A 144,179-nucleotide genomic window follows, 5' to 3' on the forward strand; every position below is an offset into this window, starting at 1 on the left:
CTTCAGATTCAAACTGAAAACTAAAGACAAAAAATTCCTGAAAGAAACAAGAGAAACAATTCATTATTTATAGGGGAGCACCAATTCAAATGGCAGCAGGTCTGGAAATGAGATCAGAAGGAAGTGGCACAACATTTTTCAAGTGTTGGAAGAAAAGAACTGTCAACCCAGTGCATATTCTGTATTTAGAAAAGTATGAAGGGAAAAGTAAGAAATGAAGGGAAAATTAAGATATTCTCAGATGAAGAAAACTGAGAATTTGTTGCCAGCAAACCTACCCTAAAAGAATATCTGAAGGAATTTCTCTAACAAGGAAGGAAGTGATAAAAGGAGTAGTCTTGGAAGAATAGGAAGGAAGGAGAACAACATACAGAGCAAAAATATGGGTAAACGTGATCGAATTTCCTTTTCTACTTTTCTAAATTATGTTTGTCGAATGTAGTTCTCAGTGCATGTAGAGGAAATATTTAAGAATTATTAATAAAGGAGGGTAGAGAGACGTAAAGGGAGGTAAGGTCTCTGCACTTCACTTGAACTGGTAAAATGTAGGCTGTGATAACTTATGAACATACAATGAAACACCTAGAGCAACCACTAAAAATCTGTAAAAAGAGTTATACTCAGAATTGCTATGGATACCTCAAACTGGAATTCTAAAAAATGTTCAAGTAACCCAGAGGAAAGTGGGTAAAACAACACAGAAAGAAAAATTAAAAAAAAAACAAAACAGAGAAAACAACAGAAAAGTCACACTTGAATCTTAACATAAAAGTAAGTACATTAAATATATGTAATATAAATACACCAATTAGAAGCTAGAAATTGGCAGAGTGGATTAAAAAACCATGACCTAGCATTATGCTGTCTATAAGAAATTCACTTCAAATATAATGATATAGCTAGGTTAAAAGGCATTCAGACCCAAATGAAGAAATAAAACTATCCCTGTTTATAGATGACATGATCTTCTTCCTGGAAAATCTCATAACGTCTATAGTGTAAAAACTCAAACTAATAAGTGAGTTCAAAAGGTCACAATACAACACAAACATACTGTATTTTTTTAAAAATGTATTTATTTTTTGGCTGCGTTGGGTCTTTGTTGCTGTGTGCAGGCTTTCTCTAGTTGCGGTGAGCGGGGGCTATTCTTCATTGCAGTGCACGGGCTTCTCATTGCAGTGGATTCTCTTGTTGCAGAGCACGGACTCTAGGTGCCTGGGCTTCAGGAGTTGTGGCTCACGGGCTCTGGAGCGCAGGCTCAGTAGTTGTGGCGCACGGGCTTAGTTGCTCCGCGGCATGTGGGATCTTCCCGGATCAGGGCTCAAACCCGTGTCCCCTGCACTGGCAGGCAGATTCTTAACCACTGCACCACCAGGGAAGCCCTGTATTTTTGTATATTATCAATTAACCTGTGGAAATCTAAATTAAAAATTACATACCATTTACAATCACTCAAATAGAAAATGGAATCCTTAGATGTAAATCTAACAAAATAAGTATGTACTCGCATTCTGAAAACTACAAAATGCTAATAAGAGAAATCTAAGAAGATCTAAACAAATATTCAGGGATTGGTAGCCTCAACATAGTAAGATATCAATTCTCTCCAAATCTATATCCAAGTTTAATACAATTCCCATCAAAATCCCAGCAAAGAACACTTTTGAAAAAGACCAAAGTGGAAAGAGTCATTCTCTTTGATTTAAAAACTTAATATATAGCTACAGTAATCATGACTGTATGGTATTGCTAGAGGGACAGACATAGATCAGTGATACAGAATAGAGAATCCAGAAATAGCCTTACACGAATACAGCCAAATGATTTTTGACAGAGGTGCAAATGCAATCTGATGAAGAAAGGTAGTCTTTTCAACAAAATGTGCTGGAGCAATTTGATATCTTTTAGGAACAAAAATGAGCCTAGACCTAAACCTCACACCTTATACAAAAATTAACTCAGAATAGATCATAGATTTAAATGTAAAACATAAAACTATGAAAGTCTGAAAAGGTAACATAGGAACAAATCTTCAGGACCTTGGGCTTGCTGAAGAGTTCTTAGACATGACAGCAAAAGTGTGATTCATAAAAGAAAAAATTGATAATTTGAATTTCATCAAGATTTAAGTCTTTTGCTTTGTGAAAGACCCTGTTAATAGGATGAAAAGATAAGCTACAACCCCTGTTTCTGTCAAAGGAATCGTATCTAGAACATGTGGAGAACTCTCACAACTCAACAGTAAAAAGCAAACAATCCAGTTAGAAAATGAAGAAAGGATATAAAGACGTATTTCACGGGAGGATGTATTGTTGACAAATAAAAAGATGTTCATTTTTTCTAAACATCAGGGAAATACAAATTAAGACCATGATGAGATAACAATGCGCACTGTTAAGAACAGTTAAAATAAAAAATAGTCATGATACCAAATGCTGGCAAGGATGAGGAGAAACTGGATCACTGATACATTCCTGGTGGGAATGGGGAATGGTACAGCTACTCTGGAAAATAGTTTAGTTCTTAAAAAACTAAACATACATTTACCATACAGCCCAGCAATTGCACTCTTGGGAATTTATTCCAGAGAAATGAAAACTATGTCCACTCAAAAACCTGTATACAGTTATACAGTTGTTCATAGCAACTTTATTTGTTATAGTCCCAGACTGGAAGCATCTAAAACTTCCCTTAATTGGTGAATTATTAAACAAACCGTGGTAATCCATACCATGAAATATTATTCAGCAATAAGAAGGAATGAACTGTTGATCCACATAACAACTTAGATGTCAGGGGCACTGTGCTGAGTGAAAAAGCCACCGTCAACAGATAGCATACTGTGATCTCTATCACATGATTCTATTTATGTAACATTCTCAAAATGGCAAAATTATTATAGAGATCAGTGGTTGCTAAGAGTTAAGGATGGGGAGGGAAGGCTGTGACTATACAGGAGTAACGGGAGGGTGATCTTTGTGGTGATGGAGTAGTTCTGTGTCTTATTGAGGTGGTAGTTGCAGCAATTTACACGTGATAAAATGGTATAGAACAATAGGCACACGTTGTACCAATGTCAAATCTCTGGGTTTGATATTTTACTGTAATTATTTAAGATGTAACTGTTTGGGGAAACCAGGTTAAAGGCACATGAACCTCTGGACTACGTTTTCAACTTCCTGTGAACCTTTAGTTATTTCAAAATAAAAAGTTTGTGGGGTTTTTTTGCAAAAGATTTTTTTTAATAAAAGCTACTTTTTGAGTACCTATTATCTGCCAAAAATTTTACTTGAACTTTTATATCTCTCTAACTACACCCTGAAAATTGTAGGTATTCTCTCCATTTAACAGATGAAACTCAAGAAGCTTCCATTTATTTTTTTCTGAAGTCAGATGCATCTCTTAGGATCAAGAAAATATGGTAAATTGTCCGAGGTTAAGTGACTGGTGAGGAACTGCAGCAGGATTTAAACCTGTCTGCCTCAGTCCAAAGCCCACATCCTTTGTAACCTCCTCTTCTAAAGTACTTGTGTCTTGGAATTAAGTAAAAGTGGGGCTTGATGTCAAGGTGAGGGAAGTGTTCATTTATTTATTTATAATGTATTTGTTTTATTCATTTAATAATTGAGCATCATGTGCTAGATATATAATAAATGATACAGAAATGAGAGGTATGTTGATTCAGAAATTAGAGACATGATCCCTTTAAAGTCGCTTAGAACTTAGTGGAAGGGACAGGGAAACAAATGATTATAACACATCTTATAAAATACTAAGATAAAAATATATAAGAAGCTGTATGGGAGCCCAGAGAGGAAAAGCATGTAACCTTTCCTGGTGGGAGGTCAGGAAACATTTTTAGCATGTTCTTGTTGCTCAGAGACGTGGCACTGTTGAAGCCATGAACAAAGACAAAAAGATAGATAAATTGAAGTTTGTTTATCCCTATAGTTAAAAAAAATGCTAGTAATGAAAAGAGGTAATAAGAGTGCGGGGAAGTAAAGAAACAGTGAAAGCATGGATAAGAAGAGCAAACAGGAAATCATTGCATGGTTTCTGTACTAGTTGCTAGAGGTGAGCTGCAGATTTCTTTAAAATTACTAGAGGCAAAACAACAAGGAAATTGTAAAGTAATTCATGGTCCAAAGAATAAAAACAAACCAGGTATACAAAAGAAGCACATGTTTTCCTGAAATTGAGACCTGAGCGAAGTTTTCCTGAGGATTCTTTTTTTTTTTTTTTGCGGTACGCGGACCTCTCACTGTTGTGGCCTCTCCTGCTGCGGAGCACAGGCTCCGGGCGCGCAGGCTCAGTGACCATGGCTCACGGGCCTAGCCGCTCCGTGGCATGTGGGATCCTCCCGGACCGGGGCACGAACCCGTGCCCCCTGCGTCGGCAGGCGGATTCTCAACCACTGCGCCGCCAGGGAAGCCCCTGAGGATTCTTATAGAGAGGGTTCTGTGATATAGTATATAACATTTTCAATAAATTCCCTAACAGAGGTTTTAAAATGAGTTTAGCAAGTTTCTTACAGCATGTCTAGAGCTTAGGTGTATATTGGAGATGGTGGAGAGGGCTTGGACGGGGCAGTAGGCCTGGGACCACAAATGGTATTTGTTCATCTTATTCTCAGTGTAATGAAGCACCATAAGGCTACAGGAATTACTTCAAATTTGCATTTTCAAAGAATTTTTAGCTGTAGTTGGGAGAATGCCAAAAAAGAGAGTAAGAGGTATTGCTGAAATTCAGCCTGGTTGTGATAAAAGGCTCAACTACAGAAATAAGTGCATTTACGGTTTGCCTTTTTGCTTTTTTAATTCTTCAAGTTTTTTTTGTCTCCTGGTTTTGACAATTTAAACTCTTTTCCTGTAAATCTCACAAGTTAGTGTGCCTTACAAAATACCAAAGTGAGAATTGGATTAAAATAATGGCCTTTATTGTGCTTCTTGAGTATAATAAATGTCATTGTGGTATAGTTATATATAATTCATGACCTTTAGGATATTTCCTTATATAGTGACAAATAATAAAGTTTATATTTTTAAAGAAAACTTTGTTGATTTTGATGGTTTGGAAAGAGCTCTCTCTAGTTATTTGAAAAGGGCAAGGTTACAGCAAAAATAACGTTAGAACTAAGAATAATGTTACATAAGAGACTTAGCAATTTTAGATGCTCTTTAAAGACCAAGACTGTTTTTTTCTTCTGTCTTTTCACATCTTGCACACACAGTGCCTTGAATATAGTAGGTGCTCAATAAATATTTGTTAAATATACAGTGAGAGACAAATCCTGTGGAAAAGGACTTTGTGCCACCCCTTTATCTCAGATATTTCTCTTACGGCACTTAACATGCTGTATATGTATTTCCACAAGTAAACAATACATTCTCTGAGGCAGATAGCTAACCTATCTTTGTATCCGTTGAATTTAACATAGTTCTTGACATATTATCATTATTCAATGGGTGTAACATATCTTTTTTCCTTTAAAGGCATTTGGATACCTTTGTGATAGAAAAGGCCCTTTTCTTCATCCATTGATGGTTTGATAGTGGGCTGGGAAAGAAAGCTGTGGTCCTCCACATAAGTCAGCAAATACTTGATTGATTTGGTATTTAGCTTAGTCAAGTAAGCTACTGATATGTTCAAAAGGACTTTTCTAAAGAGTTAACATATTTTGATGACAGTAGTTAGAAACTTAATTCTAAAGAATGCCTAATTGATGATATTAATTATTAAAATTAAATAATTTCAAGACTAGTTTCTTTTCTGCAGATATAAATATTTGGCAATTTTTCTAATAGTTTTGTTAAATATCAACACTAAGTGGTTTTTTTTGTTATTAAGCTGTAAATTGTTTTGAGAATTATAGCTGTAAACCTTTAAATTTTCACTTAGTATATTTTTTTCAGATAGGTAATACAGTCACATGGTACAAAATTCAGAAAGTAAAAAAAGATATATAGTTAAGTCTCCTTGCCAGGGAAGCAAACCTCCCTTCCTGAATCCAGTCACCTAGTTGTTCTCCTCAGAGGGAAGCTAAGGAAATAGTTTAATTTGATTATTTTCTTTCTACTTATAACAGATTGAAGATCTCAAACAGACAAATCATGGCTTGGAAGAATGTGTTAGGAAACTCTTGGATGGTAAGGAGGTGGTAAGCAGTCAAGTAGAGGATTTAACCAGCCACAATGAGCATCTTTGTCAAGAATTGATTAAAATTGACCAACTAGCAGAGCAACTAGAAAAAGAGAAAAAGTTTGTGGTGGATACTGCCAACAAGGAACTTGAAGAAGCAAAGGTATTAGATTGATCACTGATCAGGTTTTTTTTTTAACTGAGGTATAATTGACATATAACATTATATTAGTTTCAGGTATACAACATAATGATTCAATATTTGTATGTATTGTGAAATGATCACCACAAGTCTAGGTAACATCCAACTACTGATCAGGATTTTAATTCTACTTTAAACATCATATAGTTATTAATGCAGTGGAAAAAGTGGCATTCTCAATTACATCATTTGAAAGTTTTTTAGATTTGACATTGTAATTAAATGTCTATTCTAAGGATTAAATTGTTTTGTGTCTCACATTTTATTTCTTTTAAAAATTTTTACTCAAAAATTTTCCTAAGTAATATGTAGTCATAGTAAAAACTCAAAGCAATGGGAATGTTCTGTATATAGAACATTTCTCTTTCTCCCTAATCCTTTTTTCCTCTGCAGAGGTATCTACCAACAAGTATATATATATATTTCCATTCTTCTTTTCTGTTTTCACACATACACAATTTATTTCACACTTTAAAAAAAGGTGAGTTTTTTTTAACCAAAGCTTTTAAATTTCTATGTAGTCAAATTTGTCAATCTTTACTGAATTCTGAGTTTTGATCTTTTATTTTTCTGAGGTCCCACCCCCTTTTAAAACATTTGAATGAGACTTCCCTGGTGGCGCAGTGGTTAAAAATCCACCTGCCAATGCAGGGGACACAGGTTTGATCCCTGGTCCGGGAAGATCCCATTTGCTGCAGAGCAACTAAGCCTGTGTGCCACAACTACTGAGCCTGCGCTCTAGAGCCCAGGAGCCACACTACTGAGCCCGTGTGCCACAACTACTGAAGCCCTCGGGCCTAGAGCCCATGCTCCGCAACAAGAGAAGCCACTGCACTGAGAAACCTGCACACCGCAATGAAGAATAGCCCCTGCTCACCGCAACTAGAGGAAGCCCACACGCGTAACAACAAAGACCCAATGCAGCAAAAATAAAAAAAATAAATAAAAATTTAAAAATATATATTTGAATAGACTTTATTATTTTAGAGCAGTTTTAGGTTCATAACAACGTGAAGCAGAAGGTAACAGAGATTTCCCATATACTCCCTGCCCCCACACATGCCTAGTCTCCCCCATTATCTGCAATCCCCCACCAAAGTGGCACATTTGTTACATTTTATGATAAAGAATTGACATATTGGGACTTCCCTGGTGGCACAGTGGTTAAGAATCTGCCTGCCAATGCAGGGGACATGGGTTCGAGCCCTGGTCTGGGAAGATCCCACATGCTGTGGAGCAACTAAGCCCATGCATCACAACTACTGAGCCTCCACTCTAGAGCCTGCAAGCCACAACTACTGAGCCCATGTGCCACAACTACTGAAGCCTGTGTGCCTAGAGCCCATGCTCCACAACAAGAGAAGCCACTGCAATGAGAAGCCCGCTCACCACAACGAGTAGCCCCCACTCGCCACAACTAGAGAAAGCCTGCACACAGCAATGAAGACCCAACGCAGCCAAAAATAAATAAAAAAATAGATAAATAAATTTATTAAAAAAAAGAATTGACATATCGTGATCACCCAGAGTCCATAGTTTACATTAGGGTTCACTCTTGGTGTTGTACATGCTATGGATTTGAACAAATGTAAAATGGCATGTATCTACCATTATAGTATCAAACAGAGTAATTTCACTGCCCTAAAAACCCTCTATCTCCACCTAAGGTTTTTTTTTTTTGGGGGGGGGCGGGGTACGCGGGCCTCTCACTGTTGTGGCCTCTCCCATTGCGGAACACAGGCTCCGGATGTGCAGGCTCAGCGGCCGTGGCTCACAGGCCCAGCCGCTCCGCAGCATGTGGGATCTTCCTGGACCGGGGCACGAACCTGTGTCCCCTGCATCGGCAGGCGGACTCTCAACCACTGCGCCACCAGGGAAGCCCTCTCCACCTAGTTTTGAACCTTGTTTAGGAAGGCCTTCTCACCTCAAGAGCTACAAGAATATTTTCTACAGTTTTCTTTAAAGAATTCTTAATATGTATATTTAAAGTTTTAATCCTTCTGGAATTTCTTTTTGTTCTAGTGTGAGGTATGGTTAAATAGTCCTTTCTTCAGTCACTGATTTAAAGCACCATTTTAACAGGTACTGAATTCTTATATGTGCATGGATATGTTTCTGGACGATTTGGTTTCATTGATTCATTTGCCATCTTCTATGCCACTACCATATTATTTTAATAACTATAGCTTTATGATATTTTGATAAACATTTTATTTCTTGATTAAGTTTTAGTACCCTACCATGACCTTTAGAAACTAGGAATTTAGACACTACTATAAAATGAAGACAGTTTGATTTCTCATTGTTGTCTAATGGCTTACAGGCAAGACACATGGTATATCTGAAAGCCAGAAAACAACCTGTTGAATTTTTAAGTGATAACGTGCTTATTCATCTTGATTTTATTAATCACCAAATTAGTAAATTGTGTCTGTAAGATGGTAGTTTCCCAAAGCTAATTGTTATTACATGTTATTTCATACACATCCTTTTAATATACTCTTGGTAGCATATATAATAAAACATATATTATTATATAATATAATAAATAATTATATTATTATTTATTATAATAATATAATAAAGCATATGGTACTCTTGGTAGCATATGATAAAGCACTTAAATAAATGATCAGGCTATAAACATAAGTGTTATTGAAGACATTATTTGTTACAGTAATTTGAAATCTAAGAGCCTAGTTAATGAACACTAGGATGGTATTTGTTTACATACAGTAGCCTCACTTATTTAGAGTGTGTAAAGGATAAGTCTGTATTAGTGAAAAGTCTGAATAATGGAATATTTAAATACATGAAGTTTATTACTTTAATATAAGGACACAATCTTCTTGAACAATGTTGCCGGGAGGAGGTCCTTAGGAGAACTATTTGAGAGAGTAGATAAGAATGATTTGTTTTTAACTTGCAAATTATTTATCTTGTAATAGTTGCTGCCAAAGTATTTGAAGGATATTTAAAAGTAATGTAACTATTTTAAACATTCTCAACAAACTTTTTTGTTTGTATTGTTTCTTTTTTAATAATAGTTATCATTCATTCACAATTTAATGGTAAATTGAGTTCAGTCTTAATTATAAAAATTGTCAAAAAACACTGGGTTGATGTTTTATTATGTCTTTCTTGTTTTCTTCTTCAAATTTAAAATTAACAGCACTCCTTCCCAGACTGTGGGAAGCCTAGTTGGCCAAATTCTCATAAAGAGAATGCCTGGTTTAGAAGTCATCAATTTTAAAGGGTTGTTAGGGTCTGTGTTCTAGAGAAAGAGTGAGTACTCTTTGAGGGTGAATCCTCTGCTATCAAAAGGAAGAATTTCAGGAATGCAGAACATCTAAAATAAAAGAGTTAGGATTTACCTAAAACTGAAAATATTAAATTCATAGACGGAAATTCTGCCTAGCTCAGAAAAGAGTGTTTCTAGGAAATAGATATCCATATATATATGATGTGGAATGTTTGGTGTATTCGAGAATTGGAAAGCTATTTGTAGAAGAGGTAGACTGTAGTCTTAGGGTAGAGATAACATTGCTGATGCAGGGAAAACATTGGAAAGTTAATAAAGAGAGGACAAAATGGAAATAGGTCCTTTGTGTTGGTAAAATGCCCTGAAATGAAAACACCAACCTCAGTAAGGGGATGTTCCAGGTAGAATGGGGATTAGAAAGATGCATGAAAGGTGCTGGGAATGTGAATACCAGTGCGTGTTATCATCATGAAGTCATTGGGTGTACAGTTTAGGCATCCAGTCACTGGGGAGAGATTCCTTGTCTGATTTGTGAGATGAGACTTGAAACAAGAGAATTTCTAATTTGAGAGCTGAGAATGTTTGGGTCCCTGTACTATTTGAGATTATTCTTTAGATATGTGGAGGTAGAGTCTGAGGCTAAAACTGCTGTTTGTCTAGAATTGAGATAGTATTAAATTTATTTACTCAGAAGAGTTTACTTTTAGTCATATTTTTAAAGTTCACTGAGTAACTTCTTCCATCATTCATTCCATGAAAATGTTTTGAGGATTTGCTATTGTATTATCTATCACTATGTAACAAGTTACCCCTAAATCTTAATGACTTCAAACAACAAACATTTATATCTCACAGTTTTAAGTGCACCTTAACTAAGTAGTTCTAGTTCATGGTTTCTCAGGAAATTGTAATCGAGGTGATGGCCAGGCTGCAGTCATGGCTTGATTGGTACTGGAGGATTTGCTGTTAAGATGACTTATTCAGATGGCTCTTGGCTTTTGACAGGAAGCTTAGTTCCTTGACATGTGAACCTCTCCCTAGGTTGTTTGATATACTCTTTTTTTAAAAATATAAGTTTATTTATTTATTTATTTACTTTTGTTTGCATTGGGTCTTTGTTGCTGCGCGTGGGCTTTCTCTAGTTGCGGTGAGCGGGGGCTACTCTTCATTGCGGTGCGTGGGCTTCTCATTGAGGTGGTTTCTCTTGTGGAGCACGGGCTCTAGGCACGCGGGCTTCAGTAGTTGTGGCACGCGGGCTTCAGTAGTTGTGGCACGCTGGCTCAGTAGTTGTGGTTCTCAGGCTCTAGAGTGCAGGCTCAGTAGTTGTAGTGCACAGGCTTCAGTAGTTGTGGCACATGGGCTCAGTAGTTGTGGCTTGCAGGCTGTAGAACGCAGGCTCAGTAGTTGTGGTGCATGGGCTTAGTTGCTCTGCGGCATGTGGGATCTTCCCAGACCAGGGCTCAAACCTGTGTCCCCTGCATTGGCAGGCGGATTCTTAACCACTGCGCCACCAGGGAAGTCTCTTGATATATTCTTTATGGCATCTGGCTTCCCATTGGAGCCTGTGATCCAAAAGAGACAACAAGGAAGAATTTACAGTGCCTGTTATGATCCAGTCTCAAGAGTTACATACCGTCACTTCCACCATATCCTGTTCTTTAGAAGTGAGTCACTAAGTATAGACCACACTTAAGGGGCAGAGAAATTAAGCTCCATCTTTTGAAGGAAAGAGTATCAGAATTTTGGGACATATTTTAAAGCTCCCACAACCGTAAGCCTTCTTTGATCTTTTCTTCTTGAGTTGTTATCATTCATGACTTAATGCAGTGTTTCCCAGATTACTGAACACAAGTTTGTGAAATATGAAGAAACAGAGTTGCAATTTTACCATTACTATTTCTTCATACAGTTTATATTTTTAATTAACATGGTGCCATTATTGGACTGGATCTCTGGTAGCTCTTGTCATTACTACTACTTTGTATGTGATTCGGTCAAAAATGCTTCAGAACCTGCTATGAGGAAGACAAGGCGTAAAGCCTGTATCAGTTTCTGACCTACACCCCCAACCACACATGCTTATTCCCTCTCTCTCTCCCTGATTCATTTTTCTCTAGCACTTTCCTACTACTTTCCTCCTCCTTCCCTCTGCTGCAGCCCCACTGACCTCCTTACTATTCCTTGGAATTTAGCAGACAATCTTTTGCCTTTTGCTATAGCTGAATGTTCTGCCTGGAATATTCTCCCGAATTTTTACATGGTTGACTCCCGCAGTGAGGACTTCCCTGATCACCCCCTTTAAAATTCCAGCCTATTCCTTCATAAACACTCCCAATATTCTTAAGGATATTGCTCTTTTTTTCTAATATAGTATGTAATTTATTCGTTGGGTTTATTTTTTGTTGTCTATCCAGCTGGAATGTAAGCTGTCCAAAGGCAAGGATCTTTGTCTATTTTATTCCCTTTTTAAAAATCTTAAGTATAGAACAGATGTGAGTACTCATTATATATTTTTGAATGACACAATGACTATCTGATATATACTTTACCTATTATCTTTTATTTTTCTCTTTTCAACAAGAATGTAAGCTCCATGAGGGTAGAGGTTTCTGTCTGTTTTATTCACTGCTATAGCCAGCAAATAACACAATGTCAGACACATAGTAGACCCTCATTAAACAGTTGTCAAATAAATGAAAGCACTGGGCTGGCATCTTTTCATTTGAGCCAGTTATAAGTTTGTTTTTCAAAGTGGAATAAGCATTAATGTTTTTATATTTATAAAAGTAATACATATTTTTTTAATAGAAGAGTATAATGAAGAAAATAATATGTACTGTTAATCACGCCTTGCTATACCTAGACATAATCTATCTTGTGCAATTTACTTATTGGTTGTGTTCCATCTGTATCTAGGATATGTGTGTATAAATTTATTTTTTACAAGAATGTGTCATACTAGATAAAATTTTTGGCAGTGTGAGTTTTTATACTTAATATATATGGACATCTTTGCACATAATTCAGTATAGATCCATTTTTTTTACTGTCTACATAGTAGTACACATTAAAGCATTGAAAAATTATCAAAATTACCCAAAACTATATATAACCTTATCCAAACTGTATGTAAGTTATATTCTATACCATAACACCCCTTAGTATATCATAAACTAAAATATAACTGCCAGAGAAATCTTAGAACTTTGGTCTAAAGAACAAATGAGAAGGAATAATTGCAGAAAATTCAAATTTAAAATATAACAGGAGACATTTGTGATTAGAATAACAAGGGGGAGGTTTACAGATTGAGAAATCCATTAAACTAATATGCCAACTTTTAACAAAGAGATTTACAGCTTTACATAAAAACATAGTCACTATCCTCCAGGAACGTACAATCTAGTCATAGACTAGATATATGATTGCAGGTGGCTATACTGTAAGACGTTTAAGACAATGTTATAAAACTGGTACAATAAGTATTTTGTGGGTTGGATTGAACTAAACTATTAAAAGAATTCAGAGGAAAGAGCAATCACTTCTGACTATGGTGACTTGGGAAAACTTACTCTAGTCATTCTTTTGACTCTTCCACATTATCATCTTCAAAATTATAATTAGTATTAACAGTTTGTTCCAGTTTATGAGGAGCAATTTGACAAAATAAAATCAATTAATATTGTATACAACACATTAGACAATTTAAAGGAACTGCTTCATTTCATTCTAGGTTCTTTTACCATCAAAAGTAGGTAAACATAAGAGTGGATTATCTTTTCTTTCATAAAGTATTCACTGTCTGCATGTTTTTATTTTTAAGCAGCTCCTGTTTTTGATGCTCTCTTTCCAATGAAATCAGTTTAAACATTTTACACCTAAATAACAATTTTTTCCGGCTTGTTTTTCAGATTGAACTCATTTGCCAGCAAAATAATATAATAGTATTGGAAGATACAATAAAAAGACTCAGATCTGTAAGTACATTTTTCATAAATATATATTAAGGAATCATTTTTGTTCTGTTAGTAGGACAGCAAAAATTGTACATATGTTTTGGCTCTCATGCATTTTGTGAACAGTAAAAAATGTTTGTTTTCTAAAATCAGCACTCTCTGGTTGATGCCCAGGGGTACTCCCATCCGTAAGAGCGATGCTATCCTTGCTCTATTTCATCATTACTCCTTTCTTTCCTAGAGCTGGAGAGAACTTTTGGTTGGTTTTATTAATGCTCTTAGCTGTTACTTGATTAAAATGATGGCTGTGAGTAATTTAATTCTCAAAATGTAAGATGTATTTGTGTACACATTTATTCCTCTTAATAATAAATATTTTAAAGTCAAATGTTGTTACTTAGTTCTGAGTAATATGTTCTCTTTAACAATGTGAAATGAAAATTGCTCTGATTAGACATTTTAGTGTTATCATTTAAAATATTTGAAACATCCTCTCTAAAATATCTGTACTTTTTTCCCAATAAAGTATTGGTAAAATAAATGTTGTAAAACAAATGTTTCTAAATATATTAAAGTGAATGGAAATGCGCTTGAAAGTATATACAAGTATAGAATATCCAGCATTCATTTAATTTATTCATTCATTGAACGATTATTGAACAAAACTTGAACGCTATGAACAGGTGCTTTAATAGTAGCATACAAGTTTCTCTAAGCAAATTAATTCCATTTTTAGGATTTGTTACTAGATCTGATACAAGAAACAATTCTGGCCTCTTTGAAATTTCTTTACTATTTTTTCTTCAAAGTTACTGAGTAAATGTAGGGACATTTTCAGTGAAATAGAAATACACTACATTCAGAAATGCTGGAAAAGAAAGGTATCTAACTGCTTTTTAAAAAGTATTGATGAATTATTATTTCTTGAATTATTTTCAAAATACCAAATTTATTATTTTTAAGGATCCTGTTTGCTTTCAACTTTCATTTAGAAAATGATGCTATAGTTTAGCTTGAAATAATGGCCTAATTTTTTCCTCCTTGGCAAGATAATTTTAGAGACTGAAAAAGCACAAAATAAATCTCCTTCCAGACTTGATTCCTTTGTCAAAACTTTAGAAGCAGACAGAGAATACTACAAGAGAGAAGCTCAAAATTTGAGAAAGATGATCAGAAGTAGATCTAAAAGCCCAAGACGCCCATCTCCATCTTCCCGGGTAGGTTTTGGAAACTTATAAATACTTTAGAGTTTGTTGCTCAATGACTTTTATTCTTTGATTTATCTAATCTGGAAATAATTCCTTTTAATTTGGCATGAATTGGTATACCAACGAGGATGGGAGACAGAGCTCTCTTTGATAGCACAGTGGACCATTGAAATTGGCCTTTATCCCCAGCATTAGTAGTGGTTGGGGGTAATCATACAAGTGTGGAGCAATTTGGGATGAAGTTGTTTAAAAGAGAGGCGATTTTTAAACTTTTTTCATCATTCCATTATATCGTCACGTTTGCTTAACTAGAGATCGTGTGCTGCCATCAGTAGCACCTTTCTATCAGTAACACATGTCAAAGAATAATTTCAGATTTCTTTTTAAAAAAATTTTATTGAAGTATAGTTGATTTACAATGTTCTGTTTAATTTCTGCTGTATAGCAAAGTGACTCAGTTATACGTATGTATTCTTTTTCATATTCTTTTCCATTTTGGTTTATCACAGGATATTGAATATAGTTCCCTGTGCTCTACAGAAGGACCTTGTTGTTTATTCAGATTTCTTATGTAATAATTGTAGGGTACAAAGTGTGATGTAGAGCTTTTGAAGACAACAAGAGACCGTGAAGAGCTCAAATGCATGCTGGAAAAATATGAGCGTCATTTGGCAGAAATTCAGGGTAATGTCAAGGTTCTCACATCTGAGAGAGACAAGACCTTTTTTCTGTATGAGCAGGTAAACTTATTTATAGGTAAACAAAATTCATAAATACTAACAATTCTACAGATAGGTAATTCTTTAAGTTCTATGAGAATGCTTAAATCTGTCAATCAAATTAATCTAACATTTGGGAATTGCCTTTGTTCTTATGATATTCTTAATGAAATGTAATGTATTTGTGTATGTGTACACACACACACACACACACACACACACACATGTTATCCCCGTATCCGAAAAAGCTCATATGCATGCATCGGAATAGTCTGATTTTTGGAATAAGAAATGGGGAAAGTGTTAAATGATAGGGTGTGGTGAGTTCAAGGTAAAAAATTTGGACTTGGGGGTTAAAAGATACAAACACATCACTTTGATGTACTGTCAATCACTTTAGGAATTGCCATATAATTTAATATAGAGAGTAAAATCAGTTTGTAGTTTTTCTCTGTTTTTAGCTTAAGATTATATAACCCTTATTAATCAAATGGCTTCTTGACTCAACAAATAAACCCCATACATCACCAATATAATTTATTTTTAAAATGTCAAATTTTATTAAGAATTACAGCTACTAAGCGCAGGATTCTGGACTTGCTACTCTAAAAGATAGAAAAAATAAACCAGGCACTGTTTTATATGTTTGCAATCTAGTTGGGGAGATAAAATATATTATCTTGTATTTACTTTTTGTTACTTTAGCATAAGTAGTCTAGAAGATACTGTAAGAAATAAAAGAGGTGAGTACTTTTAGTTATGGTTATCAAGATCTTTGCTAGACAATGTAGAGTTTGAGTCCTTAAGGATGAATGGGGTTTCTTTTATCTTGAAAGGGGTAAGAAAGAACATTCCAGACTAAAGGAATGGTATGAAACAAAGGATAAAGGTGGGAAAGTCAGTACATAAATGGATCAGTTTATGACTAGAATAAAAGTATATGTCAGTGGAGTAAGGGCTTGAGAGGTAGACTAGACTAGAGCAGGAGTCTGAAAACATTTTCTGTAAAGGCCCAGATAAGAAATAGCTTGGGCTTTGCAGGCCATGTGACTTCTGACACAGCTATTCAACTCTATTGTTGTAGTGTGAAAGCAGCTATAGATAATATACAAATGAATGAGTTTGGCTGTATTCCAGTATAATTTATTTATGAACACTGAAATTTGAGTTTCATATTCTTTTTACCTGTTGTGAAATATTCATCTTGTTTTGATTTTTTTTTAACCATTTAAAAATATAAAAAACATTTTCAGCTTACAGAGTTACAAAAATAGGCAGGCTGGATTTGGCCTGTGAACTATATATAGTTTGCCAATTTCTAGACTACATGGTAGGAGCTGTTCAGAGGGCCCTATAGGAGGTTTATACTTTGCTTTCTTATAAGCAATGGACAGTCTGTTTTTTTTTTTAAAGTGGAAGAAATATGATGAAATCTACATTTTTACAATTTTAATCTGGTAACAGTTCTTTATTATCTCTTATGTAATCTTTCTATGTTATCATCTTATATAACAATTTCTCCTTCAGGAGATTTGGAGGAGGGGGAAACCATGGACTCTTTTTTTTTTTAAGTAATTAATTTATTTGTTTATAGTTTTGGCTGCATTGGGTCTTTGTTGCTGAGCGCGGGCTTTCTCTAGTTGCGGTGAGCGGGAGCTACTCTTCCTTGCAGTGTGTGGGCTTCTCATTGCTGTGGCTTCTCTTGTTGCTGAGCACGGGCTCTAGGCACGTGGGCTTCAGTACGTGTGGCATGCAGGCTCAGTAGTTGTGGTCCACGGGCTTAGTTGCTCTGTGGCATGTGGGATCTTCCCAGACCAGGGCTCAAACCCGTGTCGCCTGCATTGGCAGGTGGATTCTTAACCACTGCACCACCAGGGAAGTCCCCATGGACTCTTTTTTTTTTTTTTTAAACATCTTTATTGGGGTATAATTGCTTTACAATGGTGTGTTAGTTTCTGCTTTATAACAAAGTGAATCAGTTATACATATACATATGTTCCCATATGTCTTCCCTCTTGTGTCTTCCTCCCTATCCCACCCCTCCAGGCTGTCACAAAGCACCGAGCCAATATCCCTGTGCCATGCGGCTGCTTCCCACTAGCTATCTACCTTACGTTTGTTAGTGTATATATGTCCATGACTCTCTCTCGCCCTGTCACAGCTCACCCTTCCCCCTCCCCACATCCTCAAGTCCGTTCTCCAGTAGGTCTGCGTCTTTATTCCTGTCTTACCCCTAAGTTCTTCATGACATGTTTTTTTCTTAAATTCCATATATATGTGTTAGCATACGGTATTTGTCTTTTTCTTTCTGACTTACTTCACTCTGTATGACAGACTCTAGGATAAAGAAGATGTGGCACATATATACAATGGAATATTACTCAGCCATAAAAAAAGAAACGAAATTGAGCTATTTGTAATGAGGTGGATAGACCTAGAGTCTGTCATGGACTCTTTAGAAGGCTGTTAATAGTAGTCCATGCATGAAGCATTATGGGACTAATCTAGGGTGCGATCAGTGGAAATAAAGATAGGGACAGATGCAAAAGACACTGAAAAGGAAGACTTAAGATTTGATTTTAGCACAAAGGAGGGACAAATGGAGATCACTGAAGTTCTGTTTTGAATGACTGAAGAATTGTGGTAATAGAAAAAGAAACAGGAAAGTCATCAATGGTTTGAGAGAAAAGATGTGTTTGGTTTCAGAGAGATAGAGTAAGATGATGGTGGTACATCAGGTAGTAACTGCCATCAGGCAGTAAGAAATGTGGGACTGGAGTGGGGAGGGAGGCAAGAGCTGAGTATGTAGATTGAGAAGTCGTCTGTTTTGAGCCTTCAGAATGGATGAAGTTTCTGAATGAGAAAGCTATAAATAGAGTAACAGAGAAGTCAAGATGGAATCATGGGAAGTTTTATTCAATTGGTAGAGGAACCTTTGAAAGAGATAAAGAAGACAGGAAACTAAGGCAGAACAGTGTTATACGCCCAAGGAAGGAAGGAAGGAATCTCAAGGAGAGTGCTGAAGGCAATGGCAAGTGTTGCCGAAATATCAAGAACAGGAACTGAGAAGAGGCCATTAGATTTGGTGAGGTCATTACGTGAAATTCTGCAGAGTGGTGGGTGTGGGAGCCAGGTTAGACTGGGGAGAGAGAGTGGGAGGTAAGGAACAGGCAAGATGTACAATCCATGGCACTAAAAAAAAAAAAAAGCGTGTCAAAGGAAAAAGAGACATTTGATGGTAAATGGGGCAGCAGGATTTAGTGACAGTTTTTCAAGATATGGGAGTTGTGTGCATGGTTGAAGAAGTAGAGAAAGAGCCAGTGGAGAGGATGATATTCAAAAAAAAGTAGGATGTGAAACAAAAGTAGGATTCAAAAAGTAGGATATGAAATCATCTGTAGATATAGAATAGATTTGGAACCTGAGGATGGTTGTTGAACACGTGTGTAAAGAGTTTGTTGGGTTGTCAGTAAGGATTGATGGGCCCTTCTGTCAGGGTAAAAGTACCCAGGACATGGAAATGGCATATACATTTTGGAGAGAAAGACTGGAATGCTATGATATTTTTTAAACCAGTATTCTACCTGAGTTGTGCTGAATTCAAATTTATCACAAAATGGATGGAGTAAACCCACAGCCAACATCATTCTCAATGGTGAAAAACTGAAAGCATTTCCTCTAAGATCAGGAACGAGACAAGGTTGCCCACCCTCGCCACTGTCTTTCAACATAGTTTTGGAAGTTTCAGCCTCGGCAATCAGAGAAGAAAAAGAAATAAAAGGAATCCAAATCAGAAAAGAAGAGATAAAACTGTCACTGTTTGCAGATGACATGATACTATACGTAGAGAATCCTAAAGATGCTACCAGAAAACTACTAGAGCTAATCAATGAATTTGGTAAAGTAGCACGATACAAAATTAATGCACAGAAATCTCTTGCATTCCTATACACTAATGATGAAAAATCTGAAAGAGAAGTTAAGGAAACACTCCCATTTACCATTGCAACAAAAAGATAAAACACCTAGGAATAAACCTACCTATGGAGACAAAAGACCTGTATGCAGAAAACTATAAGACACTGATGAAAGAAATTAAAGATGATACAAATAGATGGAGAGATATACTATGTTCTTGGATTGGAAGAATCAGCATTGTGGAAATGACTATACTACCCAAAGCAATCTACAGATTCAATGCAATCCCTATTAAACTACCAGTGGCATTTTTCACAGAACTAGAACAAAAAATTTCACAATTTGTATGGAAACACAAAAGACAACAGCTAAAGCAATCTTGAGAAAGAAAAACGGAGCTGGAGGAATCAGGCTTCTGGACTTCAGACTATACTACAAAGCTAAAGTAATCAAGACAGTATGGTACTGGCACAAAAACAGAAATATAGATCAATGGAACAGGATAGAAAGTCCAGAGATAAACCCATGCACATATGGTCACCTTATCTTTGATAAAGGAGACAAGACTATACAGCAGAGAAAAGACAGCCTCTTCAATAAGTGGTGCTGGGAAAACTGGACAGCTACGTGTACAAGAATGATATTAGAACAGTTCCTAAAACCATGCACAAAAATAAACTCAAAATGGATTAAAGGCCTAAATGTAAGGCCAGACATTATAAAACTCTTAGAGGAAAACATAAGCAGAACACTCTATGACATAAATCACAGCAAGATCCTTTTTGACCCACATCCTAGAGAAATGGAAATAACATAAAAGTAAACAAATGGCACCTAATGAAGGTTTTGCACAGCAAAGGAAACCATAAGCAAGACAAAAAGACAACTCTCAGAATGGGAGAGAATATTTGCCAATGAAGCGACTGACAGAGGATTAATCTCCAAAATATACAAGCAGCTCATGCAGATCAATATCAAAAAAAAAAACAAAACAACCCAATCCAAAAATTGGCAAAAGACCTAAGTAGACATTTCTCCAAAGAAGATATACAGATGGCCAACAAACACATGAAAGGATGCTCAACATCACTAATCATTAGAGAAATGCAAATCAAAACTACAATGAGGTATCACCTCACACCAGTCAGAATGGCCATCATCAAAAAATCTACAAACAATAAATGCTGGAGAGGGTGTGGAGGAAAGGGAACCCTCTTGCACTGTTGGTGGGAATGTAAATTGATACAGCCACTATGGAGAACAGTATGGAGGTTCCTTAAAAATCTAAAAGTAGAACTGCCATATGACCCAGCAATCCCACTACTGAGAAAACCATAATTCAAGAGACATGGTTCATTGCAACACTATTTATGATAGCCAGGACATGGAAGCAACCTAAGTGTCCACTGACAGGTGAATGGATAAAGAAGATGTGGCACATATATACAATGGAATGTTACTCAGCCATAGAAAGAAATGAAATTGAGTTATTTGTAGTGAGGTGGATGGACCTAGAGTCTGTCATACAGAGTGAAGTAAGTCAGAAAGAGAAAAAGAAATACCGTATGCTAACACATATATATGGAATCTAAAAAAAAAAATTGTTCTGAAGAACCTTGGGACAGGACAGGAATAAAGATGCAGATGTAGAAAATGGACTTGAGGACATGGGGAGGCAGAAGGGTAAGCTGGGACAAAGTGAGAGTGGCATGGACATATATACACTAAAATATAAAATAGATAGCTAGTGGGAAGCAGCTGCATAGCACAGGGAGATCAGTTCAGTGCTTTGTGACCACCTAGAAGGGTGGGATAGGGAGGGTGGGAGGGAGACGCAAGAGGGAGGGGATATGGGGATATATGTATACATATAGCTGTTTCACTTTGTTATACAGCAGAAACTGACACAACATTGTAAAGCAATTATCCTCCAAATAAAGATGTTAAAAAAAAAGTCTAAAAAAAAAAATAGATGTAGTACCATATATATTTCTTAGTAAAACACTGTCTCTTTCATTGACTGCTTCCAAATTAATTTGTTTTTTAATTTTTGGCAAAGACATTGTAAACCAAGCTTCTATTTGTAGACATTCATTTACATATGGGGGAATCATTTTCATTTATATGTGTAAATTCATTAAAGAATTATACCATTATCCTGCCGCATGCATATTAATATAGGTTTGCATTTTAACTGGCTGGATATAAGATAGCTGTATTTATTTCTGTTCTAAAGCTCGTTAAATAAAAGTCTATCTGTGTATTTAAATAATAGGCACAGGAAGAAATTGCCCGACTTCGACGAGAAATGTTGAAAAGCTGTAAATCTCCTAAATCAACAACAGCACATGCCATCCTCCGGCGGGTGGAGACTGAGAGAGATGTGGCCTTCACTGATTTACGAAGAATGACCACAGAACGAGATAGTCTAAGGGAAAGGCTGAAGGTTTGAAAGAATTTTATCTATACGAGCATTTGTGAGACACCATGCAGTGACATTGAAAGCGCTCTGTTTTGTTTTTTAAACAGATTGCCCAAGAGACAGCATTTAATGAGAAGGCTCACTTGGAACAAAGGATAGAGGAGCTGGAGTGTACAGTTCATAATGTAAAGAAAAATCACTTTTGCACTTTCGGCTATAAACTCTCAGCGGTTCCCCCCTTTCCCCCTTTTCTGTGTTCAGAGAAGTTGGTTTTTTGTTTTTTGTTTTTGTTTTTGTTTTTTTGTGGTACACGGGCCTCTCACTGTTGTGGCCTTTTCCGTTGCGGAGCAAGGCTCCGGACACACAGGCTCAGTGGCCATGGCTCACAGGCCCAGCTGCTCCGTGGCATGTGGGATCTTCCCAGACTGGGGCACGAACCCATGTCCCCTGCATCGGCAGGCGGACTCTCAACCACTGCGCCACCAGGGAAGCCCCGAGAAGTTGGTTTTTTATGATAGTGTTTGTAATCCTAATATATTTATGGTAGTATGTATGGTATAAATAGTCACTTTTTCATTATTTATTTCCTTCTAAAAAATGTGAGTGAAGTCTTTTTTTGTGTTAGGTTGCAAAGTGTGTTCTTTTAAATAAACCATTAGGGATGCATTCTAAGGGATTTTAGCAACTTTTTCATCTCCCTATTTCATTAACGATAACATTGCCAGGGATAGAAAAACTGGCTTATTCTACCTAAAGAGTAGCTAGGGTAGAGAAAATTATAATGAAATGGCAATTAATGAAATGTATTTAAACTGAATTTAATTGTGAAGCATCACCTTTTTACTAATCAAGGATTTGAGATGCTATGAATATATATTTGAAATGTTTTTACTATATAAACAGAATTAAGGGAATTCAACTTTCTGTTAACCAAATTTAATTGATTATATTTCTGAATTCATCTGTTTTATGTTGTTATAATGAGTTTTAGAAAAAGCAGTAGACAGGAGAAAAACATTATTTTTCATAATCCCACTTTATATATGTAATTTGTTAATGCTGAGCAACAAATAAGAAATCCTTTTGCAAATAAGCTGTGTGTGCTATAGTCCAGCTGAACCAGACTGAAAATATACATGCGTATACTGTGATAGGCTTTATGGAAAAGCTGTGCAGTGGCTTGTCTGAGTTCCTGCTCCACGGTCGCCTTGTCCGTACAGCCTCCTGCAACGTTTAAGTCTAATCTGATCATCTCATTGTGTGAATCTTATATATCGGTTTGTACAAAGAGAGGATGTCTCTTTAGGAAGATTACTGAAACGTTTTTAGTGATGGCAGTAACTTTGTCATTCTGCTTGTATAGCTTGATGATGAACGTATGGAACAGATGTCAAATATGACTTTGATGAAGGAAACCATAACCACTGTGGAAAAAGAAATGAAATCACTAGCAAGAAAGGCAATGGATACCGAAAGTGAACTTGGCAGACAAAAAGTAGAGAATAATTCTTTGAGGTAAAGTCAATTACCATTAAACAACTAATAGTTTAACTATAAATAATAGCTCTGCTTTTTGTAGTGTATTTTATAGTGATAATTAAGTTATTTGTTGACTTTATTTTCTGAGAGGATTATTATGAAGCAGTCATAGACACCTTAGCAGACATTAAATGATTTCCTGAAGGTCAGTCACAGACTGGGAATGCCACACTTAACTAGTAATCTTAATCTTATATTTGCAGAAAGCCTCAATGTTTAACTGAAATAGCTTTTACACAGCCCTTCTGTGTAAAGAGCATATTTGACTTTGGTATTTCACTGCTTAATTTATTTTTTATTTTATTTATTTATTTTTGGCTGCATTGGGTCTTTGTTGCTGAACGCAGGCTTTCTCTAGTTGCAGCGAGCGGTAGCTACTCTTCGTTGCGGTGCGTGGGCTTCTCATTGTGGTGGCTTCTCTTGTTGTGGAGCACGGGCTCTAGGGCATGCAGGCTTCAGTAGTGGCGCGCGGACTCAGTAGTTGTGGGGCACAGGCTTAGTTGCTCTGCGGCATGTGGGATCTTCCCAGACCAGGGCTCGAACCCATGTTCCCTGTATTGGCAGGTGGATTCCTAACCACTGCACCACAAGGGAAGCCCTCACTGTTTAATTTACCTTGTAACTTTAGTTATGTTCTGGGGTCTGAACGATATAAGAAAGCACAAAGCACCGGTTTGATAGTAGCTTAGGAAAGGGGTAGTTTAGCATGTAATAAAAGCCATAGCAGAGAAATAGGAATATGTAATAGAACTTCTATTAATTGAATGCCACGTACTGTGCTTAGCACTTCTACATATTGCAGAAAGGTAGCAGAAGATATTCCAATTGAAGCAACCTACGGGTAATGATGTAGGGGAATAAGTGTTTGAAGACCTCCATGTTAGTGCTTTACTTGTAGTATCTATTGATGTGAGAAATAGACATTCTACAGATTCAGTAAGGTTGAATTTCAGTGCATCTATGAACATATGAAATATAATAGTTCATATGAGTATGAAGTATATTATTAAACCTACAGATAATATTTGGTTCATATGTGAATTCCCAGGATCCCCTCTTTGGTCTTTCACGGGTCTGTGGTGCATATATTGGAATCACTTGTCAGGACAGAGAGTCACTTAAATTTTTTGCCTTCATTTATTTTTTACTTTCCTGCTTAAAAGGATATTGCAAGCTCAGGTAAAATAAAAATAGTAGTAAAATAAGAAGGACAACAAAGAAAACTTTGGAAAATAGAGAAAAGCATACAGGAAATTTAAATCACCCATGATTCCATAACCCAGGGAAAACTATTATTAATATAAATCATTTTTCTAACCAGAAATAGATCTACCTGTGTATATAAAAGCTTTCTATGTAATTGATATCATCCTATATTAAGTTATATATTTGGCCAATTTCACTTAATTGTATACCATAAACATTTACACATGTCATTAGAAATTCTTTGAAAGCATTATCGTGGTTTATTAAAATATTCTAACAGATAAATGTACAATAAGTTAGAGGTTTTTTTGTATACAGTTATTTTAACAGTATTATTCAAGTTTAATTGATATATGTACAGTAAACTACACATATTTGAAGTATTCAGTGTGGTAAGTTTTGACATGTGTGTGTACCTGTAAAACCATCACCACCCTCAAGATAGTGGCCCTATCTATCACTCCACAAAGTCTTCTCATACTCCTCTAACCTCTCCCCTACCCTGCCCTCCCCAGGCAACCACTGATTTGGCTTCTGTCATAGAGATTTGTTTGGATTTTCTAAAATGTTATATAAGTGAAATCATACAGTATATATTCTTTTGTTGGGCTACTTTCACTCAGCATCATTATTCTGAGATTTATCCATGTTGTCACGTATAATCAATAGTTTATTCCTTTTTATTACTGAGTAGTATTCCATTGTATGAATATACCACATAAATATTTCAGTTGCTTCCAGTTTAGGGCTATAACAAATAAAACTGTTATGAGTATTCTTATATGGGTCTTTGTATGGACATATGCTTTTATTTCTCTTGGATAAATACCTAAGACTGAGTCATATGATGGATATATGTTTAACTTTTGAAGAAACCATTAAACTGTTTTCCAGAGTGGTTGTATTATTTTATTTTACATTTGCAGCAGCAGTGTGTGAGTGCTAGTTGTTACATATCCTCACCAGCACTTGGTATGCAGTATCTTTATAGTTTTAGCCATCCTAATAGGTACGTATTATGGTTTTGATTTGCCTTCTCTAATAACTAGTAATTTTGAGCATCCGTTCATGTCCTTATGTGCCATACATATATCTTCTTCAGTGTCTGTTCAGAACTTTTGCACACTTCTATTGAGTTTTTTATAGTATTAAGTCATAAACATCCTCTCTATATTCTAGATAAAAGTCCTTTGTTAGGTACATATATGTTTGGCAAATATTTTTTTTCCCAGTCTATGGCCTGCCTTTTTATTTTCTTAAGTGTCTTTTAAAGAGGAAATGTTTTTGATTTTTGATTAAGCAAAACTTATTGATTTTTAAAAATTTATATCCAGCTTTTGTGTTCTTTTAAAGAAATGGTTGTCAAGCCTAAGATGAGATTTTTCTCCTGTGTTTTCTTCTAGCAGTTTTATAGTTTCAGTTCTTAATTTTAAATCTATGCAAGTTAATTTTTGTATATAGTACAAGGTGTAGCTCAAAGTTCAGTTTTTTTGCATATGGATATCCAATTGTTCCAGCACCATTTGTTGAAAAACTTTCCTTACTTGTCTACACTGAATTGTTTTGTACCTTTGTAGTAAGTCAATTGTCCATATGTGTTTAGGTCTGTTTCTTGATTATCTATTTTGTTTGGTGGATCTATATATATCTTGATGCCAATACAACATTCCTGATTCCTTTTTTTTTTTTTAATCTTCAAATTAGGTAATGTTAGTCCTCCAACTTTGTTCTTTCTCAAAGTTGTTTTGGCTATTCTGGTTCCTTTGCATTTTATTTTAATTTTAGAATTAGCTTCATAGTGTAAACACAAAAGCCTGCTTGGGGATTTGATTGGAATTTGGGAAAAACTCCCACTCATGAACACTTTCCATTTCTTTATTTAGGTCTTTAATTTCCCTCTGCAATGTTTTATACATATAGATCTCTCATTTCTTTTGTAAGATTTATCCCTAAGTATTTTCCATTTTTTGATGCTGTTGTAAGTGGAATTTTAGAATTTCACTGTCTGATTGTTTATTGCTTGTATATGAAAATATCAATACGATTGTTTTTTAAAAATAAACTTTGTATCATATCACAGTTTTAGATTTACAGAAAAATTGTGAAGATAGTGAAAAGTTCCTATGTACCTCACACCCAATTTCCTCTCTTAATAACATCTTGCATTAGTATGGTACATTTGTTAAAATTAATGACTCAACATTGATACACTATAATTAACTAAAGTCTGTAATTTATTCAGATTTCCTTAGTTTTTCCCTAATGTCCTTTTTCTGTTCCAGGATCCCATCCAGGATACCACATTATATTTAGTTGTCATGTCTCCTTAGGCTTCTCTTGGCAGTCTCAGACTTTCCTTGTTTTTGATGACCTTGACAGTTTTGAGGAGTACTGATCAGGTATTTTGTAGAATATCTCTCAGTTGGGGTTTGTCTGATGGTTTTCTCATGATTAGGTTGGGTAATGTTTTTGAGAGAAAGATCACAGAATTAAAGTGCCATTTTAGTATACACAGATACCCAGGGTGTCATGAGTACATCTTATTGATACGATTCATTACTGTTGATTTTGACTTTGGTCGCCTGGCTGAGGTAATGTTTGCCTTATCCAGAATGTCATATAATTGAAATCATACAGCACATAGCCTTTTCAGACTGGCTTCTTTCACTTAGTAATGTGCATTTAAGGTTCATCCATGTCTTTTCATACCTTGATACCTCATTTCTTCCCATTGAATAATATTCAATCATATGTATGTACCACATTGTGTTTATCCATGCGCCTATTGAAGGTCGTCTTGGTTGCTTCCAGTTTTTGGCAGTTGTGAATAAAGCTGCTATAAACTTTCATGTGCAGGTTTTTGTGTGGACAGAAGTTTTCAGATCAGTTCAGGAAATACCTAGGAACACAATTGCTGAATCATATATAGAAAAACTTATTTAGCTTTGTAAGAAACTGCCAAATTCTCTTCCAAAGTGACTGTAAAATTTTGCATTCCCATCAGCAGTGAAGGAGACTTTCTGTTGTTCCACATCCTTGTCAGCATTTGGTATTGTCAGACTTTTGTATTTTAGCCATTATAAGTGTGTAATGATATCTCATTGTTTTAATTTGCAATTCTCTAATGACAAGTAATGTAGAACATCTTTTCATATTGCTATTTGCCATCTGTATATCTTTGATGAAGTGTTTATTGTTTAAATGTTCTTAACCAATTATAATTCTAGTGACTTCTGCTTTAGATAAGCAGATCTCAGTTGTAAGTCTCCTAATTTGCCATACTTTTCAGTTTTTGGGCTGGCGATTTGTCTTGCAACTCACTACTCTGATATGTCCATGAAAAGTCTTTGATTCTCAGCTTTTTCATCTTTATTTCCCCCATAACAATGGGAATGATGGCTCCTAAGCTCTTTACATGTCAGGGCTAAAACCAAAAGTCCTACAATTTATTTTTATTTATCCAGTATTCTACAACCGTGCTAAATATACCTTTTAGTTCTAGTAGCCTTTTTATAGATTCCATTCAATTTTCTACATAGATAATTAGATCATCTGCAAATAAAGACCTTTTTACTTGTTCAAGCTGCATGCTTTTTTTCCCTTTATTTTTCTTGCCTTATTGCACTGGCTAGAACATCCAGTGATTTGTTGAATGGAATCAGTGGAGTGGACATCCTTGTCTTGTTCCACATCTTAGGGGAAGCATTCAGACTCTCAATAGTTGGTATGATGTTAGCTTCATGTTTTTCCCAGATGTTTTCTATCATAATGAAGAGGTTTCCTTCTATTTGTGGATTACTGAGAGTGTTTTTTCAGGAATGGATGTGCTTTGTCAAATTGGTCAGGGTATATTATACTTTTTATAAATTTCTGGTCTCAGTTAACTAATGCTTTGTTTAAAATATTTTTCAACTCTATTTTTATAAATGAGATTGGCTAATAATTTGCCAGTCTTGGGGGTTTTTTAAATCAGATTTTGGTATCAAGGTAATATAAACTTTATAATAATCTTTCCAATTCATTTTGTCTTCTTTCATTATCTGGAATAATTTATTACTTCCCAGTGAAGCCAATTAGGTCTCAATTTTTCTTTGAGGGAAGCTTTTATTTTATTTGTTTAATGGAAAAAGGGACAATCAGAAATTTCTTCATATGCCTTTCAAAATATATATTTTTGTGCCATTTGTCCATTTTCCCTAAATTTTAAAACATTTTTAGAATAATGTTGTATACAATATTCTATCAACATTTTACTGTCCACAGAATCAGTAGTGATTTGCTCTTTTTCTAGTCTGTTATTAGTCTTTTCAAAGGACCAATTTCCCTATTGTTTGTCTCATTAGTTCATTAACTTCTGTTCTTTATTATTTCCTTTCTTCTTTTTTCTTTAAATTTATTTTCTATTTTTTAATTTCTTAAGGTGGATGCTTACATTTATTACTTTTAAGTCTTTTTTCTCATATAAACATTTAAGGCCATATATTCTCAAAATACTTCTTTTAATGTAAGCTATAAGTTTTGGTATGTAGTTCTTTCTTTATAAAATATTTTCTAATTTCCATTATGACTTTTTATTTGATCCATTGGTTATTTATAAGTGTGATTTTAAATATCCAAAAAACATAATGAATTTTCCCTTTGTGATTGATTTCTTGCTTAATTACATTGTTTTGTTAACATACTGTTAGATTTAAAATTTCTGAAATTTGTTGTTCTCTATTTTATGGTCAGTTTTTGGTAGTGATCTGTGTATACTTGAGAAATTATAAATTCTGAAAGAGTTGGTGCATTGTTTTTGTATTTGTCACTTTGTAATCAGATTTGTAATCATGTTATTCAGATGTCCTATATTTGTACTAAATCTTGTGTCTCATTTACAGGAATTTCACTGAAAGAGTTGCCTGAACTTCTGGCTCCAATGTCTCACTTCTTGTTTTCTCTTGAACCTACTATAATCTGCCTTTCTCCCTCACCATCCTATCAAAACTTCTTTTCAAGGTAATATTTACTTTCATGTTGTTCAATCCAGTGGTCAGTTATCAGTCTTCATTTTATTTGACCTATCGGCAACATTTGACAAAGTTGATCACTTACGTTCTCTTTCTCTGCTCCTTTAAACACTTGTTCATTTGGCTTCTGAGATAACCATGCTCATTTGATTTTCTTTTTATCTCTTGGGTTGTCCTATTCAGTCTTTCCTGATAGTTCTTCCTCATCTCCTTACCTCCAAATGTTGGAAGTGTCCCTGAGTTCAGTCCTTAGACTGCTTCTTTTTTATATCTATACTCATCCCTAGGTGATCTCATTCACTCTTATGTATTTACTCTTGACTCTCAAATGTATATCTGTAGCCTGGACTTCTCTGTTGAACTGTAAACTTGAGTGTCCAACCACCTTCTTGTCATCTTCACTAGGATGTCTAATAGGCCTCTCAAAATTAACATTTCCAAACTTGAGTTTCTCCACCCTTCCCCCTCTGACACACACAAACCCAAACCCGCTCTTTCAGTCTTCTCATCTCAGTCAATGGAAACTCCATTCATACGGAAACCTTGAAGTGATCCCTGATTTCTCTTTCATATACCCATTTACAATCCAGTTGATTTTGTCTTCAAAATGTATCCAAAAGCTGAGTGTTTCTCACTACCTCTATTGCAACCTTACTGTACTGAAGGATATTTTTGCTAGGTAGAGAATTCTACAGTTTGGGAATTATTTTTATTTTAACACTTTGATGATATCCTACTGTCTTCTGACTTAAATTATTTCTGCTGAGAAGTCAGCTGTCCATTTATTTTAATAGGTCAATGTCTTTATAACGCACTCACATTTATCATAGATTTCATATATATGTGTACAAAAGGCAAAGAATTATAATGAACCTATGCATAGTTAAAATACCATTGTCTCTGTTTTCCATTTTGTCAGTTCATGAGAAAAATTTTAAGTTTATCCCACATGTGAACTCCACTCGTTAGAAGTTAAGTCCTGAGCACAGTTCAGCGCATGCTTAGGTTTCTATAACTCTAAACTGAGGTTCCATAGTGTTCAGGTTGAACCAGCCAGAAAGAAATGTTGCTGTTGCTGTTTATGTTTCACTGCTAGTGAAAAAAAAAAAAATCTCCAGGTTTCAAAACCAATACTTATTTTCTGTGTTTCTATACTGCTTACACGAACTTTTCTTTCTGAACAGGTATATTTTAGTAGTAGAAGTTCTTCTGTTTGGATTTCGATGTCAGATAAATCAACACTTCTAAAAAGCTGGAGTGTTGTCAGAATATTTCCTAGAAGCATATCATTTTGAAAAAAGGTCTCTATGTCTGCATTTGTACATCAAACATCTCTAGGCCCAAGAAGTTAGAATATCCCATGGAGTTGAATGATCGATAGAGTTATCTGTTACTAAAAAGTTAGTTTGGTTCTCCATGTCCAGTGATTCCAAAACTGGTTTGGTTTGAATTTGGATATTTGAAGCTAAAAATATTTCAATATTAAAATCTAATCTAGATGACATGATATCCTAGAAAATCCAAAAGAATCAACAAAAAAATCTGGAACTAATAAACATTTATAACAAGGTTGCAGGATACAAGGTTAATATACAAAGTCAGTTGCTTCCCTATTTATTAGCAGTGAAGAAGTGGAATTTGAAATTAAAAGCACATTTATATGAGCACCCCCTCCAAAAGAAATACTTAAGTTAAATCTAGTAAACTTTGTGTAAAATTTATATGAGGAAAACTACAAAACTGGTGAATGAAATCAAAGAAGAACTAAATAACTGAAGAGATATTCCATATTCATGGAAAGTAAAACTCAATATTGTCAAGATGTCAGCTCTTCCCAGCTTGGTCTACAGATTCAGTGCAATTCTGATCAAAATTGCAGCAAATTATTTTGTGTATATTAACAAATGGATTCTACAGTTTATATGGAGAGGTAAAGAATTAAAAGATACTGAAGAAACACAGTTGGAGTACTGACACTACCTGACTTAGGACTTACTATAAGGCTACAGTAATCAAGACAGTGTGGTATTGGCAAAAGAACAGACAAACCAATGCAACAGAATAGAGAGCCCAGAAATAGATCCAGATAAATATAGTCAAGTGATCTTTGATAAAGGCAAAGGCAATACAATAAAGCAAAGACAGTCTTTTCAACAAATGGTACTGGAAAAACTGGACATCCATGTGCAAAAAAACCAAAACAGAACAACAACAACAACAAAAAACCTGGAAACAAACAAAACCCCACCCATACACAAAGAAACAAAGAATCTAGACAGAGTCATTACACCTTTCATATTAACGCAAAATGAATCATAGGCCTAAATGTAAAATGCAAAACTATGAAACCTCTAGAAGATAACATAGAAGAAAACGTAGATGACCTTGGGTATGGTGATTACGTTTTAGATACAGCCCTAAGCACAATCCAAGAAATAAATAATTGATAAACTGTAATTCATTAAAATTAAAGACTTCTTCTCCACACAACACAATGTCAAGTAGGTGAGAAGACAAGCCAGAGACTGGAAGAAAGTATTTGCAAAAGACACCTCTGGGGCTTCCCTGGTGGCACAGTGGTTGAGAGTCCGCCTGCTGATGCAGGGGACACGGGTTCGTGCCCTGGTCTGGGAAGATCCCATGTGCTGCGGAGCGACTGGGCCCGTGAGCCATGGCCACTGAGCCTGCGCATCTGGAGCCTGTGCTCTGCAACGGGAGAGGCCACAACAGTGAGAGGCCTGTGTACCGCAAAAGAAAAAAAAAAAAAAAAAAGACACCTCTGATAAAAACTGCTATCCACAACTCAATTTTAAAAAGACAACTCAATTTAAAAATGGTCAGAAGAATTGAATAGACATTTTTCCAAAGAAGACATACAGATGGCTAACAGGCACATGAAAAGATGCTCAACATCACTAATCATCAGGGAAATGCAAATTAAAACCACAATGAGATATCAGCTCATACCTGTCAGAATGGTCATCATCCAAAAGACCACAAATAACAAATGTTGGGGAGGATGTGGAGAAAAGGGAACCCTCGTGCACTGGAAATGGAAATTGATGCAGCCACTATGGAAAACAGTATAGAGGTTTCTCAAAAAATGGAACTACCATATGACCCAGCAATTCCACTCCTGGGTATTTATCTGAAGAAAATGAAAATAGTAATTTGAAAAGATACATGCAGGGGCTTCTCTGGTGGTGCAGTGGTTAAGAATCCGCCTGCCAATGCAGGGAACACAGGTTCGAGCCCTGGTCTGGGAAGATCCCACATGCCGTGGAGCAACAAAGCCCGTGTGCCACATCTACTGAGCCTGTGCTCTAGAGCCCGCGTAACCCAAATACTGAAGCCCACGCACCTAGAGCCTGTGCTCCGCAACAAGAGAAGCCACCACAATGAGAAGTCCTCACACTGCAACAAAGAGTAGCCCCCACTCATTGCAACTAAAGAAAGACCACATGCAGCAATGAGGGCCCAACACAGCCATAAATAAATAAATAAATAAATAAATAAATAAATAAATAAATAAATAGAATTAAAAAAATAAAAAGAATGACTATAAATCAAAAAAAAAAAAGATACATGCAGCCCAGTGTTCCTAGAATCATTATTTACAGTTGCCAAGATACGGAGAAAACCTGTGTCCATCAACAGGTGAATAGATAAAGAAGATGTGGTATATATATGTCTGTGTGTATATATATGTATGGGAATATATACATATATATATTCATGAATATGAATATACAATATATGAAATTTTGCCATTTTGCCCTTTGTAACAACATGGGTGGACGTGGAGGGTATTATGCTAAGTGAAATAAATCAGACTATAAATGGCATAAACCTTTAAAAATTGTGAATCACTGTGTTACACACATGAAACTTATATAATATTGTACATCAACTGTACCTTAATAATAGATGATAGATAGATAGATAGATAGGTTTTCCAAAATATACAAAGAACTTTTTAAAAACTCAACAATAAGAAATAACCCACTTAAAAAATGGGCCAAAGACTTTTACAGACATCTCACCAAAGAAGTTATGCAGATGGAAAATAAGCATATAAAAAGATGTGCCACATCATATGTCATCTGGAAATGCAAATTAAAAACAACGATGAGATACCAGTACATATCTATTAGAATGGCCAAAATTGGAAACACAACAAATGCTGGTGAGGATGTGGGTCAACAGTTCTTATTCATTGCTGGTGGGAATTCAAAATGGTGCAGTCACTCTGTAAGGCTGTTTGGCAGTTTCATACAAAACTAAATATACTCTTATCATATAATCCAGCAATCATGCTTGTTGGTATTTATCCAAAGGAGTTGAAAATGTATGCCCACACAAAAACCTACATGCGGTGTTTATAGCAGCTTTAGCCATAATTTCCCAAATTTGGAAACAACCAAAATCTATTCTAGGACTCTGAGCTGGAGATGACAACTGTATGTCAGATCCCATATTAATGTCATACTGAGAATCCTCACTATCTGATTTCTGGCCAGACAAATCACCTGATAACACATTTTCCAAAATTGCTTTAAAAATCTATGATTTGGTTCTGATTCTGTCATTTTGTGAAGGAAGCATTCTGTGCAGTGAGGTTTATCATAAGTGCAGATTTCTCATCTTGAATTTTAAGTCTTAGAATCATTCTGAGGTAACAAAGCATGAATTTCAGCCTCTGCTAATCAAACTGTTGCTTGTAATATTATTTGTTAAAATGCTGAGTGGAAACTATAAAAAAACTATCACCATACATTACAGCTTGGTTTATCAGTGCTGTCATCTGTAGAGTTTTCTATTTCACTGGTTTGAGTTTCTCTGGAGAGTCTACTTGATTATAACCAACTATGTGTAAAAGCATTATTTTGAGTGTCTCTGAATGAGTGTCTCCCTTAGAAATGGACAAAAGTGTATACATCTGAGTTCTAATGGAGAGTGCAACTTGAGAACCAAATGGTAATTTGTTTTGAGAATAAGACCATACAGAGAAATCAGGGGAATCGCACTCCATGGCAGAACCCTGATTTTTAACACCTCCTACTAAGGCTGCACAGAGGGTTGGTTTTAAGCCCCAAAATAGGCATTTGATAAAAACCATGTTAGATAGCTTAACCAAAGCCCCTTTGGGCTTTGGTAAAAGCAACTCCTAAACATATCTTGAACAAGTTTTCTGAGTGCCTGTTTTCTCATATTGGAGTTAGAAGAGTCTGCAAAAGAAGCTACCAGCTTTATTTCTGAAGTTTCTATTTCTTGAATGTCTGTTTTCGGTGTGGGTTTATTGGTCAGTGATTTAAAGGTCTGATCTGAGAACTTCGGATTATGAATGTAGTTTTCCATTTTTCCTTTTTCTTATTAGGTATATTCTTGTGTTGTGCAGGGGTCTTATGTCTATTTGGGAAGATATGTGGCTGCAGTGCAGTTTAACAGGATAAGGACGGCCATAGTGTACACCGGGAGGTTTTGCCACATTCTCCGCTTGTCTCCTTCATTATCATATGCATTGATATACTTATTATTGCAATATATTTATGGCTCTTATATTAGCATCCATTTTTAAAGAATTTTTTAATGGAGTTGATTTACAGTATTGTGTTAGTTTCAGGTGTACAGCACAGTGAATCAGTTATATACATATATATATTCCTTTTCAGATTCTTTTCCCTTATAGGTTATTACAAAATATTGAGTATAATACCCTGTGCTATACAGTATGTCCTTGTTGGTTATCTATTTTATACATAGTAGTGTGTATATGTTAATCCCAACCTCCTAATTTATCCTTTCTCCCACCCCTCTTTCCCCTTTGGTAACCATAAGTTTGTTTTCTATGTCTGTGAATCTCTTTCTGTTTTGTAAATAAGTTCATTTGATCACTTTTTTTAGATTCCACATACAAGCGACATCATATATTTGTCTTTGTCTGGCTTACTTCACTTAATATGCTGATCTCTAGGTCCATCTATGTTGCTGCAAATCGCATTTCATTCTTTTTTATGGCTGAGTAATATTCCATTGTATATATGTACCACATCTTCTTTATCCATTCATCTGTCAATGGACAATTAGGTTGCTTCCATGTCTTGGCTATTGTAAAGAGTGTGCCAGTGATCATTGGGGTACATGTATCTTTTCACAGTACAGTTTTCTCCAGATGTATGTCCAGGAGTAGGATTTCAGTATCATACTGTAGCTCTATTTTTAGTTTTTTGAGGAACCTCTGTACTGTTTTCGATAGTGGCTGCGCCAATTTACATTCCCACCAACAGTGTAGGAGGGTTCCTCTTTCTCCACACCCTCTCCAGCATTAATTATTTGTAGACATTTTGATGATGGCCATTCTGACTGGTGTGAGGTGATACCTCATTGTAGTTTTGATTTGCATTTCTTTAATAATTAGCGACGTTGAGCATCTTTTAATGTTCCTGTTGGCCATCTGTATGTCTTTGGAGAAGTGTCTATTTAGATCTTCTTCCCATTTTTTGATTGTGTTGTTTATTTTTTTGATATTGAGCAGTATGATTAGCATGCATTTTAAAAGTGTTTTACAAGAAGAAAGCTAAGAAAATAATCCGTCAGGGCATTTGAAGGGATTCTTCTTGGACTACAGTAGAATTTAACTATATTTTAAAATATTTTATTACTGTTGATTTACTATGCATTGGTGCTTTTTTTCCCAGATGTATACTGAATGAGGGTTATCAGGTAAGATCTTGTAACAGTCAAGTATAGTGCACAGAATGTTGGTCTCCGTTGTCAAGGGCAGCTCTCCACCAAAAGCCAGATAAGTACCACTGTAAATCCTTGCTGCCCAGATCCTATAACCCAAGGACACAGTGGTGGTTCCCCTGGTAGCTTCCAGGGCAGCCAAACTGTTTTCCAAAATTGTTTTACCATTTTATATTCCCACCAGCCGTGCATGAGAGTGCCAGTTGCGTTATATCCTGATCAACATTTGATATCATCTGTCTTTTTACTTTAGTTATACTAGTGGGTGTGTAGTATCTGAGTGTAGTTTTAATTTGCTTTTCCCTAATGATCAGTGGTATTGATTATCTGTTCATTTACTTATTTGCCATTCATATATCTTCTTTAGTGAAATATCTGTTCAAGTATTTGCCCATTTTTTATTGGTTTGTTTATCTCTTTATCATTAACTTATAAAAGTCCTTTATAGGGTCTAGATACAAATTTTTTGTCAGATACATGTTTTGCAAATATCTTGCCCCAGTATAGAGCTTGCCTTTTTATTTTGTTATCAGTGTCTTTTGATGAGCAAAGACTTTAAATTTTGATGAAGCACAATTGAAATTATTTTTCATTTATATCATGCTTTTTGTGTTCTATTTAAGAAATCTTTGCCAAACCTAAGGTCACTAAAAATTTTTGCTGTGTTTGCTTCTAGCAGTTTTATAGTTCTACCTCTTACATAAATGTAAGGTCTGTAATCCTTTTTGAATTAATTTTTGTGTAAAGTATGAGATAAAAAGTAGAGGTAGTGTTTTTCTTTGTTTTTTGTATATGGGTATCCATTAGTTATTTGTTAAGATTATCCATTCATCCACTGAATTGCCTTGGCATCTTAGTGAAAAAATTGGTTGACCACATATGTGAGTCTGTTTCGGGACTCTATTCCATCGATCTATTTTTCCATCTTTATGCTAGTATCATTCTGTCTTGATAATTGAAGCTGCATAATTAGTCTTGAAATCAAGTACTGTTAAGTCCTTCAACTTAGTTCGTTTTCCAAGTTGTTTTGGCTGTCCTAGACCCTTCACATTTTCATATAAATTTTAGGATCATCTTGTCAACATACACAAATTATTATTGGGATTTTGCTTAGAATTATGTGGAATCTACAGATCAGTTTTGGAAAATTAACTATGAACAATATTGAGCCTTTTGATCCATAAACAGAAACTCTCTCTCCATTTATTTAGATCTTTTAAAATTTCTCTCAGCAGTGTTTTATATATTTTCATTGTACAAATCTTGTACACCCTTTGTCATATTTATACCTAAGTATTTCACATTCTTTATGCTATTATAAATGCTTTTTAAATTTCAGTTTCCTATTGTTTTTTTGCTAGTACAAGCAGACCTTGGAAATATTGCATGTTCTGTTTCAGACCACTGCAATAAAGCAAATATCACAATAAAGCAAATCACATAAATTGTTTGGCTTCTTAGTACATATAAAAGTTACATTTACACTATACTGTAGTCTCTTAAGTGTGCAGTACCATTATGTTTAAAAAAAATGTACACACCTCAATTTAAAAAGACTTTATTGGACTTCCCTGGTGGCACAGTGATTAAGAATCTGCCTACCAATGCAGGGGACTTGGGTTCAAGCCCTGGTCCGGGAAGATCCCACATGCTGTGGAGCACCTAAGCCCATGCACCACAACTACTGAGCCTGCATTCTAGAGCCCGTGAGCCACAACTACTGAGCCCGCGTGCTGCAACTACTGAAGCCTGTGTGCCTAGAGCCCGTGCTCCGCAACAAGAGAAGCCACTGCAATGAGAAGCCCGTGCATTGCAACAAAGAGTAGCCCCCACTCACCGCAACTAGAGAAAGCCCGCACACAGCAATGAAGACCCAACGCAGCCATAAATAAATAAATAAATAAATAAATAAAATAAAAATACTTTATTGCTAAAAAATGCTAACTATCATTTGAGCCTTTAGCAAGTCAATCTTTTTGCTGGTGGAGGGTTTGAAATATTTTGAAAATTACCAAGATGTGACACAGAGACATGAAGTGAGCAAACGCTGTTAGAAAAATGGTGTTAATAGATTTGTATGATGCAGGGTTGCCACAAACCTTCAATTTGTAAAAAAAAAAAAAAAAATGCAATATCTGCAAAGTGCAGTAAAGCGAAATGCAATGAAATGAGGTATACCTGTGTAAGAAACAAAATTGATTTTTGTGTACTGCTCTTGTATTTTGCAATCTTGCTAAAACTCACTTGTTAAGATAGTTTTTTTTGGTAGATTCAGTAGGATTTTCTACATAGATTATCATGTTGTCTGTGAATAGAGAGTTTTGCTTCTTCTTTCCCAATCTGAATGCCTGTTTCTTTTTCTTGCCTTATTTCTCTGGCTAGAACCTCTAGTATAATGTTGAATAGAAGGATGAGAACAGTCATCCTTGTTTTAATCTTAGTGGGAAAGCATTCAACCGTTCACCATTGTGATGTTTGCTGTAGGCTCTTTGTAGGTGCCTATTATCAGATTGAAAAAGTTCTATTCCTAATTTGCTGAGAGTTCATATGAAGAGTGGATATTGAATTTTGTCAGATGTCTATTTTGCATCTATTAATGTGGTCATATGGCTTTTTTCTCTTTTTTTTAGGGTGTTAATATGGTGAATAACATTAAATAATTTTAGATTGTAAACCAACCTTGCATTCCTGAGTTAACTCCACTTGGACATGATGTATTATAGTTTTTCTATATCCTTGGATTTGATTTACTAAAATTGGTTAAAACTTCTTATATGTATGTTTGTGATTTCTCTCAAAAGCATTATATTGATAGCTTTAGCTTTTATATTATGTCTTTTGTATGTGGTGTGATGTAGGGGTCAAGATTCATTTTTTTCCCCACATGGCAATTCAGTTGTTCCAATACCAATTGTTTCTTTTCCCCATTATATTGATTTTTGTTGAAAATTAATTGACTGAATAAATGTGAGCCTATTTCTGGGCTCTCTATTATGGTTTCTATAGTAAGTCTTAAAAGTCAGGTTTGGTAAGTCTTCTAACTTTTCATCTCATGTTTTCAATTTTTTTTTTTTTTTTTTTTGCGGTACACGGACCTCTCACTGTTGTGGCCTCTCCCATTGCGGAGCATAGGCTCCGGACGTGCAGGCTCAGCGGCCATGGCTCACGGGTCCAGCCGCTCAGTGGCATGTGGGATCTTCCCGGACCAGGGCACGAACCTGTGTCCCCTGCATCAGTGGGTGGACTCTCAACCACTGCACCACCAGGGGAGCCCTCATGTTTTCAATTTATTTGTCCTTTTATACTTCATTCTGAGAAATATCCTCAATTTGGTCTTTCAGTTTGCTAACTCATTGATCAGCTATATTCATTCTGCTATTTACACCATCTGTTTTTTTTTTTTTCTTTTAATTTCATCTACTACATTTCTCATACTTGTCACATCTGTTTTTCCCCTTGGTTCTTTTTTCATATTGCTGATATCTTTCTTTTAATATGTTTATTAGTCTAATCAAAAATTTTTGATCTGTTTCTTCTAATATATCTGGTATTGCTGGATTCTGTAATCAGTATATTTTGTTTCTTTTGAAATGACTTGTTTTTTCAAATGTCTTGTCATTTTGGTCTGTGAGCACATTTTTCCATCGAGATATAAGTTATTATGTCATACAGTCCTTTGGGGGGAACAGCCTCATTGAGTTCACACTATGGGGGATGGAAGAGTCCTAAGATGGGAGAGACACTATAAAATTGCAATAACATTTTGTCTTACATAACATCTGCTTTGTCAGTTTTTCACCTTTTGCTCCCCTGGGTGAAGCAGCAGTAGGAGGCACTCCTTAACAACCTTGGCTGCATATTGAAATCAAATAAGGAACTTTAAAAAAAAATAGTGATTCCTAATTCCCACCCTGAGATTTTGTTTGTTTGTTTGTTTGTTTGTTTTGCGGTGTGTGGGCTTCTCACTGTTGTGGCCTCTCCCGTTGCAGAGCACAGGCTCTGGACGTGCAGGCTCAGCGGCCATGGCTCACAGGCCCAGCCACTCTGCGGCATGTGGGATCTTCCCGGATCGGGGCACGAACCCGTGTCCCCTGCATCGGCAGGTGGACTCTCAACCACTGTGCCACCAGGGAAGTCCCCCCACAGTGAGATTTTTATTTATTTATTTTAGTTGTGCAGGTTGGATTTGAGAATTTGTTTTACTTCTTAAATTTAAAATAATTTAGGGTGAAAGGAAGTTGCAGAAATACAGAGAGATTCCTTCACCCAGTTTCTCCCAGCTGTTACATTTTATATAACTATAGTACAATATCAGAAGCAGAAATTGTCACTAGTTCAATGTGTATGTATAGTTTTATGTGTTTTTATCATTGTATTCCATGGTATGGATGTACCACAGTTTAACCATTCATCTATTGAGGGACATTTTGATTGTTTCTAGTGTTTAGCTAACACAAATAAGGTAGACCTTATGTATTTAATGTAATTATTATATGTTAGGGCTCAAGTCTCCTGTTTTATTTGTTTTTTTGTTTGTTTCTTCCCTTTGTTTTTCTTATCTCTGTTTTCTTTTTCCCACCTTTCTGTGGGTTACTTGAAAATTTTTAAGTATTTCATTTGGATCTATCTTTAATACTTTTGAGTATCTCTATGTAGATGTTTTCGTTGGTTGCTCTAGGTATTACATTATACACACAGCCTACTGGTGTCACATTTTATCAGTTTAAATGTAGAAATCTTGTGTCCTTTTAAATGCTTTTACCCTCCTCCGTTTATAATTGTCTTAATAGATACAGCTTTTTTTTTGGCTCTACCCATGATTTACATTCCCTCAAAGTTACTGTTTATGTTTTTCATTGATGTTTCTTTAGTTTAAGATTTCATGTATTATATGAGCCATTGTTTCTTTGAATATTATGTTTATTCTCTTGTGGAATTTTATTAGGTGAATATTGGACCTTCTCATTCTATTCTTTATGTCTCTTAAACTTTCTTTTGTATTTTTTCTATCTTTTTTTCTGTGCTCTATTATAGGTAATTTCCTCTGATCTGGCTTTTTTTTTTCTTTCTATCTTACTAATTGTCTCTTTAGCTGTGTCTATTTTGTTCTTAAACTTGTCATTTGATGTTGTCCTTTTAAAAGTTTTATTTCAGTGACTTCAGTTTAATTTCCTGAAGTTCTCTTTGGTTCTTTTAAAAATCTGCTGGTTCTTTTTTCTTTTCATTGTGTATTCTATTACTTATGTTATGTCTTAGTATTTAAAACTATTTTTAAATTGCTATTTAATAATGCTATAATCTGAAGTTCTTTGGGATTTAATTTAGTTTGTGTGTATTTTGACTCCCACTAAGTTTGGGTTGTTTCTTAATGTGTTTTTAAGATTGAATTGTGAGCTCATTTTCAACAAACCTTTGTCTGAGGTTTAGTTTGTGCCTGAGTTGAGGGCATGTCCCTCCAGAGAACTTTTATTTCCACTGAGTGTTCTAGATTATATGACCATTCTGGAACCAGATTTTATTTTGATTTCTTATCTTGAGGTTGAGAATTCCCAATGAAGACTTTTAGTTATTTTTATTACCCTGGCCCTAGCAATGTTTGGCAAGCTGATTTCTTCTAGTCCTCTCCAGTAATAGTGTAGCCCTTAGTGGCCTTATGGTAGAGGATCTTAATTCTTTTTTTTTTTTTTTTTCTTTTTTGGCCATACCACATGGCTTGTGGGATCTTAATTCCCCAACCAGGGATCAAACCTGGGCCCTCAGCAGTGAGAACAGAGAGTCCTAATCACTGGACCACCAGGGAATTCCCGGACCTTAGTTCTAATACTTGTGTTGCAGCCATCTCTGTGGCCTCATCTTCTGTTTCTGAGTTAAAAGGCAAGACTCTAGGCCACAGAGACAGGCAAACCCCAACTGTATCTAACATAACATCAGTTCATTGTCTTATTGCTCTGATTTGGCTCCAGGGGACTTCCCTTACAAATCCTTCTAAGTTTTGCTATACATTTAAAAGGATGCTTCTTACATCATATTTAGTATGTGTAAGTGTTTTGTGGTGAGAGGACTTTCAGATTATCTAGCTTCCATATTTCCAGAAATTATAGTCTGTTTACTTATTAATATTTGTTTATTGACTGTGAACTCCATGAGACCAGGGCCACTGCCCACCTAGTTCACCATAGCTTCCTCAACACCTAGTGCCTGGTACATACTAGACACATAATAAATGTTTGTGGACTCAATGAAATGCTGTTCATTACAGATTTATTTATAATAGTGAAAACCTGAAATGAACCTAAATGTCTAATATTAGGGGAGTACTTAAGTAAATGGTTACTGTTCATATAAGGTTTTTCAGCCAGAAAATGATAATTTGGAGGGCTGAATAATAAGATTAAAAAATACTAAAGATTAACTGTAGGTGGAAAAAAATCAGGATTCAGTTTTGAATTTAGAATATGGTAACTTTAAAATATGTGTAGCCAAAAAAATACAAACTAATGAACACCAAATTGCTAATAGTTGCTTATGTTGGAGTGGTAGATTGAGGATCCCTTTTTATCCTTTATATTTCAAACCTCCGATAATGTGTTTTAATAATGAAAATACAAAGAAGAAAAAAATGTACATTAATATTCTTAAAAGTTTATAGATTTAAAAAGTTTATAAAACAAAATTTCAGAATTAGTTTTATTATTAAAATGTTTACAGACTTTTATATGAAAACACAGAAAAAGATCTTTCTGATACTCAACGACACCTTGCTAAGAAAAAATATGAGCTACAGCTTACTCAGGAGAAAATTATGTGCTTGGATGAAAAAATTGGTGAGTTGTTTTTTTTCTCCCTGATGTTACTTTTTTTTTAAAGTCTGGTTTAAAAAAAGTTTTCTTCTCTTCAGTTATAACATAGATAAACTTAGAAATATGCCCTTAAATTAAAGTTTTTTAGTCAGAAATCATGGGAAAATATATTTTTCTTTGATAATAATAATTTTTACTTAAATTTAGGACCATAAATACTTAGACATGGCTTCATATTTTTCAATGAAGAAATAGCTAAACAAAGCAGCAATACTTTGTAAATTTATGATGATCAATTTTGAATTTATAAGTTTTTGTATTATATGTCATGCCCATAGCTGTTGTAATGAAATACATTACATATATTACTATTTTTGATGGAAAGTGTACATATATTTGGCTATATCTATGGTATCACTTGAGTTTATAAAGATTATGTTTATAAAGTCTCCTATTATTGTTTCTTACCAGTGATCTTTATGAAAATATGGTTATAACTTTCAAGTAAAATTTTGGTCAAGACTATAAAAGAGCCCATTTTAAAACAATAAATATTTTTAAGATTTACTATTATGCAGTTCAAAAATATCTGACATAAGCAATTAGGTGGGTGGAGGTGCTTTTTATTGAGACAGGAAGTATTAAAAGAAAATATAAAAGGGGAAGATTGAAGAACTCATTTCTGGATATTTTAAGTTCAAGTAAAAAGGTAGGGTAAGCAGGTAAATAGATAAGTTTGTATCTCAGACGAGAAATCTAAGCTATAGATATACATTTGGGACACATAAGCATATAAATGATATTTTAAAACCATGAAATCACCTAGGGGAAATATAGAGAATGAGGAGAAGAGGATCCAGGACTGAGTAAGAAGAAGCCAAAGACATAGGAAGAAAACCCAGAAGTGAGTGTCATTTTGAGAAGCAAGAGAGCAACATGTTTTAAAAAGGAGGATATGATCAAGTGTCAGATAATTTCAAGAAGCAAAATAAGATGAGGATGAAAAAACATTGATTGGATTGGCACATTGGAGGTTTTGGTAGCACTGACCCCCCAAAAAAGTTTGAATTACAGTGTTAGATGTGGAAGATGGAGTAGGTTGACGAATGATTGGGAAGTGAGGAGGTAGAGACAGGAGAGAATAGAAGTCTTAAGAAGTTTGGCTATTAAGAGTAGTCGAAAAATGGGGTGGTAGCTTAAGTGGGATGTGGGGTTGAGGATTTTTTTAAGCTAGGATATACTAGTTGTTTTAGAGTTTATTTTATGCCAATGGGAATGAACTCAGATAACAGAACACCCAAAACATGTGGTTTGCCTGGAAAAGGGATGTGACATATTATATAAATCACCCTCTTGGCATATGGGATTATGTCTCTTAGTGCTGCACTGGGTGGCCCTTGGCGGGCATTTACTTAGAGGTCTAGTCACACAGAGCTTCCTTGGTAGAGCTCTAGACCAGTGGTTCTCAAACTTCAGTCTTTACCTGGAGAGCTAAACCTCACTGAGCTGGGCTCCTCGAAGTAGGATACGGCCAGGGCTTTTGTATCCTCACCAATTCCCTCTAGTGGTTCTCAAACTTTACTGTGCATTAGAATGACTTGGGAGGGGTGCTTGTTAAAACATAAATTGGTCTGCCCACTCAGAATTTCCAATCAGTAGGTCTAGGATGGGACCTAAGAATTTGTATTTCTCACAAGTTCCCAGGTGCTGCCAATGGTGCTGGTTGAGAAACCACAATTTAGAAACCACTATTCTACACCATCTTTCAGTCCTTCAGCAGTGACATTGGCTTGCCAGCGTTCTCACAAATCAAATCAGACTTCCTGGGATGATTTTTTTTCTAGGAACTTTTATAGCACTACTTTAGAAAAACCAAAATACTAGAAGATATTTGACTCTGAAGATGACTTAACTGGATATTTTATTAAGATCTGTTAGTTACCAGCTTACATCCAACAGTGATGCTAAGCTAGAGGGAGGTGAAATTAGAGGGGGGAAAATTGATAGTCCACATGCTTCATCCACACACCCTCCCCTACCCCACCACACATTCTACTTTGAGGACTTGTTATAAAGAACTTTCCTTTGCTGTTCTTTTTTTAAAAAATATACTTCATTGAAGTATAGTTGATTTCCAATGTTGTGTTAATTTCTGCTATACAGCAAAGTGATTCAGTTATACACATATATATATACATTCTTTATCATATTCTTTTCCGTTATGTTCTTTTTTGAATTTATTTTTTTATACAGCAGATTCTTATTAGTTACCTATTTTATACATATTAGTGTATATATGTCAATCCCAATCTCCCAATTCATCCCACCACCTCTCCCCACACCTCTTTCCCTCGTTGGTGTCCATATGTTTGTTCTTTACATCTGTGTCTCTATTTCTTCCTTGCAAACCGGTTCATCTGTACCATTTTTCGAGCTTGCACATATATCCTTTGCTGTTCTAAGTCAAATGTATTAATTGTGCTTTTACATTTATATCATTTAGAATTTCATGATTAACCTTCATTTTTAATCACTAACAACAAAAGCCATTATTTACTTGGGATACAGTACTTTATATTTAGTCATTGAATATAATATAGGAGAATTTTCTTTGAAAAGTATTTCACTCTGCTTGAACTGGAAAAAAAATTTATCTTGATTAAAACAATGCCTTTATGATTACAAATTTAGATAATTTTACAAGACAAAGTATTGCCCAGCGAGAAGAAGTCAGCATTCTCGGTGCAACCCTCAATGATCTGGCTAAAGAAAAGGAATGCCTGCAAGCATGTTTGGATAAAAAATCTGAGAATATTGCATCCCTTGGAGAGAGTTTGGCAATGAAAGTATGTTCTGACAACCGTGGTTTAAAAGAAATGTTTGAACTTGAATCTGAATAAAATAATAGGATTTTCTCAATTTTTTCCTAGAGAGCTAAAACTTTAAAATCTGATTTTGAAATATTTCAAGATAGTCTTAGGAAATATGTGTTCAAATTCACTAGCTAATATTTTGAAATAGATTTTTCTTTCATCACTTTATGATCAACATTCACTAACAATAACTAATTGAAATATCAAAATGTAAAGCATAATAAAAAAAAAAGCAGTGAGACTGATTTCTTTTTAAAAGCACACCAGAACTTATGTTTTCAGGTAGCCACCTTGGGAGGCAATATGTGTATTTCATTAAAACCACCTTTGTAATTGTATTCAGAACTGGGGCATGTTGTTATATCATCCTTAGCCTTGAGAGTGGATCACATGGAACTGGTGAATAAAGTTAGATGATAAGCTTCATTTGAACACTTCTATTGTTCAAACAACAACAACAACAAAAAAAAGGTGTTCTCAAAAAGGCAGGGATATATTGACCCCCTTTTCTAGCTCATAAACTGATTCTGAAGGCAATTCCTAAACTGTTTTCGACAAATGTCTTAAGCAAAGGCAGCATCTCTGGCATAAGGTCTTTCCCCTCTCTAAGGGAACTAATTCATTCATTTATCCAGCCATCCATCCATTCAACAAACATTTATTGACATGTACCAGGAATTATGTTAGAAACTGAGGTTGAGTGGGCATACCTTCCAAAGGCCTATGGTATAATTCAGAGAAAGATAAAGAAAGAGGCTGTTATGATAGAATGTGCTAAATACCATAATGACGTATGCACAATGTATGAGTGAAGTTTGTCAGAAACATACCTGATTCAGCCTGGGGGTTGGATTAGGGGAGGGAGAAGATCTAGGAAGCCTTCCACGCAGTGATGGTGCCTACACTGCCCTGAAAGATGACTAGGAATTAGCCAAGAAAAGATTTAGAGAAAGGGGACCGTGAGAGAAAGAGTGATCCAGACAGGTAGAGCACTTTTTAGAGAAAGGGTGATCCAAACAAGTAGAGCAGATTATATGAAAGCCCAATGGCTCTCATAAGAGAATTTCATGAGATTTCTTGACAGTTTAATATGTCCAGAGAATAGAGTGCAAAGAGGTGAGTATGGGGGGATGAGGGGGGGCGGTGGTAAAAGATGAGGTGGGATAGATAAGCAACAAATCAGAACTACACATGATGTTGAGTTTAGTTCCCATCATCATGGATATAGAGGAACATTGAAATAATGAAAATGAAATGTTACAATTGGATCATTAAAACATTATCCTAGCCCTTGTTAATCTACATAAAAGGTGGATTGTAGGGAAATGAGAGTAGTGACAAGGACACTAGTTAGGAGTAAAATGACAAGAACTGTATTAGGAGAGTGGCAGTATCCATGAGAGAAATAGACAACTCTAGGAAGTAAGACTGACAAGATGTGCTTTCTGACTTTGGAACCAAATGAATAGTTCCTATGTGTGAAGTAGGAAACACAGGACACAGAACAAGCTTAGAGAGGAAGATTATTGACATGCCTTTGGGACATGTAGTGAAATATTCATAGGCTCTTGGATTTTAAGGTTTGGAGAGAAAATTGAAGTTAATAGATTTGGGAATCATGAGCACAATTGAAGTTATCACAATACATGAGGCAGTAAATTGGCTTTTAACTTGTTGAAAAGTCTGACTCATTATAGTTAATACCTTTTAATATTTTTGAAATTTTATGGTATTTTGGGGGGTGGGATTTTGCTTCTCATTATATTCAAACCACTTTTTGAATAGTTAAACATGATTTTCCTTAGAAACATTAATATTTAGAAACAAATTACTCAATTCTTTCTGAATATCTGTTCCCTCTGTTATATCTTGTATTTCACATTTCTTCCATTCTACTAACTGTACCAATATTATCTTTTCCTTCACAAAGAATATTGAGTTGCAAGTCTATTTCAAAATTAAGAGTTTTGTATAGGATTATGAATGTAAATGCATCCATCCTATGAAAGGAAAATAACTTTTTAAAGCAGTGTTAGACATTCAAAAGAGGAAATGTTCTCTAGAGTGATATTTCAGAGCTGAATTTATAATGCCTTTCAGTGAAAAGCAGTAGTTTTATAGTTTAATCTGGAGATTACAGAAATAAATTACTATGGAAAAGTCTATATTATAGTGAATAAGGTGAATTTTTACTGGTAATCATAGTTTTAAAAGATGTTCTACTACTTGCTACCAATTAAAGTTAGAAAATTCAATAGCCAGTTCACAGATTTTTGAATCATAAAAGCCAGAATTATTTGTGTAAAATTTTAGTTTGTTTCTTTTTTTCTGAGTAGATTTATGACCATCCTGTCCAGGTTGAATTTTTAACAATTAACTTGAATCTATGTCACTGGTTGGACAGATGTATTGAGATTGTACAAGGAATATCAAATTGATAATGATGGCATAAATTTCAACAATTTAAGAAATAGTACTATTTGGGTCATATTAAGAGAAAAATAGGCTAAGAGGATATATTATTGGATTCTATACAGTAATTTTGTTGCCCTGGATACTTTACAGTGTTCTTAGAGAGTCTTTCAAGATGAATTTCTATTGATAAAGGAAAATCCTTTTTAGGCTTATAAGCCATGTTTAAATTTTAACCAAAGAACTTCTGTCAGAAACACTAGAAGTTCAATGAGCTTTTCAGAATTTATTTAGAAGTGTATTAAGTTATATTTCAAAACGTGTAAATATTCCATTTTAAGTGGTATTGTCTCTCTGAGTTTTTCTTCCATTGGCTTGTGCTTCTTAAAGGGGTTTAACAGTTTTGCTAATGGATATTTTAACCATACTTCAATACCCATTACTGCCAGATGTGGAATCTGTACCATTCTACCAGAAAGCAGAATGGGGAACCAGAGATAAAAATACCCTAGAGAGGAGCACGTGAATAAAGGAAGATCACACACACACACACACACACACACTCACACACCTGTCTCTCTGATGAAAAAAACAGCACTAGTTGGGAAATACAGATTTAGTTTTTCATCTTGCTACTTGGTTACTAAGGATTTGAAAATTTAAAGGGCAAAGTGAAATCTAGGTATTTAGTGAAAGAATAATTTTCCTTTTTTAGGACTAATGTTAGTGCTAAGAACCTATGTAAAGTATCTGTAACTAGTTCAGGATCAGCGAGTTTTTAAAGGAGGAGGTGTGGGAATGGTATTGATGACCTTAAGATATTCCCCCTCATTTCAGTCTTGATTGACTACATTAATTCTACTTCCTCACCATACCCTTGAAAAGGAAGAATAGCAATTTATTTTTTTATACCTTTGCTCTAGGCCTAATGCTTACCTCCTTGTTAACTCACACCTAAAATTAATCATATACTTTTATAAGTAATTCCATTGGAACAGCTTTTTGAAGATGATGTTGATGACATATATATATATTATACTTGGTCGAAGTTATTATTCTTAATAACTAAATTCAGTTTTACATGATTCACTTTCCTGGGTTTTATAGCATGAAGAAGTAAGGAAGTAAATCAGTCCTATTCCCAGTATAGAACACTACAATGCCAAACCATTGGTTTTCTTCCAAAAACAGGGTGCTTAAGGGGTTCTTGTGTTGCTGGATAACTGCACAAAACGTCTTTTAACAGTATTTGATATAATGATATCATATCAATATACCTAAGTATAGTCTTTGCTTAAATGAGCATAATCTATTGTTTTTATCCAGTACATGTACTCACACTGATATATTAGGCTTTAGTTTTAAAGTGTAGCAAAGAAAAATAGAATATAAATGTTTAAAACCAAATGGAAATCCAAAAGGGAGGGGAAATTCTTTTAGTTTATTCAGTTTTAACAGAAATAACAGTTTAAGATAATTTTTTATTTAATACTTATATTACTTTTCAAGGAAAAGACCATTTCAGGCATGAAGAATATCATCGCTGAGATGGAACAGGCATCAAGGTAAGTAAGTCACTTATTCAACAAAAATGTGAGCACTTATTGGGGGCAAAGTACTATGTTAGGTATTGTACGAAGATAGTAAGAAACAAGGAGCTTAATGTTATATGTAAGGTGATAACTCTCTAATGTTGAAAGGAGGCCTAAGTCTGTTTAGGGAAGTAAAGGGAGGATACGCTGTTTGCCAAGGAAAGGAAAGAGAAGGCATTCAAGGTAGAAAGAATAACAAAGCCACAAAGAACCATAGATCATGTTCAAGAGCCTCTTGAATGACAAGTAGGTGAGTGTGTTGGAACCCAAAGTGTAAGGGGAGAAATGAAGGAGAAGAGGCTAGGTAGGCAGGCAGAGGCCTGTGTTACAGACAAATGAGTCTGTGGGCAACGAGAAATCATTAAAGAATTTTGAGATTTTTATGCCGGAAAGATGAGCTAGGCTGCAGAGGTGATGATAAATTGGGGTTGGGAGTTTGGAGGACAGGAGTGTGGTGTTTGTAAAGGAGAAAATCTAGGAAAATGCCAGGTTCCTGTCTGGGGATGAATACTGGACATGATGAACCTACGTGAGAAAAGATTTTTCTTTGAAGAGCTTTTGAGATGTCCTTATAAGTATGTCTAGTTAGCAGTTAAATATAAGGGTCTAGAGTGTGAGGGAGAGGCTGAGGCTGGGGTGATCATTTCAGAGTCATCTGGGTGTAGACAGGGTTGGGAGCCACGGATATGTATAGGAATTGTCTGAGAGAAGGGGTAGCGTGAGAAGAATCAGGAGGCTAAGGGTTAAGCTCTGAGAACCATTGATTTTTAAGAGGGCAGGAGAAGAGGAGCCTGCAGAGGAGACTAAGCCATAGCAGCTAGAGGTAGGATGAAGGCTTTCTTATACTTGAATGTCAGAAGTTTAGAAATGCTTAACAAATCATTGACTACTGTGTATATTTGGCATCCTTGTTTATAGTGAAATGTTGGCAACACAGAGGAACTTCAGTGCACTATCTCTGCAGTGTTTCTTCCTACACATTTAAATGTATTTAAAACTTCTTCAAATGTTTTCATGCTAACTGTCTATCTTCTGTCTTGTGAAAATTTGTTATTCTGTTCTAATAAAGTGTCTCTTCTTATGTACTATTTGATTTGTGGAATAGACAGTCTACTGAAGCCCTAATTATGTGTGAACAAGACATTTCCAGAATGCGTCGGCAATTGGATGAAACAAATGATGAGCTGTCTCAAATTGCCAGGGAAAGGGATATCTTGGCTCATGAGAATGACAATCTCCAAGAACAGTTTTCTAAAGCTAAACAAGAAAACCAGGTATACTTGTTCCTACTGTCTTTTTCTCCAAGAAAAATAGGTATTTCTTCTGAGACATAGCCCTCATTTCATTTTGTAGAAAAGCTCAGGCTTTGGAACTAGCCATTTTTTACCTTTATTACACAGAATATGCCACATAATTTCTAAGTGAAATTTTCAGACATATAGTTTAAATATCAGAGAAAAGAGGGAACGGGGGTATAATAGAATTGCATTAAACCTTAGGAAATACTTCCTTAGTGAAGGATAAATATTTGAATAAATCAACAAATGAAGATAACCTTCCGAAATTTTTAAGAAAAGCATAGATTTATTTGATGGACTGTTACTCCGTTTGAATATGAGTATACAGACCATGATACATTATTCGGTCCTCTTTAGCACTGTGATTCTTTTTAGGAAAATTTCTCTTTTAATTACTTCCTCTCTAAGCCAGTACAGTTCAGCTTTATCCAGAGCTCTCATTACCAATATCACTTTTAATTTTAACATTAAAAAATTCTACTTGGGGCTTCCCTGGTGGCGCAGTGGTTGAGAGTCTGCCTGCCGATGCAGGGGACACAGGATCGTGCCCTGGTCCGGGAAGATCCCACGTGCCACGGAGCGGCTGGGCCCGTGAGCCATGGCCGCTGAGCCTGCGCGTCCAGAGCCTGTGCTCCACAACGGGAGAGGCCACAACGGTGAGAGGCCCGCGTACCACAAAAAAAAAAGAAAAAGAAAAAAAAAAATTCTACTTGGAAACTTTCTTCCCCCTTTAAAATTTTTGGTCCAAATAATTTCCCTTGCTTTGCTATCACTCTCAATGTGTTCAGTTTGCATCATAAAAGTCTGTATTTTTTAAACTGTTAAATATTTTAATTTACATAATCAGATATAAAGATGCAAAACTTGATTAATTATTAAAAAGTTGCCTGAGGTGTTAAAGTACTTTGTTCAAAAATTAATGAATAATGGGATCCTGGAACAGAAAAAGGCCATTATGTAAAAATGGAAGAAATCTGAATAAAATATGGACTTTAGTCAATAATGTATCAATATTGGTTCATGAATTGTGACAAATTTACCATACTAATATAAGATGTTAATAATAGAGGAAGCTAAGTGTAGGGTATATGGGCACTGTCTATACTATTTTAATAACTCTTCTATAAGTCTAAAACTATTTTAAAAGAAAGTTTATTTTTTAAAAGTTAATAGCAATAAAAACAAGAGATGTGAATTTATAGGATCTACTTTGTGTGCTCTATTTATAGCTAAAGCAAATAGGCTAAAGGTAAATATAACTTATATTTATGAAAATTAGATTTAAAACTCTCATATTTACCACCCAGAGTTACCCACTGTTAATGTATTTTTTACTGATTTTCAATGTACTTAAAAAATTTTTATACTATCTTTTACATGAACTTTTTAATGTAGCTGGGATAAAACCACATAGCACTTTATATCATGCTTTGTTCTACGTGAGAAGACAATAGAGTGGAGTGTTTAAGACCCACATGAGTTCAAGTCCCCTGCCTGGCTGTGTGATCCTATCATTTAACTTCTCTCAGTTTATCAACTGTAAAAATGGAGAGTAGATGAGAATATGCCTGGCAAGAATGTAGAGTGTTTCACATAATCACTAGATAAATATTTTTTAACAGTTATTAGCTTACTGTAACATCATAGTTGTTTGTTACACCTTCATAAACATCTTTTATAATCAGAAGAAGAAAATTAGTATCATAACAATATACAAATGTTCAAGAATAGTTTTTTCCTTTGTTTGGGTCAGAGGGCCCAAGAGTAGAAGATGGATCCCTCTGTGGACTGCAGGTTGTTTAAAAACTCATATCATATTGCCAACAAACACATGAAAGGATGCTCAACATCACTAATCATTAGAGAAATGCAAATCAGAACTACAATGAGGTATCACCTCACACTGGTCAGAATGGCCATCATCAAAAAATCTACAAACAATAAATGCTGGAGAGGGTGTGGAGAAAAGGGAACCCTCTTGCACTGTTGGTGGGAATGCAAATTGATACAGCCAACTATGGAGAACAGCATGGACGTTCCTTAAAAAACTGAAAATAGAACTCCCATATGACCCAGTAATCCCACTACTGAGCATATACCCTGAAAAAACCAGAATTCAAAAAGAGTCACGTACCACAATGTTCACTGCAGCTCTATTTACAATAGCCAGGAGATGGAAGCAACCTAAGTGTCCATTGACAGATGAATGGATAAAGAAGATGTGGCACATATATACAATGGAATATTACTCAGCCATAAAAAGAAACAAAATTGAGTTATTTGTAGTGAGGTGGATGGACCTAGAGTCTGTCATACAGAATGAAGTAAGAAAGAGAAAAACAAATACCGTATGCTAACACATATATATGGAATCTAAAAAAAAATGGTTCTGATGAACCTAGGGGCAGGACAGGAATCAAGACGCAGACGTAGAGAATGGACTTGAGGACACAGGGAGGGGGAAGGGTAAGCTGGGGCGAAGTGAGAGAGTAGCATTGACATATATACACTACCAAATGTAAAATAGATAGCTAGTGGGAAGCAGCCGCATAGCACAGGGAGATCAGCTCGGAGCTTTGTGACCACCGAGAAGTGTGGGATAGGGAGGGTGGGAGGGAGACGCAAAAGGGAGGGGATATGGGGATATATGTATATGTATAGCTGATTCACTTCATTATACAGCAGAAACTAACACAATGTAAAGCAATTGTACTCCAATAAAGATGTTAAAAAAAAGAAAAAAACCCATATCATAAAAGATTTGGAAAGCAGAAACCTTAAAAAAATTTCTTCCTCAATACCACGATTTTAAACAAATTGAGTTGTTTTATCCTGATTTTTTTCAAATATACATTAACATTTTTCTCTGTTATTAAAAATTATTCCAAACATTTCTCATGAATTCATAGTATTCTGTGTGGTTTTACCACTATGTAGATACTATTATGTACTGCATCATTCACCTAATGTGAATAAATATTGTCACATAGCAAATAATGCCTTAATAAACATTCTTTTTCATTAAATTTTATAGATTTAGTTTCAAATTGAATCAAACGCTTATGAGGTTTCTTTTTTAAATTAAAAAACCTTCTAAGTGGACGTGGGTATCGTGAATACCCAAGTATCCATCTCCCACCTTTAACAAAAAGTAACATTTTTGTCTTTCTTGTTTTTATGAGCTTTTAAAAATGTCTCATGTCATCACCAGGTAGCAGATCACAGATTTGCTTTTCTCAAATTTACATTTACTCTAATAATACATGGAAAAGCCCATTCCTTACCATATCTTTGATTACTAGTAAATTTTAACTTTTTTCAAGTATTATCCACTTACGCTTCTTTTTTGTGAATTGTGTTTGGGTTCTTTGCCCATTTACTGTTTGGACTCTTGTGTTTTCTCACTGTCTTTATATGAGCTTTATATATTAGGTATATTAATTTTTATTTATCATATTTACTGTAAATATTTAAAAATTTATGGTAGTTTTGACATAGAGCAATTTTTAATTTTCTGTAGTCAGATCTAACTGTCTTTTTCTTATAGGCACTGTCTAAAAAACTGAATGATACTCATAATGAGCTTAGTGACATTAAACAGAAGGTTCAAGACACTAATTTGGAGGTTAATAAGCTGAAGAATATATTAAAGTCCGAAGTACGTATATATATATTTCCACCTTGGCTCAAGACACTTGAGTTTTCACTAAAGCTGTTGGTTGATTGCACTCATAGGGACAGCTGAATCAAGTGCATTTCTTTAAGGCATAACCTATTTTGATATTAACAATTACGTGTTAACCATATATTTAGAATGTCACCAATGTCCAGAAGGGTAACTCAAGGATACACCCCTTTTATTTGCCACTTAGCCATCTTAGATAAGCAGAATCCTTCTAACTGGATGAAGAAGGGGCCAGAATCAAGTTGGGCTCACTTATATGTGGAAATGGTAGTTTACAGTTACAAACCTTTGACAGAAGAGGCTCTACGTGACTGTGTAGCAGGTCAGAATTGATCTCTCTGTTGTGGAGCCACCTGTTTCCCAGGACCAGAGGGCAGATGGCTCTCTTCTCCATTTCTCTGTTAGTAACCAGTCGACTAGACACACGTCGACTGGTATGTCTGATATCAGATGATTCCCAATAAATTTGGACACATGTGTGACAACCCTGGAATAAAGAGACAGCTAGACCAAGGATGTTAGGTATGTCCATTTGATAAACTATTATATAAAATAGTGTTGGATTGACTCCCGTAATAGGTGTGGTGTTACCTACTTACGTAACAATCAAACCATTAATAAGAATTCCTCCCCCAAACAGTTTTCCTCATTGTATTTAACATTTCATTTAATTTCAGTCCGTAAACATATCTTGAGCATTTATTTATGGTGTACATAAGACCACAGGACTTTGAGAGGTGAGAGAGTCTAAGGACTCCTGAATTGCAACCCTTGGTTTCAGGCAGTAAGGCAGCAGCCTCGTGTTGCCAAATCAGGTGATTTCCTACCCTTCTTGAGTTGAAGGTGCTAGCGATGTAATGTCATAAATGGACAGAAGCTTTGGAGTCAGGTAGGTCTGACTCTTCCTCTCACTAATGCCATGGACTTCTGTAGGCCACTCAACCTCCCTCAGTCTCAGTGTGCCATCAGTAATCGGGAAGAGCACCCAAGTGAGTAAGATACGCCTAGCACAGTGAGCCATCTAAGTCTATTCTGGAATAGGGCAGAATATAAATAAAAGACTATCTGAACAACGTTTAGCGTAGTAAGCTTTCAGTCAGTGTTAGACACTTTTTCTCCCTAGCCCATCGCATTACCTGAAATTCCACCATTAGGGATTGGGGCTTTTAGATTCTGGAATTGTATTTTCAGACATCACACATCAAACTCCTCTCAGCTTTTAGCATCCTCATGTGAGTTCTTTTTTGAGACTCCGTTTCACAACATAGCTGGATGGATCCAGGCACCCCCCGAGAGAAAGGATCACGGGTCCATTTTGGTAGGGAGGTCCATTAAGGATTGTCGAGTCCTTTATTCATCACCCATCCATTCAGTGTGCAGTATGCTGGGCACTGAGGTGACAGAGTTGAAAAACTGCGAGGAAACAGAATGGCACCCCCGGCAGTGGGGACAACAAGTAGAGGGGGGAAAAGTAGCTCCTGTAGCTAGAGTGGAATGTGAAGGTGGGTGGTAATAAAGAGGTAAGAAGGATATGTCTGAACTGTATTTTTAGGAAGCTTTCATTACAACATACACAGAAGTTATTTGAAGAATTGCCTTTTAGAAAGATTGTTCAGGAAATGTTGGAAAAAGAATAAATCAGAAGGGTAACAAAAGAGGGGGAAGAGCAGTTAGGAGAGGCTGTATCCATAATTCAGACAGGAAGTGCAAAGGATTCCAGCTGAGGCAGCAGCTTTGCCTTTGCCCTGGTGGAGGGATGTAAAGAGCCCAGTGGTCAACCAGAGGGAACTGGTGGGGAAGCACCAGAAAGAGGGAAAGAGATCTGCAAAGAGAGAACTGGAGAATACCAAAGATCAGTTGCACTTTCTTTATAATGTTGCCCATCTTGCACCCCACACTGCTCTGGCTGCTTTGGGCAGGTACAGAAAAGGGTAAACTGTGGTTGCCGGCTGCTGGGAGGGAGGGCACTAAGTGGTTAGAGGGCAGAGAGATGTTTTAATGCAGTCTTTTTCGCTGCTTAAACTTGGAACCATATATTAACTAGTCACAAAGCCAAATTTAATATAAAAATGATTCCTACCTTAGAAAACTGAATTCAACATAAAAATGGTTCCTATCTTTGAGGAATCTGAGGGGTTACTGGGGAGATGGTACATCCACAGCTAACTACATAAAGCTATAAGGCACTTTTAAGAGAATGACACACACAATAAGTGCTACAGAAAGTTAGAGGGTAAAAATTAATGTGGGTAAAATTCAGTTTATGTATATTATATCATGTAACTCCCAAGTACATACTCTGTACACAACTGTTATTTTTAGTACAATAATAGAAAACACACATCAGATTCCTACTGGCACATTTGGAATATCTGAATCTTAAAAGCCAATACAGTAGTTTAGTATGTTAACTTGTTAATCAACAGACTTGGCAAAGATCCTTCATATTGGTCAAGGTACAGCCAGACCACAAGGTGGCAATATTAGCTGAATTTCAACCAGTCTCATGATTAATCATATTTATGAGAAAAATCTGATTTGAAAGCTTTATACAATGCGATGTTGTTTATTGTAATTTGCCTTATACAATTAGATGTTGCTTATTCCAGTGTTTCTGAACTGTTTATTAACAGGTAGGAGGTGAAGAGATCTAGTGCCTTTTTAATGAATTACGAAAATTATGAATGATTTTTTAGAACGAGTTGGCCATACCATACTACTAAAATAATATTTTTTAAAGTAGCTTCATAATTATTACTCCGTATAATATATTATTTGAGGAGCTGATTGTTTTCCTTTAGAAATGGGATCCTACTTTAGTCAGTCCATCATGATAGAACTTGATCATGATAGGTTCTAACAGTGGTTCTATACTGTATGCCCAGTATATACATGAATGTATATTTATGAGTAGTGTTTATTGGCATAGGTTCCATATTTTACTTCTGAGCAACTTCAGGCAAGTTATTAGAACAGTGAGCAAAAGTGAATTATAGAACAGTCCATGATCGAGGAAATTAAGGCTGGGGTTATGAATGAAAGGCAGGAACCAGATAGGAAACATGCCAAACCAAGAGAATTATCAGAAGCTGACGCTTAAGATATGCAAGCAGGCAGAAGCTCTGTAGCCGTAGTACAACCCAGAAGAGCACTCAGGAACAAGGGAATTACACAGATACAAAAGGTCAGGTCGAGGCAGAAGCTCGGAAACCAGACCAGCAAGTAGTCAGTAAGCAGCTATGTGGAGGCAATGAGGATTTTGTTTGAACAAAAGCAAATAGAAGAACATGTTCATTGAGGTCTTGAAGATAAGAGTGAAAACTTTACTAGATGAGTGAGTGTGACTCAGCAGCCAGGGCAGATCCTGCTCCCATTCCCTTCTGTTAATTACAGGATGACCAATTTTCTAAACTGAGAGTAGAGATAGGAGTCCTTGAGATTGTGGTACAGTCGGTCATCGTGGCAAGTAGATTCCCAGTGGCCTGGCAAATAATGTTTAATTTGCATCACATGTTTAACATTTTACTCTCCTAAAGTAATACCTAAGATTTGCTTTTTAGGAATCTGAGAACCAGCAAATGATGGACCAACTCCGAAAAGCCAGTGAAGATGCTGAAAACTGGGAAAATAAGTCCCGTCAAGCAGAGGCAGATAACAGTACCCTCAAATTAGAACTTATCACTGCTGAGGCAGAGGGTAACAGATTAAAAGAAAAGGTAGATGCCCTCAACAGAGAGGTCGAGCAGGTAAGTTTGGTAAAATATGCCTGTAGTACATCCTGTATCATATTTAAAAGAGTTTTGTTTGGCTTTCCGTAAATTAAGTGTATAAACAAACACTTAAGTTATTTAAATATACTGTGAATTGCAGTCTGTTAACTGTTCTCCGCTCTGGTTCTCTAATCTCTTACCTACTCTACAACTAGAATAATCTTTAGCATTTTTAAAAATTAGAAACTATTTCAAGCATACAAAAACAGTGCCCTCCCCAAAAGTAATATAAAAGACCCACATATGCCCATCTCCAAAGTTGAAGGGTGCTAACATTTTGCCATATTTATAAAGAATATATTTATTATTTAAATAAAGTCTCTCTTTATTTAAAAAAACGAAACATTGCAGATACAACTCCTCATCCTTTCTTCTCCTCCCTCCCTAATGGTTGGTATGTAGAACTTTCATGTCAGTTGTATAACTCTTTGTCATATGTTTGTACTTTTTCTACATATCTGTCACCCACAAATGATGTATAATGTTTTGTGTGCTTTAAGTTTTTTTAAGTGATAATATACTGTAGGTATCTATTTGCAATTTGCCTTTTTTGCTCAATATTATAATTTTGAAATGTATCTATTTTAATACATAGAGTGTACATCTAAACAGTTGCTTCTATAGTCATTGAATAAAATATTTTATTTTTAAAATTCATTCCCATACTAAAGGACATTTAACTGTCTTCACTTTTTCTATAATAAAATGCTGCAACAAGCGGCATTTGGTAAAAGTTACTGAGGTAAATAGGCCTTTACTGTGAAGTTTTGTGTTTATCTATGAGTTAGGCTATGATTACTGTTTACTGTAGCCGTGCATGTCAGAGAGGCTAAAATTCCTTCTGGCGTCCTTCTTTGTCTCCTCTATTGTCTTTGGGTTCACTTAAGAGACTCCTTAAATAGAGTCTGAACCTTGTAGTTCTTTCAACTGTGACCTCCTATTATCATACAGGAGCCCTGTTGATGTGGTAGTGACGTGTAGGTGGAGGAGATGTGTTCTCTTATCCTACAATTAGGTCTTAGTCTTTTAGTGGGCATGTGCCCCTGGGATGTGACCTTCACCAGTGTTTCTCAGTTTTTTTCTCCCTTAGATGAGGTAGAAAGGCTTGAGAGGCTCTGCGTTAGGTACTACCATCCCTCCACATTGGTTAGGCTCTGGTACAACCATGTTGGTTACGCTGTCACAAAATCATCTCCTTTGAGGGCAAACCTTTGTCAAGAAGGACAGAATTCTGTGGGATTATTCAAAATGGTTACTTTTCCCCTCCCCCTGCTAGAAGCATGAGGGGATTTTTCTCGGATATTAATCCTGAAAACCCAGTGGGCTGCAGGAGGTAAAACTAATAAAAATGTGGGGTTCTCCTCAGGCTGGGAGCCCGGGAGGATGTATCTCTCAAGCTAGTTCATGCTCAGTCTCTAGCAGGTGGTCAATTACCCTTTAAGTGTCGCTACCGGTTGCTAGCTCCAACGGCAGTTTCTCCTCCTGGTAAGCTGCAATTCTCTGTATTTACCTTCCTCTATATTTTGGGCGCAGTGATTCATTTTATGTCTTCAATTCTCTGACAGATCAAAGAGGAGTTGTTTATTGTCGTATTTTCTGCTTTTTTTGTATTGTGAGCATGGGAGTGATGATCTCTAAGCTGTTTACAAGTTGGAACAGAAACTGGAAGGCTGCTTGTTTATATGATTAGAGACTGGCTGGATTATTTGGTGAAATCTCTTTCTCCCCTTTCCCGTTGAAGGGTGAAGCCTCTGATGTTTCTCCTCAGAGGTGCGGCCTTGAATGCGTCCACAGTTACCCTGCGATGACAGTGGTTTTGGCAGGGCCTTTTTTGACTCTCTTCCTTTACTACACTGAGCTGTTAAGCCCAGCTAATCTCTGGCTGTTTGCTTTATTGTTTTCAACAGTGCCCTCAAGCACAAATTGCTTCATAGACTGATTCAATTAAATTTGGGTTGTTTTACAGGGATAGCTGTTGAGGTCAATGTTTGAGTTTTTTCTGAACCCGAGAACATTCTTCTTAGCAGTCTCTTCCCCTAATTTTCACTGGTAAACTAGCTGCCCTATGGTGGAGCTTGTATCTCTTAAGGAGTTTACCATTCTTTTTTAAATTTCTTTTCAACATAGCCTCGAAGTATTTTCGCTGTACCTTCCATTGTTCTTGAGAGTGCCTTAGACTTGAATTTTCCTATAGTCAGTTGTAAATGAAGTAAAGTTCCTTTGGAAGAATTTAGGAGCTTCCTGCTTTAAGGCCTCTCTCTCTCCCTGGGCAAAATCTCTGAGCCCTGGCTCTAAAGCTGGTATGGGGACAGTGGTGCAGTTCTCTTTGAGTGACGTGCCCACTTTAGGATCTGGGCACTTGGAGGGAATGGTGGGTATATGGCTGTAGCCTCTGGCCTTCTCAGCGTCCCTCTCCAGGTATGGAACCTCTTCCTTATGAATAACCTGTGTCAAGGAGAATCAGAGCCAGTGTTCTCAGTATGCCACAAACAAGATAGAACCTCCATCCCATGTGGAGAGGCTGGTCAGAAGAAGGGAGCCCCCATCTCCCAGACAGTGTTGCCAGAAACTTGGCCTCTGAACTAAGTAGCTTTCGGAGTGGCATGAGAAATGCTGATGGCCTGCCTCTCCTGGGAGTACGCTATAGTTCTTGACTGAATACTGAGGGGAGAGGGGGCATTGTTTTTAGCCGCACCCACCTGCAGTGGAATTTCCATCGTGCTGAGCTGGGTGTGGGGAGAGAGGGTCATACTTCAGGTGTCACGGACTTTTCCTGTTTTCTCCCAGTTTTAGTTGGTTTTCTTGAAAGTATTTCTTCATTTACTGTATGTTCTTAAGACCATTTCCAGAGACTATTTAAAGACCATTTAAGGTTGCTTTTTTATAGTTTTCACTGGTTCTGTGGAGCTGCTCACACTGCCGTGCCAGAAATGGAACCTTATTCTACACAGTTGATATGTTTTCATTTTATTTTATGTCAAAATAATTTACTGATTACCCTTAAATTATTTTGTGGTATTGTTTAATTTTCAGTATTTGGAGATTTAAAGAAAAATACCTTTCCAGTTATTGATTTTTCAGTCTTTTACATTTAGTGAGACTGTATGGCTAGCATATGGTCATCTTTCTGGGTTTTCCATGTACACATGAATATAACGTATATTATTTTGTTGTTGGGTAAAATGTTCCATAAATGTCTATTGGGTCAAGTTCATCAATAGTGTTTTTCAATTCCTATCATTACTGAGTTTCTGTTTACTTGTTCTACCAATTATTGAGAGAAGAGTGTTGAAATCTCCAAACATATTTGTGTATTTTTTCTTTCAGTTCTGTCATGTTACTTCATGTATTTGAATCTGTGTTATATTACTTCTTAATGAATTCATCTCTTTATCCATTGTAATGCTTCTCATTCTGTAGTATACTTTGTAAGGTATTAATATAGCCACGTCACACTTCTTTTAATTATTGTTTGTATGGTATATCTTTTTCCATGCTTTTGTTTTTAATCTTTCTATGTCTTTATGTTTAAAATAGTATTCCTTTAGACAGCGTATGGTTGGATCTTGCTTTTTTATCCTGTTTTACATCTGTCTTTTAGTTGTCTTTGGGCCATTTATATTTAATGGAATTATTAATATAGTTGTGTGTAAATCTACCATGTTATTGTTTTCTGTTTGTCCCACTTATTTTTTGTTTCCTTTTCACTCTTTTTCTGCCTTCTTTTGAGTATTTTTTTTTAGTATTCCATTCTATCTCGATTATGGCCTTATGCGCCGTACATCATTATTTTTTTCTGCTGATTATTCTGGAGTATAGACCATGTATCTTAATTGTCACAGTCTACCTTCAAATAATAGATTACTTCTTAGTACCCCTTTACTTCCCCCTCCCATTCTTTATCCTACTGTTCCTCCATTTTTATTCTACATATATTGTAAACCCCACAGTACATTATTATTTTAACTTTAAATAGTTATCTTTAAAGAAATTAAAATATGAAAGACTTTTTTATTCACCCACATATTTACTATTTCTCATGCTCTTCATTCCTTTGGGGAGATCCAAGTTTTCATCTACTATAATTTCCTTTTTGCTAGAAGAAGTTCCTTTAAACATTTCTTCTAAATAAAGTAACAAATAGAAAAAAAGTTAACAAAAAGTAAGTAAAATAAAATAAAATGGTAAGAGCTAAGTTCTTTTCAACTGAGGGGGAAAAAAACCGTTTCTTGTAGTACATTGGCGTTGAATTTTCTCACGTATTGTTTGTTTTAAAGAGTACTTATTTCACCCTCATTTCTGAAGAACATCCTTTTTTTATATGTCTTTTATGTGTTTATTTTCTTTACACACTTCCTACCCCACTGCTGATTGGTTTGGAAGTTATATGTTCTCAATCTCTTCTTTTGGTAGTTAAAATTATAATATGCATACTTAACAAAGTCTGTTGTTAGTATCTCCAACCTTCCTCCTAAACAATAATATATGATCCTGAGAAAATTTGAATACTGAGCATAAAACTACTGCTTACTAGATCTTGTGCCCTCTCTCTTATTTTCTGTTTCACACACACACACATACACCAATCTTTTATGATACTGTTGTGTACTATTTTAGTTCCACCTTGTTTTTATATTCTTAAAAATAAATCATTACTATTGTTCTTATTCTTTGTCAATCCTTATTTGTATCTACCCATATGTTTACAGAATTCTTTATTCATCGTTGCTTCTTTTGTTTGTCATGAATATATTAAAAATCATCTCCTTTAATCACTGTAAATAACTCTTGCTCAAAGAACCTTATAAATAATTGGTATGCTTGTTTCAATATCAGTGTTGTTTGTTTTTGTCATTGTTATATGACAATATTGCTATCCTTGATCCTAAAACCTTGTGATCAAATCCAGGAGGGTTGACTTTAGGTGATGTTAAGGGCAATAGTGATCAGGGCCAAGAGTTTGGTATAAAACATGCTCAACCCAATTCTAAAAATCCAGTTCTCTGCAGAACTTTGGTAAAATATACTTAGCAGAATATATGTTACTGAAATTTGGGATTTCCTAAGGATACATTTTTCACTTTTTCTAAAAGGAAAACATTTTTGAAGACATTTAATATGTGTTCACATGTCAGAGTAAATTCATTTATATATTAAAACTTGTTCAAGTGTAAGGAAAAGAGATCTACTCCAGCTAGTTCAAGAAAACAGGAGTTATTGTAAAAACACAAGTGGAACATGTGGGAGAAAGGATTTCCTGGGAACTCTTAAGTCCTAAATCTGCCAGGAATGGAGACTAGAGGATCGTTTTGTGATAGAGAGTAGCTCTCAAGACCTCCACAACACAGACAGAAAACGTTCATCTTTCCTGTTGTGCTTCACTATGAATTTCAGGGAGGTGCATCTGCTTCTACAAAAGGACTCTGAGTTATCATAGGCATGGAACAAACATTATGTTAAAGTTTAGAATTGGGTATGGCAGGGTAAAGTCAGACTCCAAAATTGGGTGAAGCCAGACCAAAGTTTTCAGTTTCTTACAGAAGACATTTTTTTTCCTTATCCAGAGACTAGGTCAAGATAAACTTTTGGTTGTCTCTCTGTGAGGTTGAGTGGATTTTTTTTTCCTGGAGTCTCCTTTCAAGGGTCCCAGATTATATGGAGATCTCAATTCCAACTCTCCATTAGTCCTAAATTCTTGTCTCCTAGTCTTACTTGAGTGTGTTAAGCCATTTGCCATTACTGGGTCTTCCAACCCCCAACTCTTAGCTTCAGACCTGCTCATTTGCTCCTTGCTCTGGTTTTGTTTTCTCTGTTTTCGGCATGTGAGAATTTCTCTTTCTTACCTGCAAGTTCGACTATGAACTGCAAAAATAATTTTTTATTCTATTTTATCCAGATTTTCCTCTTAGCTTAATCAGCTATTTTACTAGAACCTGAAACGTCCAAAGCATTCTTCTCAAAACACAAAACCGATCACATAACCTACTCTGTAAGATCTGTCAATTGTAATAAAGGTAATAAAGACCTAAATTTTACATGGCTTACTAGGCTCTATTTTGTAAATTATATACCTTTTCAACTGTACCTCCTATCACTCTTCCCTGTAGTCTCTGAGCTCTAGCCATACTAGCCTTCTCTCTGCTCTTGCTTTGCACTTAGCATCCTCTGATTTGAAAAGCCACCCTCCCCCAACACACTGTATATCTACTCACTCTTCAGATCTCAGTTCAAGTGTCATTTACTTAGAGAAGACTTTCCTGATTTCCCCGATCCCATCAGGCTAGGTCACTTTCCTGTGTTCTATAGTTTTCTAGAAATATTTGCTTAATATATATTTACATATTCATGTGTATGATTATTTTATTAATGCATGATTCCCCCATAGTCTGGAAACTTCATGAGAGCAGAGACCATTTTGCTTATCATTGGATATGCATCAAGGCACATTGACTGGAACATAGAATATACTCAATAAGTATGGAATGGATGGGCAGGTGGGTGGATGGATGGATAGAAAGTTGTTTGAAGAATGAGTGAGAAATTGAGTGAGTGAGGAAGGAAGGGAGGCAGAAAAGTAGGAGTGAATTGTGGCCAAATAACTTATTCCAGGAGCAATTTTTTGTGCATTGTACTTGTAAAAATGCTTGTAAAAGCAGAAACATTTCTTTATTTGTCTCTCAGTTCTGTTAGTCTCACATAATAGCAAATACTCTGTAGGTGGCAGTGCACTTACATAAGACATTTTTCTGAAAAAAAAAGGGGCGGTGTGTGGAATTATCTTGAACATTTGAAAGCATTTATATAACTTGACTCTTATATTACAGTTTTAAAGACATGCTCTTATTTTCCATAATGTGGACGTGTTCTTGATTTATACTTGCCCGGAGTCTTTTTCCCTCAGAGGTATTAGTAAGTGCTAGAGAGTTATCAGCTCTCATTTTATGATATTATGATCCATATCAGCATGCCATTCAAGAATTAGAAAATGGGTATTGTGAATGAAACAGTAGATAATGTTTTGTCTTTAACAGTAATAATATTTATACTGTAGAATAATTGGAACTATGGCAAATATAGACAGAACTACAGGCCAAACGTGTATATCTCAACTCACTTTGGGGATAAGACTTTTAAATTGTTTTCTAAATACATTGAAAAGAATGACCAGGGACGTCTCTGGTGGCATAGTGGTTAAGAATCTGCCTGCCAATACAGGGGACACGGGTTCAATCCCTGGTCCTGGAAGATCCCACATGCCGCGGAGCAACTAAGCCCGTGTGCCACAACTACTGAGCTGATGTGCTGCAACTACTGAAGCCCGTGTGCCTAGAGCCCGTGCTCCGCAACAAGAGAAGCCACTGCAGTGAGAAGCCCGCGCACTGCAATGAAGAGTAGCCCCCTCTCGCCGCAACTAGAGAAAGCCTGTGTGCAGCAACAAAGACCCAACGCAGCCAAAAATAAATAAATAAATAAATTTATTTAAAAAAAAAAAAAGAACGACCAGTTGACCACTTTACTCCTGGATTTTATATATAGAAATTTGAAGCCCAAATTTATCTTTCCCAGAATGTTTTGTGCATACTATTGCCACCTATATCATCTAAAGTTCCTTATAATCTAAAAGTATTATCGTTAAAATATTTGCCCCACTTTGTTTTCCATGCTGTAGGTTTTTTTCAAGTTAAAAAAATACATATATATAATAATTTTGTCCTTGCAGCACTTAAATGCAGAACGGTCTTACAAGTCCCAGATTGCTACTTTACATAAGTCTGTTGTAAAGATGGAAGAGGAGCTTCAGAAGGTTCAGTTTGAAAAAGTGTCTGCCCTTGCAGACTTGTCTTCCACAAGGGAACTTTGCATTAAACTTGACTCAGGCAAAGAACTTCTTAATCGACAGCTGGTTGCTAAAGATCAAGAAATAGAAATGGTATGTATTATGTTTTTAAATGGTTCTTTTAATATTACTATAAAATTACCACCATTTTCAAAAAATGAACTATTTTTTAATAAAATATTACATCAAGCCATGCCTTTCAACTTTAGATTTTATTTTTAAAGTCCAAGAAATTAATTTATGCTGTGTTCCAAACAACTCAAGACCATAACAGAAGCTCTTCCTTTGAGTGTGTAATTTGCATTTACTTTTAGCCAAAAGAAGTATAAAACACATTGACATATCAATCAGCAAAGAACCATGAGGCTGAGGTTTATCTAGCAAAATAATAACTTTAATGATATCCTTTTAAGCAAAATTTACTATTTGGCTGAGTTCTTTTAAACTGTAATTCACTTGACTGTGTCTACCATGTGCCTGACATTGTGCTTGCCACTGTGAATATAATGTTCAAAAGATACAGTCCCCTGCCCTCAAGGGCCTCCTGGTATTGGCATACAAATTATTTGGGGTGAATATTTTACTAGTAAGGAATGCTCAAGTTTTCAGAGAGGGAATTCCTTTTTGGCCTATGGGTGTCAGAGAGGAGTTCACAAGGGCACACTACTGAACTCAGAAGTGATGAGGCATCCCATTCAGAGGGGACAACCACTTAGGCAATGGTCTGAAGTTATAAGTAAGTTCTTGAGTGAGTAGTAAGTCATTTGCAATGGCCAGGTGGCTGAGATGCATCTGGAAAAATAGATGGAGCCTGAATCCTGAAGGGATATGTATTCAAGTTGCATAGTATAATTGAAATATCAACACATTTTGGTTATATGTTGATACACATACACAAATACACCATAACCAAAAGGATTAGTAATCTTTAAAATTATTACCCTTAGCAGAACTAAATATAAAATCAATAATGATTTATATTTATTTTTTAATCTTTTAAGGATGTTTACTACAGGTTTTGTTGCTTACTTACTAGTCTTTAAATATTTTTTCTCTTATTAGAATTATTAAAAGGTTAAAATACATATAACCTTTACCATCTTAACCATTTTAAAGTTCAGAGGTTTTCACATTGTTTTGCAGCCATCACCACTGTCCATGACCATAACTTCTTTCATCTTATAAATCTGAAACTCTATACCTATTAAACAATAACTCCCCATTCTCTCTTCCCTGCAGCCCCTGGCAACCACCATTATATTTTCTGTCTTGATGATTTTGACTACTCTAAGTAACTCACATAAGTGGAATCATAATGTATTTGTCTTTGGGAGGCTGACTTATTTCACTTAGCATAATGTCCTTAAGGTTCATCTATGTTGTAGCATATTGCAGAATTTCTTTCTTTTTTAATAGATCTTTATTGCAGTATAATTGCTTCACAACACTGTGTGAGTTTCTGTTGCACAGCAAAGCGAATCAGCCATATGCAGACACGTGTCCCCATATACCCTCCCTCTTGAGCCTCCTTCTCATCCTCCCTATCCCAACCCTCTAGGTCATCGCAAATCACCAAGCCGATCTCCCTGTGCTATGCTGCTGCTTCCCACCAGCCAACTATTGTACATTCAGTAGTGTATATATGTCGATGCTACTCTCACTTTGCCCCAGCTTCGCCCTCCCACCCCATGTCCTCAAGTCCATTCTCTATGTCTGCCTCTTTTCTCCTTCCCTGAAACTAGGTTCATCAGTACCATTTTATTTTATTTTTTTAGATTCCATATATATGTGTTAGCGTATGGTATTTGTTTTTCTCTTTCTGACTTACTTCACTCTGTATGACAGACTCTAGGTCCATCCATCTCACTACAAATAACTCATTTTCATTTCTTTTTATGGCTGAGTAATATTCCATTATATATATGTGTCACATCTTCTTTATCCATTCATCTGTTGATGGACCCTTAGGCTGGTTCCATGTCCTGGCTATTGTAAATAGAGCTGCAGTGAACATTGTGGTACATGACTCTTTTTGAATTCTGGTTTTCTCAGGGTATATGCCCGGTAGTGGGATTGCTGGGTCATATGGTAGTTCTACTTTTAGTTTTTTAAGGAACCTCCATATTGTTCTCCATAGTGGTTGTATCAGTTTACATTCCCACCAAGAGTGCAGGAGGGTTCCCTTTTAACCACACCCTTTCCAGCATTTATTGTTTCTAGATTTCTTGATAATGGCCATTCTGACCCATGTGAGGAGATACCTCATAGTGGTTTTGATTTGCATTTCTCTAATAATTAGTGATGTTGAGCATCTTTTCATGTGCCTCTTGGTCATCTGTATGTTTTCCTTGGTGAAATGTCTATTTAGTTGTTCTGCCCATTTTTTAACTGGATTGTTTGTTTTTTTGTTATTGAGCTGCATGAGCTATTTGTATATTTTGGAGATTAATCCTTTGTCTGTTGTTTCATTTGCAAGTATTTTCTCCCATTCTGAGGGTTGTCTTTTTGTCTTATTTACGGTTTCCTTTGCTGTGCAAAAGCTTTTAAGTTTAATTAAGTCCCATTTGTTTATTTTTGTTTTTATTTCTGTTACTCTAGGAGGTGGGATAAAAAAGATCTTGCTGTGGTTTATGTCAAAGAATGTTTTTCCTATGTTTTCCTCTAAGAGTTTTATAGTGTCTGGTCTTACATTTAGGTCTTTAATCCATTTGGAGTTTATTTTTGTGTATGGTGTTAGGGAGTGTTCTAATTTCATCCTTTTACATGTAGCTGTCCAGTTTTCCCAGCACCACTTATTGAAGAGGCTGTCTTTTCTCCATTGTATGTTCTTGCCTCCTTTGTCGTAAATTAGGTGACCATATGTGCGTGGGTTTATCTCTGGGCATTCTATCCCGTACCATTGATCTATATTTCTGTTTTTGTGCCAGTACCATAGTGTCTTGATTACTGTAGCTTTGTGGTATAGTTTGAAGTTGGGGAGCCTGATTCCTCCAACTCCGTTTTTCTTTCTCAAGATTGCTTTGGCTATTCAAGGTCTTTTGTGTTTCCATATGAATTGTAAAATTTTTTGTTCTAATTCTGTGAAGAATGCCATTGGTAGTTTGATAGGGATTGCACTGAATCTGTAGATTGCTTTGGGTAGTATAGTCATTTTCACAATATTGATTCTTCCAATCCAAGAACATGGTATATTTCTCCATCTGTTTATGTTATCTTTGATTTCTTTCATTGGTGTTTTACAGTTTTCTGAGTACAAGTCTTTCACCTCCTTAGGGAGGTTTATTCCTAGGTATTTTATTCTTTTTGTTGCAATGGTAAATGAGAGTGTTTCCTTAATTTCTCTTTCTGATTTTTCGTTGTTGGTGTATAGGAATGCCAGAGATTTCTGTGCATTAATTTTGTATCCTGCAACCTTACCAAATACATTGATTACTTCTAGTAGTTTTCTGGTGGCATCTCTAGGATTTTCTATGTATAGTCTCATATCATCGGCAAACAGTGACAGTTTTACTTCTTCTTTTTCCAATTTGTATTCCTTTTATTTCTTTTTCTTCTCTGATTGCTGTAGCTAGGACTTCCAAAACTATGTTGAATAAGAGTAGTGAGAGTGGACATCCTTGTCTCATTCCTGATCTTAGAGGAAATGCTTTCAGTTTTTCACCATTGCGTATGATGCTTGCTGTGGGTTTGTCATATCTGGCCTTTATTATGTTGAGCTAGGTTCCCTCTATGCCCATTTTCTGGAGAGTTTTTATCATAAATGGGTGTTGAATTTTGTCAAAAGCTTTCTCTGCATCTATTGAGATGATCATATGGTTTTATTCCTTAATTTGTTATTGTGGTATATCACATTGATTGATTTGCGTATATTGAAGAATCCTTGCATCCCTGGGATAAATCCCACTTGATCATGGTATATGATCCTTTTAATGTGCTGTTGGATTCTGTTTGCTAGTATTTTGTTCAAGATTTTTGCATCTATGTTCATCAGTGATATTGGTCTATAATTTTCTTTTTTTATGATATCTTTTTCTGGTTTTGGTATCAGGGTGATGGTGGCTTCATAGAATGAATTTGGGAGTGTTTCTCCTTCTGCAATTTTCTGGAAGAGTTTGAGAAGGATGGGTTTTAGCTCTTCTCTAAATGTTTGATAGAATTTGCCTGTGAAGCCCCCTGGTCCTGGACTTTTGTTTGTTGGAAGATTTTTAATCACAGTTTCAATTTCACTACTTGTGATAGGTCTGTTTTTGTTTTCTAATTCTTCCTGGTTCAGTCTTGGAAAATTGTACCTGTCCAAGAATTTGTCCATTTCTTCATGGCTGTCCATTTTATTGGCATATAGTTGTTTGTAATAGTCTCTTATAATCCTTTGTACTTCTGCAGTGTCAGTTGTGATTTCTCCTCTTTCATTTCTAATTTTATCTGTTTGTGTCCTCACCCTTTTTTTCTTGATGTGTCTGGCTAAGGGTTTATCAATTTTGTTTTTCTTCTCAAAGAACCAGCTTTTAGTTTTATTGTTCTTTGCTTTTGTTTCTATTTCATTTATTTCTGCTCTGATCTTTATGATTTCTTTCCTACCACTGATTTGGGTTTTCTTTGTTCTTTTTTCTCTAGTTGTTTCAAGTGTAGGGTTAGATTGTTTATTTGAGATTTTTCTTGTTTCTTGAGGTGAGATTGAATTGCTATAAACTTCCCTTTTAGAATTGCTTTTCTGCATCCCATAGGTTTTGGGTCGTTATGTTTTCATTGTCATTTGTTTCTATGTATTTTTTTATTTCTTCTTCGATTTCTTCAGTGATCTCTTGGTTATTTAGTAGCGCACTGTTTAGCCTCATGTATTTGTGTCTTTTTACAGATTTTTTTCTGTAATTGATTTCCAATCTCATAGCGTTGTGGTCAGAAAAAGATGCTTGATAACAATTTCAGTTTTCTTTAATTTTCTGAGGCTTGATTTGTGACCCAAGATGTGATCTGTCCTGGAGAATGTTCCATGTGCACTTGAGAAGAAAGTGTATTCTGCCACTTTGGGGTGGAATGTTCTATAAATATCAGTGAGATCTATCTGGGCTATTGTGTTATTTAAAGCTTGTGTTTCCTTATTTATTTTCATTTTGGATGATCTGTCCATTGGTGTAAGTGGGGTGTTAATGTCCCCTACTATTACTGTGTTACTGTCAATTTCTCCTTTCATGGTTGTTTGCATTTGCCTTATGTATTGAGGTGCTCCTATGTTGGGTGCATAAACATTTATAATTGTTATATCTTCTTCTTGGATTGATCCTTTGATCATTATGTAGTGCCCCTCCTTATCTCTTGTAACAGTCTTTATTTTAAAATCTACTTTATCTGATATGAGTATTGCTACTCCAGCTTTCTTTTGATTTCCATTTGCATGGAATATCTTTTTCCATGTGTTTACTTTCAGTCTGTATGTGTCCCTAGGTTTGAAGTGGGTCTCTTGTAGACAGCATCTATATGGGTCTTGTTTTTGTATCCATTCAGCCAGTCTGTGTCTTTTAGTTGGGGCATTTATTCCATTTACATTCAAGGTTATCATCGATATGTATGTTCCTATTAACATTTTCTTAATTGTTTTTTTGTGGGTTTTTTTCTTCTCTTGTGTTTTCCGCCTGGAGAAGTTTCTTTAGCATTCATTTTAAAGCTGGTTTTGTGGTGCTGAATTCTCTTAGCTTTTGCTTGTCTGAAAAGCTTTTGACTTCTCCATCGAATCTGAATGAGATCCTTGCTGGGTAGAGTAATCTTGGTTGTAGGTTTTTCTCTTTCATCACTTTAAATATATCCTGCCACTCCCTTCTGGCCTGCAGAATTTCTGCTGAAAAATCAGCTGATAACCTTATGGGGATTCCTTTGTATGTTATTTTTTGTTTTTCCCTTGCTGCTTTTAATATTTTTTCTTTGAATTTAATTTTTGTTAGTTTGATTAATATGTGTCTTGGTGTGTTTTTCCTAGGGTTTATCCTGTAGGGGACTCTCTGTGCTTCCTGGACTTTGGTGACTATTTCCTTTCCCACGTTAGGGAAGTTTTCGACTATAATCTCTTCAAATATTTTCTCAGACCCTTTCTTTTTGTCTTCTTCTTCTGGGACTCCTATAATTCAAATGTTGGTGTGTTTAGTGTTGTCCCAGAGGTCTCTGAGACTGTCCTCAATTCTTTTCATTGTTTTTTCTTTATTCTGCTCCTTCTGCAGTTATTTCTACCATTTTGTCATCCAGCTCACTTATTCATTCTTCTGCCTCTGTTATTCTGTTATTGATTCCTTCTAGTGTATTTTTCATTTCAGTTATTGTATTGTTCATCTCTGTTTGTTTGTTCTTTAGTTCTTCTAGATCTTTGTTAAACATTTCTTGTATTTTCTCAATCCATGCCTCCATTCTACTTCTGAGATTCTGGATCATCTTTACTATCATTACTCTGAATTCTTTTTCAGGTAGATTGCCTATTTCCTCTTCATTTATTTGGTCTTGTAGGTTTTTACCTTGCTGCTTCATCTGTGACATATCTTTTGCTGTCTGATTTTTTTTTTTTTAATGAGTGGAATTGTGTTCCTGTCTTACTGGTTATTTGGCCTGAGGCTCCCAACGCTGGGATTTGTAGGCTGGGTCTTGGTGCTGAGATGAGGAACTCTGTGAGACCTCACTCTGATGAATATTCCCTGGGGTCTGAGGTTCTCTGTTAGTCCAGTGGTTCAGACTCGGAGCTCCCACCACAGGAGCTTCAGCCTTACCCTGGGCTTGTGAACAAGATCCCTCAAGCCACATGGGGCAGCAAAAAAAAAAAAAAAGATAGAGAACAATAACGAAGTAAAAAATTAAATTAGACTAGGATTTCTGGATCATATGGTAATCATATGGTAATTCTATTTTTAATTTTTTGAGGAATCTCCATACTGTTTTCCAAAGCAGCTGTACCATTTTACATTCCCACTGACAGTGCACAAGTGTTCCAATTTCTCTACATCCTTGCCAACACTTGTTTTTCAGCCTTTCTCTCTTTCTTTCTTTCTTTCTTTCTTTCTTTCTCTCTCTCTCTACCCCCCTCCCTCCCTCCATTCTTCCCCCAACCTCTCTCTCTCTTTTGCTAATAACTATCCAGATGGGTGTGAAGTCATCAGGCTAATTCTCATAGTATTTTTAAATACTCCTGACATAAATTTTTTTGCCTTAGAATTTAGTTATTTATATATTTATGTTTATCCCCATAATAAGCTGTATTTCAAGTACAAGAACTATCTTATTTATCTTTGTATTTCTTCAGCTGTACTATGCATATAAGGGACAGTCAAATAATTTTTCTAAGTTAAACTTTTGATTTTGAGATAATTGTAGATTCACATGCAATTATAAGAAACTATACAAAGAAATGTTGTGTCTCCTTTACCTGGCCTCCCGCATTGGTAACATCTTGCAAAACCATAGTGTAATATCTCAACCAGGCTTTTGACATTGTTTCAGGCAAGATATGGAACATTTCTATCACAGGACCCATCATGTTGCCGTTTTTTAGCACTATCTACCGCCCTCCTATCCACAACCTCTCCTTAACCCCTGGAAACAAACAGCTAATCTGTTCTCCACTTGTAAATTTTGTCACTTCAAGAATGTTATATAGATAGAATCATACGATATGTAAACTTTGGGGATTGGATTTTTTTCACTCAGCATAATTCTCTGAAGATTCATCCAGGTTGTTGCATATATTAGTGGTTCATTCCTGTAACATAGTTTGTTTAATCATTCATCCTTTGAAGGACATCTGTTATTTCCAGTTTGGAGAGAGAGAGAGAGAGATAGAGATAGAGAGAGAGAGAGAGAAATTAAAGACCCAAATAAAAGGAAAGACATCCCACATCCATGGATCAGAAGACTTAACACTGTTAAAATGGCAGTACTACCCCAAATTGGTCTACAAATTCAATACAATGCCTATTAGAATGCCAGCTGGCTTCCTCATTGAAACTGACAAGATGACATAAAATTAATATGGAAGTGCAAGTGACCCAGAATAGCCAAAACAATCTTGAAAAAGAAGAACAAAGTCAGAGCACTTCCCAATGTCAAAACTGTCTATAGTAATCAAGACAGTGTAGTACTAGCATAAGGAAAGATATATAAGTCAGTGGAACAGAATTGAGAGTCCAGAAATAAACTCTTACATTTGTGGTGAAATGATTTCCAAAAAATTGGTATCAATACAATTTAATGGGGGAAGAATAGTCTTTTCAACAAATGCTACTGGGACAACTAAACATCTACATGGAGAAGAATGAAGTTGGATTCCTATCACATACCATATACAGAAATTAACTTCAAATGTTTTATAGGCCTATATGTAAGAGTTAAAATTATAAAACTCTTAAGAAGAGAACATACGAATAAATCTGTGTGACCTTGGGTTAGGTGAAGCTTTTTTAGAGTCACATCAAAAGTACAACAGAAGAAAAAATAGATTAGAAGGACTTCATCGAAATAAAAAACTTTTGTGCTGCAAATGATATCAACAAAGTAAAAAGACAATGCACAGAATGGGGAAAACATTTGCAAATCATATATCTAATAAGAGATTTGTATCCAGAGTATATAAAGGACTCTTGCAACTTAGTAATAACCCAACTCAAAAAATGGGGAAAGGATCTCAATAGACATTTCTCTGTAGACACACATAAATGGGCAAAAAGCACATGAAAAGATGCTCAACATCATTAATAATCAGAGAGACGCAAAACAAAACTATACCATTTCATAACCACTAGGATGGCTATAATTTACAAAAGACAATAGCAAATGTTGGCAAAGATGTAGAAAACTTGGAACCCTCATACATTGCTGGTGGGAATGTAAAATAGGCCTCTTTGGAAAACATCTTGGCAGTTCCTCAAAATGTGAAAAAATAGGATTACCATAAAGTCCAGAAATCCCACTCCTATTTATCAAAGAAGAATGAAAACATAGGTCCATGTAAAAACGTATACACAAATGTTCTTATCAGCATTATTTATAATAGCCAAAAAGTGTACATAACTCAAATATTCCTACATCTACGCAAGGGAATATTATTTGGCAATAGAAGTAATGAAGTACTGATACCTGCTAAAACATGGATGACTCTTGAAAACATTACACTAAGTGAAGGAAGGCAGTCCCATAAGACCACACACACATTGTATGATTCCATTTATATGAAATGTTTAAAATAAAGCAGATCATAGAGATAGAAAATAGATTAGGAATTGTCTAGGGCTAGTGCTGGGGTAGGAGTGGGGGAATGACTGCTAATGTGTGCTGGGTTTCATTTTGGGATGATGAAAAAGTTCTCACAATAGGTTGTGAGATTGTGGTATGATCATACAACTCTGTTAATGTACTAAAAACCATTGACTTGTACAATTTAAACGGGCAAGTTGTATGGTATGTGAGTTATATTCCAATAAAGCTGTTACCAAAAATGTGATGCTCTATTTTATATTCCTGCCAGCAAGGTATATGAGATTGCCATTGCCCATTTTAATGTGAATCAACACAAAAACTAAGAAATTTGCCAGTTTGATAAAGTACGACATTGGTTCACCTGAAAGAGATTTTGCCCCCCAGGAAACACTTAGCAATGTCTGTAGACATTTTTGACTGTTACAACCAGGGTTGGGGGATGCTGTGGATCTCTGGTAAGTAGAGGCCAGGGATGCCACTAAACATCCTGTAATGCATAGGCAACTCCCTACACCAAATAAATGTCCAACCCAAAAGATCAGTAGTGTCAAAGTTAAGAAATCCTGGACTAGAAATACCGTCTTGTTTTAATTTCTATTTCTTTGATTATTAGTAAGGGTAAGTTATTCTATATGTTTACTCATTAGCTGTATTTTGTACATTTTCTGTTAACATCATTAGTTCATATTTCTCCGCAGTTTGTTCATCTTCCTTATATTAATAAGATATTAACTATTTACTGAGTTTATTTTCATCTGGTTTTTTTCCTCATAAATTTTGTTTCTTTATAATGAGTATAAATATGTTTGTTTTTTCTACAGTCAGACATAATTTTTTAATTGTATCTAGTCTAAAAAGTTCTTCCCCTACCTGCCCGCCCCTTTCCTAATAATTTCATTTTTATTTAACTTTTTTTTCTTAGGGTTTTATCTTTTTACATTTAACTTTTTTTTTTTTTTTTTACGGAACGCGGGCCTCTCACTGTTGTGGCCTCTCCCGTTGCAGAGCACAGGCTCCGGATGCACAGGCCCAGCTGCCATGGCTCACGGGCCTAGCCGCTCCGTGTCATGTGGGATCTTCCCGGACCGGGGCATGAACCCACGTCCCCTGCATCGGCAGGCGGACTCTCAACCACTGCGCCACCAGGGAAGCCCAACATTTAACTTTTTTAATGCATATGTAAATTATTATAATATATATTATGAGATAAGGAATACTTTTTTTCTAAATAATGTCTGGTTTTTCTCCTTTTGAAGAAGCATTTGGCTTATAGAACGTATTTTAGGCTCAAGATAACCTTCAAAAAGTGAAGTTTTCCACAGGATCATGCAAGAGAGGGAATGTGCAATTACTCCTTATCTTTCTTAACTATGGAGTGTGATGATGTTCCGTCAGGAAATTAGGTGTTTATAATTCACCCAACTCAGGACAAAGCAGTAGTTACAGATACTACCATGTCAGTCTTGCAGAAATAAGAAATATCAAAGCTGGAAATGGAAATTGTTTGAAGTTTGAGGTTAATAACTCTTTACTTAAATTAATGAACTTTCTGATATTATCAGAGAGTTGGGGAAAGTGATACTCAGTGTGTGTGCGTGTGTGTATCTGGTAAGAAGGAGGACACAATTCCTAATCAAGAAATTAAAAGTGGTTGTCAGTTTATAACATAATACAGACATTATATGAGTCTCTGATAATACATCAGTTAAGTGAACGAATAGGAATAAGTATAGGTATCTTCCTGTTATTGTACAGATGGAGAATGAGTTGGATTCTGCTCATTCTGAAATAGAACTCCTCAGGAGTCAGATGACAAATGAGAGAATCTCCATGCAGAATCTAGAAGCTTTGCTGGTGTCCAATCGAGACAAAGAATATCAGTCTCAGATAGCACTTCAAGAAAAAGAATCTGAAATTCAGCTTCTTAAAGAACACCTTTGTTTGGCAGAAAATAAAATGTGAGTTGGTTAGCAATATGATAACATAAAGTCATATTTCTAAAGTTTTGGTACTTTATAGATTAATAGAATTTTAAAGCTGGCGTTTAGACAATTTAGTGTCATAATTTGCTATTAATTAAACTGAGGACCCCAAATATTGTGATTTGTCTAAGATTTAGTACTTATTTCTATTATATGTTTATCTAAATTTATCTAAATTTAAGTTTAACCATCTTTGTTGATTGTTTGGGTATAAATGAACACCTATTGATCTAACATATTGCCTTTAGGAAATAACCAGATTAGAAGAAATTAAGCACTTCTGAAACCAGAAGAATTTTTCTATTTATGGACCCACCTGGTAGTGCTACCGTCTTTCCATTTGCCACATAATATTTCCCTATGTACCTGTAAGTGTATACTGGTTACCTGGAAGAACTACTGCATTTACAGAATGCTGAAGACTTCCCCCAGAGCATTGATTTTGACTTTTTTTTTTTTTTTTTTTTTTTTTGTGGTACGTGGGCCTCTCACTGTTGTGGCCTCTCCCGTTACGGAGCACAGCCTCCGGACGCACAGTCTCAGCAGTCATGGCTCACGGGCCCAGCCGCTCCGTGGCATGTGGGATCTTCCCAGACCGGGGCACGAACCCGTGTCCCCTGCATCGGCAGGAGGACTCTCAACCACTGCGCCACCAGGGAAGCCCTGATTTTGACTTTTTATTTTAAGAATCCCTAATGCCGTTAGCACCTTATTTACAAGACTGGAGGATTAGGTGGAAATGCCTGCCTGCATAGTGAATATTTTATTATTAAGCATAGTGAATATTTTATTATTAAAATATTAAACTAATATTTTATTATTAAACTTATTCTTTTATTATTAAACTCACCTCTCACAAAACTTCATGGGGACCCTTAGCCTCTGTTCTTATCTGTCCCATCTATAACACTTTTTCATCCAGCCTCAACTCTGCCCTCCCATCCGAGCAGGGGACGTGGGGAAGGAGAGGAATCATGGTCTCAGGAATCAGCTACTTGTAGGAGCCCCGACTAAGCAAAGGCTGCAAAGCCAGGGCCCGTTTCCTTCAGAAACTGATTTTAGGTTTTGGCAGCTGTGATTGAGTCATTCTTTTCAATCACTGCAGCTGGGCTTTTGGGGTACCTTCAACCAGTTCTGCAGGATCATTTCCTCAAGCCGTAGGTGGAAATTGCCTCAGTGAAATGTGCCGACACTCCCACCTTAAGGGGTACATTCTGTTTTAGACTGGCTGGTGAGTAGTATCAAGTAAGCTTGATAAAGTTGTGTGTTCTTAGTCTCTAAAGTTTAGACTCCAGCAGTCTGTAATGCAGTCCTGAAAGCCAACAGATAGGATAGAATGTTCTGTGCAAGCAGCATTCACCTCTGTCATCTGCCTCATGGTAGTGTGCCTTATCACAGGGTTTTTGAGGCAGTGTTTAGCCCTGAGGAAGATCCTGTTAAATTGAAGAGATTTTGTTTTTAACAGTAGATACATGAAATTTCATTGCAAGTATATGTAAGGCATTTGGTCAATTAAATGTACATATATACGCACACATTCGTCATGGTGCTAGTGAATTCCAGTATTATATGCACTGGAATATGCACCTAATACCTTAAAGTACACTTGTAAAAATGATCTGCAGTAAATAAGTAATATAGGTAGATAATAGATAATAGTACCCCTCTAAACATAGAGAAACTGAGACAGAAAAGGTTTAACTAATTGAATGGGGCTGGGACAGCGCAGGCTTTTAGTAGGCTACTTTGCACATTTACTACATCTAAAGCTGGCATATTTTAGATGCACTAATACATCTATGAAAATGACAGTTTTGCTTGGATCCAGCTGAGAAACCATTGCCAACATGGTTTCATGTACTCTAGGAGTCCTAGCCATATTTTACCTGTAATTAACTGTCACTCACGTTCTTTTACACAGGGCCATCCAGAGTAGAGACGTGGCCCAGTTCAGGAACGTCATAACGCAGTTAGAAGCTGATTTAGACATTACCAAGAGACAACTAGGGACAGAGCGCTTTGAAAGGTAAGTGTGTCTCTATGCCACGTTCAGCCTGGAAAGCATTGTTCCTTGGATAACCACAGATTTTGGTTATTTCATGATGCTTAGATTTTAAAGCATGATTTGAACTATAGTTCTACGACAGTGTTAATAATGTCGCTGGATATAAAGTTTAGTAAAAGTCTCACTGTTTTGCTTTAGGGAAAGAGCTGTGCAAGAACTTCGCCGCCAGAATTACTCAAGTAGTGCTTATCATTTGAGTTCCACAATAAAGCCAAATACAAAATGTCACTCACCAGAACGTTCTCACCACCGATCTCCTGACCGAGGCCTGGATCGATCATTAGAAGAGTAAGTGGTTTAAGGATCCATTCTTCGGGAACCATATAGCAATAAAAACTGAATATCTGAGAGGGTAAGAACACTCCGTAACAGTCTACCATTAATAGTGCTATTTAAACATCATTACATAATTAGATATGTAGACATAAAAATAAAGTATTTTGATAATTAGTTTTATATAAATGTTAAAGAAAGGTCTATTTTATCTAATGTCTACATAAATTATATTTTTTAAATCTGATTTTCTTTTTTTTCTGCATCATACAGTTTTTTCATATACTTTCATTGACAAAATATTGGCTAATTATTACAGCACCATAAAATACACATACTTCAGGAAAATAATAGGCTAATTTTTCAGAGGAAAATATTTTAGATATATTCCTGTATGTCACAATTTCGTTAAAACATTTTTATTTAGAAATAATTTCAAAGTTACAAGAAGTTAACAAAAATAAAATAATACAAAGAACATCTGTGCAACCCTTTACCCATACTCACTATTATTAAAATTTTACCGCATTTGCTTTTTCTGGGTTTATGAGACAACACATGCTGTCTCATGCACTCACATTCTTGCACTTGTTCCTCCCTCTCTCTCTCTCTTCTATCACATTATCTTGCTAAATTCTTTTACTTTTTTATTAAGTTTTGTAGTTGAATCTTTAGGGGTTTCCAGATATACTATCATGTCATCTGCAAAAAGAGATAATTTTATTTCTTCTTTTCCTATATGTATCTCTTGAATTGTATTCTCTAGTTGACTGCATTTGCCAGTATCATCAGAATAATGATAAATAGCTGTAGCAAAAGTGGACATTCTTGGGGCTTCCCTGGTGGCACAGTGGTTGAGAGTCCACCTGCCGATGCAGGGGACACGGGTTCATGCCCCGGTCCGGGAAGATCCCACATGCCACAGAGCGGCTGGGCCCATGAGCCATGGCTGCTGAGCCTGTGCGTCCGGAGCCTGTGCTCTGCAACGGGAGAGGCCACAACAGTGAGAGGCCCGCGTACTGAAGTGGACATTCTTGTTTTAATTCTGACCTGTGGTGGGAATGCCAGTGGGGTTTGCCCATTAAGTAAGATACTGGCTTTAGGATTGCGGTTTATATGTTTTATGATATTAAGGAAATACTACTCATTACTATTTTTTCAAGACATTTTATTAGGAAAGGATGTTTTTGTCAAGGGCCTTTTTATCATCTATGAAGATATGGTTTTTCTCTTTAGAACTATTAATATGTGAATTATATTAATAGATTTTCAAGTACTGAACCATCTTTGAATTTCTGGCATAGCCCCTACTTGGTCATAGTATATTATTTTCTTGGTGTTCACTACTATTTCATTTATTTGAGATCTGTGTATCAATAGTCGTAAGTGATATTGGTCTGTAATTTTCTCTCTGTGCTATTTTTATCAATTTTAGATATAAATGTTATATTTGTTTCAAAAAAAGAATTTGAAAATTTTTTGTTTACCGTGCTTTGAAACAAGTTATATAGTTGGGGATTATTTGATCTCTAAAGATTTGGGTGAGTTTACATGTCAAACCATGTAGCCTTGGTTCTTTTTTTTTGTGGGGTGTACTTCCTTAATAACTTTTTCTATGCTTCTTTTTTTTTTAAAGCCTTGACACGACTTTTTTTTTTAATTTAGTAATTAATTTATTTTTGGCTGCATTGGGTCTTCATTGCTGCACGCAGGCTTTCTCTAGCTGTGGTGAGAAAGGGCTACTTTGTTGCGGTGCGTGGATTTCTCATTGCTGTGGCTTCTCTTGTTGCAGAGCATGTGTACTAGGTATGTGGGCTTCACTAGTTGTGGCACACAGGCTCAGTAGTTGTGGCTTGTGGGCTCTAGAGCACAAGTTCAGTAGTTGTGGTGCATGGGCTTAGTTGCTCCACGGCATGTGGGATCTTCCCGGACCAGGGCTCAAACCCGTGTCCCCTGCATTGACAGGCGGATTCTTAACCACTGCACCACCAGGGAAGTCCTCTATTGCTTCTTTGGAAATTGGTCTTTTTAAGCTTTCTATCTCTATTTGCCTAAAAGTTATCTAGGCTTTCAGTTATCTAGGTTTTCAAATTTATTTGCACAGAAGTAACCAATGCAATATCTTATAAATTTTAAAATTTCTTCTGTATCAATAGTTATATCCTTTGTCATTTCTTATTTGTATATGTATGTTTCTTCCTTTTTTTGTTGATTACGTTAGCCTATGGTTTGTTTACTTTGTTCATTGCTTCAAAGAACCAGCATTTTGATTTATTGATTTAATCTGTTTTTCTTTCTTATTAATTTCTTTTTTTATTTATATTATTTCCTTCCTTGTGCTTTTTCATTTACTTTGTTGGGTTTTTTTCCCTAGAGTTTTGAGTTAGAAATTTAATTCATTTATTACCATTCTTTCACTTTTATTGATGTAGATATTCAGAGCTATGAATTTTTCTGTGATCACTGCTTTAAATATATCCCATAGATTCTGAGATATAGTGTTTTTGTGATCATTATTTTTCATAAATTCTGTAATTTCTGTTTGTATTTTCACTTTTACCCAAGAGCTATTTGGTAGAAAATCTTTTAATTTTCGATGAGAAGAGCTTTTTTGTTTGTTTGTTTTGGTTTCATTTTTAATTCCGAGTGTTATTGCATTGTGATCAGAGACTATTGTCTGTAATATTTCTATTTTATGGACACTACTGATGTTTTTTTGTACTTTACTGCATGATCAATTTTTGTGAACAGTTCATGTGCACTTGAGAAGATACATTCTTTCTTATCAGAGTATAGTGTAATATAGCTAAAAGATTTGCCTTTTTAATTTTATTTAGTTCTTTTATAATGTCGTTTAATTTTTGTTCACTTGTTTTACTAAGAATGGTGTTTTAAAACCTATTATTAGTATGTTTTTATTTCTTATGTCTCCTATAAATTTTGTTTTCTATAGGTGGTTTGCTGTTTTATTTGTGGCATAGATATTCTGAACTGTCATATCTTTATTGTGAATGTGGCTTTTATGAAGTGTTATTTTCTGATGCGTTTAATTTTTTTGGAAGGAGGAAGGACTTGATGCCTACTTTGTCTGGTATTAGAGTTACAACTCCTGTTTCCTTATTGTCTCCATTTGCCTGGTAGATCTTGGTCCATCACTTTATTTTTAACTTTTTTGAATCACTGCATTTTAAGTATCTCACTTTTATATAGTATGGATTTGAGTTTTGCTTTATGAATCATTTTGAAATTTTTTTAAAACAGGTGAGTTAAGCTCCTTCATATTATTGATATAACTTAAATTTGGCCTCAACTCTGTCATATCATCTTATGTTATGATAACCACATTTACTATGTGATATTTACTCTGTTTGATTATTCTTCTTTGCTTGTAAACATTTCTTTTGATATTCAAGAAGTTTTGTGTTTCATTATAATGGTTACCTTTCTATTAATACATTTGATAGTACCCTTAAAGTACCCTTTTTTTAATTTTTAACTTTTTGCTGCTAGTTTTAAATGGTATCCTTTGACTGCCACCTATTATCCAGACAACAGTCAATGTACTTAATTTACTTTCCCCGAGCCACTGATCTGTTTCTTGTTCCTATAGTGTTGCCTTTTCAAGTTGTCGTATAAATGGAATCATGTGTTATGTAGTCTGTAGTGGCTGACTTTCACTCAGCACTACATATTTGAGATTTATCCGGCTTGTTGTATGTATCAGATATTATTGGATATTCCTTTTAACTGCTGAGTAATATTCCAGTGTGTGACTGTAACACAGTTTTGTTTTGCTTTGGTTTACTTTTTATTATTTTGAAATCATTACAGCAGTCTCACAGGTAGTTGCAAAAATAGTACAGATAGTCCCACATATCCTTCCCCCAGCTTCCCCAATGGCAAGCCAGGAAACTGACATTGGCATAATTAACCAGTCTATAGGCCTTATTCAGTTTTCACTAGTTTTTACACGTGCTTGTGTGTGTGTGCAGTTTTTTTACACAGAGCACATATGACATCACCACAGTCAATGTTCTGAATTGTTCCATCAGCCCCGAGGAACTCATTCCTTCATGATACCCTTTTATGGTCACAGTCCTCTCGTTCTCCTCCCTATTCCTGAGCAAACACTAATTTCTTCTCCAGCTCTATTATTCTATCCTTTTGAGAATGTTGTATACATGGAATCACACATGGGATGTAAGTTTTTGAGACTTAGCACAGTGCCCAGGAGATCCATCCAAGTTGTGTGTGTCAATAGTTCATTCTTTTTTATTGTTGAATCCATAGTATTCCATGATATGGATGTATCACAGCTTGTGAAAACTGAGTGAAAAAATACATTGTATCTGTTTTCTTACACAGAAGCTGAGGGAAAAATCCTAAGTCTTACCAAAGTAATATTAGAACACATTTTTTTACTCATCATGAAATCATTGAGTTGAAAATATTAATCTACATAATTTTTTTCTCTCTTATAGGAATCTTTGCTATAGAGATTTCTGACACGTGAAAAGATTCTTCATATCCTTGGGAGAGGTCAAAGTTTCAAACTGATTTTTTTTTGCTATATGATTGCATTTATCTTTTGAATGCTTGACAATGTTAAATGAATTTATTAACGTTGTGCCTCTGAATCTCTGTTTTCATGTGCCATATCGCAGTGATCTGAGATGACTCATATAAAACAAAAATGCATATGTCTCTTTCTATCCATACAGTAATAGTGAGTGTAAAATCTGCTTACTTCACTATTCAACACTGTTATGTTAACTATCCGGAGTAAATAAAGAAGATTATACAAAGGGGGAAAAGTGTTTTTACAAAACTGATTTTTTCTTTGTGATTTATGCTTTCATGGCTGGACAAGTTGTGCCACAATAGGTACAGTTTACCAATACTGGCCTGGGACCCCATATTCCATTTTGGAACCAACGTGACATTAACTCTAGGCCATAATCTAACTCCAAAGCAGTAGATAGTACGAGTGTGTCAGGGTTTTTAAATACATAGTGTTGTACCACTAATTAACATACATTTTCTACAATTGTTCACCCTTACTATTTTTAGAAAGGTAGGTGACGCTATATCTGTCAAGAATGTAAAAAATTTTTTTAAGTCTGTATTTTTAATATGTTTTTCTTTAAAATATTAAAATACTGCAGTCAACTTAATTGCCATTTTATTTATTTATTTTTTTGCCTGTGGCAGCTGTCTATAATGTAGAGTACCAAGTTCAGTGGTGTTTCCTTATTTATTCCCTAAAATCTCCTAAATCTCTTGCCGTTTCTGTCCATAGACTTTGATTTAATGTTGATATTACAGTCGGAACACCACTGGTAGAAGCTGTTTGTGCTCTTGCCATTTTAATAATTTTTAAAAGCCCTGTCATTAATAGTATTCATATGATGCAGACAGTTTCTCATTTTATAGAGTCGCTATTCGTTATGACTGCAGTAATGTAGGATAGTGCCCTGATTTAGGTCTTGTTTATGCATTAGCTCTCTAATGTTTTTCACCATAAATTTATGCTCTCTATTCACTTTACTTTGATTTTTAAAACCCTTGAGGTTTACACAGCTAGTTCAGGACAGTTATTACAGATTGGTTTTAAAAATTGAATAATTAAAAATAAGATGTCTTTTTATAAACATGTTACAGAATAATATACAAAAAGTTTTTCTTGCTGGTATTAAATAATATACCAATAGATATGCAAAATTAACCTCTGCCAGGTAGCAAAGCATCACAATATTCATTTTAGCCTCTCCACCTCCTAGAAGAGCTGATAAGGAGCTGAGTGTCACCTGTTGCGTGCACTTAACATATATTGGGGGTTTTTTTTTGTTTTTTTTTTTTGTTTGTTTGTTTGTTTTTTTGCGGTACGCGGGCCTCTCACTGTTATGGCCTCTCCCATTGCGGAGCACAGGCTCCGGACGCGCAGGCTCAGCGGCCATAACTCACGGGCCCAGCCGCTCCGCGGCATGTGGAATCTTCCCAGACCGGGGCACGAACCCATGTCCCCTGCATCAGCAGGCGGACTCTCAACCACTGCGCCACCAGGGAAGCCCTATTGGGGTTTTTTAAATTAATTTTTATTGGAGTATAGTTGCTTTACAATGTTGTGTTAGCTTCTACTGCACAGCAAAATGGATCAGCCATACATTATACATATATCCCCTCCCTTTTGGATTTCCTTCCCATTTAGGACACCACAGTGCATTAAGTAGAGTTCCCTGTGCTATACAGTATGTTCCCCTCAATTGTCTACTTTATACATAGTATCAGTACTGCATATGTGTCAATCCCAATCTCCCAGTTCCTCCCACCCCATCCCTTTCCCCCTTGTTATTTGTTCTCTACCTCTGTGTCTCTATTTCTGCTTTGCAAATAAGGTCATCTATACCAATTCTCTAGATTCCAAATATATGCATTAATATATACAATATTTGTTTTTCTCTTTCTGACTTACTTCACTCTGTATGACTCTCTTTGATATTGTAAGTGGAGAGGGCAGTATGAGGGAGAGGGGCATGACAGAAATAGAAATGAAGTATGTCAGAAAATATTTCCATACTTGATTAAAAGTATACTGTACTTGACTTGTGCCATTAATTGCAGAATACTTAAAAGGAAAATTATATGGTAAGTATAAAGGGGCCAACATTATCCAAAGGTAGGGAAACCTTAAGTATATTCTATGCTAAAATTCAAAGAAAAGATGATTTCTTATGGTAATATATATTTTTAATTAATTAATTTGGCTGCATTGGGTCTTCGTTGCTGCGCGTGGGCTTTCTCTAGCTGCGGCAAGTGGAGGCTACTCTTTGTTGTGGAGCACGGGCTCAGGGCATGTGGGCTTCAGTAGTTGTGGCACACAGGCTCAGTAGTTGTAGCTCGAGAGCTCTAGGGTGAAGGCTCAGTAGTTGTGGTGCACGGGCTTAGTTGCTCCACAGCATGTGGGATCTTTCCTGCACCAGGGCTCGAACCTGTGTTCCCTGCATTGGCAGGCGGATTCTTAACCACTGCGCCACCAGGGAAGTCCTTTTGGTAATATTTAAGAGCATTTATGGTTTTATTTATTTTTTTTGTTAGTTTCTGCTTTAGAACAAAGTGAATCAGTTATACATATACATATATCCCCATATCTCTTCCCTCTTGTGTCTCCCTCCCTCCCACCCTCCCTATCCTACCCCTCTAGGTGGTCACAAAGCACCGAGCTGATCTCCCAGTGCTATGTGGCTGCTTCCCACTAGCTATCTATTTTACATTTGGTAGTGTATTTATGTCCGTGCCACTCTCTCACTTTGTCCCAGCTTACCCTTCCCCCTCCCCATATTCTCAAGTCCATTCTTTAGTAGTTCTGCGTCTTTATTCCCGTCTTCCCCCTAGGTTCTTCATGACCATTTTTTTTCTTAGATTCCATATATATGTGTTAGCATACGGTATTTGTTTTTCTCTTACTGACTTACTTCACTCTGTATGACAGACTCTAGGTCCATCCACCTCTCTACAAATAACTCAGTTTCATTTCTTTTTATGGCTGAGTAATATTCCATTGTATATATGTGCCATATCTTCTTTATCCATTCATCTGTTGATGGACACTTAGGTTGCTTCCATGTCCTGGCTATTGTAAATAGAGCTGCAATGAACATTATGGTACATGACTCTTTTTGAATTCTGGTTTTCTCCGGGTATATGCCCAGTAGTGGAATTCCTGGGTCGTATGGTAGCTCTATTTTTATTTTTTTAAGGAACCTCCATACTGTTCTCCATAGTGGCTGTATCTGCGGCGAGCCGCTTCTGACCAGCAGAATGACGAATCACCACACGCTAGATTCTTCTCGCATCACACTTTATTGGAGTACAGCTTGGTTTCGGGCGGATGGAAGGAAGACCCCGTACGCTCGAGCCTGTCTGCTTATATAAGGGCTTAAGGACTCGTGTAAGTCCCTGATTCGTCCGTATGGTTATCGCATTTCGCAAGCCGGACTTTGGATAGGCCACTGCTTCAAAACCTGATTAGCATATTAGGTGCATGTGCCCTAGCGGCATACTTAGCGCATGCGCAATGGCTATCCAGCCGCACCCTACATCTCCCCCTTTTTTCTTTTCGACCATTGCAGCGGACATTGACCTGTACCAGTGCTCATACCGGGGTATGTACACGGTGTACCGGTAGTTTCCGCTTGCATTCGCAGACACCCTCCCGCGTGCAATGCTCGCAATCGAACTGCAGGGTGCAAGGGCTGTCTTCACGTGGCATGGGCTCCTCATGGAGGTGCAATGGTAACGAGACCTCTCCGTGCAGAGGCAGCCCCTAGGGCCGATCCCCTATAGAGGTGCAATGGCGGCAAGGCCCCTCTGTGCAAGGGCGATCATATGTTTTTTAGGGTGGAGAGCCAGGCTGCGGGGGACTCGCCTTCACTGATGGCCACAAGCGCCTGAGTGAGCATTATCCTATCTCGCCGGGTTCGAATGCGAATACGACAGACCAACCAGAGACACAACACTATCCCAAACAAACAGCAGGCTGCGAACAGTCCCACACCCACCCATTCCTTAAAAAAGGAAAATGCTCTAGCTAGCCATGCGGTAAATTCTTCAAGAGTCACTGGATCCACTCTGGTTGCATTCAGCTGCAGGATATTCAACTTCTGCTTAAATATCATCTTCTCCGCCTCGCGGGACCAATTTCCCTTTAGGAATTCTCCAATCTGCTTGCTCTTATTCAGAGCATCCAATCTGTGCTTAGTGGCCTAGCACAAGCCGTATTCATCTCACAGCTAGTAGAATACAATACTGGGAGAATGGTACTTTGAGAATGAACGGGGATGGGGACTGGCCAGGTTCGGCTAATTCCCCAAAACGTCTTGATCTCCGCCTTGAGCAGGGGGAAGCTCATCAACAGTATCCAGCCCAGTGTCACTCCTTGAGCGCTCCACATTGTTCTTGGGATTATCTTCCACGACTCTTGTTAACCTTGTCGGGACCCAAATTGGATCTTGATCCTGAGACCAGACTTCTCTGGGTATGAATGTACACTTTGGCGGTTCCCGAACCGCAGCGCCGGGGGGGGGGCGCTAGTAATAAAAGCGGAAGTCTGAGCACATGTTAAAGCTTTTGATTTAGCAGAAGCACAAAATGGCGGACGAGCACCCGCAGAGGCACAAAATGGCGGACGAGCACATGGGGAACTGCCATATCGTCCTCTTTCATATTCGGCAGCTGCTTCTTCCAGATCCGCCTCCTCCTTGGGATTCAGCTCATCCTAAACTGGACTACTTAACGGCGGTTCACTCCGTGTGTCGAGTTCTGAATTGGTCCTCCATGCGGGGCGCGCAGATTCCCGGGTTTCGGCACCACTCGCGGCGAGCCGCTTCTGACCAGCAGAATGACGAATCACCACACGCTAGATTCTTCTCGCATCACACTTTATTGGAGTACAGCTTGGTTTCGGGCGGATGGAAGGAAGACCCCGTACGCTCGAGCCTGTCTGCTTATATAAGGGCTTAAGGACTTGTGTAAGTCCCTGATTCGTCCGTATGGTTATCGCATTTCGCAAGCCGGACTTTGGATAGGCCACTGCTTCAAAACCTGATTAGCATATTAGGTGCATGCGCCCTAGCGGCATACTTAGCGCATGCGCAGTGGCTATCCAGCCGCGCCCTACATGTATCAATTTATATTCCCACCAACAGTGCAAGAGGGTTCCCTTTTCTCCACACCCTCTCGAGCAGTTATTGTTTCTAGATTTTTTGATGATGGCCTTTCTGACCAGTGTGAGATGATATCTCATTGTAGTATTGATTTGCATTTCTCTAATGATTAATGATGTTGAGCATTCTTTCATGTGTTTGTTGGCAATCTGTATATCTTCTTTGGAGAAATGTCTATTTAGGTCTTCTGCCCATCTTTGGATTGGGTTGTTTGTTTTTTTTTGATATTGAGCTGCATGAGCTGCTTGTAAATTTTGGAGATTAATCCTTTGTCAGTTGCTTCATTTGTAAATATTTTCTCCCATTCTGAGGGTTGTCTTTTTGTCTTGTTTATGGTTTCCTTTGCTGTGCAAAAGCTTTTAAGTTTCATTAGGTCCCATTTGTTTATTTTTGTTTTTATTTCCATTTGTCTAGGAGGTGGGTCAAAGAGGATCTTGCTGTGATTTATGTCATGGAGTGTTCTGCCTATGTTTTCTTCTAAGAGTTTAATAGTGTCTGGCCTTACATTTAGGTCTTTAATCCATTTTGAGTTTATTTTTGTGTGTGGTGTTAGGGAGTGTTCTAATTTCATTCTTTTACGTGTAGCTGTCCAGTTTTCCCAGCACCACTTACTGAAGAAGCTGTCTTTTCTCCACTGTATATTCCTACCTTCTTTATCAAAGATAAGGTGACCATATGTGCGTGGGTTTATCTCTGGGCTTTCTATCCTGTTCCACTGATCTATATTTCTGTTTTTGTGCCAGTACCATACTTCTTGATTACTGTAGCTTTGTAGTATAGTCTGAAGTCAGGGAGCCTGATTCCTCCAGTTCCAGTTTTCTTTCTCAAGATTGCTTTGGCTATTCGGGGTATTTTGTGTTTCCGTGCAAATTGTGAGATTTTTTTTTTGTTCTAGTTCTGTGAAAAATGCCAGTGGTAGTTTGATAGGGATTGCATTGAATCTGTAGACTGCTTTGGGTAGTATAGTCATTTTCACAATGTTGATTCTTCCAATCCAAGAACATGGTATATCTCTCCATCTATTTGTATCATGTTTAATTTCTTTCATCAGTGTCTTATAGTTTTTTGCATACAGGTCTTTTGTCTCCTTAGGTAGGTTTATTCCTAGATATTTTATTCTTGTTGCAGTCATAAATGCAAGTGTTTTCTTAATTTCACTTGCACATTTTTCATAATTAGTGTATAGGAATGCAAGAGATTTCTGTGCATTAATTTTGTATCCTGCTACTTTACCAAATTCATTGATTAGCTCTAGTTGTTTTCTGGTAGCATCCTTAGGATTCTCTATGTATAGTATCATGTCATCTGCAAACAGTGACAGCTTTACTTCTTCTTTTCTGATTTGGATTCCTTTTTTTTCTTTTTCTTCTCTGATTGCTGTGGCTAAAACTTCCAAAATTATGTTGAATAATAGTGGTGAGAATGGGCAACCTTGTCTTGTTCCTGATAGTAGTGGAAATGGTTTCAATTTTTCACCATTGAGGACAGTGTTGGCTGTGGGTTTGTCATATATGGCCTTTATTATGTTGAGTTAAGTTCCCTCTATGCCTACTTTCTGGAGGGTTTTTATCGTAAATGGGTATTGGATTTTGTCAAAAGATTTCTCTGCATCTATTGAGGTGATCATATGGTTTTTCTCCTTCAATTTGTTAATATAGTGTATCACATTGATTGATTTGCATATATTGAAGAATCCTTGCATTCTTTGGATAAACCCCACTTGATCGTGGTGTATGATATCTTCTTTATTTTTTTTTTGCGTTACGTGGGCCTCTCAGTGTTGTGGCCTCTCACGTTGCGAAGCACATGCTCCAGATGCGCAGGTTCAGCGGCCATGGCTCACGGGCCCAGCTGCTCTGCAGCATGTGGGATCTTCCCGGACCGGGGCACGAACCTGTGTCCCCTGCATCGGCAGGCGGACTCTCAACTACTGTGCTACCTGGGAGGCCCAGTGTATGATCCTTTTAATGTGCTCTTGGATTCTGTTTGCCAGTATTTTGTTGAGGATTTTTGGATCTATGTTCATCAGTGATATTGGCCTGTAGTTTTCTTTCTTTGTGACATCTTTGTCTGGTTATGGTATCAGGGTGATGGTGGCGTTATAGAAAGAGTTTGGGAGTATTCCTCCCTCTGCTATATTTTGGAAGAGTTTGAGAAGGATAGCTGTTAGCTCTTCTCTAAATGTTTGATAGAATTCGTCTGTGAAGCCATCTGGTCCTGGGCTTTTGTTTGTTGGAAGATTTTTAATCACAGTTTCAATTTCAGTGCTTGTGATTGGTCTGTTCGTATTTTCTATTTCTTCCTGGTTCAGTCTCAGAAGGTTTTGCATTTCTAAGAATTTGTCCATTTCTTCCAGGTTGTCCATTTTATTGACATATAGTTGCTTGTAGTAATCTCTCACGATCGTTTGTATTTCTGCAGTGTCAGTCGTTACTTCTCCTTTTTCATTTCTAATTCTATTGATTTGAGTCATCTCCCTTTTTTTCTTGATGGGTCTGGCTAATGTTTCATCAATTTTGTTTATCTTCTCAAAGAACCGGCTTTTAGTTTAATTGATCTTTGCTATTGTTTCCTTCATTTATTTCTCATCTGATGTTTATGATTTCTTTCCTTCTGCTAACTTTGGGGTTTTTTGTTCTTCTTTCTCTAATTGCTTTAGGTGTAAGGTTAGTTTGTTTTTTTGAGATGTTTCTTGTTTCTTAAGGTAGGATTGTATTGCTGTAAACTTCCCTCCTAGAACTGCTTTTGTTGCATCCCATAGGTTTTGCGTCATCGTGTTTTCATTGTCGTTTGTTTCTAGGTATTTTTTGATTTCCTCTTTAATTTCTTCAGTGATCTCTTGGTTATTAAGTAGTGTATTGTTTAGCCTCCATGTGTTTGTATTTTTTACAGATTTTTTCCTGTAATTGATATCTAGTCTCATAGCATTGTGGTTGGAAAAGATACTTGATACGCTTTCAATTTTCTTAAATTTACCAAGGCTTGATTTGTGACCCAACATGTGATCTATCCTGGAGAATGTTCCATGAGCACTTGAGAAGAAAGTATATTCTCTTGTTTTTGGATGGAATGTCCTATAAGTATCAATTAAGTCCATCTTGTTTAATGTATCATTTAAAGCTTGTGTTTCCTTATTTATTTTCATTCTGGAATGATCTGTCCATTGGTGAAAGTGGGATGTTAAAGTCCCCTACTATGATTGTGTTACTGTCGATTTCCCCTTTTATGGCTGTTAGCATTTGCCTTATGTATTGAAGTGCTCTTATGTTGGGTGCATTAAATATTTTAAATTGTTATATCTTCTTCTTGGATTGATCCCTTGATCATTATGTAGTGTCCTTGTTTGTCTCTTGTAATTGTCTTTGTTTTAAAGTCTATTTTGTCTGATATGAGAATTGTTCCTCCAGCTTTCTTTTGATTTCCATTTGCATGGAATATCTTTTTCCATCTGTTCACTTTCAATCTGTATGTTTCCCTGGGTCTGAAGTGGGTCTCTTGTAGACAGCATATATCTGGGTCTTGTTTTTGTATCCATTCAGCCAGTCTGTGTCTTTTGGTTGGAGCATTTAATCCATTTACATTTAAGGTAATTATCGATATGTATGTTCCTATTACCATTTTCTTAATTGTTTTGGGTTTGTTATTGTAGGTCTTTTCCTTCTCTTGTGTTTCCTGCCTAGAGAAGTTCCTTTAGCATTTGTTGTAAAGCTGGTTTGGTGGTGCTGAGTTCTCTTAGCTTTTGCTTGTCTGTAAAGATTTTAATTTCTCCGTCAAATCTGAATGAGATCCTTGCTGGGTAGAGTAATCTTGGTTGTAGGTGTTTCCCCTTCATCACTTTAAATATGTCCTGTGACTCCCTTCTGGCTTGCAGAGTTTCTGCTGAAAGATCAGCTGTTAACCTTATGGGGATTCCCTTGTATGTTATTTTTCCCTTGCTGCTTTTAATAATTTTTCTTTGTATTTAATTTTTGATAGTTTGATTAATATGTGTCTTGACAGGTTTCTCCTTGGATTTATCCTGTATAGGACTCTCTGTGCTTCCTGGACTTAATTAACTATTTCCTTTCCCATATTAGGGAAGTTTTCAACTATAATCTTTTCAAATATTTTCTCAGTCCCTTTCCTTTTCTCTTCTTCTTCTGGAACCCCTATAATTCGAATGTTGGTGCATTTAATGTTGTCCCAGAGGTCTCTGAGACTGTCCTCAATTCTTTTCATCCTTTTTTCTTTATTCTGCTCTGCAGTAGTTATTTCCACTATTTTATCTTCCAGGTCACTTATCCATTCTTCTGCCTCAGTTATTCTGCTATTGATCCCTTCTAGAGAATTTTTAATTTCATTTATTGTGTTGTTCATCACTGTTTGTTTGCTCTTTAGTTCTTGTAGGTCCTTGTTAAATGTTTCTTGTATTTTCTCCATTCTATTTTCAGGATTTTGGATCATCTTTACTATCATTATTCTGAATTCGTTTTCAGGTAGACTGCCTGTTTCATCTTCATTTGTTAGGTCTGGTGGGTTTTTACCTTGCTTCTTCATCTGCTGTGTGTTTCTCTGTCTTCTCGTTTTGCTTAACTTACTGTGTTTGGGGTCTCCTTTTCTCAGGCTGCAGGTTCGTAGTTCCCATTGTTTTTGGTGTCTGCTCCAGTGGCTAAGGTTGGTTCAGTGAGCTGTGTAGGCTTCCTGGTGGAGGGGACTAGTGCCTGTGTTCTGGTGGATGAGGCTGGATCTTGTCTTTCTGGTGGGCAGGTCCACTTCTGGTGGTGTGTTTTGGGGTGTCTGTGACCTTATTATGATTTTAGGCAGCCTCTCTGCTAATGGGAGGGGTTGTGTTCCTGTCTTGCTAGTTGTTTGGTATAGCGTGTCCAGCACTGTAGCTTGCTGGTCATTGAGTGGAGCTGGGTCTTGGCATTGAGATGGAGATCTCTGGGAGATTTTTGCCATTTGATATTATGTGGAGCTGGGAGGTCTCTTGTGGACTAATATCCTGAAGTTGGCTCTCCCACCTCAGAGGCACACTGCCCTGATGCCTGGCTGGAGCACCAAGAGCCTGTTATCCACACAGCTTTTGCACCACCCTAGTCTCAAAGCTCCCGCCCCTGCTCCTCAGGCTGGGGGCCCATCGCATTTATTGTTTTAAATGAGATTCTAATTGCTTGAGGTAAATGTGTAGTAGCCTATTGATATGGTAAAGACACAATAGAAAAAATGCAATAAAATACAGAATGCAAAAACTATACCAAACATATTCTTTCTTTGATGACAAAGAAATCTCCTGAAAAAGAGCTCTCAGTTTTGAAAAGTCATGTTTAGTACAAAGCATCCACTCTTGCTGAGGTAAGCGTGTTTTAAAAGAGGATTATTAACCCTCTGAGTTAAATATCTCATTGGCACTAAGTCTTGTTACGTCTAAACTCAATTCAACAATGTTTCCTCCTTGTAGTCTCTACCCTGGTTTCCCACCATGGAGTGCCACACCAGCCACTAAGTCAGACACCTGAACCCTGAGGCCAGATGCCACACCAGGTCACTCCCTTCCCTTCTCACTCCACACATTCTGTCAACTTAAATGTCACTTCCTACTATGCAATATTGCTGAAAAAATTAAAGACCTAAATATGTGGAAAGACATCCTGCATTCATGGATTGGGAGGCTTAATATTCTTAAGAAGAAATATTCTCCCAAACCGTCTTCTGATTAAATACAATCCTTATCAAAACCCCAATGGAGTTTATTATTTTTTTTTTTTTTTTGCAGAAATGGAAAAGCCAGTCCTAAAATTCTTATGGAATTACAAGGGACCCAGAATAGCCCAAGCAGTCTTGAAACAGAAGAACAAAGTTAGAGGATTCACGTTTCCCAATTTCAGAACTTACTGCAAAGCTGCAGTAATCAAAATAGTGTAGTACTGGCATACAGACAGACATAAGGATCAATAGAATAGAATTGGTTTATTCTATTAGCACAGAAATAAACCCATACATCTATGGTCAATTGATTTTTGACAGGGGTTCCAAGACCATTCAATGCGGAAAGAACAGTCTCTTCAACAAGTGGTGCTGGGGGCTTCCCTGGTGGTGCAGTGGTTAAGAATCTGCCTGCCAATGCAGGGGACACGGGTTTGAGCCCTGGTCCGGGAAGATCCCACAGGCCGTGGAGCAACTAAGCCCATATGCCACAGCTATGGAGCCTGCACTCTAGAGCCCACGTGCCACAACTACTGAAGCCTGTGTGCCTAGAGCCTGTGCTCGGCAACAAGAGAAGCCACCGCAATGAGAAGCCCACACACCACAACAAAGAGTAGCCTCCGCTCGCCGTAACTAGAGAGCCCACGCACAGCAATGAAGACCCAACGCAGCCAAAAATAAAATGTAAATAAAATAAATAAATTTATTTTAAAAAAAAGAAAAGAAGTGGTGCTGGGACAACTGGATGACCACATGCAAAAGCATGAAGTTGGATCCTGCCACACACCACATGCAAAAATCAACTCAAAATGGATCATATACTTAAGTTTAAGTGCTAAAGCTATAGAACTCTTTGAAGGAAACATAGAAGCAAACCTTCATGACCTTGCATTTCACAAGGTTTCTTAAATATTACTAAATGACAAACAACAAAAATAGATAAATTGGACTTCATCAGAATTACAAAACCTTGTACATCAAAGGACAGTATCACGAAAATGAAAAGCAGCCCAAGTAATTTGAGAAAATATTTGCAAATCATATATCTGATAAAGATGTCATATCCAGAATATATATAGAATTTTTACAACTCAACAACAAAAAACAGGTATGCTTTCATACTTCCATCTAATCCATTCTTCACACTGTAATCAAGAAAGTTTTAAAACACAAATACGCTTACTTCTCTCTCTCCACACATGCATGCTGTGAGTACCAAATTTATCATTAGACTAAAGTCCAATCTCTTCAACATTGCCTTTACAGACCTCTCTGTTTTGTTTTTTTTTTAACCTCTTCAACTTCATACCTCACCCCCCACCTTACAATTATATATTATAGTTATTCTGAATTGCTTTCAGTACCTTGAACAGTTTATGCTCTTTTATCTCTTGGCCTTTGCACATGCTGTTTCCTGCCTGGATCACTCCTTTTCCTCTCTCCTATTCCCCTCCCAGCCTGGAAAATTCTTGTTTGTCTTAACATTGTGTCCTCAGCACCTAGCACAGTGCCTGGCACTGATGTGTGCTCAATATTTATTTCTAAAAATGAAATCCTTTTTATTTCTTGCTAATTTCTGTGTATTCTTCTATTCACTATTAATTTCACTTATCCCATGTGCTCCATTGCATTCTTTTTTTTTAACATCTTTATTGGAGTATCCATTGCATTCTTATTGTATCTTCTTGTTTGTGTGTCATACCTGCTAGACTGTGAGCTCCATGAAGGCAAGAATAGTCTGATTTATTTATCATGGTACAGACCATGCCAGACTCATGGTGGTTTCCAGTTGATATATATTTACTGAAAGAGTATAAAGTATAGGTGGTTATGATCATAGGTTCTTAAGTCCCACTGCTTGACTTTACGTCATGTTTCTACATAGCTGTGTACTTGGGCAAGTTAGCACTTTCTAAAGTGCTAACTTTTTATTTTCCTTATCTGTAAAAGGTATATTTATAATAGTACCTAACCCAAAATAGAATCATGTGGTTTAACTGAGATAATATATCTAAAGTGCTTAGTTTCAGTACAATGCCAGATGTACAGTAGGTGGTCAGTTGATGTTTTTATGATTTGTTGAATTAATAAAGAAATCTATAGGTTTCAGTGTCAAGAGAGAAAACTTGCCTGGGGAAAGAGACTTTTTAGTCCTTAGCAGGTAAGAGATAGGAGATCAAACGAATGAAAAACAAGATAGGGAAAACGAAAAGCAGTTTAGGAAGGGAAAGATTAATCATGGTTTACCAGGTGGCTCAATTGCAAATAGTACTTCGCAGACATAATAGTGTAAACACTGAATATAAATCTAAACAAAATGAATTAATGAGAGAATGAAGGAATGGGAAAGAAGCAATGTGTAATGAAGGCCTTGGAAAGAAATAAAGCTAAATTCTCTTCTTTTGTGGTGGTAAGTCAATAGCTAATGCCTAAAACTGAAAAGTCAAAAAATAGTGATACAAGTTTGTTATTTAGAGAAAGGGATACCAAAACAATCAGCTGAAAGAGGTAAAACTGGTGGCCTCTGGGAGGGGAAAATGCACAGGTGGAAAAAAGGCTGGCTGGAGACTTTTGTCTTAATAACCTTGTGGAACTATCTGAATCTTTTATAATTTTGATTAAAATTAAAACAGAATGTGTTAGTGTTAAGTTTTTGTTTTGTTTTAAGAGAGAAGGTGAGAAACAGATCAACAGCTAGAAGGCTTTTGAAGTCTTCTCTAATCCCATCAGCCCTAGATTAGTTTGCCCTTCTCTGACCTCCCCTTAAAATGTTTACCTTTTTTAGGCCTGTATCACATAATGCCTTATATTACACCTATTTGAGTAGGTGTTTTATAATAGACTTTGAATATTTTGAGGGAAGGGAACATAGTTTCACCCACTTTTATCTTTATCCCCAGCCTTCTCCTGCTCAAAACAGTCCTTTGTACATCACAGGTAGTCTTTAAATATATGTTGAATGGATTAAAGTGTATTTAGCTAGGTTCCCACTGCATGTGTTTTTGCTTTGTTTCATCAAATACAATACTAGGATCTGATTTTTAAGTTTTTCCATCTCTAACCATGCTGAAAATGTAAGTGGGTGCTTAGTAAATGCTAGGATCATTCACAGGTGCAGTATCAGATCTCTAGATTTTGAACAAGGTAAGATTGATCAGTATGCCAAAACTAATTTTCCGAAACAACCTACGTTGTTCTAATGTGCTAGAAACATAAACTGGAATGCACACCCTCTATACAGTCTATTTAGTTATCTTCATTTACTTAATGTCCTTTCCTTTATTTGTACACACCAGGGTCTATTTGTTTATAGTGTTTTCTGGTGCTGAGAATATACACATTTTGTTCCAGTCCCTCAAAATATTTCCTTTGAGTCAAAGCTCTAGTTCCTCCATCCCCCCTCCCTTCTTCCCTTGCTCCCTCCCTCCCTTTATCCTTCCTTTTAATAGCTTTATTGAGATATTTACATGCCATACAATTCACCTATTTAAAGTATATAATTCGATGGTTTTCAGTATATTCACAGAGTTGTGTCACCATCGTCACAATCTAATTTTAGAACATTTTTGTCACCCAAAAAGAAACAGCATTCCCATTAGCAATCACTCATCCCCCATTCTCCTCCACACACTCAACCCCCTGCCCTAGGCAACCACTAATCATCTTTCCACTTCTATGATTTGCCTGTTCCAGACATTTCATATAAAAGGAACCATACAAACATGTGGTCTTTTGTGACTGGCTTCTTTCACATAGCATATTTTCAGGGGCTTCCTATGCTATAGCAGGTATTGGTGCTTCTTTAATTTTTATTGCTGAATTATGTTCTATTGCATGATATACTGTATCTTATTTATCCACTCATGAATTAATGAACACTTTGATTGTTTCCACATTTTGGCTATTATGATAATACAATGAACATTCATGTACAAGTCTTTGTGTGGATATGTGTTTTCTAACCTCACGGGTAGGTACCTAGGAGAGAACTTTCTAGGTCATATAGTAATTAAGGAATTACCAATCTGTTTTCCAAGCAGCTGCACTACTTTACATTCCCATCAGCAATGTATGAGGGTTTCAATTTCTCCACATCCTCACCAACACTTGTTATTATCAGCCTTTTTTTAAAAATAGCCATCCTAATGGTTGTGAAATGGTATTGTTTTGACTTACATTTCCCTAATGGCTACTGATACTGAATATCTTTTCATGTGTTTATTTGCCATTTGTCTGTCTCCTTTGGAGAAGTGTCTGTTCAGATCCACTTCCCATTTATTAATTGTGTTATCTTTTTATTATTGTTGTAAGTTTTCTTTATTCTAGATATTAGACCCTTATCAGATGTATGGTTTGTAAATATTTCTCCCATTCTTTAGGCTGTCTTTTCACTCTCTTGATGGTATCACTTGTAGTACTAGTTTTTAATTGATCAAGTCCAATTTATGTATTGTTTCCTTTTGTTAGGTGTACTTTTTGGTGTTGTAGCTAAGAAAACGTTGCCTAACTCAAGGTCATGAATATTGATTCCTATTTTTTTTCTGAGAGTTTTATAGCTTTAGCACTTAAGTTGAATTCTATGATTCAGTTTGAATTACTTTTATATACAGTGTGAGGAAGGGGTTTGGGTTCATTCTTTCGCTTGTGGACATCCAGTTGTCTGGGCAACATTTGTTATAAAGACCATTCTTTCCCCCATCAAATTCCCTTTGCATCCTGATGAAAATAAATTAAACATAAATGTGAAGGTTTATTTTTGGACTCTCAATTCTGTTCTATTGACCTATATGTCTCTCTTTATGCCGGTACCACCCTGTCACAATTACTGTAACTTTGTAGTCAATTCTGAAACCAGGAAGTGTGAGTCCTGCAACTTAGTTCTTCTTTTTCAAGATAGCTTTAGTTACTTTAAGTTGCTTTTATTTCCATATGAATTTTAGGATCAGCTTCTCAACATCTGCAAAAGAGAGTACCTGGTTTTGATAGGAAGTGCATTGAATCTATAGGTCACTTTGATCCATGAATATGGGATATGGATGCTTTAATTTCTTTTGACAATGTTTTGCAGTTTTCAGTGCACCTCTTTTGATAAATTTATTCCAGTTTTTTTTTCCAGTTTTATTGAGAAATAATTGACATGTATCACTGTATAAGTTTAAGTTATACAGCAAGATGGTTTGATTTATGTATATATGAAACGATTACCAAAATAGGTTTAGTTAACATCCCTCATCTCAGATAGGTATAATAATAAAAAACAAAGATCTCCCGGGGCTTCTCTGGTGGCACAGTGGTTGAGAGTCCGCCTGCCGATGCAGAGGATGTGGGTTCGTGCCCCGGTCCGGGAGCATCCCACGTGCCGCGGAGCGGCTGGGCCCGTGAGCCGTGGCCGTTGAGCCTGCACGTCCGGAGCCTGTGCTCTGCAACAGGAGAGGCCACAACAGTGAGAGGCCCGCGTACCACACACACACACACACACACAAAATCTCCCTGTGAGGAGAACTCTTAAGATGTACTCTTAGCAATTTTCCTATATATCATGTGGAAGTGTTAACTACAGTCATCATGTTGTACGTTACATCCTTAGTGTTTAAAATCTTATAACTAGAAGTTTATACCTTTTGATTACATTTCACCCTCCCCCAACCCTTACCTCTGGTAACCACAAATCTGACCAATTTTTCTATAAATTTGTTGGGGGAGGTTGGGGTTTTTGGTTTTTTGTTTTGGTGTTTTTTAGATTCCACATATAAGTGAGATCATTCAGTATTTGTCTTTCTCTGTCTGACTTATTTCACTTAGCACAGTGCCTTCAAGGTCCACCCATGTTGTCAAAAATGGTAGAATTTGCTCATTTTTTTAAATGTTTGAATGTTATTCCATTGTACATACATACCACACTTCTTTATCCGTTCATCCGTTAATGGACACGTAGGTTGTTTCCATGTCTTGACTTTTGTAAATAATGCTGCTATGAACATGGTGCAGATCTTTCTGAGTTAATGTTTTCATTTGAATATATTCCCAGAAGTAGAATCACTGGATCTTGTGGGAGTTCTATTTTTAGCGATAAACTTTCAAAGTATTTCAAAGGAGATTTTTCTTTTATTTCCTCTTTTTTTAAAAAAGGATATTTTGCTGCATCTACTAATGAAAATAGAAGAATGAAATGATGGTGAGTTTAGTCTATTGATGAGGAGTGAAAAGGATTAGGTCTTTGAAAAGAACATGCACTTGATGGGCACCCAGATTCATGGATAAAAAGAGTTCCTTTCTTTGGACTGTGATTGGAGAGCTCACCTTTATTACTTTCAGTTAAGGTGGGCAGAGATGTGGCAGAGAGAGTCAAACAAGGAGCCAGTGGAGCCAAGGAGAGAAATTTTAGAGGCCCTGATGCACAGGGAAGCTCTCCTTATGAGAAAGGTCAGCTTTTCAGCTGGGAAACATGCTCCTGGTATCCTTTCTGAGCCCCTTCTCTTTCTATAAGTCTATGATTTAATGTTGGGGAAAACCTACTATCCTTTTTTTAAAAATTTAGGTATAATTGACATATAATGTTATATTAGTTTCAGGTATACAATATACTGATTCAGTATTTGTCTACATTGTGAAATGATTAACACGGTAAGTCTAGTTAACATCCATTGCCATACCTAATTTCTTATGATGAGAACTTTAAAGATTTACTCTTAGCAATTTTCAAATATGCAATACAGTATTATTAACTGTAGTCACCATGCTGTATGTTACATCCCCATGACTTATTTATTTTACAACTAGAAGTTTGTACTCTTTGACCCCCTTCATTTAGTTTGCCCACTTCCTCCCCAGCCCACTGCCTCTGGCAACCACCAATATGTTCTCTGTATCTACGAGCTCATTCTTTTGTTTTTGTTTTGTTTTAGTGAGATCATACAGTATCAGTCTTTCTCTGTCTGACTTATCTCACTTAGCATAATGCACTCAAGACCTATCCATACTTGTTGCAAATGGCAAGATTTCCTTCCTTTTTACTGCTAAATAATATCCCATTGTATATACATGCCACAACATCTTTATCCATTCATCCATCAATGGACACTTAGGTTGTTTCCATATCTTGGCTACTGTAAATATTGCTGAAATGAATATGGGGGTTCATTTTCATTTCATTTTCTTTGGATAAATACCCAGAAGTAGAATTGCTGGATCATATGGTACTTCTATTCTTAATTTTTTGAGGAACCTCCATATTGTTTTCCATAGTAGCTGCACCAATTTACATTCCCACCAGCAGTGCACATTCCTTCCTTTTGTCCACATCCTCTCCAACACTTGTTATCACTTGTCTTTTTTTTTGTTTTGGAAGATTTTTAATCACAGTTTCAATTTCATTACTTGTGATTGGTCTGTTCATATTTTCTATTTCTTCCTGGTTCAGTCTTGGAAGGTTATACCTTTCTAAGAATTGTCCATTTCTTCCAGGTTGTCCATTTCATTGGCATAGAGTTGCTTGTAGTAGTCTCTTAGGATGCTTTGTATTTCTGCAGTGTCTGTTGTAACTTCTCCCTTTCCATTTCTAATTTTATTGATTTAAGTCCTCTCCCTCTTTTTCTTGATGAGTCTGGCTAATGGTTTACCAATTTTGTTTATCTTCTCAAAGAACCAGCTTTTAGTTTTATTGATCTTTGCTATTGTTTTCTTTGTTTCTGTTTCATTTATTTCTGCTCTGATCTTGATCATTTCTTTCCTTCTGCTAACTTTGGGTTTTGTTTGTTCTTCTTTCTCTAGTTCCTTTGGGTGTAAAGTTAGATTGTTCATTTGAGATTTTTCTTGTTTCTTGAGGTAGGCTTGTATAGCTATAAACTTCCCTCTTAGAACTGCTTTTGTTGCATCCCATAGGTTTTGGATTGTCGTGTTTTCATTGTCATTTGTCTCTAGGTATTTTTGGATTTCCTCTTTGATTTCTTCAGTGATCTCTTGGTTATTTAGTAACGTATTGTTTAACCTCCATGTGTTTGTGTTTTTTATGTTTTTTTCTCTGTAATTCATTTCTAATCTCATAGTATTGTGGTCAGAAAAGATGCTTGATATGATTTCAATTTTCTTAAATTTACTGAGGCTTGATTTGTGAACCAAGATGTGATCTATCCTGGAGAACGTTCCATGCACACTTGAGAAGAAAGTGTAATCTGCTGTTTTTGGATGGAATGTCCTATACGTATCAATTAAATCTATTTGGTCTATTGTGTCATTTAAAGCTTCTGTTTCCTTATTTATTTTCATTTTGGATGATCTGTCCATTAGTGTAAGTGAGGTGTTAAAGTCCCCCACTATTATTGTGTTACAGTTGATTTCCTCTTTTATAGCTGTTAGCAGTTACCTTATGTATTGAGGTGCTCCTATGTTGGGTGCATATATATTTATAATTGTTATGTCTTCTTCTTGGATTGATCCCTTGATCATTATGTAGTGTCCTTCCTTGTCTCTTAAAACATGCTTTATTTTAAGGTCTATCTTATATGAGTATTGCTACTCCAACTTTCTTTCTTTTTTTGTGTGTGTGTGGTACGCAGGCATCTCACTGTTGTGGCCTCTCCCGTTGCAGAGCACAGGCTCTGGATGTGCAGGCTCAGCAGCCATGGCTTACGGGCCTAGCCACTCTGTGGCATGTGGGATCTTTCCAGACCGGGGCATGAACCCATGTCCCCTGCATCGGCAGGTGGACTCTCAACTACTGCGCCACCAGAGAAGCCCCCAGCTTTCTTTTGATTTCCATTTACATGGAATATCTTTTTCCATCCCCTCACTTTCAGTCTGTATGTGTCCCTAGGTCTGAAGTGGGTCTCTTGTAGACAGCATATATATGGGTCTTGTTTTTGTATCCATTCAGCAAGCCTGTGTCTTTTGGTTGGAGCATTTAATCCATTCATGTTTAAGGTAATTATCTATATATATGTTCCTATGACCATTCTCTTAATTGTTTTGGGGTTTTTTTGTAGGTCCTTTTCTTCTCTTGTGTTTCCCACTTAGAGAAATTCCCTTAGCATTTGTTGTAAAGCTGGTTTGGTGGTGCTGAATTCTCTTAGCTTTTGCTTGTCTGTAAAGCTTTTGATTTCTCCATCGAATCTGAATGAGATCCTTGCCGGGTAGAGTAATCTTGGTTGTAGGTTCTTCCCTTTCATCACTTTAAGTATATCATGCTGCTCCCTTCTGGCTTGTAGAGTTTCTGCTGAGAAATCAGCTGTTAACCTTTTGGGAGTTCCCTTGTATGTTATTTGTCGTTTTTCCCTTGCTACTTTCAATAATTTTTCTTTGTCTTTAATTTTTGCCAAATTGATTACTATGTGTCTCAGCGTGTTTCTCCTTGGGTTTATCCTGTATGGGACTGGCTGCCCTTCCTGGACTTGGGTGGCTATTTCCTTTCCCATGTTAGGGAAGTTTTCGACTATAATCTCTTCCAATATTTTCTCGGGTCCTTTCTCTCTCTCTTCTCCTTCTGGGACCCCTATAATGCGAATGTTGTTGCGTTTAATGTTGTCCCAGAGGTCTCTTAGGCTGTCTTCATTTCTTTTCATTCTTTTTTCTTTATTCTGTTCCACGGCAGTGAATTCTGCCATTCTGTCTTCCAGGTCATTTATCCGTTCTTCTGCCTCAGTTATTCTGCTATTGATTCCTTCTAGTGTAGTTTTCATTTCAGTTATTGTATTGTTCATCTCTGTTTGTTTGTTCTTTAATTCTTCTAGGTCTTTGTTAAACATCTCTTGCATCTCCTCGATCTTTGCCTCCATTCTTTTTCTGAGGTCCTGGATCATCTTCACTATCATTATTCTGAATCCTTTTTCTGGAAGGTTGCCTATCTAGACTTCATTTAGTTGTTTTTCTGGGGTTTTATCTTGTTCCTTCATCTGGTACATAGCTCTCTGCCTTTTCATCTTGTCTGTCTTTCTATGAATGTGTTTTTTGTTCCACAAGCTGCGGGATTGTAGTTCTTCTTGCTTCTGCTGTCTGCCCTCTGGTGCACTTGTCTTTTTGGTAATAGCCATTCTAACAGGTATGAGGTGATATCTCATTGTGGTTTTGATTTGCATTTCCCTGATGATTAGTGATGTTAAGTATCTTTTCGTGTACTTGTTCATCATCTGTATGTCTTCTATGGAAAAATACCTATTCAAATCTTCTGCCCATTTTTTAATCCAATTTTTTGTTTTTGCTATTGAGTTGTATGAGTTCTTTGTGTATTTTGCATACTAACCCCGTATCAGAGATAGGATTTGCAAATATTTTCTCCCGTTTGGTAGGTTGCCTTTTCATTTTGTTAATGGTTTCCTTGGCTGTGCAAAAGCTTTCTGTGTTCTAAATTTCTTCTTGCTGCACTTCCAGGAAATTTTGCATCTTACACTTACACATTTAGTAAAATGAAGACCAAATTTCATAAAGGCTCAACAAACAAGAGAAGATAAAGTATAGAAAATATCCCATTTTGTCCCTAGGATGAAGAATTATTATCTTATGTTTATTTTGCTTTTGGAGGTAAGGTTAATTACAGGTAAGGTAACATGAGCTGTTATCTATTAAGACAAATACAGTGTCCTGTTTTAGGTTTAAGGGGAAAAAAATCTATCTTCTGCTTGCTGCCTCTTTATAAGTGTTTTGTTGAGCTGGACTTAAACCAGTTTTATCTCAGTAGGAAACAGACATTATAGTAATTATTAATACATTTGCATCATCTCTTAGGCTATAGCATCTGATGTAATAGAGAGGCCATTTTGGAATATTCTGAAAGAGAAGACTTCAGACTCCTTGATATGGCAGAAATCTCTTCTGCTTCCTCAGTTTTCTTAACAGGCTATGGAATCTCAGGGATTGCTATTAAAGGACCAGTTTCTTTAATGATGTTTCCATCAAAGTCAAGGCAATTGTAAGTACGCCTAGCTCAAGGGCAGCTAATTAACTCCATCTGTGCATGCCTGTACTTCAGGATAACAGCCTCTAGACAAATAGACCTATGGTTTGGCTTCCTACTAATGAGAGTGATGGAGAGAATCAGGAATATGCCTCACGGTCATCTTGTTTTCAGAGGAAAGTGTTTTTATCTGTATTTAAGTATAACCTTCATTTGATATTTACTTTCATATAGTTCTTCCTATTTTTCTTTCATTGTACTGTTGCAGCATTTTTCGCCAATTCACACTCAAGTACCAGTGACTTTGATAGAGTAGATGTTCGATAAATATTTGCTGAATGCACAAATGAGTGAAACCTACTTTTTATATTCATCAGGATGAAAGGTTTGCCTCAGTACTTCCCTGTAGCTCCAAGAACTCACTGGAACTGCACTCCAGTGCAGGCAGCCTTAATATGTTTCCCTCACTGCAGCCAAATGGCTGGTAAAGACTCTCCTCGGCTGAGGGATCCTCTTCAACTGCATTTACATTTTTGAAACATGGCCCACTTCTCTCCACCTTCTAAAAATTTCTAGCTAAACAAAACATAGCTTTAATACATTTATGTAGTTATTTATAATAATAATTTCCTCAGAAAAAAGCAGACAGTGGGTCTTTGCAGAAGCAAGTTAAAGGCAGATCTGAAGAAGATGGTCACAGGTGGGAAAAAAATTCAAGATCTCTTCCTTAGCAGCCCAGAGTTGTAAAATTTAATAATCAAGTTAATCCATGATGAAACAAGTCCCTTTGACCATTTTCAGGACTTCCGTTTGGAAGTGGACAGTTAATCCTGGGCTTTGTAGGCATTAGTACAAGGACTTGATTGCCTCTATTAGAAAAAAGCTGTATTGAATGACTTAAAAAAAACCCTTAATAACTACACAGACTAGTGAAAACTTTTTATAATAAGTAATTGAAAGTTATGGGTTTATGTATAAACTCACCTAAATTTATACATTATGTGTCCATGTAAGCCCAGGACTTTCAATTTCCTATTGCAAAAAAATTTCCATGTGTTAAAAAGTTCTAAACTGTGTTTATGATCAGAATTTTACACTTGCTGTAGATAAAAAAAAGATTTTTTTCTTCCAATTCTGTACCTTGATTGAATTTTGGCTACTGCTATAACTGATCTACATTTGATTATTGCAGCCCCCATTGTAGCATCTTTCAAATCCCTCTGCTTACCTACAAACCTCAGTCACTTGTGAAGTTTGAATTGTTCAGAGACAAGGATTTTCTGCAAGTAGATCAAAGATAAATGACTTCAGGTTTCACTAAGCTCCCATCTGGCAGTAGGTTAGCCTTTAAAGGTTTTGAAATAAACACCTTCACTGGGGCAAGTGGTTAATTCATACATGAAGCAATAGAACAGTATCTCCCTTTATAGCAGTGAATGGCAGATTGACACAGGTAAATTCTGATGAGAAAGAATGAATAGGAATCGTCCATTTGAGGAGTTTCCACAGATCATCAGAACCAGACAGGGTAGACTGTTGTCCCTCTGTGTGTTTCTCTGTGCTTCTCTCTTTGTGCTCCGTTGTTCATTGTCTCAGAGCTCTCTGGGGTAAAATAGAGCAGACATCTCTGGATTCTACAATGAGAAGTAGGACTTTTTCTTTTCTGGCAAAATGTCTTTGTGACCATGATCTTATAGGATCATAAACCTGATATTCTGATATGCCAGATACACAGAGAAAGGCTAGAAAATGTCACCTATAGGGATAAGGGAAGTATTTGATCCCAGTTTTCTGTATTTCATTATTAGAAAAATCTAATAATAAATAAAATCTTAGCAGTACTTCATAGAGTGCATTTTTGGTGGTAAAGTATAACCACGTAGAAGAGTACAATGAATTATCACAAATACCCATAAAACCACTGTCTGGCTGGGTCAAGATCCAGGACATTTCCAGCATCTCAGCAGTTTCCCTGGTACCCCGTCCCAATCACTCTTCCTGTCTTGCCAAATAACCAGAGTCCTGATTTCTAAGACAAATAGTTCAGTTTTACCTATTTGGAAACTTTTTATAAATGGAATCCTAGGGTATGTATTGTTATTTCCTTTTTTTTCACTCAATATTTTGTTTCTGAAATTTACCCATGTTGCTAAATGTAATAATAGTTTCAGGGTTTTTTCATTTTCATTGTTGTGTATTATTCCATTTTACAAATATGAGACTATTTATTTATTATTTGGGCTGCTGGGACTTCCCTGGTGGCGTAGTGGTTAAGAATCTGCCTGCCAGTGCAGGGGACACAGGTTCGAGCCCTGGTCCTGGAAGATCCCACATGCTGTGGAGCAACTAAGCCCGTGCGCCACAACTACTGAGCTCGCACGCCTCAAGGAGAGAGCCCACGTACTGCAAACTACAGAGCCCACACGCTCTGAAGCCCACGTGCCACGACTAGAGAGAAGCCCACATGCCACAATGAACACCCCATGCCGCAACTAAGACCTAACGCAGCCAAAAAATAATAATAATAAAAAAATATAAAAAAATAAAATAATGTCCAATTTATCAGTAATTTCCTCTATGGATGTTCATTTTTTTCTGTCCTATTTAAGAAATTTTTTCCTACCTGAAGTTTGCAATGGTGTCTCATATTTTCATCTATAAACATTATTTCTTGTTAATTTTACAACAGTCCATCTGGAATTGACTTTTGTGTAGAATTGAGGAAAGTGTTGAGATTTTAAAAATTTCATAAAGATTTCCAATTAACTCAGCACTATGTGTTGAAAATACTGTTTTTTTTTAACATCTTTATTGGAGTATAATTGCTTTACAATGGTGTGTTAGTTTCTGCTGTATAAAAAAGTGAATCAGCTATACATATACATATATCTTCATATCTCCTCCCTCTCGTGTCTCCCTCCCACCCTCCCTATCCCACACCTCTAGGTGGTCACAAAGCGCTGAGCTGATCTCCCTGTGCTATGCAGCTGCTTCCCACTAGCTATCTATCTTACATTTGGTAGTGTATATATGCCCATGCCACTCTCTCACTTCGTCCCAGCTTACCCTTCCCCCTCCCCGTGTCCTCAAGTCCATTCTCTATGTCTGCGTCTTTATTCCTGTCCTGCCCCTAAGTTATTCAGAACCTTTTTTTTTTTTAGATTATATATGTGTTAGCATACAGTATTTATTTTTCTCTTTCTGACTTACTTCACTCTGTATGACAGACTCTAGGTCCATCCACCTCTCTACAAATAACTCAATTTCGTTTCTTTTTATGGCTGAGTAATATTCCATTGTATATATGTGCCACATCTTCTTTATCCATTCGTCTGTCAATGGACACTTAGGTTGCTTCTATATCCTGGCTATTGTAAATAGAGCTGCAATGAACAATGTGGTACCTGACTCTTTTTGAATTATGGTTTTCTCAGGGTATATGCCCAGTAGTGGGATTGCTGGGTCATATGGTAGTTCTATTTTTAGTTTTTTAAGGAACCTCCATACTGTTCTCCATAGTGGCTGTATCAATTTACATTCCCACCAACAGTGCAAGACGATTCCCTTTTCTCCACACCCTCTCCAGCGTTTATTGTTTGTAGATTTTTCTGATGATGGCCATTCTGACTGGTGTGAGGTCATACCTCATTGTAGTTTTGATTTACATTTCTCTAATGATTAGTGATGTTGAGCATTCCTCAGAATGGGAGAAAATATTTGCCAATGAAGCAACAGACAAAGGATTAATCTTCAAAATTTACAAGCAGCTCAGTATCAAAAAAACAAAAAACCCGATCCAAAAATGGGCAGAAGACCTAAATAGACATTTCTCCAAAGACAATATAGAGATTGCCAACAAACACATGAAAAGACTGTCTTTTCCCCATGGGTTTGCATTACTACTTTGTCCTATGAAGTGCCAAAATATGTGTGTCTTTGTTTTTGGGCTCTCTATACTATTTCATGGGTCTATTTTTCTATCTGACAAATACCTCATTGTTTTAATTACTGTATCTTTACAATAAAGTCTTGCTATCCACTATAGCAGATCCTATCATGTTATTGTTTTTCTTCAAAAGTATCTTGACTCTTTTTCTTGTGTATTTCCATATAATTTAAAAATCATTTAGTGAAGTTCCATATAAACTTGTTATGATTTTTAACGTACTATTTACATCAAATTATGGATACATTTGGGGAGAACTGACATCTTTCTAATACTGAGTCTTCTAGTCCATGAACATATATTTTTCTATTTATTTAATTTTTCTTGGTAATATTTCATAGTTTTCTGTGTGAAGGTGTTGATACACTAATTTTAAAATATTTGTCACTAGGTATTTGAATTTTTGATGCTTTTATACATGAATATGTATCATTTTTAAATTCTTGCTGTTGTATAAAACTTATTTGAATTTTGTATTTTGACCTTGTACTGATTTAGCAACCTTGCTAAAAGTCATTTATTCCTTCTAATAATTTAGCGGTAAATTCTTTAGGACCCTACATATTCAATCATATCATCTGTGGAAAAAAACATTTTTATTGTCACAATACCTGTACTTCTAATTTTTTCTTGATTTAGTGCACTGGCTAAGACCACCTATATGAAGCTGAACAGAAGTGGTGATAATGGATATTTTTGTCTTCTTTATAATCACAAAGGGAAAGTTTTCAGCATTTCGCCATTAAGTGTGATACTTGCTATGGGTTAGTGTCCTTTTTTTTTTTTCAAAGATACTATTTATCAGATTAACAAAGTTAATTACAGTTCCTAATTTGAGAGATTTAATCCTTGAATGGATGTTGAACACTATCAAATGTTTTTCTGCATCTATTTTGATTATCATATTACTTTCTCCTTTATTATGCTGACTGATTTTCAAATATTAATTTAACCTTGTTCTCCTGGAATAAAGTCAACTTGGGTTTCACATGGAACCTTTTTATATACAGCTAGATTTGATTTGCTAATATTTTATTTGATAAAATAAAACTGAATGAAATTGAGTTGTGTAAAATTTCATCCTCATAATGGCCTTATCAGGTTTTGGTATTAAGATTAAGTCAGCCTCAAAGAATAAATTAGGAACTTTGTATTTTCTGGAAGAGCGGTATAAGAGTGAAATGATTTCTTCCTTAAATGTTTAGTAGAATTACGTTGGTGAAGCCCCTGGGCCTGTAGTTTCCGTTGTGGGAAGGTTTTCAATTACAAATTCATCTTCTTTAATAGTAATAGGACTCTTCAGATATCATTCTTCTTAAGTCAGTTTTAGTTATTTGAATTCTGTTTTTAGGAATTTGTCCATTTAAACAAATTTTTAGATATAATATTGTTCATAAAATCCTGCAATTATCTCTTTCATGTAACAGGTTCTACATACCCCCTTTTTCATTCCTGATGTTGACTATTTTTGCCTTCTTTCTCTTGTTTTTTTCAAAGTCAGTCTCACTGGGAATATATCAGTTTTATTAATCTTTTCAATTTCTGGCTTTGTAGATCCTTTCTACTGTGCTTTTTGTTTTCTATTTCACTAATTTCTTCTCTTTTTTTCTATTTTCCATTTTGGGTATAATTTGCTACTATTTTGCCTAGATTCTTTTTTTTTTTTAAATATTTTATGAGCATGGCTTTTAATTTATTTATTTTATTTTTGGGTGTGTTGGATCTTCGTTTCTGTGCGAGGGCTTTCTCTAGTTGCGTCGAGTGGGGGCCACTCTTCATCGCGGTGTGCGGGCCTCTCACTGTTGCGGCCTCTCTTGTTGCAGAGCACAAGCTCCAGATGTGCAGGCTTGGTAATTGTGGCTCATGGGCCTAGTTGCTCCGCGGCATGTGGGATCTTCCCAGACCAGGGCTTGAACCCGTGTCCCCTGCATTGGCAGGCAGATTCTCAACCACTGCACCACCAGGGAAGCCCTGCCTAGATTCTTGAGTGTGGATGCTCAAATTGTGTTTTCAGTCTTTCTTCTTTTCTAACATATGTGTTTTGAACAAGTAATACTTTTCCACTAAGGCAAAGTATTTAGGTGTATCTCACAAGTTTTGATATGTCATATTTTCATTCATGACTGGTTAAAAATGTTTTCTAATTTCCATTGTGATTCCACTTTGACCCACAGATTATTTTAATTATATTTCTTAATTACCAAATATTTAGGGATTTTTTTATTATACACATTCTTGTGTGTGTCTAGTGGCTTTGATTTGCATTTCCCAAATATAAAATTTGCAAATATTTTGGTTGCCTTTCTATTTTCCTTTTCTTTAATTTATTGGGATTCTAATGTCAGTTTACTGAACAGAGGTCTGGTGACATCTATGATATGCTATGAAATTCTGATATGAAGAGGTAGTTTTGGAAGCAAAATTCAGTGGTCTAGCTGTTTAGTGGCTAACACTTCCAGAAAATCCTTTTATGCAATATTTATGTAACCTTTTGTATCCAGGAACTAAAGGAGCATACTTTATATGTATTCATACAGTTCTATTAAAACATATCTGCTACAGTGGTTTCTGTACAATATGGTACAAAGAATAAACTATATTTTTAAAGACTTTTTACATATTTTACTTTTAAGTAAAAGTTACTTAAAAGTGTAACATTTATCACTTTTTACTTTCTTGATGGTGTACTTGGAAACATTCAAGTTTATAATTTTGATGAATTCCAACTTCTCTTTTATCACTTGTGCCTTCAGGTGTCATATATAAGAAATCAATCCTGAAATCAAGGTCACAAAGATTTACCCCTGTGTTTTCTGCTAAGAGTTTTATAGGTTTTTTTTTTTTAACATCTTTATTGGGGTGTAATTGCTTTACAATGGTGTGTTAGTTTCTGCTTTATAACAAAGTGAATCAGTTATACATATACATATGTTCCCATATCTCTTCCCTCTTGCGTCTCCCTCCCTCCCACCCTCCCTATCCCACCCCTCCAGGCGGTCACAAAGCACCGAGCTGATATCCCTGTGCCATGCGGCTGCTTCCCACCAGCTATCTACCTTACGTTTGTTAGTGTATATATGTCCATGCCTCTCTCTCGCCCTGTCACAGCTCACCCTTCCCACTCCCCATATCCTCAAGTCCATTCTCCAGTAGGTCTGCGTCTTTATTCTTGTCTTACCCCTAGGTTCTTCATGACATTTTTTTTCTTAAATTCCATATATATGTGTTAGCATATGGTATTTGTCTTTTTATTTCTGACTTACTTCACTCTGTATGACAGACTCTAGGTCTCTCCACCTCATTACAAATAGCTCAATTTCGTTTCTTTTTATGGCTGAGTAATATTCCATTGTATATATGTGCCACATCTTCTTTATCCATTCATCTGTCGATGGACACTTAGGCTGGTTCCATGTCCTGGCTATTGTAAATAGAGCCGCAGTGAACATTGTGGTACATGACTCTTTTTGAATTATGTTTTTATGTCTATCATTCATGTGAGTTAATTATTGAGTACCACACTGTCTTTATTTCTGTAGCTTTGCAGTAACTTTTGAAACTGGGAAGTGTGAGTTCTCCATCTTTTTCAAGATTGTTTGGCTGCCCTGGGTTGCTTGTATTTCCATATGAATTTTAGGATCAGCTTGTCCTGCTGTAAAAAAAAAAAAAAAAAAGCAAGCTGCATTTCTGATAGGCACTGCATTAAATTTGTAACTCAATTTGGAGAGCGTTTACATGTTAAAGATACTAAGTCTTCTGATCCATGATCATGGGCTATCTCTCCATTTACTTAGGTCTCAATTTCTTCCAGTGATGTTTTTCAGTTTTCAGTGTACAAGTCTATGCTTCTTTTGTTAAATTTATTTCAATGTATTTTATTACTTTTGATGCTATTGTAAATGAATTGTTTTCTTAATGTCATTTCAGTGACATTTTGTTGCTAGTGTATAGAAATACAATTGATTTTTGTATATCGATCTTGTATAGTTCAACATTTCCTGAATTTTTTTTTATTTACAAGAATTTTTAGTGAATTCCTTAGGATTTTCTATCTACAGGATCATGTCATCTGCAAACAGAGATTGTTTTACTCTTCCTTTCAAATCTGGATGTCTTTTATTTCTTTTATTTGCCAATTGCCCTGGCTAGTACTTCTAGTACAGTGTTGAATAGAAGTGGTGAGAATAGATATTTTTGTTCCTGATTTTAAGGGGAAAGCATTTAGTCTTTAATTGTGTAGTATGATATTAGCTTTAGGTTTGTTACCGATGCCCTTTATCCGGTTGAGAAAGTTCTCTTCCATTCCTAGTTAAGTGTTTTTATCATGAAAAAGTCCTGAATTTTGTCAAATGCTTTTCTTTCTACTGAGATGCTCATGTGGTATTTGTCCTTTATTCCATTAACATGGGTTATTGCATTGATGGATTTTTGTAAGTTCAACCAACCTTGCATTTCTGGGTAAATCCCACTTAGTCATGGTATATAATCCTTTTGATATGTTGCTGGATTAATTTTGCTAGTATTTCATTGAGAACTTTTGTAGAATTACACATACCCCTGTGAAATGGTGATAGAGGCAGGAAAACCGTAAGCAATACTAGCCACTGACATCCTTGAAGGGATTAGTTTACGAGCATGTTGGTTTATTAGCAGAGGTGTATACAAGGGGTTCCTTTGAAGGGGGTGGGGGTAAAATTGGGCCTTGTCTGCAGAAGGCAGGCCCGGGGCATCTGCGGGATAGGTCTCTGAGCTGGAAGAGGACTCGAAGTACACAAAAAAACAAGCTTCACCTACATCACAACTTCGCATGGGTCAGCATTTCAGCACCCCTTATGCCATTTTCTACAGAAGCAACACGGATCAAACAATAGGCAACTAGATATAAAAATACAGTCAATAAAAATTTCATATATACATGAAATAAATCAGACTCACAGACATTTAGAATGGGAAGAGATCGTAGAGATGAAAGTGAAATGCGGAACAGCTGTTTAGAGAGCTATCATGGCAGCAGAGACCCTCCCATTTCTTTGAAGGACATCTCCAGATCTACCTAAGGCCTCAAAAGGCCATACGTCATTCCCACTTTCCTACTTTTCCATGGAAACAATGAAGAAATTATTCCTCATCCTACTTTCACTATTTTTAGTGTTACCATTTGCTACAGAAACATTCCCTTCATTCTTTCACCTGAATGTCATATCATTTCACTGACAGCCACGGAAGAGCTGCTCCAGCAGTTAGCACAAGAGGGTGTATGCTTCGGGTACCAAACTGCCTTATGAACACGTTTTTGTTCATAACTCAGGCAAAAAATAAGGAGCTGCCCAAACGGTGTCAGTAAGAAAACCTTTCTGTGATTAAAAAAAACCCTACATTTCCTTTTTTACCGTTTGCATATTTATACTGTATTTGTTATTTACAGTCTATCAAATGAATAAGATGCTGCACTCCTATCAAGTGAATAGGAGTGTTGCTCATTTGTTCTACTAAGAAGATAAGTTTTCCATCAGAATCTTCTGGTGATTTTCAGAGACTGGGAGACTGCAGAATCAGTGAGAGGTGAGCAGATGCTATAACTCACCTGCCTTTCGCAAAGCTCAGCCAACAGCGTGTAACCTTGGGCTAGTCACTTTCTAGTCCCCCATAACATGAGGTTGGAGACTCTGATCTTTAAGATCCTGGACAGATCTCACCTTCCAAGCTGGAATTCCAGTCACGTAGCACACTGTGCTGGGGAGGCAAGACAAGCCCCAGGAAGCTTCATCTAAATGAAAGTCGTGAACTGCATTGGGTACTCAGAAACACAGCAGTGTGCTCATTGGCAGAGCTGATCACTCTTATTCAGTGCCTTGCATTTATACTCCCACATTTGTTCTCCTTGCTTCTAAATTAGTCAGTGTAAAGACTTTCAAAAGATTAGCTGGTTTAAAGCCACATTTGCAAAAGGAGCTATGTGGGCCAGCCCATAAATCGGATCCATGCTTGTTTTATCTCTGGGATAAAACCAAAAGAAAAGAAAAGTAGAGGTTTAGACTTTATAAGTGTAATGAAAGTTCTCATTTCTCGTACTGAAAGTATTATTCCATATAAACACAAAATCAGCATTGTTACGGGTATTGGTCCAGAATAATCTTCCAGCTTCATCCCCAGTCAGGAAGCTGATGTTTTTGGGTAAGAAATTCTTGTTAGGTTAGAGGAAGGGTTAAGTATGAAAGCGCAGGATTTTATGGAAAATAACATTACTGCTGATAAGAAAACCAACAAATCTATGATTTTTAGATGGTGTAACAAGAGAATGCACTTTTTTTAAAAAGAGGGAATAATTAAAAATAAATCTTACAAAATTGGGGCAGGTTAAAATAAAACTGAAAGCATTTTTGAGTTCTCAGAAGATACTGTTGTGGACATTCCTGAAAGGTCTATAAATTGCCGAAGGGTATTTAAATGGCTGCCCAAGGCTCTAAAATTTCAGACTGTCAGTGTCTGGCATTTGTCCAAAAAAAAAAAAAAAAAGTGCCTGGGAGAGCCTTAGTTAAGAATCTGAATCCTACATTGAATGATAATTTCCATTTAAAATATTAAGCTTATTCAGCTAGGATTGAGCCAAGGCATGTCTAATGGGGTCTCTGCTATAGACTGTGCCAGTGAGTGGGCATGGAGAAATAGACTTTCCAGCTATAAGTCAAGGGAATTCTAAAATAAATTCCGTATTCATTTCCTATTGTTGCAGTAACAGATTACCACAAACTTAGTGCTTTAAACAACACAGTTTAATGATCTCACAGGTCTGGAGGGCAGAAGTCTGCTATATGTCTCATTAAGCTAAAAATCAAGGTGTTGGAAGGATTATGTCCCTTCTGGATCCTTGAGGGGAGAATCCATTTCCTTGCCTTTTCGAGCTTCTAGAATCTGCCCACTTTCCGTGGCTTGCGGCCCCTCCCTCCACCTTCAAATTCAGCACTACTGAGCTGAGTCCATCTCATGCCACCACGTCTCTGGTCTTCAGCTGCTTCCCTCTTCCCTTTTAGGCACCCTTGTGATTACACTAGACCCGCCCAGATAATCCAGGAAAATCTCCCTATTTTAAGGTCAGCTGCTCAGCAGACTTATTTCCATGCCCAGTAACTAATTTTCTATGAAAAAAAGGAAGCAGACCATCTGTTTGGAAGAGTGTGATGGGGGCTGAGAACACGTGGTGCATGAGAGCAGTAAGGGCTAGTTGCTGTGGGGAATGGGAGAAGAAGCTGCCCAGAGATGAATGAAAGTATTATCCAATTGTGTCATTAGGGCCTTACAACCTAAGGAGCCTTCATACCCTGTGATTAATAGAGCCTCAGACTCATTCACAGCCATTGACCCAGGAACTCCTCTCTGGATCTCTCCTAAAGATATAATTATGAACGCAGACACACTATGGACACAGATATTGGTCAAAGAATTTTGTATCATATTTTCAAAGGAAAACAGTGCAGTAGAGAGATGGTATTTGGTAGTAAGTACTAAAGTTAAACTTACATATATATGTCCTATGACCCAGGATTCCACTCTTGGATAAAACTGAGTGCTTATGCCCACCAAGAAGCATATATGAGAATGTTCATAGCAGATATAATATCCCAAACTTGGAAAGAATCCAAATGCCTAAGAAGAGTAGAAGGGGTAAGTTCTGGTATATCTATGCAGTGGAATACTACACAGCAATACAAAAGGAATGACCTGATACACAGAACATGGATAAATCTCACAGACACTGCGTTGAATAACAGAAGTCAGATACAAAAGAAGACATACTGTATCAGTCTACATATGCCTATTCATGAGACTTAACAACACAGATCACTAGTCTATGGTAACAGTGTGGAATAGTGGTTAGCTTGGGTATGTGCACTGACTACAAAAAGGCACAAGAAAGCGTCCTGGGATGCTAAGAATGTTTTAGATCTTGATGTGGATGATGGTTGCATGAGAGACATGATACGTAACAGAAAATTCAAGCTGAACACAGAGATGTGTGTCCTTCAGGTCAGTTATACCTCAGAAGACAAAAATCAAACCAAATCTTGTAATCAACAACAACAAAAACCACTGCCAAGATTTAACCCACCCTGAAACCCTAAGATTTTATGAAATTTATCAACCATGATAAACTTCTAGCAGAACTGTGACCTCCCAGCCCCAGCCAACACTAAGCCAGAATTACTGAATATCCCTACCTCACTAAACCTGAAATACCTTCCTACAGATCAATAAACTGGCCCAAAAGGATAAATAGTTTCTAACTTAGGAAAAAACATTCCATCAAGGAAAACGGAGTGCCCTGAACTTGTTCTGAACATAAGTCCAGTCTTTCAATCAGACATCTATTTTACAAAAAAATTAAGATCGTAAAGACTTATGAGAAAACATTCAGAACCACTGAAATAAAGGTGTGATCTCAATGCAGAGCCTCGTGACCCTTGTGATGGTCTTGAAAATAGTTAATCACTAGTTAGAGCAAAAATGCACAAGCTGCTTAATTGTGTGGACAAAAATGTACCTGCCTGGGTGTGTGGTGGCAGACGAGGCCATGTAAACAGAAGACAAGGAAGGAGGACCTCTGACAGTGAGGCAGCTCAATTCCACTTCTGTCACCAAGGCTCACCTGGGCAACGGGCCTGCTGTCATGAGAAGGTTGACATCTTTTTTTTCCTAGTTGGTTCCTGGCTGGTCCTTGGATGAAATCCTCTGCCCAGGTAGGGATACCTGTGCCTGATGGGGTCTGTATTTTTGGAACCCAACGGAAGACAGGCAGGCTGAGAGTCTCATGAAGACCCAAGAGCAGAAGACTGGGATGAAGCCCTGTCCTGCAGAAGGGTCTCCTGGGTACCAGCCTGGGCTAGTGAGCCTGGTACCTTTGGCGAACCCCTCTTCAACCCATCAATGACAGCCCTCTGGTCTGACTAAATGATGATTCAGGAGAGAGGAGACTAGACTTAAATACTCTTGTTTTCTGAGATCCCAGAAGGTGCCTCTTCCTGAGTGTGGGCGAGGGTGATTCTCCTTCCCTTTTTAAGCTAAAAGGTGTTTTCAGTTTGCAGCGTTAGATGCCACTTGTAGAAAGGCAGCCTGTTCAGTGCCGAGAGTGCAGACTGTGGGTTCAATCCCTGGCTCTGCCACTTCCTTCCTGCCTGACCTTGGGCACCTCATTCCTCCACAACAGGGAGACGATGGCAGTGCCTTATCCGTAAAATGGGATAATAGCAGGTCTTAGCTCAGGGCTCTCCTGGGGACTGAATGGTTTAAATGAGCGACGAATTGTAAATGGCTTAGAACAGCACCTGCAGTTTGATAAAAATGTGTTCCCTGATCAGGGGCAGTATATTTAGAGGTAGCACAGACTTTTCCTTTTGCCTTGGCTGTGAGGTTCTCCTTCCCTGGGAGGAGGTGTTCAGGGATAGATGAGAGAGATTTTCTGGAGTTCCAGAAAAAACAAACAAACAAAACCAAAAATCCAATCCTATGCTCGTAGCTTTATGGTTGTCTGTGCAGGCTTCCAGAAACTCCACGTGGGGACTATTTCCTTGGAACCTTTGGCAAAACTTCACTTTAGCCATTTCTCAACCTGGCTTCAAGGTTTGGTCCAAGAGGCATTATGGAGGTGAAGAGCTCCCTTGAAGGCTGTGTGGAGGAGCCCTGGGGACTGGGTGTGGGGAAGGGATATTCTTCCTTTCAACACTTTTAAAGCATGAAGGTGCTTGCTCTACCAGAAGCGGGTAACTTCCCATTTTCCTAACCTATTCACAAAGCTCCTCACCACTCTCTATTGTGGGTGTTGACACCGTGTTCTTTCCCAGCCTTAACTAATCACCAAGAACTTTGGGTTTTGTCCCCTCAAAACCTCCAGGAACTTCAAAAGCCCCCCACAGTACACACAAATAGAGCCAGAGGTTTAAGATACTCTGGAAACAAATGAAATTCTTAGTTAGAAAGGGAATTTATGAAGTCAATAAATATTTAGTTATAACAAAAAATAAATGTGATTTTGAGGAGCAAGAAACAGAGGCTCAAGGTGGGAGAGGAGAGAAAGGAGTGTAGATTTGTTCGTAGTTGTTCAGTTTAGTCCGACGGTTCTGAAAAAAGCAAACACACACCCCTAACAAAGTCATTGTCTCTGGCTGTCACGAGTCACCTGTCCATCGTGAGGGCAGGTTGTTAACTTGGGGGGCTGTAGACTGATCCACAATATATTTTTTGTTCCTTTCACACAGGGAATTTCAAGCATTTAAGGGCAAAGGGGGATTTTAAGAGAATGGCTTGCACCAAAGGGATTATACGAAAAAAAATTTTTTTTGAGTAAACCTCTCTTTATGTGCTCAAGTAAATGAGATCTGTCCTTAGCCTCTTTTCCCTGCCTTTGATTCTTCTGTTTGCGATTTTGATCCCCTTTAAAGCCAGGGGTGGGGAGAGCCCCTTCCAGGCTTCCACCCTGGCTCTGCTGCGGATAGTGGTACAAACGCAGGTTTCTCCAGTCCCCAGCGTACGCAGGGAAAATCCCCAAACCCACCACCCCAAGACGTGGCGGGGATTCCGGGCGTGTCCCCATATAACGGCGCCGAGATAGCTGATGATTCAGACGTCGGCTATCACTCGAGGGTTACTCCGTGATGCTAGCATGGGCTCTTCCAGCTGGCATGGAAGTTTCTCAAGGGTCAGCTGTCGTGGTCTCGGTCTCCTGCGGGTCACAGTTAACGTGCGTCTTCCCTCCCTGCCGGGAAAGCTCCCTGCTCTGGGGGCACATGGTTGGAGTGGAGGTGTCCCGGGCTGTGCGCTCCGCAGGCCCAGGCTTAAGGGCCGGCTCTCTAGTTGACTCGCTGAGCGACCACCCGAGCCCACGTTTCCTAAGACGCACTCCTTACCTGGACCAGCCCGTCTCTAAAAGAAGCAAAGGGGAGCCAGCGAGGCTGCGAAGCTGTCAGCAGCCTTTCTTTCTTCCCCCACTTGCAGTGTCACAACCATGATTCAACCCAAGACAGGGCGGCAGCTTCCCTAATTAGCCCGGAGACGCTCCGGACCCAGACGGTTATAAAAAAAAAAACTTTTACTTTTATTCAAACGTACAATTCCCATCCACGGCGCCCTCCCTCTGGCCCCGGCCGTCGGGCCGCTGACCCCCAGGTGACCCCCGAGGTCGAGGCTGGAGTCGGGGCCGCAACCCCCTCGGATGGGGCGCGCAGGGGCGCGGGGCCAGGGCGCCTCGTCTTCTGGGTCGTCTGGGTCTCTGGCGGACCCCGGCCCCGCTCAGTGGGGGCAGCCAGGCCTGGAGCCCCTACGGGGTCGCCGCAGGCTGCGGAGGGGTCCCCGCGGGCAGCCAGGCCCGCACCCGGCGCCCTCCCGGCCTGCGGGGCCCACCTCCCCCGCCCCTCCCCGCGAGCTCGCGGCCCGACTCGGCCCGGCGGCGAGAGTGGCGCGCCGCGGGGGAGGTGCGCGCGACTGGCGGGCGAGCGAGCTGAGCGGCGTCCGCCCCCGCCGCGCCGAGAGCAGCCGAGCCGAGCCGCCGCGCCCGGGGCGGGGAGCGCGCACGAGGCCGGGCGAGTGCCGGCTCCGGAGGGTCGTGCCCCCGCCCGCGTCCGGGTCTCCGGGCCACGACCCGGCGGCGGCGAGGCCGGGCGGCAACCTGCAGCGCCGCGTGCGGAACGGGCGTCCGCGCTCCCGGGGCGGCCGCAGTCCCGCCGCCCCCACTTCGCCGACCGAGCCTCCGGCGCTTCGTGGAGCCGCCCGCGCTCCCGTGCAGGTACCGGGGCGGGGGGACCCGAGTGGAGCGGCCGCGGGCGCGCGTGGGCCGGGGACCGCGGCGCGGGGACCCGGGCGGGGACGGCGCGGGCCGGGAGCCGGGCTTGGCAGGCCAGCCAGGGGTCGGGGCGCCGAGGGCTGGGCGCGGGCCTCCAGGTGCCCCTCGGACGGCGGACAGGGCGCCCTGCCCGCGGCCGCCTCTCGGGGCAGCGCTGGCCCAGGGCCGAGTCCAGCCGGTCGCGCTCCCGCAAGTGCCCGAAGTTTCCCTTTGCTCACTTTGCCGGACAACTTTGCGTCGTGAGGGGAAGCCTCGCAGTTGATCGTGTTCAGAAAATAGAAAAGAGGGGAGACGGTCTGCAGGGTTGAAGTTGTTAGTAGACGGAAGTATTTGTGCCTCCCGTCGCTAATGGCCACGGCAGGAGAAAATAGTGGACAGAGTCATAAACTATTTTCCTTCTGCTCCAGGTAATGGTTGATTTGTTATACAGGTTTTAGGCTTTGATTACAAGCCGCTAGTACGAGGTTCTGGGTGTGATCTAAGAAATGTTCGAATTTTTAATCAACACATATTTGTTGAACAGAGACTTCATCTCAGGCGGGGCTTTAATATGAGGTGAACAAGTGATCAAAACATAAGTAGCTACTCCAACGTAGTAGTTACCCACTAAGCTTTGGCTTTTGAAATGCAAAGTGAAAAGGAATGCCACCGTTTGGATTGGACTTGCGTAGGTACAGGCGGCAGCTGGTATCGTGTCACTGCTGAAAACTTAATTTTGAGCCAGAAATCCATCCAGTGGGAGACAAGCAGCTGTGTGATCGAGCCCACCCCACACCTTCCCCAACTGATATCTTAAAATATCCCACCCCGTTATTCAAGCCTGCACGCTTCCTTCATTTACATAACATGTGCACGTGACCATGGAACAGAATCTGTTTAGACCCCGGTCTCCCTGGAGCTCACACCTGCGATGATGGAGCATCCTGATCACTCCTTACAGCCCTTTGAGGTCATAACGTTGTGAGGAGAAACATATCCAGAGGCAGCGCAGGAGCATCCGGGGTCTCTGCCTTTGGGGGCCGGTGGAGAAGGGTTGAGCTGGGCTGGTTTCTTGGCACTGCCCCAGTGCTGTACTGAGCCATATTGGAGCCTAAGGCAGAAGGAAAAATCAATAATACGGATCCTGTCTTTATTTAAAATTGTGACGTTTTGTACAATGTGGAGTTTGTGTTAATTTTGATGTTTTAAAACAGTTCATTGTAACATTTATCTCCTGGAGTTCTTGGTACCGCCTTAAATTTTGTGCCTGGAGCGAGGGCCTCGCTTGCCTCACCCTCGGTCTAGACTTGCCTGTGAGTCAAGTTTCTTAGCCTCTCGGAGCACGTCTCCTCGTTGATAAAATTTTAAAAAGTGGCCCCTCCACGGGTGCTGTGCGGGACCACGTGGGGCGCACGAAAGGGTGGCCGTCCTATTCGTGTCGTCACTCAGCTTGGTCGTCTTGAGCTGGTCACCGAATCTTGCTGAGTCTCAGTTTGAGTCAGCAGAATGGGAGTGGTGATGGCCAGCTCACAGGGTAGAGTGAGAGACTGTGGGGGGAGGTGCCTGGGCCTCTGGGGGGTAAGTTTTCCGCGATGGCTCGGGGGGCCTGGATTTGCCTTGGGAAGCTTGCAGTCACCTGCCCTTCCTCTGGAGGTTAGCCATATGCCTTGTGCACAGACACACTTTTTTTTTTAATTAATTTTTTGGGGGGCTGTGTTGGGTCTTTGCTGCTATGTGCGGGCTTTCTCTAGTTGCAGCAGGCAGGGGGCAACTCTGGCACACGGACTTCAAAAGTTGTGGCCCGCGGGCTCCAGAGCACAGACAGGCTCAGTAGCTGTGGCACATGGGCCCAGTTGCTCCGCAGCATGTGGGATCCTCCCGGGCCAGGGATCGAACCCGTGTCCCCTGCAATGGCAGGCGGACTCCCAACCGCTGCACCACCAGGGAAGCCCCCAGACACACTTTTATAAACGCTGTTGGTGTTGCTTGGAGACCCTGCGGAAGCATTTGAATCCGAGTAGAGATGTTTCTTGCCCAGCTTTATCGTGGAAGGGTGAAGGTCACCAGCCACCAGTTGTGATGTGCAAAGTTTTTTATAGGTGAGCTTAATTTCGCTGCCCCAAACAAAGGACTTTGGTTCCCGTTTGATATATCTAGTCCTAGGTCATGATCGTGATTTTCTCTCAGCCGCTATCTAGCTTAAAGCAGCTTAGTCCCTCAGAGTCAGTCTGTGTCTCCCCAGGTCACCCTCTGGGGCCCCTTCTCACCACAGGTGGTCTCTGGGCTCCAGGAGAAGGTTGCAGTTACATCGGGGCATGGGGGAGAGTGGCCTCTTGCTGTCCTCTGATGGGTTTCCCACGACTGAGCCTCCTTTTTCTGTTTCCACTGCCTATTGTCCAGCCGGCTGTCACTGGGGTGAGCCACAGCTGGGGACCCGGCTCCTGCATCTGGTCCTGAGGTCCCCACCCGCTGGGTCTCCACCAGGTCCCTGCTGGGCACCTGGGAACCTGCCCAGTCTGTGTGGAACAGCCCAGGCCCCCATTCCTGCTGTACTGAGCAGTCCCTGTGCTCCCAGCAGGAGGCAGGACAGACTCCCCCCTGCCTTCTCCATCCCCCTCCACCTCCTGGGGGTTTTTCTTCCCGCACTGCCTCTCCTCCTCCAGGCACGGTGCAAAGGGCCAGGGGGCTCCCAGGCTCCTCTCTCCTGGTACCAGAAGAACTTTTTTCCACCTGCAGGGCAGGAATCTTTCTTAGGTTGTGTTTCCTGTCTTCTGGACATTGTGGCTTAGAGTAAAGCTCTTGATGTGTAAAGGGAATTTCAACATCTTTTTCTCTTAACTCCCCCATCCCTGGAGAAACCAGATGTACTCTGGCAAGGTGGGAAGGAAGCAGGGTGGAGAGCAAGCTGGGGAAATAGACTGGAAACTCCCTCTCCCCCCGCCCCCCCCCCGCCCCATCTTTTGTGTCACTGACCTCGGTTATGTGCACTGGGCTTCTTAGTACCCGAAAAAGACTGGAAAGGCTGTAGGGCCTGTTGGAGTTGCCAGTCTGGGGCTGAGAGGAAATGGAGAAAGAGCAGCTTTGAAGCTTTGGTGGTGGGGGGAGCCTACACACTACTGAGCCCAGCCCGGTAGACCAATTTCACACGCATTAGTGTCTTCCGAACAGTCACCCTATTTCTGCCGCTGTTGCTTCATCATCGGAACGACCCACCGTATGCTTGGCATTTACTAAAAGCAGCAGGAAAAATACAGAAAAGTCCAAGTCATAATTGATGCTTCAGGGGCCTTGGGAATTGTCTGGAGAATATGATTAGCTCTTATGAAACCTAAAGCTGTACACCCAAAGCCCTGGGTTTAGTTCACACTCCGTGCATGGAAGGTTAAGTGGCCAATGAAGGCTTCTCAGAGGAGGTGGGACTTTAAGTAACATTAAGACTTGGCCACACAGACGTGAGATGAAAGAGAACTTCCCATGGGAAGCAGCTCTTGAATTCCTAGAGACAGAAGGCTGCCCCAGGAGTGGCCTTTCGGGTCCCACCTGTGACTTGACCCTTCCTGGTGTTGTGCTTATCCGTTTTGTTGTCAGGGTACCTGTAAACCCTGGTACAGGTAGTGTCATCTGTACAAAGGACAACAGGCACGGTCAGCTTTCTAAATGCCTGGTCTTTTCCCCCAGCTGAAAGGAAATCAGAGGAATTCTCATCTAACCCTGTTATTCTTAGTTATCTGCACCTGGAAACTCATTTCAAACTTTCAGCTCAGGTAAATGGACCTTTAAGACACATGGGTGATTCTTAGGAGTTACGGCGGCATCCTTTTTATTGCTTTAACGTGCTATGACCCATAACCCTGAGCTCAGTGGGTCACAAACCAGTAGATGCCATGGGGTGGGGGGCGGATTGATAAGAAATGATCTTAGCAATCTTAGCAGCAGATTGACAAGAAATGATCAGACAGGTGTGGCCACACCACTAGGGATGCCCCCTCACCGGTGTTGGCCACTAGCTCCGTGCAGACACTTGCACTGTTCCTGTGTAGATTCCGGGTAGGAAGGGCTCCCAGTTATTTTTCTTATGGTTAAGCTATCCGTGAAAAGAAATGACAGAAGAGCCTTTTGAAAGGTGAGGAGTAGGAAGTTATTTATTTGCTCAAGTGTCTTCCTAGCCCTGATGTGCGGGACAGGCTTTTGAATGTATGAAGTTTGAGAACTTCCGGAGTACCCACCTTCACCCCTGGGGTCCAAACACCAATCTGTCCATTGTTTCTGTCCCCAGATTCTCACATCTGTGGGAGACAACAGACGCATCAGCTGAGGTGTGCAAGTTTCCCAAGAAACTGGTCTCAGAATGGCTGTCCCAAGTGTGGACATAAAAATGTCAGAGGTGTTTTGCTTTCTTAAAGCAGGTTGCCCAGCCGAGGCAGGCAGTCAGGGCTTTGGTTTCCGCTCTGCCACTTAGAGTCCCTGCGACCCCATAGCATGGGGGTAGGGACACACGCACTCACACACACACACACACACACACACACACACACATCACTTGAGGTATTGTATCAGCGGAGAAAATGCTTCATAAACTATTTGTGGCTGTTACTCTTCCATTGTCTTTCTTAGAAGGCAAAAGGGCGTTTATTATAGTTCCCAATTAGGAACCCCTAATAAAGTCTCCTAAAGCAATAAAGGGTCCTTCCCCAGCTGAGATCTGATGGCGTTCCAGGAAAATGAGCAAGTATGCTCTACAGAGCGCTCCTGAGCAGGGCTAAGTGGTCGATGTCCTGTGGGAAAGGACCTTGATGCAAGTTAAAGCAAAGAGCCAGAGCAGAAAGATGGGGAAGGTAACACAGGGAGGAGAGGGTGACACAGGTGGGAATTCCTCTGATTTCCGTTCAGCAGGTGGGAGAGCCTCAGACCCTGAGTCCTGGGGCGTGCAGGGTTCACGTGGTCCATCTCCCTCTGCAGCGTCAGCTTTCCCCGCTAACGTGTGCTTACAAGTACTAGCAGCAGGGCCGCAGACGGGAGATGCCCTGGGCCAGTGACGCGCGCGCACACACACACACACACTCTTGTTCTGCTGGGAGCCGAAGGGACAGCTCTGCCCTGCCACACCTGTGGGCTGCCGGTGATCCTCATGAACAGCCGTGGATCAGAGGAGCACAGTCGGTGTCACCAGTGGGTAACCGGATTACGGCCAATATCACGTTCCTGTTGTATATTCAGTCTCCTGCATGTGAGTATATTATGGATATTTAGTACCTTTTCAACATCAGTGTGTCATGAATATTTACTGCCCAGCTGCCTGGGTATATTTATCACCTCATGACTATCAGGTGTCTGTCCGTCCTTCCCCACCTCTCTGTGTTGGATGCACACGTGCCCTCCTTCCTGAGTTTTTATCTCCACTTAACATATCTCGCGAGCGTCATCCATCCCCGTCGCCGTCCTTTCTGTAGACGCTGCTGCGGGCCTGTGCAAGCTGCTCTCAGCTCTTCGCTCTTTTGGTCTGCTTGCAGCTCTGGGGCAGGCACAGCCTCAGCACCTCATGGGGGCAGGGGCAGGTGCGGTGGCCGTGAGGGCTCTGACCTGGGTCTCCTGAGTTCTCCTCACGGCTCTGCAGCCCACGTGGGAAATGCAGGGAGCTGCTCTGAAGCAGCGTCTGCACTGGCACCAGCTATTCTAACCTGGGTTGGATACCTAACTCCTAATCCCGAGGTTCCATCAGCTTGCCTGTTAATTATTCATCCTTTCTCCCTGACCTCCTCCGCAAGGAGTGGTAGCAGGAACTTGCTTATGGGTCCGTCTGCGTGGAAGATTCCTGACTTAGCAGCTGCAGTGCTAACTGCTGACGGAAGTGAGGAGAAGGAGGGTGGCGTTTGCTGGGGGGTCGACGTCTGAACCAGGCGGCCACGCCACTCCACCTGGTGGTTCATCCTCAGTGCCCTGGGGTCATTTCCATGGGGATAGACTCGGCCCTGTATATTTGCTTGGTGTCAGCTGCATGGTCCATTGGAAATCAGATCTTTAAGGCATGATGTATTAGCATTTCCACTGTACTTTCAGGGTGTGAACGGGCTCTTAGTGTACGAACACAGAACATCTTGCAGATGTGCGTCACCTGCTTTCCGAGGCTTAGCTGGTATCATCTTGCTGCTCTGTGGCCTTCGCGAGCGGAGACGGGTCTGTGCGTCGAGGGGTTCTGGTAAGCAAGGCTTATCCGGTACCACGTTCTAGAGCTGAAGTCGCTGGGAGTGTCCCATGGGTATCCCGGGGTCTCTAGGTGGCAGAGGGACCATTGTAGACAGGACTCAGCCAGGCCAGCAAGCAGGGAGGGCCTGGAAGGTGGTGAACCTGGCGTGGGACGGTCGTCCAGCCGCCTGGGGCCCCGACCAGACTTGTGATTTGGCTCCGTCCTGGCAGGCTGCCCCCCTCGGGTGGCCCGAGGCCAGGTGCTGCATAACAGACAGACTCTCCCATCCAGCAAGCCAGGGGGCAGAACACGAGCAGGCATCTCGGTAACATTTGGGGGCGTATCCTTCCAAACTTTGTCCCTGCTGCTCCGAATACGCATACATACGTGTATGCCCAAAAGTATATATTAATACGAAGAGGTAATGCCTACATTGTTTTCTGGGCTGCCTTTTCAAAATGAGTAGCTCTTTTCCACATGGTCGGATACGCTTCCTTAGCACCAGCTGTCATGGCTGCGAGGGATTCCATGGTCAGGGTGGCCCCGGCTTACTCACCAAGCCCTCTGTCGGATGGACGTTTCCTTAGGTCATTTTCAGTCTGTCACCGTTTAACAGCACGACAGTGAAGATCGTTGTCAGTGCTCTTTTGTACGTTGTCTGGTTGCTTCCTTTGAAGTCCTGTCTCATAAGTAGATTTCCTGTCTATGTACAAGCCTCCTCCTTTGAGGTGTCCTGCCCAGAGTCTTTTATTTTTTTCCACACTAAAGTTTTTTTTCCCCACGAGATTTCATGGATCTTGGTCGACGGCATCGTCAGCATCTGTGTTATTCAGGATTTGCTCTGGTTAGTTTAAGGAGAAGAGGATTTAATGCAGGAAATTCAGGGATAACAGAATCATTGAAAGCTCAGCCCTGGGCCAGACCCGCAGGGGTGACCCCCAGAGCAACACTGCAGAGCTGTCCTGCCGGGAGCTGCCTCCCACCCCAGACCCACCGCGTGGAGGGTCCCACCTGCTGCTTGGCGATCGTCGCGGAGCTGTGGCCAGTGGATCACCTGGGACCCCCATCACCACCCATGGGAAAATCTGATGCCTCCGTGGTGGTGCCTGTTAGCAAAGAGGCACAGGAAACTCCACCTCGTGGGGAGCGTGGCCTGGATGGAGGCCGGGAAGTGTGGTCTTGGTTTTCTAGCTTCTAGCAGGCAATGAACAAGCCTGCAGGTGGGCTGACCTGTATCTCAGCCCTTCTCTCTTTTTTCTTAAAAAAATATTTTGTACTTTTTGTGTTCTATTTGATGCAGAAGGGTGAAGTTCACAGAGTTTAGCCATGGGTTCTGTGGGCCTGGTCCCTGCCTTGCAGAATCAATCATTTGTCCTCTCCAGAGAAGGTCAAGGTCGTTTCCCTGATAAGGTTTTCATTTCAGTCCCCTTCCCTTCAGACCCCTTTTGACATGACCCCAGCCCCCTTCCTGCTCAGTCTTAGAAACCAGATTGGCAGCCTCTCCAGCCTGAGCTTCAAATAGGTAAAAAAAGAAACACTATATTATCTGTCTCTATATATCAGTATCTATCTCAAGGTGAAGCCACATACGAATAGCGCCTGCAGACTTGCCTTCTATACAGACCACGTATTTGAAAATCAGGCCCCCTGAGGCCTGCCTGTGGGAAGCTGTGGGCTGGCTCTTTTCTCTCTGCGGGACCCTGGGTTCTGTTGCCCCTTCACACTGAGCAGCCCTGAGCTGTCAGGCGTGGGTAGGAAGCAGGAGTTAGCTTATGCTAAGTTAATAGCCAATTTTTTTTCATGACCCATAATTGACCAGCAGGTAGTTTATGAACTGTATTTCTCCCTGCCTCTTCCAACGGCCTTTATGTGTAATTAGTGTGAATTCAGGTGTTTGTATAGCTCCAAGCTCCCCCTCTGCGTGGTTTCTGTATTTTCAGTTGTTCCAGGAAAGCATTGCCGAGGAAGGATTCCAGAAAAGACTGTGTCCTTAGCAACCCAGAGCCGTGGTGGTGGTGGTGGGGTGTTTGGGTGACAGCAGGGGGGCAACCCCAGCCTGGGGGTGCACGCTCTCCTGACCCTCAACAGGTTCTCTGGCCCTCATGGTGTGTGCTCCCCCTTTAGAGATGGACTGTTTAAAACAAGCCGGTGCTCCCCAGCTCGAAGCTCTGAGGGGGGTGGTAGGGGTGAGAAGGGGGCTCAGCCCCCTCCATCTCCAGGTGGGCCGACACAGCCCTTGGGACTAGTCCTTGGAGGGTCCAGCAGGTCATGCTTTCAGCGAGGCGCATCAAAGGAACCTATGTCTTTTAAAAAAGAGAAAGTAATCGTGATTTGCTATATCCCAAATGATGTGCCTTAGGTTTCCACAACACCTTCTTTCTATGGTTTATATGTAACAGACATTTGCCTTTCTTTAATTTTAGGGGGTTGTACATTGATTGTATATGGCGAAGTAAACTGAAATAATTATTTTACCAGCAACAGGTGTTTCTTTCCATTTTTCTAAGCACGTACAATGAGATTCTGAATTTTGTGCATGTGGCATAGATACATTGGATAATCCAGGCTGCCTCTTGCATAGCCTCCCCCTCCCCGAATCTTGTGCTTTCAAATAGTTGCTAAGCTGTGAGTATGTGTGCGATTAGATGAGTCCCTTTCCAGATTAGATGAGTCTCTTTCCAGCGCAGAGAGCAGGTGATGTTGAGGCCACGCATCATTTTGGGTCTTTCATCTTCAGCATCTCATTTTGTCCTTACCATCACCCTGTGCATTTTACAGATAAGGAGACTGAGGCCCAGAGAAGCCAAGTAACTTGGCCAGGGCCCCTCAGCTAGTGAGCAACAGAGCTGTGGACCCACCTCCACCCCCTCATCTCTCAGGAGATGATTTCCCCTTGAAAATAGACTGTCTGTTCCTTAAGTAACACGCCAGGTGCTGCCAGGACTGCTTTACTCCCACCCCCATTTTTATTCCCATTTTCTGGAGGAGCAGACTGAGGCACAGAGCGGTTATGAGACTTACCTAGACAGCCAGTCCACGGTGGAGCAGGGAATTGCACCCAGTGTCCTTTCCTTGTCGCCTGTTTTTAACCTCTTGAACTGTTAATGTGGAAATGGCCTGGGAGTGTCCTTATAACTGGCCCAAGGTTTCTCTTAGTGGGCGTGAACTTGGCAAGTTACTCCCCAGGGTGTGCACGAGGCCTGGGGCACGGGAGAGGCTCCTTGTTCCAGGCCACTTCCCCCCAGAGCTGCTTCCATGACACCCACGCGGGGCGGGAGTCTCTGGGGACCCTCCTGCTTCCCTCCTGCATCCGCCGCCTGCAGCAGCTTCTGCAGGAAAGCAGAGGAGGGGAGGTGGCAGGTGGGGAGACAGCTGAGGGCACGGGCTGGGGGCTGGGCTGACCCAGTGGGCCTCGGGCTCACTTTCCTCCAGGGTTGTTGGAAGTGTGTTCCACTTGTGTGGAAGTGGCAGGTATGCTGTAGCCAGTGGACAAGAGTGAGTTAAAAAGGACGTGTTATTATAATTAAGCCTTACTTACCTCTCTCTCTTTTTTAATGTTAGAACATTCCTAGTTAAAATTGAACAAGGCCTCGTGACTGGGAGCTCTGGGTGCAGAGCCTGACTCTCGCATTCTCCAGCCACGTGGCCTCTCAGCGCCTCTGTTTCCCATTTGGAAAATGGGATGGGACGAGCCCCTACCTCTGAGGGTCATTGTGTGGACCAACTGGGGTACTGTTGCCTGTAATGTGCCATCTGAGAGAATAAAAAGTGTAGTGTCGAGTGAGGGGGACGGGTTGGAGCCCCAGTGGGCTGAACATGGGCTGTGTTCGAGGCACTGTTGGGTGCTTAAGGAATACATGATCCCACTGGTTCTGGCAGCAACCTTAAAGAGTACAAACAATTATCCCTGTTTGGAGGTGAGGAAACAAAAGCTCAGGAGGTGAAAGTGGCGTGTGTGCCTGTCCCCATCCGGGGACACCTAGGTGGGCAGAGAGGGAGGCGGTCACCTGAAGCCCCTGGGGGTGGGGGAGGGGGTCCAGAGCGACGGGTGCAGGGATCCTGCCTTGTCACCAGGTCAGTGGTTGGCTGGCACACCAAGGTGGCTGCATCCTGAGTCTCTCGGGCTCCACGGGGCAATCCCAAGTGAACGGTTCACCATGTGCCGGCAGGATTAGCCGAGGGAGCAGATACTTCCCAAACATCCTCTGTTCTTGTTTCTCCCCAATTCCCAAATAAGCACTTCTGCTGTAATATCAACATGACATTATAACAGTTCTTTGCTCTTCTCATGGATGTGTAGTCTTTTGTGTGAAGTTGCAGTTTAAGCTCTTCACTGTCAATCAAAGTGGAATTCCCATCTGAATTCAAAGCACAACATCCAGGATGGTCTGCCATGGTGTTTGGTTTCTTAAAGGCTGTCAGTTCTCCCCTAAAGCCAGAGTTCCTGGTCTTTCTGAGTAGGAGTGTCCCTTTGTAACATTGGACAGTTAGGGAAACCTTCCACATGACAGCAGTTATATTTTTAATATATCAGTATATAAACAAAAAGACAGTATGAATTTTGAGGCTCGTCTAGATGACATATTTTATTAATCACATCTACACTTATTTAAAAATAATAACCTACACAGGGAGATCCGCTCGGTGCTTTGTGACCACCTAGAGGGGTGGGATAGGGAGGGTGGGAGGGAGACGCAAGAGGGAGGAGATGTGGGGATATATGTATATGTACAGCTGATTCACTTTGTTATAAAGCAGAAACTAACACACCATTGTAAAGCAATTATACTCTAATAAAGATGTATAAAAAAAGTAAAATAAAAATAATAACCTGCATATGTATGTGACATAATATTGATACCATTTCTATATAATGCTTCTTTATCAGGGATTCACAGGTAAAGAACTAAGGATCTGTGTTTGGAGATTTCATATTTGTAGCCTTTCAAAAAAGTGGATATGCCCTTTTGCAGTTTGCTTTTTCCTCCTGGGTACTTTGCTTGCAATTTCAGTAGGTTCCACCAGGGGGTGCTTCTGCAGTAGATGAAGCTTCACTCCAGCTATGAGACAAAGTGTAGTTTTCTACTCCCAAATGTTCTCTTTTTAGGACAAACATACCTTAATTAAAAGAAAACATATGAAATCAGAAAAAATGGTCTAAAAGAGGTAACCAAACATGAAGACAAATTTAAGAGATGTAATAGGCTGAATAATACCAAAATTCCAAGTATTAATTACTGCTTAATTTTCTCTATTTCAGGATTTCAGAATTAATTAATTAATTTATTTATTTATTGGTCATGCCACGTGGCTTATGGGAGGGGTCCCCAACCCCCGGTACCAGTCTGAGGCCTGTTGGGAACCGGGCCGCACAGCAGGAGGTGAGTGGCCGGCGAGCGAGTGAAACATCATCTGCCGCTCCCCATCGCTCCCCATCGCTCCCCGTCTCTTGCATTACCACCTGAACCATCCTCCCCCACCCCCCATCCGTGGAAAAATTGTTTTCCACGAAACCAGTCCCTGGTGCCAAAAAGGTTGGAGACCGCTGGCTTATGGCATCTTAGTTCCCTGACAAGGGATCGAACCCGGACCCTGGCAGTGAAAGCGCCAAGTCCTAACCACTGGACTGCCAGGGATCCCCAGGATTTATTTTTAAAAAGCAATCCCCAAGCATCAGCCACTGCACTAACTTCCAAAGGGTCTGAAGTGTCACAGCCCAGTAGAGCTTTAGCATTAGAAGTACACAGGATGTCTTAACCACTTAGGGACCATGAGGCACCAGGACTCCACTTTTATACCTGGACCCTAACAGAAGGATCCAGGACTCTAGCAGGCACGTTGTTCCCTCAGCAGCCTGGTCTCACAGGCCACCGTGGCCTCTTACTCACCTGCGAGAGAGAGCTGCATGTCAAGCTAGTCCGAATACGAAATACAGAGCCAAGAAAATCAGGCAGAAGTCCTCAAACAAACCTATCGTTTCATCCAGTAGTCCCACCGGTAAAAGTTCCCTGCTATTTGTTCTTTTCAGTGTGCCTTCAGTACACATTATCAAGGTCCATGGAGCCCACAGTCTGAACAGCACTGAAATATAAGCGTAAGTGCAATGAATGTGATGGGTGAGGGCAGCAGATCCTCTGGGGTGGGGTGCCTGGGTCCTGGGTCCTAGAGGCACTGGCCGAGCTTGCGCCAGTTTCCGTGGGGAGCGTCCAGGGAACCCTGTGGGGCTCACGGTGGGGCAGGGCCCACCGGCCCCGTGGACACAGGACGCGCAGTGCTGAGCGTCCGTAATAGCTTTAGGGGCCCACGGAAATGTCTTAATTTCTTCTAAAATCAGAAGGAAAACATGAACTTTAGGTTCAAGAAAATGTTTTAGTATACAATAATATATTCATCTTTATACCAGTGCAATTGTAAGACGTGGCCTCCAGGCATTGTCAAGCGTTATTTTCTTCTCCTTTGTTGGTCCACCTTGTCATTCAAGGGAGGCCAAGGAGGCGGAGGGGGATTGCCTGGGCTGTACCTTGGCCTGATATCAGCCTGCTTGAGGCTGCCGTCGCCTCACCTACCCTGCTGACTCAGGAGGTCTGGGTGGGACCGTACTTTGTGTTTAACAAGCTTTTGCAGGTGAGTCTGCTGCGTGGCCAGGGTTGAGGGCCTTGGCCTTCACCTGAGCGTGTCTGGGCCACGGTTGGGCAGATCTGATTTCCAAGACCCGGGCTCCCACCTTCCTGCAGGAGGGAGGAGCCCAAACAGTTGTTGGGGAAGATTCCAGGTGTGCAGGGCTGGGCTGGCCTGCACCCCATCTGCTCTGAAGAGGCACAAACGCTCCTTTGTCCTCAGCCCCTCGGGCCTCCCAATCTTCCTGGAATCATTCTTCCTTTTGGCTTCTCCATACCCAAGGTGCACAGTTCCAGCTTCCTTCGCCCAGTTTATCAGCACACACTTGCTGCAGCCGAGTGCATGGCACTGGGATTGGGGCAGGACAGCTGACTGTGGGCCGGGCCTTCCCAGCATTACCTGACAGGGCACAGACGTGTGAATAGCTTATCAGAAAGTAAACTGGTTAAGTAAGGCCTCCTCCACAAGGTGCAAACCCAGTGGGGATTTAAAAAAAATTCCTAACATTTTATTTTACTTATTTTTGCTATTTTATTTTATTTTTTAATTGAGCTATAATTGACATTAGTTTCAAGTGTACAACATAATGATTCAATATTTGTATATAATGCAAAATGATCACAATAACTCTGGTTAACATCCGCTACCATACATATTTACACAGTTTTTTGTAATGAGAACTTTTAAGATCTACTCTCTTAACACCTTTCAAATACGCACTACAGTGTTCTTTTGAGGTGCGGTAGACATAGCAGTGGATGGATCTAGAGGAGTGAAGGTCGTTTCTACAGGGAGCGACACCTCCAGTTGGGAGAAGGGTCTGGTGTGTGTGTGTGGGACAGGCTGTATCTGATGGGACAGGGCATGGGCTGTGTAGAGGGCTGTCGAGGGCGGAAGGGTTTAAACGAGGAGGCTGCAGCGAAACCGAGGAGGAAAGCGCGAGCGCCCCTTAGTGGTCACAGCCCTGGGGGCCTGCAGGGGCGACCACTCAGTGAAGGCTTTGGAACCAGCTGTGCTTGGCTGGGGGACATTGCAGAGACAGCGCCTACATGCGGAAGTGTTCACAATTCGCCTGTCTGCCCCTAAGATAGTCAGGAAATGTGATGGGGAAGCTGTTCCACCAATGACAGAATCAAAGATGGAATTCCTGGGAAGGGTGCTAATGGGAGATGTATAGAACCTGCATGAAGATGGATTTAATGCAACTCCCAGCTAGAATCTTGGTGGATAAGCTATCAGATATTAAAACATATTATAAATTTATAATACTTTAAACATTTTGATTTGGGGCTGGTAATTGAAAGCATATCCATGGAGCAGACTAGAAAGTCTGGGAAATAAGAGTTAATAGATTTAGTTAATATTTAACCACTAGGAAAACCATCAGGTTTCTCACTCATGTCAAACCCCAAAATGTATTCCATGTGGATTGCAATTTTAAATGTAAAAATGAAGTCATTAAATTTACTTCAGTTGAGAACTTAAGAAATTATGGGATGAGAAACATCTTTCTACATGTGATACCAGAGGCAGAAGCCACAAGGTCAGAATTGTTGTGTCTCACCAGGGGGAATCAAAACTTTAGTGTGCTAAAAGGAAAAAACCCCAAAACAAAATAAAAAGTCAGTTGATAAACTGAGAAAGAAAAACTCCTGCAACACGTATAGAAAAATACTCTTACATAAACAACTCTGATAACTGACATGAAGAACTCTTTTTGTGAATGAACTTGCCAATAGGAAAGTGGCTGAACGATGTGAGTTCATTCACATATGGAGAAATAAATGGCAGTAAATCTGAGAAAGTCGGTCGTAAAGTAATAGGTGCGTATTAAAATTAGATACTATTTTTTGCCATCAAATTAGCAAAATTTGGGGTGTGTATCGTTTGTGTTTGTTTTCGTGAATGATGGTACTTGGTGCAAGTGGAGCCGTGTGGAAGATACAAGCTTTCTGTCAAGCAGTTTGGCAGTATGTCCCAAAACCCTTAAAAGAATTCACCCCTTCATCCTGGGGATTCCACTTCTAGGAAATTTTCCCAAGGACACAATTAAATCTGCAGTCAAAAGATTTCTATGCAAGGATGTTCATCACAACGTAAGTTACAAAGATGAGAACTTGGAAGCAATTTAAACACCCAATAATAGGGAGTGAGTCATTCATACGCCAAGTGTGGTTGAACCCTTAGGAACATTTCCGAGGGATGCTTAGTCACAAGGGCACTTCGTGATCTAGGGCTAAATGAAGTAGGCGGGAGGGATGGTGGGCCGGGGCTGGAGGGGGAGCCGGGGACCCGTGGGGCCAAAGTGAAGATGGGAGATGTGTTGGGAGACTAGGCCGGTCTTCACTTTTTTCAGAGCAGATACTGGGTGCAAGGCACTGTCATTTAGGCGCGATTTGGAGAACAGGAAAGTTTGAACCAAAGGAAGGGGTGCTGACACTGGGCAGGCTCTCAGAGTAGTGGACCGGCTTTCTGCCCTGGGGTCTGGGGTCCACCTGGCCCCTCCAGAGGCTTTGCTTCCGGGACTGAACCCCCTTCTGGTTGCACACCCTCCCCCCGCCCCCGAGCTGCTTGTCCCCCGCTCCTGTTCTCAGTGTGCCTGAAGGGTGGAGTTCAAAACTAAACAAAAACTCAGTATATACAGTGTTTTAAAAATCAGAATGTAAAAACTTTTAAAAGAGGGATTGTAGTCTATATAGAAACAAGTTTAGGGCTTCCCTGGTGGCGCAGTGGTTGAGAGTCCGCCTGCCGATGCAGGGGACATGGGTTCGTGCCCCGGTCCGGGAAGATCCCACATGCCACGGAACGGCTGGGCCCGTGAGCCATGGCCACTGAGCCTGCGCGTCTGGAGCCTGTGCTCCGCAACAGGAGAGGCCACAACAGTGAGAGGCCCGCGTCCCCCCAACCAACAAAAACAAAAACAAAACCAAAACAAGTTTATATGTTATTTGTGTGTGTGTATAGGGAGAAGATTGAAAGAAAACATTGTTTGGGGTCAGCTCTGATAAAATTATGGGAGATTTAATATTTTTCTGTATTTTTTCTTATAATCAGCATGGATGACTTTTTTAAAACAGCTTTATTGAGATGTAAGTGACGTATAATCTTCTGAACACATTTAAAGTGCACAGTTTGATACGTTTGGACATATTTATGTATCCGTGAAACCAGTACCACAGTCGAGACAGTGAACATGTCCATCACCCCCAGAAATGCCTCATGCCCTTTCTAATCTCTTCCCTCCATCCCCCTCCCTTCTCACTGGTCCACTCTCTGTCCCTGTTACTCAATTTACATTCCCAAGAATTTTATATAAAAGGAATCATGCAGTAGATCCTCTCTCGTCTGGCCTCTTTCAGCCTGTAATTATTTGTGACTCATCCACGTAGTTGCATCGGTGGTTATTCTTCGTTATTGCCGAGTAGGATCCCATCGTGTGGATACAGCACGGTGTTCTCACAATCCAATGAATTACTGTTATAATTAGAATCCCCATGTTTCTAGGTGTATCCTAACATTGGATGATGTCGTGGGAGTTTGGGCTCCTGCCGTCCGGCCCTCTCTGGAAGTTTGGGGCGGTTGTCCAGGCCAGTGCCCTGGGTGAGCCCGGAAGGGACACCTGCTGTCATTCACCAAACAAAAGGCTCGGCCGCGCCTTTGAACACTTGCACTGTGTCCGGTCAGTTTTGATTTGGGTTCCGGGGAGACCGAGAGCTGGTTAGCAGCCATTCGGAAGATTTGCCCGTGTGCTTCCTCTCGGTCATAGAGTTGGAGAGAACTGTGTCGTTGGAGAGAACTGTGTCGAAAGAGCTTGACCTCTGGGACTTCCCTGGCGGTCCAATGGTTAAGACTTCGCCTTCCAATGCAGGGGGTGTGGGTTTGATCCTGGTTGAGGAGCTAAGATCCCACATGCCTTGCAGCCAAAAAACCAACATGTAAAACAGAAGCAGTATTGCAACAAATTCAATAAACCTGATGACTGCCGGACACTGCGCGAGGGGCTGGGGACCAGCCCTGGGAGCAGCCTTGGGCGAAGATTCAGCCTGCCTTCTCTCTCAGGGGTCTAAATTCCAGGGACGAGACTGTCAAGAACGGAACCAGGAGGAAGGGCAAGTGGCCGCGTCCTCCCCACCCCCCGCAGGAGTGCTGACTGCCGGGCGCGTGCACCCAGGGCAGCCCGCCTCCCCCGCGGACCCTCCAGTTTGAGCAGAGTTGATGAGGGGCCTGTGGTTCCAGGGCCCTGAACTGGTGAGCTCCGGAACCCGATCCCCGGGAAGCGGGAGGCGGAGGAGGGGTCAAGACAGGGCTCCACCTCCACCCCGCGACTCCTGTTTTTAAAAAAATCTCCTTGGAAGCGGACGGTAACCAACAGCAGGTCTGCCTGGACCACGTCCGGCCCGTGTAATCGGAGAGCTACCGCGGGGTGGAGACGGCACCCAGCCTCTGTAACCCGACGTGGGAGGGGTGAGCCCGGAGCAGCCCCCCCCCCCGTTTTCTGGAAGCGCCTGCGGGTTCAGCCCCGGACCTTTTCGGTTGCTGTGGTCCCGCAGCGGTGGCGGAGGAGCTGCGTCAGGGCTGGAGTCCGTGAAGCGCCTGGGGACAGGCCGGGGGTGGGGGTGTGTGCCGGTGGGGCTGCCCGTCCTTAGCATCAGGGGTGGGCAGGACCCTGCTGGTTTCTTGGGACCCCCCCCCTCCCTGTGTGCGCCTTTTCTGCGCGTTTTCACTGGTGGCGTCCACGTGCGCGTGGGTGTGATGCCCAGCACGGAGAGGGGCGCCGTCCCGCTGGAAACCTGGCTCTCTGACGCTTCCTGCCTGAGGTGGAGGTTCCGAGGCCGCCTTGAGTAAATGTCCGGGCTGCTGTTGGCACTGGCTGGGTTGCTGTGCGGTGCCGGAGGAGGCGGAGGAGGAGAATGACTTCCCAAGTGGAAGATCCGTTGGAAGAATTCCAGGACTGCAGGGCCCCCCTGTTGGTTCTTGCCTCCTCCCATAGCGTATTTAATCCTGAAAACAGCTCTGCAGTAGGGTTTGTTATGTTTACTCTGATTATCGAGAGGCTCAGGGTGTGTAAGTAACTTGCCTGACCACATACATTGGTTAAGGTCCTTCTTTTTTTCTTTTCTTTTCTAAGAGTCAGATTTCATTTTATTTTTATTTATTTATTTTATTGGCGTATAATTGCTTTACAATGTTGTGTTTCTGCTGTACAATGAAGTGAATCAGCTCTATGTGTATATATATATATATATATATCCCCTCTCTCTTGGACCTCCCTCCCACCCCGCCCCCCCATCCCACGCATCTAGGTCATCACAGAGCACGGAGCCGAGCTCCCTGTGCTATACAGCAGGTTCCCACTAGCTAGCTATTTTACACATGGTAGTGTATTCATGTCAAATCTAATCTCCCAATGCATCCCACCCTCCCCTTCCCCCCGCTGTGTCCACACTTCCATTCTCTATGCCTAAGTCTCTATTCCTGCCCTGGAACTAGGTTCACCTGTACCATTTCTCTGGCTTCCACATACATGGCGTTACTATACGATGTTTGTTTTTTTGCTGCTGCGAGCGTGCTCTCCGTGACTCCTGGATGCCCAGACCTGCCCTCTGATGGGAGGTGTGGTCCTTAGTTACTAAGGGGCCCCCCACATCTGACCAGCATTCCTTGCATCTAAGCATGTCTGATACCTGCCCCTCCCCTCACTGCCCACAGCTTCCAGCCTTGAAACTCCCTGTTCCCCAAACCTCCCCAGAGGCTGCAGGCCTGTGTCCTCACTGCCCGTGGGCTGCCCACAGGTCACTCTTCCCCCTCCCTCGCCTCCTGCGCAGAAGTAACTGTTCTGTGTTGCTTCCCCTCTCGCGCTGTATGGTACCCCCGCTACAGGTAGGGCAGAAACAGCCAGCTCTGAGATTTCTTGACGGTGGAGACTCAGCCTGAGGTTCTGGGGACGTGGAAGAAGAACGCAAAATACGTGTTCAGGAGATGGTTTTGGAATTAGGCTGAACTGAGCTTTTAGATGTAAATTCTCCCTTCTTTTCTGATCTCTCGTCTTTAAGGTTTGAGAACGTTAGCAATAGGGTGAGAATTTTCCACACGCCAAACGGGTCTCGATGGTAAACAGTAAGACAGGTTTAATTTTTAACTCCAGATTTTAACTCCATTGTTGTGTACCACGAGCATATGGCTGGACGTATCAAGACATCCATCCGTGGAGTTCAATATCGGGGCTCGTCCCCACCAGTGTGATTTGTGGAAGTGATGAGAGGCCTCCCCGCCAGGCCGAGGACCCCTGGCCCTGAGCTGATGGGGTGCTCGTGGGCGCCTTGTGGCCTGTCTCCTGGCCCCTGCTTCTAGGCGCCTCAGAAATGAGTCAGAACATGTGCGCGTGGGCTTGTGCGGGTGGCAGGGAGCCCAGAATTAGCTCAGTTGCTTCAGCAGGGCTGCCGAGGGGAGGGGGCGGCCGTGCCAGTCGGGGGCGGGAGGCAGGCGGCCCCCAGCCGCCGCTGGGGGGCGGGGGCATCGCTCTCAGGAGCCATCACGGGCCTGGAGCGGGGACAAGCCTGTCTATGCCTGGCACACGCCCCGTTGCAGACGAGCAGTGGGTCGGAGCAGCAGATCTGTGCAAGCACAGCTGGTGTGAGCCCAGCGCCTGAGACAGCGAGGGGGCCGGGCGGGCACGGCCAGGTCGCCCCTGAGGAGCGGGTGGCAGACAGGAGCGGGCATCACCATGCTCGCTGTTGACCTCCAGCCCAGAGCCTTTACCTGCCTGCAGCATACCTGGGCCACGTGGTACCCACCCCGCCCACCGCCCGACAGCACGGCCCCCTCCTCCGTTTGTTGTTCTTTTACTCTTTGCAGACTGCCTTTTTGTTCGAAGGAATGAGCAGTTAGCATGGCTATTTCAATCAATTGCAAAATGCTGTGGTCTCCCTTGTCCCTTTCCCGGGCACAGGTGCCTCCCCTTCTGGCCCTGGCATCGATCTGGGCATCCTCATGACGTTGAACACACCTGGATCTCGCACACTAAGGGGGCAGATGGTCATCTGTGGGAGTCTGAGAGCAGGGACTGCATCCTGTCAGCTTCGTCCATCAGTGCCTGACCTCGTGCTCTGCCCACGGAGGCCCAGGACCCTCAGTCAGTGCTGTGGGCCGGCACCTGGGGCTGCCGGGGGCATCTGTGCAAAGTGTCTCATAGTCTGGAGAAACCTCCCCATCTATAGAACCGTCTGTTTTTTTTTTTCAAGGCACAGCTTGCACCCAGCAGTCTTAATTGGGCCCACCATTAACTGGGAGGTGGGCAGGGCCAGAATTAATATGCCCCTTTGAGGGACAAGGTACCACGGAGCATTAGGGACGTGCCTGTGTAGGAAGCAGAAGCACAGGCACTGTGGGTCTCCCGCCTCTCAGATAGGCACCCGGCCCAGGTGCCTGGCCTTGGGACAAGCCCCCACCCCCACTCCGCCCCGGCCCCACCCAGAGCTCTGGGTGTAAAGACCCCCCTCGGCAAGCCCCGACCTGGGAGATCTTGGAGCACGAATAGTTCCAGAGTTTGGACAACTTCTGTATTTTCCAGAACAGGTAGCCGAGAAGAGCGAAGTAGTTTGCAGTAGGCTAAACGTCGGAAAAATCATTTGGGGAAGATTTTTTTTTTTTAATCCCAATCAAGGTTTATAATGCCTGGCCAGCAACACCGGTGTGATGTTCGTCCCATAGCTGTTCTGTGCGACCACAGCTACTGTGAGCCCAGCCTGCCTCAGGCCCGAGGGGTTAGACGTACACTGCTGTATCCTCCACTTCCTGGCAGCCATATGGGGTTGAAGACAACTTCTCAACCTTTCTTGAAAAATAAACGGTTTCTTAGATTTTTCTGATTCTTTGTGTCCAGCAAGCTCACTGGAACCTGAGTCCTGAACAGCCCTTTTGTCTGAGAGGTAATTGCATGCACCCTTGAGCCGAGCAGTTGACCTGTCTCACCTGATTTAATCTTCCTGTTGATCCCGAGCGTAGGCGCAGTTATCAGCTGCACTTTGCAGAAAATCAAACGTGTGCGCTGGGGACAGACCCTTGCTGGGGTCCCCCTGTAAACGGGCCCAGGCCTGATGGCCTCTAAGCCCACACTCTGGCGGTGGGTGGGTGTGGCAGGGAAGCACACCTTAACCCTGACCCGTGTGGCTTCCAGGCTGCTCCTTGTTTGGGGAGAACGGTTGTCATGTGAGCCAGAGCTGACTCTGGTTCTGGGGCGTCCTCGGAGCAGTGGTTTGGGAAACAAAGAACTACTCAGAATGCATCCTCAGAGAAAATGCTGCCCTGCACTGTTCGCAAAAGGTGTGCGGTGTGTCCTGCCTGAGGGTGGTCCTGACCCACAGCCTGTTGGCAAGAGGTCTCTGAAATCTGCTCCAGCAGGTGGAGCGGCTGCAGGAGGGGCTGGAGCCGCGGTGGGAGGTGGTGCCAGGCTGGTGGGGAGGGAACAGCATTCCCCCCTGCCCCCCGTGTGATGCTGGGGAGAAAGGACACGATGACAAGACGGGCTTATTGCTGAAGGGTGTTTTATTAAGCCCGAAGGGTTGAGAACCTGCACGGAATGCAGGCATTTCCTCCTTCAGGATTCAGTTACCCCTTTTGAAAGCCGCCAGAGCCCTGATACCCGTTCATTTTACTGTCGTCGTCCCTCAGCCATATCGCTGCCCCTTCATCATGCCCGCTGATGGGCTTTGGACCTGGGGACAGGCTCTGTGGGTTTGCAGGTGGCTCGGGAACAGGTTTCCTCTGACCAAAAGGGAAGCAGGGAAACGAGCAGCTGGCCAGGTGGCTGGGGGCGCCCTAGCAGGTGGAGCGTTTGGTGCCAGGTCCATGCTCCCCCAGGGGAAACCGGCTCAGCCTGGCATCAGATTGCAGTGGGCCTTTGCAGGTCAGAGCAGGAATATGCGGGAGGGAGGCGGCTTCCTCGTGCACGGCTGCTGTTTGCTCGTGTCACGCAGCCTGACAGCTCATTTCCTTTGCATCCGCAGGTTTCCTGAACAGTGGTTTGATGACAGTTGCCTGGGTCCAAATTGCATGGAAACATTCTGAACCTCCTCTGGGATCCTGTATCTAAGAATCATGACTGCTTTCTCAGTCATTTAATAGGAATTCTTCCATACCTGCCCACCTCTTCTTATGAGCGGTAGCTCTTACATCACACAGCTGCTACATGTA

General features: G+C 39.2%; 1 protein-coding gene across 2 annotated transcripts; it reads left to right on the forward strand.

The window, feature by feature from the left end:
• Positions 1–14,724: 14,724 nt before the first annotated feature.
• On the forward strand, positions 14,725–84,644 carry TSGA10 (testis specific 10). Of its 2 annotated transcripts, XM_065891318.1 has the most exons (16): positions 14,725–14,775; positions 15,351–15,506; positions 21,679–21,849; positions 21,933–22,010; positions 23,189–23,340; positions 43,035–43,150; positions 45,818–45,972; positions 49,921–49,976; positions 51,109–51,277; positions 54,849–54,959; positions 58,547–58,732; positions 66,477–66,686; positions 77,574–77,776; positions 79,722–79,826; positions 80,004–80,153; positions 84,620–84,644. In XM_065891318.1, exons 1-16 carry the CDS (start codon positions 14,725–14,727, stop codon positions 84,642–84,644), a joined length of 2,094 nt encoding a protein of 697 aa, XP_065747390.1. The 2 variants fall into 2 exon arrangements, with proteins under 2 accessions (XP_065747390.1, XP_065747391.1); XM_065891319.1 differs by lacking the exons at positions 43,035–43,150; positions 45,818–45,972; positions 49,921–49,976.
• Positions 84,645–144,179: the final 59,535 nt, after the last annotated feature.

The sequence above is a fragment of the Phocoena phocoena genome, chromosome 14, assembly GCF_963924675.1.
Source record: "Phocoena phocoena chromosome 14, mPhoPho1.1, whole genome shotgun sequence".
In the NCBI taxonomy this organism is placed as follows: Eukaryota; Metazoa; Chordata; class Mammalia; order Artiodactyla; family Phocoenidae; genus Phocoena; species Phocoena phocoena.

Coding starts and splice junctions, on each gene's coding strand:
- TSGA10 (XM_065891318.1), top strand. CDS start 14,725: ATGATCAGAAGTAGATCTAAAAGCCCAAGACGCCCATCTCCATCTTCC. Junction 43,151..45,817: donor GTGCTTGGATGAAAAAATTG/GTGAGTTGTTTT, acceptor TTACAAATTTAG/ATAATTTTACAAGACAAAGT. Junction 58,733..66,476: donor TCAACAGAGAGGTCGAGCAG/GTAAGTTTGGTA, acceptor TTGTCCTTGCAG/CACTTAAATGCAGAACGGTC.